This window comes from Columba livia, chromosome 16 (genome assembly GCF_036013475.1).
Source record: "Columba livia isolate bColLiv1 breed racing homer chromosome 16, bColLiv1.pat.W.v2, whole genome shotgun sequence".
Taxonomy (NCBI): Eukaryota; Metazoa; Chordata; class Aves; order Columbiformes; family Columbidae; genus Columba; species Columba livia.
In genome coordinates, this window is record NC_088617.1 from 9,633,515 (window position 1) to 9,777,693 (window position 144,179).

The following is a 144,179-nucleotide window of genomic DNA, read 5'->3' on the forward strand; positions in this document are numbered from 1 at the left end:
CCATTTTACCTCTTATTTTGTCCTTTGGTTGTCTTTGACATCATACACACTTTGTCATTCCTTCCATTGTCCCCTCTACCCTCTGACCTCTTTTTTTGTCTCAGTTTCCTTTCTACGTTCCTAATAGTAGATTTCTATCCAATGTGCACTGAGAGTAGAATGCAGAGTAATTGGTGCTCTTAGACTTCATTAGACTTCATTGATGGGACATGGTTTTTGTAAACAGAAATAGTTGTAAATATGAATTAGTTTTAAAAACACAACGCTCTGTCTCTGGAAATTATTTTCTTCAAATTGACAGTAAATAATTTGGTCCACTCATGCCATCTGTGTAACTGTACTTAATGCTTTTCTAATTTTTCTGAGCCTCTGATTTTTATGTCTTGTTGGGTTTTTCTTTTGAAGACTGTTCACTATCTTCTCCACTAGATGGACCTCATGAGATGTTAAACTTTTTTTTTTTACTAATCTAATTGAATTTTATCTGTCAATGAAACAGTGTTTTTCTCTGAATTGTACAAGGTTTTACAAAGTGCACTGCAAGGCCCACATTTTTTTCTTACACTCGGTGCATATTGGAAAAATAATACAACTTCTATTTTTAGAGAGGTCTCATGATAAAACAGAGGTATGAAATTTTACTGTCCTTCTGTCAGTTTTCACCCCACCCCATTAACTTCCAAAAACTTTGAGCAAGCACAACCAAATTTAACAAATGTAAAAATGTGAAGCATATTAGAAGGGGGTATTCTCAAAGGTGAAGTTCAGCTTAGGGGTATTGAGTTTGTGGATGGGAAACCCCAGGGGTTGTTCAAAGCAGACCCCTAAAGGAGACTGTGGGAATTATGCACTGCAGGCCTGTTTCTTTTTTCAATTGTGCAAGAGCAGCACAAGGAGAAAAGCTCCCTAAGCTGGATGTGCCGTCAGTGGATCCACCTGCGGCTCCAGCAGTAACGGAGCGTGGTCCCTGGTGCAGGGAGTGCCGGCCATGGCCTGCTAACCCGCTCTAACCTCTAACCTGCCGCTGAGCTGAGAGCAGTTGGCTGGTGGGGATCACGTGTGGCTCTGAAACAGTCACAACTTTGTGTCTTCCCAGACCAGAGCAAAGGCTGGGATGCTTGTGCTGGAAGGAGAGCTGAGAGCATGGGAAGAAGCGTAGCTTATTGCTGCATAACTACACGGTGGTTGTGCATTAGTAATGCAGCTCATAGGTATTTTTTGAAATGTAAGAAGCTGCTCTAAGTTACCCTCAAAGTTACCCACAAGCTGGAAATCCTTAGTTACAGTAATCCTTTTGAAGACCCTGTGGTGATAAGTGATATGATCTAGTGCATAATAACTCTAGTTCCCTTCCCAACTGTCCCTGGAAAAAAGAGAGCTTTAGGAAACATTTCCATTTCCTGCAATAATTAGTCATTTAATTAAAGAACAAAAGTAACAGGAATCAAAAATGCTTGCAGCTGTGATTCTGTTAGACATTATATAAAAAAGAATGAAATTATAATACATTAAATTAGTTTTTAGAACATGAACTTAAGTGTTTTACAAACTAATTGTGGTAAGTTCAAAATGTCTTCCCAACATAATACTGAATGACAGTGTGTCATGTCCATTTATGTCAGAGGCCTTGGAATGGTAAAGCCTGTACATGCACAACATCTCCTTTTCCAAGATCGACTGTGGAACAGTTTGGAACAAGGAGAGTAGTAGGTTCTTTCCAGTAGCTTTACTTCAGTCTTTTTCAGCAGATCGTCCCACTCCACAGGCCATCGCTCTTCTGACTTCAGAGCGAAGTTCATCTCTGGTGTGTGTGTCTCTCTGTATGTAAGTGCTGCAGAGACCTCATCTGCAGAGTCCGGCTTTCACATAAACATCAAAGTATCCTGGACTGAACTGTAGGGAAAGACTTGGGTATTCCCTGATGTGTGTTCAGCAGCAATATCAAAAAGTAAAGACTGATTCTTCTCAGAAGAAAATTTCTATGGCCTGTGGAATCTAGGAGAAATAAGAGAGATTTTTTCAAATTACATATAAATACATATAATTTTTAAAAATTTACATTAGATTAACAAAAAACATGTTTTCCTTTGTTTTTTTAAAAAGCATTCTGTTTGAAGATACAGTAACAGTATTGAGGAATATTAGTTTTCATTTTCACCAGCACATTTCCAGACCTATGCCATGGCTGTAGTGCAGGCAGAGTCCTCAGGGACAGTCTAACCAGTTTACAGTTATCTGGGAGTGCAAATGCAAATATAGGTATGGGGTTGGTTTTGTTTGGGGGTTTTTTTGAGGAATTAGGTCACAGTTTGTCATTGGTAGAAATGATCTTTATTGTGCAGTGATCTCGTTATTTTGTATGTGTTAAGCAATATTGAGCGGATGCATCAGAAAATATGAGGCCATACTATTGGTTTAATGTATTTTAAGAGTCTGCCTGGAATAAATATTCTCTTCCTCTGTAGACTTGTTCTTTTGGCTGAGGTGCATAATTAAAGTCCCTATCGTTTGTAATGCTTTAGCACTAATTGTAAATTGTTTTTCCAGGCTGTACAGCCTGCTTACTAGTATCCTGACCAAATTTAAAAATATATCATCATAATCTACTTAAGCTCCCCAGGTAGCTTCAATTAGAGAAGGTATATCTCACTTTCAGGCTTAAACTGCAGCCATCCCTTTTTTCCCCGAAATTTCATTCTATCAGCGCAGTGATGTCTCACTATAAACATTGAGTCTGAATGGTGGAATGTAAAAAGGGCTCTAACAGTTGCATGAACAGTCTATAATTCTATAAATATAGTGCTTAGATCAATATACGTTGCATTTATGGCTCATTTATGTTCTTTTCATTGAACACCCAAAGCTCAGTTAAGCTGGAGTTCATTCCGAGTTCAGAAATAAGCATGGAAACGTGGGCTCAGGCCCAGCTGCAGGATCCTTGCAGGACGTGAGCCTGCACATCACGTGCCGTGGTACAGCGCTAGGGAACTTATTTTAGCAGCGAGCACACCTGAGGACCCTTACAGACACGGCAAGAGTACAAGGCGCTCCCAGCAACTCCTCAAATTGTTTTAAGAGTAATTGTACCTGCTCTCAAGAGACCTAATAGAAATTGTAGGAAATAACTGATAGCTGCTTCAACGTCTTCTTGCAAGTAACGGTGGCTGTGGAATCAGCTTCTCTCGCATTTTTTCCCACTTAGAAAAGGGAAATGGATGTTTTTGTGCGTGTTTGAACATAGCACACGTTGTTGGTGCTGATACGTGGAGCAAGCACTGGCCTGACCAGGTTGCTCAGAGAACAGGAGCCCAACGCAGGTCCTGTCCTGCCCCCCGCGCTGGGCGGCCGTGGAGCGTGCGGGGCAACATCAAGTGATACTGAAACCTACAGGCTGAATCCATCAGAACACCCCCAATTAGAACCAGTGCATTACTTATGAGCATTATGGATGTCATGGTGTGTAGAGTTTTATTTCTTAGGAGGAAAGTTGCAATGTTTAGGGTGATAAGTTGGCACGTTCAAGTACATTTAATTCAAAAACCTTTTCGTAGTGTATTAAGTTGTTTGTCTGCTTTTTAAAATTATTTTTTTTTCCTATGTTGCACCCTAAATTTAAGTTTTTCTCATAGCTTTTGAATCTTCGGTGCAAAGAATGCAACCTGAGTCATGTTTTGAAGGTCAGAGGGCTTCTTAGTACATGCAAATCAAAGCAAAAACAAACAAACAAAAAACAAAAACAAAGGCTTCAAACAAAGAAATAAATACTTCCAATTTATTTTAAAAGTAAAGCTTCCTTTGCATATTCTTCTCCCACATCCACCGTGTAAGAACAGAAACTACAAATTCAGGACTCAAGCAGACTGGTTTTAGCAGGTAAGTGAAATAAATAGCGGGAAAACTGACCTTGTCAAATGTTTGCTTGAGGCATGTACCTCCATTTCGTTACTTTTGTATTCATTGAGCTCTTTCCGAATTGCCGCCTAGGAATTGAAAATAGAAGGTGGTTAACAAATAATCTTATATTTATAAGCAGTGTAAAATACCGGGCTTGAAGAGCAGAACTGGACTTTTCTAAAGTAGAAATAATAGGTGTTGGGAGTAGCAAAGCACACTGCGCTGGTAGAGATGCTGAATATTTAGGTTGTATGGATTGGTGATATGATACTTCTTATCATTCATTGCTGACAGGGTCACTTCTGTCTAGATGAGGAAAACAATGTATTTGTCTGCTCCAAAAGAGAAGTTTTTCCATCAAAATCCTGACCCTGAATTCCTGGCCTGTGCCCCCTGTATATGCAACTGAACTCTGTCACTTTTTAGCTTACAAACCTGCCTTGCTAACAATATAAAAAGAGTTAAGCAAGGAAAAGGCTGATTTTAATACATACCCAAAACATACAAGGAAAATACAAAATCATTGTTCCATTGAGTAATATATAATAGCTCGTTCACCATTTTAGTGAGCTCAGGAGAACAGCTACTGTAGTAGAAATCCACTGTTCCTTTGCTATGTAAGTCCTCTAAAAGCATTTATGACACTTTTTACTGGGGCGACACTGGAATGGGGAATGAAGTGTTTGATCTCCACGTCTCAGAACAAAGCCGTAAGTAATGCTCCTGTATTTGCCAGTTTACTTGGTAATCAGCTCGGCATCCTTAGTCCTTCTGCTCGCTGCAGCCCTGAAACTTCACAACTTATTCAGCAAGTTCCATCTGGAATCATGCCGAGCTATTTTTCTTAGTACTCGAGCACCTAAATGTGAAAGTTAAATTAGGATGTAAATCAGCTATGTGGCAAGTATGTGACGGAACAAAAATGCGTGTTTGTTTATGCGTGTGAAAATGTGGGATCAGGTCACTCCTTGAGCATTCAAAGGAAATGGGAAAGGCAATACTGGCGTGTTTAGAAACATGGTGGAGGATATTTGCGTATTTGGGACAAAACTTCCTATTTCAGGATAAACGTTAACGGTGCATTGGCTGGAAATGCTTTTGAGTTGCAGCCCTAAAGCATTAAAAAAAGATTGTGTCCACCTTTGTTTTGTTCTGTCAGTTGTTGGGCTGGCTAGGAGCCTTTATAGTTCTAAATAGGCACTTTTATAAATAACATTATAACATTATAACATTAGAGTATGTGTTGGTCGCTATGGTTTCAGCATAAAATACATGGGTAACACTTACAGAGATTAAATGTCCCGGAGGTTAAATGTCTTTGCAGAATCTGATGTATCAGTGTAGACAACGCAAGTACAAAGCAGTAATACATCATTTGAATTATGTCAGTACCTTATCTGCTGCTGATAGTCTTGTCCATGGTTTATCTGCCCGCCTGTCGTAGTCCTGTGCTTTTGCCACTTCTACATAATCACTGAACCGAATCAGGATTTTTCTGTCTCTTAGTTCATCAACTGTAGGTCTCTGGTTAAGCTGTATTAAATAGTTTTGTAAAATAAAATCAGTGTTAAACATATCAATACAGTGCACAACATTTTCTGTTTTGCATCTTAGCTTAGTGTGCATTTATGTATATGGAAAAATTAAAAAAAAAAAAGAATTTTTGGAGAGTCCAGGGAAATATTCAGTCCTTCAGGGGATTCTTAGGAGAGTAATAACGGTTTAAATGCAGGTGCGGGCTTCAGCTCAGTAGCTTTGTAATGGACAAAAGAGGAAAATATTTTAACTTGGATATTGATAAAATGCACTTACAATATCTAAGGGAATCAAAATGAATTTATGATGATTTATGTACAATATAGGCTGTAGGGGTTTTCTCCTGCAGTCAGTGGCACATTGTCTGTGTAAGGTGTGCAGGACCAGACCCGTTGGAAGAATTTCAATTTGGCTTTAACAAGTTATTGGCATATTTGGCTTATGATTCCCATAGGGATTCCTGGGAACACAACAATAACAGATCCAGGTCTGCTTCTGCGAATACCTTAAATGCAAAGAGAAGTTCATTGTGGGAGCACACCTGGTGCTCAGCAGGGAATCAGCTCTGCTGATTGCTACAAAGAACTAAGCAGTCCTTTGCTAGCCATGTAGCTGCAAAATATGTGGTTTGCAAGCAAATACCCATTTTCTGATTTAATGTTTATTTATTCTATTAAGTCTCATGTAGCTGAGATGAAGTGAATATTTTTATAATTCAGATCACTAGATAGCACTATCTCAGCCTGCTGAGGAGGGTGTGTGTTAAGGCAGGTTTATGACTGGTTGATGTTACATTAGCTTTGCTAGATTTCTAAAATCTAATGGAAGGTTTTGCAAGATTTTACCTTTCTTGTCAGTCTCTGTTTGATTTCCCTTCTTTCTTCCTGTTCTGTTTGATCATTTCGTTCTGTGGATAATATAAATTTTAAAAAGGTTACTTTCCTCATGAGGAGGATCCGTAGTTTCCAAAGTTCCAGGCAACAAAAACTAGAACATAGAAAAATTAGTAGCTGGTTCTTAGTTGCACGTTTGGTTGGTTCAACACATCTCTCCGGTTCCCTATTAGAACACACAGTTCTCTGTAAGGACAACATCCTGCTGCCACTGGCACCTTTTCCTGGGCTCTACACTCCCGTTCCAAGGAGATTAAATAAAACAACAGCAGCCTCACCACCTCTCCAACTGTATAAACTTTAGAAGAGAAATCAAAATATTCCATAGCTAATCATCATTTTTTATTCTCCACATTGCTGGAGCCATTCATGGCAGTAGATGCTGAAAAGACTTATTGCAGCAGCTCCAGGGAAACTGTGTTCTTTCCTCTATAACTGCATTCTCAGGCTACATCTTTAGATGGTCACGCTGCCACAATAGTTATCTTTGACTTGCATGCTTTTTTCTCTGCTATTCAGGATATACCGCTGACATTAGAACCTCTTTATCCTCATGGGGTTTTCTTTTGTAGCGTTCCACTCTAACCTAAGCCAGCTTGCTTTGTGTGTTGTGCCTATTAACATTCAAGCCGTGATGCCTCCTACACACTGGCTCTAAAAATAGACTGGAGAGCTGTAACACTGTGTGAAATATATCCTTTGCCTTGGGAAACAAGTTCATGGCGTTTCTATTTCTAGCACTATCTGTTACTATATTCAGGCGTGAGCCAATGACCTGAGCAAAGCTGAAGACCTAGAGAAAAATGTTTAACTGTTCCAGGATCCTCTAGACACTACTGTGAAGTGTATTATTCTACTTGCATTAGATATTTCCAGTGTTAAAGTGCACACGTGATTTTTAATATGCCCCAAAAAACCCACTAGCACTGCAGATGAGTTTCCAAAATGATATTTTTAGTAATGAAGTATTCTCCCCCCTTATTTTTATGCCTATTAGATTACAATGAAAGGCAATTACACGTATTTAAAATAACACAGTAGTGCGTAGCCACAACTGGCTATAGTAGAAATGTAAATCACATGAATCTAAAGTGCTAGAATGTGCTGTGTTACAATTCCGTGGCAAGGCACACAAATTTAAAAGATAATAGGACAGCTAAAATTAGTGCTTCGTCAGGGATTAGCAGCTATTTAAGTCTGGAATGTTTAAAAAGAGAACAGGCTTTAAAAAATATATTGTACTCCAAGAGGCAGAGGTACCTGCAATAACTTACTAATGTGCTTCATTTCGTTTTAATTCAACCCTTTTAGAGTAGATACTCCTATCTACACATTTTTCTTAAAAGAAGAGAATTTTCTGTGGCCATGGTGTCTTTTAAGATACGACTGTGATATGCACTGAGAGAATCCCTAAAGAGAAACCATAAATACACATTTCCGATCAGAAAAAGCTTTTCCAAATATACTAAACGTGCATCGTGACTCATTTCTATGAGATATTCGCTCAGGTTTGGTGCTTATTCCCAGCTTCAGGAAATACAAGAAATAGTCATTTTAGAAAAATAAACCAGGATTTGATAGAAATGCTGGCAAGGGCACCATAAAACTCGAGTGTTATTGCAGAGACAGACTGGGGGTTTTCCCATCACATCACTCTGCCTACACTTAGATCCATTCATTAGTGGGGGCTGGTTTTATAAATCTCAGCAGAGAGACGCTGCCAATTACGAGGTGGCATGTGCAGCACTGTAATTCACTGTGCTGCTCTCCGAGTTATTCAGGGAATTCTTAGCTGTGCGTGACACTGAAACAATTCCCGGTGTTAAGAGCGAACCGGGGATTGCACAGTGTGATTGAAGAGATGCTGCTTTCTTGGATGTCCATGTCAGCTTTCTGTTCAATCCAGGAAGAACACATGGGAACACCTGTGTTGTGATTTTAGTTCATGTGCTTTTCAGGCTTTGTGGTAAACCAGCAGTGTTTCTATATTTCAATTGCAGGACTTAGAAAATCAACAAAATTGTAGGAAAGTGTTGGCTTTAAGTTTGCTTTTCAATTATTACTTTTATGTCAGAAACATGTCCCTAAGGGAGATAAGAAGTCACTGTTTTAAATCTTACTGAGATTTGGTTTAAAATAACATAGTAGTTGCACTTGTGTACTTGCAATATGTTTCTCATGGTGCTAGAGTTGTATAAAAGTGAATTATGAGTCCTTAGGACATCTTTGGTGGTAGCATTGTTTCCATTAGCAAGACGTGTCCTGAACATCAAAGATGTTGGGAAACCCAACTGAACAAACACAGCCTGGAGGAGGCTGTAGTGATTTCAGTGACTGGCATTTATACTGTCGCAGCTTTGCATGTCAGACCCAATCCAGGTGTTTTTCAAGTTCCTAACAAGAATGTCGATATCCCTGTTAATAAAAGGCAAGTTTCCTAATTTCCAAATTCACTCAAAACAGAGACTGGTTGTTGCATTTGTCCAGCTTTTCACAACTGACCCAGCTAAGTGATGACCTCAGCTCTTTACAAGACACCTCGCTTTTTATATAATGGAAAAGGTAAATAAAATAGAAGTGGTTCTGATCTCAGCTGAACCTGTATAAAGCCTGAGCAACTGAAGTCAATGAATTTGCTCCATGCTGGGAGCTCTTTAAATGAGATACAAATCTAGACCAGTATGTTTAGCCGGCATTCAGGAAATATCTTTAATTCTGCTTTATCTTCTTTCTGCTTTATCTCTCTCTAAGCTCATTATATGAATGTATTGAAACTTTTTTTATTATTAAAGCTGGTCAGTTTAACCCAGATTAAGGATGTAACCAGCACACTTCAAAAAGTAAACATAAAGGAACAGATTTTTATCAGTAGAGATCAGCTCTTCCTTAGCCAGAAAAAACCACAAAGAAACAGATTTCCCAAGACCTTAGGTACTGACTCTTGAAAATCTGGCCCCACTCATTTCAGAATCTTGGGTTAAAGGTTTTTCTTTTCTCTCGTGGTAGATGACAGGTGAATTTAGGCCAAGTTCATCCATTCACATTTGCAAAGAATATATCCTGCTTCTCATTTAGCCATGCTCATGTTAGATACATCAAATTTTACCACATGTGATGTATGTATTGGAACAGGACTGAAAATACCAATAAATATGAGGTGACTACAGAATTCCTTTGTATTAAAACTGAAATGAAATCCTCCGTAACTTCAATGGCAAGAACATAAGGTTTTTTCTATGACCTACTAAGAAACTTCTGAGACATTAAATTTTTAGGTAACAAAATGTAGGTAACTTCTTCCTAGCAAATTAATTACTAATTCATAAAAATTAAATAGCATAGGGGGTATTGCTTGTATGACATGAACTTATGTGGCTTTGTGCTTTATGCTTGTTTAATGAGAAACAAATTATTGGTCACATCATTCTGGTTTTTGTGTCAACACTAAACAGACCATGAAAATAGCAGAAGCAATATACTTTTCCTTCAGGCAGATGCCTCCCTCTCCCTCCTGTCTGAGGCTCGTAATGGAGACAGTTTCAAAGCTCTCTGTCGCCTTCCCCTGTTCAGCACTTGTTTGATCCCCAGGTCAGAGCCCCAGTCTTCAGGAAAAGAGTTGCAAGTTTCTGCCTTGTGTTTATTTGAGAGATGTTGAGAACATTCCCCCATGACAGCATCTGTAACAGGCCTGGAACTGTCTGTCTAATAACTCAGAGTGCTCTTTCTTTGATTAGTCTTTGGGAAGGTCTCTAATGATAAGAACAAAGGTATTTGCTGGGAGAACCGCCCTCTGCAAGGATGCTTTGTCCATTCCACTTGAGCCTCCGTGGCACTCAGGGGGCTGTTTGCTGGGCCAGTCCACGCCTCGAAAAATGTCAGAGCAGTTGTCACTGCACTGGGTGACACTGAGATTGTGTTCCCCTCTCAGACATGCATAGCAGAGTAAGCAGAATGAAAATTATTCAAAATCCTAAATTTGAACAAGCCTTTCTTTTCTGTTCTCCCTTGCATGCCTTTATCAAAGTGTCAGTTCTGATTCCTGCAGCATTCAAAACCCAGAACATGTGAAACAACTTTTATGTACAGAAAATAACCTCAATGAATTAATTTTTCTATTTAAAAATAATATGTTCTAGAAATGCAATCACTAGTTTCAACAAACACATATAAAATACTTTAGGAAAAAAATACTCACGTTTAAGTATATTTCTTCTTTCTAGCTCTTCAACAGCAGGTCTTTGGCTGAGTCGCCTGCGGAAAAACACCAAAATCACATTTTGTACCATGCTTGTTCTTTGGGAAGTCTGCAGTGTTCTGAGTTCTGGTTGGTGTTTTCCTCAGGGAGGGGACTACACAATCCCTCTCCAGGACTCAGGAAAAAAAGAAAAAATACAAGAATCCTTGCACTGGAATGCTTTTTTATATTCTTTTTCCCAAATGTCAGCAATGCAGGTGGAAGTTTTCCTCTAGTTTGTTCTGCTGTCACTGAAATGCTTCCTCAGAATGTGCATCATTTTCACCGTACTTTCCAGGCAGTCAGTTGGAACCAGCGCTCTCCAACAGTTAAATTCACTCCTGAGGGGGTATTTAAGGTGGTTATCAAATGAATTTCACAGTGATCTTCTGTAGCTGTCACAGCCTCTACCTTTTAATCTCACACAGCAGCGTCTTCCCTTTTTCTAGTAACACCAGTGGTGCATCCTGGCAAAATGCAGACTTGCCAGAAATCAGGCTTTCCTGTGATTTCCCGACTACACGTCTAACAGAACAATCCTCCCCCTGCCTGCTGGATAAAATTCATGTGCTGCTCACAGCCTCATGCTGTCTGAACGGAGCGTCTTGTGCAGTTTCACCTCCCCTTTTCAGTAGTGCTGCTTCAGGATTGAGTCTTCAAATCATATGATCAGTGCCACAGCGATTTTATTCTGCATACTAAATGAGACTTCCCCAAGAGACACTGCTAATATCTGCAGAGGATCTCAGGTAATTGAACCCCTCCCCTAGGCAGACACACACATGCTGCATTTGCTGGCTTTCACATAATAATCCAGCAAGCAGATCGGAAGGAGTTTACGATGCTTTCTGGCCTGCGTTCTGGCAACGTTAAGGATTCTCGTCGTCTCCTCTCCAGCAGATGTTGCCAAGCCAGAGATGAAGTTACAGAGACAAATACTCAGAGCAGGGACCACCCTGCAAACCACTGCTGCAGTAGTTATCCCTCTGCTGTGCACAGGAAATACAGGAATGATTATAAAGTGATGCTCTAACAAGATCTAAATTTTCTCAAATATACAAGAGAGAAAAAATGAAGTAACTGTTTCAGACTCTAAAACAACCAGTAAATGTACTGGATTCTAATTTCTCCTTGTTTTGTAAGCCTTACCAAATTTACCTTCAAAATCAACACCGTATTCATACGTTATCAGAATAACAGCCCAAAATACAAATGTGACTCCTTATCCTTTTTAAATCAATTTCCCTGCGATCACTGGGAAAGCTTGCTCTGGCAACAGGAAGGCATCACAACTACCATACCAGAGTCACACTAACAGAAAACTCAGATGATGAGTTCTTGCAACTAGAAACGCCCATAGCCTTACTCTCATTCTTCCGACCTAACATTTCATATCACCTAAGGTTTTTCTCCTGATCTCTGGATTTCTCTTTGCAGTAATGAATTGGATACTCCAGCAGTGGAAGTTGCAATGATCCCAGCTGAAACAGGAATGATGCTGAAATGCCCTACTAAAGGCTTTAAACATGTATATTTAATTCCTGGTACCCTTGGACTCCTCCTTCCTCACTCATTTTCCTGTGTGTCTCAGAAATGATACAACTTTGGCTAGGTTTTGTTTGAAAGAGATTAGTGTGCATTTTACAACATAAGTCAGGGAAGAATGACTGACTCAGAGAGCTTATCTGCAAATGAAAAGTCCACCCAACCTGCTGCTCACATGCCCCTCTCAAGCCATTCTTAATTACAGCCCTTCCATGCCAGATTTATAGATTCTCCCAGAATCTGTACATTTGATTTCAGAGGCCTGCTTTAAACTGGGGGATTAAAAGCCTAACAGAAATTATTAAAGCGGTATGAGAATGCGTATGTGTATGAATGCTGTGTGTATATATATATAGAGAGAGTGTGTTACAATATATATGATGGCTAATTGTTTAAAACCCTGTTTCCCTTTTGGCTTTAATAAATATATGGTGCCCAGAGACAAGAACGTATTTCTGTGCACACTCTCACCTTTACCTATGACAGAAAGAAAAGGTGCAGACATACACACATATACACAAGAGGGAATTGCATTTTTTTTTCCTGAGTTTTTCAGAGGTACTTCCAAGCTTTTTGCCATAACCACAAAATTAGGAGTGGACTTTTCTTCAAAATAAAATTCTAAGAAGATTTTGGGAAGCTGCAGATAGAGTGAAAACACTCAATACTGCAAGAGTAATAATCAAACAATGAGAGGTGGCAACACCGCTGACATTGCTATCAAGGTGCGAGGATGTTTTGTTTCAGTCTGTTATATTATGTTCATATATATCATATATCAGTTTGCTGCCATGGGTATTTACTGTGTGAGTGCAGCCCATCCTGCCTGAGTTGCTCAGCTGCTTTGGGGGATGGAGGAAGGTGCTTCGCCCCCAGGGGGTCTGAGGGACCCAACTGCACTTTGCTCCCTCAGAAAGTGACTCAATCCCTCCTCTGAGCCGACTTGCCTCAAATCCTGCCCGCAGCCGGGCTTGGAACCACATCAGGACAAACACATCTCTGAGGGCTCCTGGCAGGTCAGCAGCTCAGCGTACCACATGATAATCTGCAATTTACCTCTGACAAAAAAGCGTGTTCCTCCTGAAAGGAGCTTTAAAGTAAGAAACTGTTTCAGACGAGTTTGTGCCTCTGCTTGGCTGAGCTGCTCTCTGGGCACTGTGGAGCTCCAGGCGCCCTCCTGCGCCACAAGTGCTCTGGTTTGCATATTTATTTCTAGGATTTTTTTTTTTTCTCCAGAGCTGTTAAAATAGGAAATGCCACCACTGACAAAAACAGAAAGTGTCTTCTGTGTGTTGAGCTCAGTGTGCTTCCTTCGAGGGCGGCCATCAGGCCCTGTGGAGAGAAAGCACCATGGCCTCGGAAACACCACGCCTGAGGGAAACCTGGCTGAGGAAATGGCGGCCACATCTCCTCACGCCCTGTCAGTGAATGCAGGCCACCAAGCAGGTCCTGAGAAAGGCTCTAGGAGGGAATGCTCAAATCTCCTGTATTTGAAGAAAAGAAACTCCATCTGAATGATTATTATCAGAAGACAGCATCACAGCAGGGGAGCCCATGTGCGATGAAGAGGATGAAGCAGGCACCTGCCATGAAGGAGCCTTTGGGAAGGCTAAAAACTGAACCCTTGGTGGACTGTGGTTGATCTCCACAAGACTTGTGCAAAGAAAATTATGTATGACAGAACTGCAGGCCATTTTGAAGCAAACCAGAGTCCTGGCTCGTTTTCTGTGGGTTCAGCAAAGTACCTGCACCTGTGTGTGGGCGGCTGTGGGGCTGCACCTGTGAGCCAGCCTGCACCCCTCTGACTGCCATGCTGCTCTGGATGTAGGAGCCATTTCAAGGTCTGAGGTGGAAATGAGACTCCAGCACTCCTGCAATGTGGACATGGATAGGTGAGCCCTATGCTTTCTCTTTCTGTTGTTTTTTCATGTGGGGACTTGCCTTAGTGAGGTAACTGCAAGCTCCACAGGAGAACTAATGTAGTGTACTGCTTCTATTGTGTCACAGTGATGGTTTCTTTTCAGTTTATACGAATTTAGATATCTATTTATTGCTTTTGGGAAAAGCATCCAATTAATGCTGTTGTGTTCTTGTTGTATCTGTGTGATAATAAGATCTCGGTTTGTGTATTTTTGTGCTGCATGCTGAGGCAGGAGTGCTCCTGAGCACCTCAGCAGGGCCAGCCATGTTTGGAAGGGTCTAGAAACTGTCTTGAAAACTCTCAAGTAACTCGCAGGCAAATCCTATCTCTGTCCAGGTTCCCCATGGTGTAAATGCATACAATTCCATTGATATTGCAACTGTCTCCTGTTGAGGGTATCTACTCCAGGAATTTGCTTCCTCATTAGCTTAAACCAAGGGATGCTGAGAGCAAAAGTAACTGGAGCTGAACCTGCAGAACCTCAGTTGAGGCAACTGCAGCTGCCTCAGGGAAACGGAGCAGAACTGGACACACCAATGTTGCTTCCCTGTGAATGATGTTTGAATATAGCTCAGATAGAGTTTGCTGTATGTGTGTCATTGATTCTCAAAGTCTGGATAGTGACTGAAATCTGAATATTTTCTCATCATGCTAGAGCAGTGACCATAAGTTGTAGGGGGACAAAGGAGACATGGACACACAATGCTACATGGGCAGTGGTTTCTTAAGTTCGGAAAAATAACAAAGTTTACATGTTATCTTTGTTCTGTGCAAAATGAGCATAAGCCTTCAAGCACCAGGTGTACTTCAGCTGTTTGAGGTTTGCGGAGATCTCTAGGGTATTTGCAGATTACTATTAGAAAGTTTTCCCCCGTAATGCGGGCTCAGAAAGGTAACTGGATAAACTGGTATATTTCCACTTCTCAGAAGCCAAAAACTTTGTTTCCTTCTGTGTCCTCTGCAGTGTTACTCTGAGGGTGAGAGGAGCAGCTCATTGCAGGTTGGCTCAGTCACTTGTGCTTCACCACAAGAACACACTGTAGGTACAGCCATGTGTGCTCTTGGTCTCAAAGTACCTTGGGTGCTGAGAGTCTGCATGTGGCCTCAAGATGTTTGTTTTCTCCATGCAATGTGCACATGGGAGTTCTGTGATGCTCATGGGTGCTCCATGCTGCCTCTGAGAGGGTCAATAAATCCATGCATGTCTGGCTGTTGATGTACATGTGCAGTGTATAATTGTAGCAAAACAGGCTGCCCAGGGAGATAACGTGTCCTGCCCCTGCCAGCCCCATCGGTGGGGGAGTCTCTGTTGGCTGGTCCGTCTCTGCCACGAGGGTCCGGATTGAGGTCCTGCTGACTGGCATGCTTGACACATGCACAAGTGCAGATGCTGAAGTTGGCTTCAAGGGGACAGCCACTAATTGCTGGTCCCCTCTGGAGCAAAGTCACATGTTCATGAGCTGAGCAACTCACACATCTGGCTGTGGCTGCTGATGAATAGATCGATATTTACTTCACACAGTCAGATTGTCTCCTTCACATTTAAGCGAATTGATGTCTTGGGACCATCATTACACCAAGGTTGATGGTATTGGACTGTTACAGGTGACTCTGAATCCTCAGCAGTCTGAGGATTTGCATGTCACTAGGATCCCAGGCTCTGCTATCAGATGGGCAATGCATCAATATGTCCTGCAGGCAGGCGATGCTGCCAAGTTCTCTGTCCTTATGGTTAACCTTAGCAGTGTCTGCTTTGTCTGTTGTGGGAACTGCATCTCAGCAAAACCACAGCAGTCTGGGGGCTTGCAGGTATGGGCACAGAATAGCTGATAAGAGACAAACTGGGAAAAGGTCCAGCCCAGCTATATGCCTATGGGGCTATGCTGACTTCCCAGCCCTCAGACAGTCCATCTTTCCTAGCTCCTCTTACTAGCCTGAAGTCCCAGCTGTCTGGCAAAACCCAGCAAGTGTTCAGCAGAATCCACTGCAAAAAAAGTTCTTGTTCTTGGTTTGTGGTGTTTCTTGTCTGTTCCTAAAATGTGTTGGTTTCTCAAATATGTTTGTGCATAGAGTCTGTTGCACAGGATCTGTATTTATGGTTGTCATAAAACTGAATTTCTTTCAGATTTGTAGCTGAAGCCAAAAGACATACTTTGGAATCCTTTCTCTGCTCTTTCTTAGATCAGTGTGATTCTGATATCCTTCTGCAAAGGGAGGGGTAGCCTGGACACGTGCATGTGCCTGTGGACTCTGGGCTGACAAGTGAGCAATCAATCCAGCCTTCAGTAAGTGAGCTGCAACCAGCAGCGACTGCATTGATTGCCTCTTGTGACAGGTAGTTTTGCAGACAGACTTGGGAAGGGGAGCTCCAGTTCCAGCAAACAGAGGAGAAATGGGAATACCAGTGCTGGCTTCTCATAAAGCAGATTGTGTCTGCCACCCATCAGGAGAGAGAGGCTCTGTCTCTTAAATTGGCATCTCTATTATCAGAACATAATGTTCAATTTGACAAGAAGTTTATTTTCATCCTTCCTATAAGTACTTGTGAAGAGGGTGTGTGCCAGGGCTTCAAGTCACCCACGTGCTGCACTGTGGCAGTGCAGTACCACTTGCAAGGTACAGTTATGGGTAGTAGTAAACCCTTGGTGGGAAGGACTTGCCTCTTACAGTCTGCACAAAATTAGAAGGCAAACGCTGAGACACATGCTTGTTCTTATCCCAAGGTAATTCTGGAGCATGTAAGTGGTAGCTGAGTGACGTGCCAGCATTTCCCATCACGGGAAGTAAGAGTAGTTGCTGCTGTTCTCTCATAGTAAGAGACTAAAGAGCAGTAAAAAAAGGGTGAGTTTGTATGGTAGATTTTGTGAGTTGCATTCAAAAACTTTACAGCTTTTAAATTGCCCCATATTTGTGTCTATATTCCTTCATAAACTATTTTTCACATCCAAATAAGAAAACTGCCTTTGGGTGTCCAGTAGAAGATACTGGATAAATGCAGAGGCTGTGTATGTTGCCTTAATAACATATGTGATTAATTTGCTTGGCCTTCAGCTCTGTCTGGATTTTCAAGGCTGCAAATTAGCAAGAATTCAGTTAATTATGTTGTCACTTGTCACCCAGGCAATTACAGTTCTCTATCATTATAATATCTATGATACAGGCCCTGCAATGAGGAGTTCAGGTTTCAGTTGGAATAAAAACTACATACTTGCCCAGCATGACCCTTGTATCATAACCCACTGTCCCTGAATGACCTACATCCTTGTGACAGGGTTGTTATTCCGTAGTGTTACTTAGTGATAAGCACTCTGTGGGCTGAAAGACACCAACAGAGGCAGTATCTAATTATGTGAGAGGATTCAGATGGAGAAGGCTTTACGGTAATCACTGTTTTCACCACTTGTGAAAGCCCCACTGCATTTGACCTTTGGTTTCATGATTTTCTCCATGTGTGAGGAAGAAAGGCTGGACGCAGCTGGGGAGTAGAGCCTGTCTCTGTTCAAAGGCCAGCTGCAAGGTTCAGTGAAGATGCTGAGCATCCATCTACCACCTTCAGGAGGCTTTTGCTTTCATACCTCTCCCAACATGGAGTTAAGGACTCTTGGAGGATGTTGGGACACATTCTAGGACCAATGTAACATAAGGGTTTAAATTTTCAGTTGAACTATTAGTTAACAGACAAGAACTAACATGCATACATTAGGGTGTATATGTAAGAGCTACTTAGAACAGGAGATTTCTCCCTTCCCTTCCATCTGGCTCCTCACTCTGTGATTTAATAGAGCTGCTAGATTGTGTATCTGTCCTGTTTGTAGCAAAATTACAATATTTAGCCATTAGGGTGACAAAAGTACAACTGATTATTCAGACAAAGACATGGCTCATGTTTGTAGTTTGAGTGTTTTTTTTGGTAGCAATATCAGTGTGGGCAGCACTACCACTTGCTCTTGCTTCTGCTTTGCCTTGCAGCTGGGTAAGGAACTGGTTTGGGGAATACAGTCAAGCTAAAAATAGCTCAGCAATAAAAAACTGCTGAAAGAACATGCTCTTCTAGTAACTGTGAGCGGTGCAAAGTCCCAGTGCAACTCCTCCGCTGAAGGCTGATGAGGCATCAAGGCTGTGCATTAAAATGTATGTTGGAGGGTCTTCCGACTGAAACCACATGCAGGTTATGATCTAGGTCACACTGTGCAGGTCACTGAAATTGGCAAATAATGTTTCCTTGCAAAGCAATAGTGTTGGGGTGTGGGGGGGGGGTGATTGGTTGTTTTTGTTTCTTTTTCTCCAAAGCAGGAGCTTCTCTGGAGCCCTGTGTTCCCACAACAGAGAAAAGAAAAAAGAAAAGCACGATGTACATATGTCAGATTTGGGCAAATTGAGAACATTGTGGGTTTGATGTTTCAGCACAAGCAAACAAAATGAATTATATAAATCCCAGATTTTTTGTTCTATCCTATTACGTATTTATTACTGTTACATTATTTTAAATAAAGACATCTGCCACTACTGAAGTGATACTAAATTCAACTCTGATAGCAACTGCTTGAGCAACACTAGGGAGTTGCAAGTCAATCAGAGAAGCAAATCTTAGCCCTGTGGTGGGTACTGCCAATTTCCTGAGACTTTCCAAAACTCCTAGTGGAACAGTTGCATACTCCTGGGTGCTTACTTAATGCTGTGGACAAAAAGGAAAAAAAGAAGTTGCATTTTAACTTCACTGTATAAACAACACCTAATACAATGCTTGTGCTTGATCTGCTCGAGAGCTTGAGGCTGGTTTACCAGCCACCCTTGAGCCCTGTAGAAATGCTGTGGCTAATGACTCATAATCCTGAGTAGCCAGGAATGCAGTTTCAGCCACGGCAGTCAGAGCTAACAGGGACAGGAGGGCAGAAAGTCACGTCAGCTTAGGCTGTAGCACTATGTTCTGGAGCTCATCAGAGATAACGTTCATGGCTAGAAGTGTCCCAGAATGTCCGGAATTCAGCTAGAGTGCTCACTGTTGCACAGCTAGTGTGTTAAGATCCTGCAATACTGTCCCCTTAACCTATAAATAGTTACCCACACCAACAGATGCCACTGCGATGTGCAACTGTGGGATTTGGGTCACTGGAAGAAACCACAGCTGGATTTGCAGAGAACAGACGAAGAAATGTTGGTATGCGTAGCTTGTCAGCCTGCCCCTGCTGACTGTATGTAAATTCTCCTCCACCCCCTCAATTAATGCAAAATTATTTGAGAATGGCCATTCTCCCCTTGGATACAAGCTGCTGAGAATTCCCCCATGCAATGTGAGCTCTGGAGGATCACAGAATCACAGAATGCCAGGGATTGGAAGGGGCCTCGAAAGACCATCTAGTCCCATCCCCTCACTGGAACAGGAACACCTAGATGATATACTGCTCTGTTCCCTGTAACCTGTATTTGTATATAAAGGAGCCTTTGGCAATCTGCAAAGTCTGTGAAATGACAAATAAACATCTGCAGGCATGTTTGCCATTGCAAAGTGTTGCATAAAGCAACAGCCAGGATTTACCCCAGAGTCGGTGGTATCAAGCTGTGTGAGCCTATTAACCCAGCAGCTTCAAACCCTAACAGGAGAGGGCACACCATTGCACTTTGCAAACTGATTGTAATGTCAGGATTCATGCCAAGGGATAGCTTTCTTAATCATTGAAGTAAAACAAGGAAAACACAGTGCTCTCTTGGCTTTGTGTAATCTCTAAAGAAAAAAAATTAAATTATAGTGATTCCTAAGGTCACAAATGCTCCAGGGATAGGCAGTCCCTGCTGGGACCATATGTAGGATGACACACCTGCTACCAAATTGTGGGAATCTCTCTGGGAACGCTCCCTGGCAATGCAAGTACTTTCTAGTTCTCTCCTGTCACTCGCCCACACAGCATCTCCAAAAGGATGGGGTATCCCTGCCTTCAGAGAGTGTATCACCATCTGTTGTACTATTTTCTCCTTCGTGTGCACTACTGTCAGCCCTGCTTTTTTCAGCACAGAGCTAGACCAACAGCTTGTCCTCGCGCTGGCATTAACCACGGCTGACCAGGGCCACGGAGCCCTTGCCCACAGCATGCTCTGAATCCTGCTTCTTTACTGCATCCCCACTTATTTTATTTTAATCTTTTGCTTTTTTTCAAAATTTCTCTAGAAGTTATCTGTTCATTTTTCAATGCAAAGAGTGTTCCCACTTTCAGCATGTACAATGGAATGAGAAATTCCATTGACAGTTCGAAGAAGTGGCCCAAGTACTCTGTAGGAATATGAGTCCCCTGGCCACAACGGCAGGAACAATGATCTGGTTTGTAGTTATTTTGCCAGCAGGTCTCATAGTGCTTTGCGAAGATGATCTGCATGGTTATCTCTGCTCTATAGAACAGAAAAATGTGGCAAAGGGTCTTGTCTGGAAAACCAGACTGGCTGGTCCTCCAGGGATTTATTCACTTCCCACTGCAAATGGTATTTTAGTGATTCTGGTTTTCTTTGTTTTTAAATTGGGCTGTGTGAGGAGTATGACTTGTCACTTGATGCCACAAAGCGTGACACAGAGTGTTAGACAGGCTAACTTACAGGAAAACGCAGAGAGCATTTGAATTTTAAAATGTCACCCTTGCATTCTGTCTACTCCTCCCCAAAGCTTTTTGGGACTGTCTTTAGTTCTGTTTAGGATCCTGTGTGGCAGTGTAAATCCAAATAGAGGTTGCTGACCAATTTCAGTCAGGATGGAAAATTCTGAGCTTTTGAAATCCAGGTTCCTCAATTGAATAAAATGTAGGAGTTTAATTATGTAACATTTCCTATTGACCTGAACATTGAGTTTTGACATTACTGTTATAGTTTGTTGTGGTACAAGACACAATGTCTTTTACTGTAAAAGTCCAAGGCTGCAACAGAAAACGTATGTGAGGTCACTGTGTTCTTGGGAAAGAATTCAGTTTTACCACATGCGCGCCCCTTAGAGTCGCTTTCTGTCTGCAGAGTGACTGTTGGGCTGAGAGGCTGAGCAAGGCAGTGTGAGGAGGCAGTGACCCCATCAGAGCTAGAACAAGCCTCTTGTCTCTGCAAACGACCTTCATCATACACTGGTTTTCTAGGCTTTTGTAGCATTTCTTTTTTCATTGCAACTGATGCCCAGCAAGTTACAGGCAACGCTGCATTTGAGTCCCCTAGAAAGTCCCCACCGACCCTGAGCTTCCTGCTCTGATCATCCTCGCAGAACTCAGCTCAGGGTTTGCACACACCTGCCCTTCTCTGCTGCCTTGTTCCTTTACACTGCAAACAAGCTGCAAAAAGATTTCTTTAAACTTCATTGCGTTATGTCTACAAATACGACTTTCCTTACCACGTTAGTACTGGTTTGTTTAACCTTTTATTGAGGAGGAAGATATTTTTCCCCTGTTGGGTGGTATTTGAAAGTGCTGTAGCTGCTCCCTCTGATAATTATAATAATAAGGCTGCAGTGCAGCCTGGCCAGAAAATGGCTTTTGCAGACACCCTCAGATTAGCCAATCTCTCTGCAGTAGAACAGCTGCTGTCTGGAGAGACTGTTTTCTGGCTTTTTATTTTTTTTTAACATGATTTCTGAAAAATTAATGAAGTATTCATTCAGAATTTAATTTGCTTAATGAATATGATCATCTCAAGCAAATGACAATGGCTGTTCATCTGTGAGCCTTGTAGTCTTGATTTTGAGGGCTTTGTTCAACAGCGAGGCACTCGTGTGTTTGTTCTGGTGTTTGTGCCTGGTCTGAGTAGTGTTCTGTATAGTTTTAACAAAATAAAACAACTGTCATATTTTTACAACAATGGACTGACAAGATTGAAATAATCTTTACCTAATGGGATTTAACATTCAGATTTTACCAATGTGCTGCTTCTCCAGCAAGTGTGTTTCCTAGTTACCTTGGTACGATCCTCTGCATTAGTGGACTTTCAACAGGAGGTCCTCAGCCTCCGAAGGTGTTATCTGTTCCTTTTTCATTTCACTAGGTAATTACTTGAGTATGGATTGAAAAATCTGTGTCTCCTTTTTTATCTTTTGATGTGTTACATGCGACAGCTAAAGCAAAAGATAGAAAATGAGAGTACCTTCCAGAATCTGGAGAGGTCAAGGTAGTGTGTTGGCCACTTGGATGATTTAATTATCCTAAAAAACAGATACTGAATAAAACTTGCAGTGCTCTGTTTGACCCAAGAAGCTCCCAAGTTACACACAGAAACAGCAAAACCCCCACAAGACCTGATTATACATCTGCAGCTTGCCAGGTGGGCACAGGCAATGGAATGAAAAAGACTTAGCTAGAACTACATTTTAATAATTGATATGACTGTACAATATTTATTACAGTAGTGTTTGATTAAAAACAATGACCTTCTGTTCTGACCTGTTTTCTCTCTTTCCCTCTCCCTATTTGCTAAATATTTATTTCCTTCATTTTTCACCCCCCTTGCCTTCTCTAAGGTTATTTCAAAAGGGCAGAAACTGTGCGAGTCTGACCCAGTTTTTCTGTATGAAAACAGCATTCCTGGGAGGAATTAAGATCTTGAATGAACCAGGCTACAGCTGTTGTGCTCAGAGCCACGAGAGGAGGAAGCTGTAGTAACTCTAACACTATTTGGAGGGCTGGCAACTGCACTATATTAATTGCACTTTCTTTGGATCACATGTGGTGAGCCGGTTCTTGGAAAAGAGTCCAAAAACACGCTCGGATTCTTCACAGAAAGGTGCAGAAGACTCATGCTCATAAATCAGTGATGAAATGCTACCTGTAGGAGCCATCTGCCCTCCAGGTATGGTGTGTGCAAATGTGCCACCTCACTGGAAGAACGCTTTGTCTCTTCCCTTTCCCAGACTAAAAGCCACACCATGAATTTTGTGGGAGAAGTGAATTCTATCTGCTTTGGTATTCTGCAGGAAGTTCACAGCAACAGTTATGGTGTAACTCCTTTATAAATATTCAGTCTGCATATAAATTTCATTAAGTTTAAAAGGAGTGGAGGGTGGAGAACCAACACAACACCAGAACTACCTCCCTCCACACTTTTGTTCTTATGTGCTTTCAAGTGGCAAGTCTGAAACTGAGTTTGTTAAAGCCAAAAAAACAAGCAGCCAAACCCTCTTCTGGCTGAGGTTTTTGCTTATACCATTTAATAGTCTTTCAGATACACACTGTTCATCTGGTCTTCTGTTTCAACTGGAGTGATGTAGGTGCTTGGTTTCAGGTGCTTAAAATATTTTTCCTTGATTTCTTGAACAGGTTTAAAACAAAAAGCCAATCCAAAATAATCTCAGTAACAGAGTGACCATCCCCAAAGTGGTGAGGGCTGCCACAGTGAACGCCTGAATCCCTGCGCAGCCCCTGGTTTATCAGTAGCTCACAATTGCTACAGCATATTGTTCTGGTCAGGTTTTTGTCATAAAGCAGCACAAATGGCTGTGACAACCAGAGCAGCTTACTTTGATCCCTATCGATTAAGCTCTGCAAATTAAATTAAAGTAATTTCTTTCCGTAATTACTTGTGCTGCAGATCCAAACTAGCTTAAGGACCTGAATCATAATCCAGTGTAAGGTGAGGCATTACAGAGCATCACTGCCTTTCTGCAGATTCCCTTTCTGGTTCATGACTGCTCGCCACTGTACAGGGTTGGGACCCAGATCTTCAGGCATGTGTAGGATCTGAGCCTGAACACATGCTGCTATTTGTAGGCAGTTTGGCAAGGCAAAACAAATGCACTATTTTCTCCTTAAAGTGTTTTTTCTTATTTAATTACACTTGCTTTAGCAGTTTTCCTGCAAGTTTATTTACATAATTATGCTTACTTATGACACATTACATCCTTCTGAACTCTGTTTTGTTTGGTTTTTTTTTTTTTAATATTTCTTGTTACACATGTTCCACTTATCCTAGAAGACCTATTCCAGGAATTGACTCAGTGTCCCAGAAAAGATCCTGGTTATTTCTCTTTGTGTCTGCACCTGCGGCTCTGTTCTTCCCTTCCCTGCTGTGCACTGACCTGCTGCCCTTGCCTTCACTGGGCTGTGGAAAACATGTTTGATTATGAATTCCAAGCACTGGAGCCGGGGAAGTAGAACAGAGCAGTGCAAGGAGTCAGTGTCTTCGCAGAAAACGATCTCTCATCAGCTGTGCCCTGGACATGTGAAACCTTTTCTTGTCCCCAGGCAGAAGTAACTGCTCTCTGCAATGACACATCCCCATGTTTGCACAAAGTATTAATACCCAACATTTTCAACAGGAGGTGCATAATGCATCCTTAGTGATGCAAACCTGCAATGAGAGCAGCTTGGAGTCACGTACGTTGTTTGAATGAAAACCTAACGCACATGACTAAATCCTCTCTGTTGCAGCCCTTTATAAATGAATTAGTGTGTTCAAAAATTCTTGCCAAACATGCTGTGGGCTGGTTTGAGACAGCAAATTGCTCTTTCTGGTTCAGCTGCAGATCATGGCTTTTGCCCAGAGCTGACAGGGTGCTTCGTAATTGATTGCGCATGCACTGTGCTTCATTACTGAAGGAAGCTTCTTTAACAAGAAGCTCTTGTTAAAGAGCTTCTGTCCAGAGGGTCCATTATGATCACACACTCATGGTGGTTAGGATTTTTACTTGCTGACCAGGGATTCATATTTGTGAAGTTCATTCTATTTTTGCAAGTGTAGTACCTGAAAGGGAACAAAGACTACCTTTCTCAAGAGCTCTTTGGTCCTGAAGAGAAAAGGACACGGTCGCCAAGGTACGGCATGTACGGATGTACTTGAACATCTTCTAATACATGTATTTGGGCTGCAGTGCAGCTCCCTTAGACCTGAAAAGCCCTGTAAACAGGAGGCAAAACTGACTCATTGCTTGGAGGCCTTAACAAAACAAGCTTTCTCCCTTTCCTCCTCATTTTTATCCTTGAAGACTGTCTCAGGGTGACTCTGGCAGCAGACGCCAAGCCTCCACCCCCTTGACTGTAAGGCCACTGCTGTCTGTCACTGGGTACGTAACAGGGTTTCCAATTGTGTGTCACTGCCTGACACCAAGGAAAGGCATGGGAAATATTAATGCCTAAGGGATCCAGATATCTAAATCCTGGAGGAAGCTCTGAAAATCTCAGCTATCCCTTGTACTTTCCCCATTCTTCAAGTCCTTCTCCCCCTGCCACCCTGCCCTTCACAATATTTTTATTTTCTGTAACCTAAGTGCTGTCACAGAAAAGGGACAAAACATGAAAAAAATCCCAAATCCTCACACAGCACCAGGTTTAAAAAGCACTTGGGCACTGTGCAAGATGTGAATAAAATACTGCAGCCACATGCAAATCTCCAACAGAAACTCCCAAGCCGGCCCCCGCTGCCAGCATCTCAGCTCACTGTCTAGTGCAGAGCAAGGAGAACGGGAGACTCCCTTGGTTTACGCGCATGCCCACAGAATTAAATTGTAGCTCTATTTATAGCTCTTGTCTCATGCGAGGAGCTGAGGCTTTCACAGACGCCCACACTGTGCTCGCTGGGTTTATTTTTAGCGTCAGTGACAAGGTTACCTGGATGATTCCTGCCAAATAAAAATGAAATTAATTAAATTGTACACAGCTAATTAGCAGTGACAGATGATCTTTTCTTTGTGCTTGCCCCTGCCTTTCTGTCTCCAGAATAAATCTGTGTCAAGTCTTCCTAGCTTTCTGAAAACAGGGCAGTTCCCTGATTTCTAGTTCAGCTACCGGGAATTTGAGCACAGTCGCAGCTTCATCAAAAATCCTTAATAATCTCCAGGTGAATTTAAGCTAGTCTCCAAACTGGGCTCAGTTCAGTATGGACTTAATACTCTTCTGCATTAGGGCCACTAGTGGTTTGTACACCACTGCTCCTCTTTTGGTCAAATAAAATATGCCCCAACGTTCTGTGGATTCAGCCCATTTCCCACCGAATCTCCCAGTCTGGAGGGCCGATGCCTTTCCAGTCAGAGCTGCACTGGGAGGAGGTGGCACTGGATGTGTTAGTCTTGAGAAATGAGCACAGCTTTTGTTTTGTCAGTAGGTAAAGTCTTCCTTTGTGATTGCTCTATGTTGAACTGTCACGGTCTATGCTTTTAGGCTGCAAATCTGAAGTGCCGTTTGCTCGGTATTGTTCTGTCTCCAGCAGCTCTGTGAACTTCATGCTCTGTTACATGAGGCTGAGGTGCAAACCAGGGTCTCATCTTGGTGTGTGTTTAGCTACGTCTGCAGTTTCTGGGCAAGTCAACTTGAAAATGCCTTTCCAAGAACCTCAAGGCAGCACTAGAACCACAGATTCCCAGATGTGGTAAAATATTGAACAAAGATACCTCCTTTTCACTTTACATTGCCAAGAAACCTTGCCCAGCATGATTCACTTACTCATGCCAAGGTTTTCAATGTAGCAAAGATCAGGTTTAGGTGCTCAAGTTTTGGTTCCACTATGTCTCCACAAACCCATCATTCTCCTTGTCTGACTCCTTTTATGCCCACACTTCTGTATCTGAATTCCTGCCTCCGTAATCTTTTAAGTGCTGCTTAATGCATCATGTCTACTTATGCAAATATCCAAGGAGGTGAAAGAGAATATAAAGTGAAAATTACAAGTATAATCTTTTCCAGGAATTCATGTTTTCGTTGAAACATTGAGTAATAATGGAGTGTCTTTAACTGTAGTTATACAAAGCATACTTGCAAGTACCAACCACCCAGGCAATTCAAACACTAACTTTCTAAGTAGTCAGATATCAAATTTAATTAAGCAACCCTTTCCTGCATTGCTCTTCAGTCTAGCAACTATTTTACTCCTCCAGGTTTCAGCTTAAATCCCTACTAGAACAAAGTGCATCTGTAAGGCAGAAAGCAGTTATTGCAAATAATTGTACTTACAAATGTCTTTTCTGCCTCTTGACACAAAGAGCTCTCAATTCACTGAATTCCATTGAGGGCTTATTATCTGCACTCCAGACACATAATAATGGGAACCAAGACCTGTTGGGAGCCCTGTTGCCTAATGCACAGTAGAATATTGCAAGTGCACACCATGGCCTGGGGCACCGGGGAGGCATGAATTAGTAAGAGAAAACACTGCGGGAAAGGGAAATCTGGGGAAAATGGAATACTGCCATTTTGGATGGAGGAGGAGGGAGACGTGTGTGTTTCCACGGCAACAAGTGGTAGACTAAATTGGCTGGGAGCATGAAATACGGGAAATACACTTTTCAAAAGCGGCAATGCACGTAAATGAATGCTTGAATCTGTACTCACACTGCTGCCAGTCAATAATAAATCTGAAGTCAGTGGACTTGCACTGCTGCAAAAGTAGAATCTGGCCCAATAGATCCAGCAGGATTTCTCAATCTCTCTTTTGAGACTGAGTGAAAAAGGGAAGAAAAATAGGGATTTTGACTGCATGAACACTCATTAGCATGATAGCAGAGAGCTGACTTTCTGAGCAGGCTCACAGCTACTGTTGAAATGTATTATACCCAGAACCATTTAAACAAATACAGTAGTTTTGAGAAAATGTTGTTCTTTTGTACGTAGACACTGTTATTTGGTAAGCTTTGCACATCAGCACAGCTTTCTCTCCAGAGTATGAAGCTAGGTTGTGTTAGCTGTGGGACTGAGCCAATTTGCTAGACAGCTAGAGACTTTCAAATCCCTACAAATGTGCTGAAAAATATTGATCTAGAAAATAACCACCTGTTTAATTGTCATTCTTATGCAGACAGCCATCATATAACTAATCTGCCCGTACGTTATTCTTGTGTGCTAAAGTACAGGCACATGTAGATTCAGAACTGAGACAACAAGTCCCATTGCTCTTACCAAAGTGCTACTAGCACAGCAGCAGCAACGTGCTCTTATCTGCATGGGCAATGGCAAAATCATACAGATGACAGACATTTCTATCTGATCCCATTTCCCGAGTGGTGCTTCACACCTGAACAGTGTGTTCCTTAGCTATAAGCTTCCAAGTTGTCCCAAAGAGACTGCTGCACAAGCACCAGTGAAAAATGGATTTAAAGACCTCAAAATTTCAATGCAAGATTTTCACTCTGTCCACTGTGGTTACATTTCCATGCTACTGCCAGGTTGTGCTTGGAGTGAGGACTGTGGGGTAGTTTGGGTTTTGTGGAGAAAGACTTAGTCAGAAACTCCAGAGGGATATCTCTATGACTTTGACTCTTTGGCCTTTATCAGTACCTTTTTTTTTTTTGGACGTGGACTTGCTTTTCCTGGTGTAAATATTTTTCTGCATGCATCTACCACCTGAGCTTGTTTCATGGTCATGTTCTATTCTGGTGGATGAGTAAAGAGCTGAGCTCTGCCAGTGCACATATGTGCTGGAAGTTGTGTGGGAGGTCGCTTCCAATCTGTTTTGCCATTCCTGGCTACTCCAGCAATCTCTGCGCCGTCTGTTCCCTGAGATGCTCTGAATCTTCCATGTTCCAGGAGGAAGGAGCTAAATGAAAGTCTGTCTTCCAGCACTTGGAACAAAGATGGCTTTTAGCCATCCTTTAGACATTACAAATGAGACTAATGGCCTGCACCACAGATTGTTCCACAAGACCATAGCAGACGGTACGTTGGCTTCCTTCCCTGCATTTTCCTACAGACAGTACATTTCTGAGCTTCTAGTAATGACCAGTCCTTTTCTTCACAAATAGAGAAGTTTCCTTTTAAAGTCCTTGTACTGACACCCAACTTCAGGTATGCCTCCTTTAAAATTATTCTTTAGACTCATTATTAAGGAAGCTAAATGGTAAATTAAAAGAAAGGGCCTGTAGTTATAACACTTGAAGCTGCAGTTCCATTAGAGCTTTGATGCTAAGAGAATTCAGGCTGTATTTAAAAGAGGTGTGACCTGGGTATTTCAGCAATCACAGAATCACAGAATCGACTGGGTTGGAAAAGATCTCAGAGATCATCGAGTCCAACCCTTGGTCCAACTCTGGTCCGTTTACTAGATCATGGCACTAAGTGCCATGTCCAACCTCAATTTAAAAACCTCCAGGGACGGCGAGTCCACCACCTCCCTGGGCAGCCATTCCAATGCCTGACCACTCTCCCTGTAAAGAATTTCTTTCTAATATCCAGCCTAAATTTCCCCTGGCAGAGTTTAAACCCATGCCCCCTTGTCCTATTGCTAACTGCCTGGGAGAAGAGACCAATCCCCACCTGGCTATAACTTCCCTGCAGGTAGTTATAGAGAGTGATGAGGTCACCTCTAAGCCTCCTCTTCTCCAGACTAAACAACCCCAGCTACCTCAGCCTCTCCCCATAGGTCTTATGTTCAAGTCCCTTCACCAGTCGTGTTGCTCTTCTCTGGACCCGCTCCAGCACTTCAATCTCTTTCCTGAACTGAGGGGCTCAGAACTGAACACAATACTCCAGGTGTGGCCTCACCAATGCAGAGTACAGGGGAAGGATCACTTCCCTTGTCCTCCTGATCACGCTATTTTTGATACAGGACAGGATACCGTTGGCCTTCTTGGCCACCTGGGCACACTGATGGCTCATGTTGAGCTTCCTGTCAATTAGTCCCCCCAGGTCCCTTTCTGTCTGACTGCTCTCCAGCCACTCTGCGCCCAGCCTGTAGCGCTGCAGGGGGTTGTTGTGACCAAAGTGCAGCACCCGGCACTTGGCCTTATTGAACTTCATCCCATTGGAATCAGCCCATTTTTCCAGTCTATCCAGATCCCTCTGCAGTATGCAATATGAGCTGTGGCTGGACATGAGATAATCTTCTCACTCAGTGAATATTCTGTGATGGTGCAACTTGTTTTTAAGGATGGAGAGGGCTGGAAGCCATATATTTTATATTTTAGAGATATAAAATTAGGCTCCTGACCCATGAAGATATTTCATGAGCTATTGACTGGCCAAAATACTGGGATTAACAATATCAGAGTGCAGCATGAAATATTTCCCTGAAATGAATGCACAAGGTTTGCAAGATCAAGATGATCAAGGCCATGGTCAAGGTCCATGACAATTTCCCTAAGAAGATGGGTATTGATGTGGCACATCAGTGACTTGGTCCGCCTGTTACTCTTGGAATTTAATGCAAATTGTAATGTGATATTTTCTACTTATATGGGATATACTTGTTTTTTGTGACAGGGAGTGTCATTTGCTGTTTTGTGCAGTCACTGGTACAACGTATTAATCTCCTTTCGGTGTAAAGCTCTACCATGTTACAAACCATAAGCAGCAATCATTGAGACTGGAGGAAGGTGAATATTTCATCTCCAATACTGTAGATGCATCGTGAAGTGCACCCCAAATCTCATCTGTTTTCATTCAGCAGCTTGTTTCTGAGCTGAGGGCAAGTGTGATGATGGCAGTGACGTTTTCCTCCACAAACTCTGGTCCATTAGGACTTGTGCTCTGATCCACATACATGCTTCTCATTCCCTGTCCCCTGAGGCGAAGTTTAATCAAATGCACACACATGAGTGAGCTAGCCTAAATATCAATAAATGTTTCTTTCAGGAGAGGCTTGAGATATTTAATATTTAATAAGCCTTGAAAATGAACTTCTGTTCGTGTTTCTCAATTTGATTTCAAGCATTTTGGCGACGAGCAGTGCTCGCTGTCCCAGTGTGGGCAGGCACAGCACAGATTATTTAACAATCCACTTTGTCTCATCTAAAATATTCATGTTTGCAGATATCCAAATGAAGCTTTTAAGAAAATACACACAAAAACCAAATGGTGCAGTCTGAGCTTCACAGTTTACTTAAATCTTTGCTTTAGGCTACATGCCACAGTAACGCTGTTTCTCTCCAAGCTCTACCCTGTTGCCCTGGTTACTGATCCAAACCAGACCATCCGCGCCATCCCTGCAGCTGGACTTACACAAACACCTTGCCCATGTGAGGGTAATGCTGCTGATGTTGCTTCTTCCTTAAAGCAGAAATACAGCCACCAATGCATACAGCAGCTTTCCCCTGTGCAAGTAAATATGCAGCTATTACAGTTGCGTTTATCCTCAAATTCAATTAGTGCTGACAAAGCAAAATTATTATTTCTGTTAAAGCACTAGCCTTCTTGGAGGACCTCAAAATCTGGATTATGTCAGCGGAGCTGCAGCTAGATTTGGCAGAATTTTGCCTCCCACATTGACTTTTGTCTTTTTTTTTCTATTGAAATCAAGGGAATCCTGACTAAAAAGGGAGTTAAGATTTCTTTTTTTTCTGCATGCCCAACTGACAGCTGAAAATGTCCTTTATTAGTTTGTGCATGATTCACTGCAGGAAATGGACTTGGGGGTGGGTGACAGCATCTTGTCTGACAGTACTCAGAGGACACTCCATCGTAAAGGGAGGTTCCTCCCTGATTTTAGACAGACTTACTTTGAGAGTTTCATTTCAATTTGCTGCCGGATTTCCTGTCTTTCCTCGTCTGTCCTCCTTGGGAAGATATTCCTGTCTTCCAGCTCCTGCTTGCTTGGTCTGTTTCGTAGTTTTACTGCCAGCAGTTCTTTCTTGCATTTTCTTGGCAAAGTACCTGGGACATGCATTGAAAAGAAAGTTATTAGAAAGACAGCTCCTGGAGATGAAACATGAGCATATGGAGAGTGGGAAAACTACAGGGTGACAGCAACGTATACGTTAGTGTGCAAGGAGCAGTTGTACACATAAGTAGCACTAGAGTTGTGCAGGGCTCATACACAAAACTGCTTACAAATGCAGAGGTGTTGGGGCATGTACAGCTTCATCTCTGTATCACCAGAAATAGCTAATGGTAGCTGAAACAATTGAAGTTGTTGCTTGGTAAGTGTGTGTATATATGCATTAGGCCTTTCCCTCTGAAGACAGCAGGAACAAACATTCCAAGGAATAAAAGCAAAGGCCAGGTTTCATCATGATTTGCAGAATGCTGGCAACTTAATTGGACATTTGGGCAATAAGAAACAAATACTTACTGTGATTGCACGACCTGTTGTGATTATTGTAAAAATGTAATAACGTGTTTTCCATCAAACCAGACATCCTAAAACATTGCCATTACAGAAGAAGTGTTCACGGGAGAATGTGCAGCAACTGTTTTGAGTAGAAGTTTACTGCTCTTTAGTGTGCTGGGTGTTGAGTTCTTGATGCTGCCCCTCTGATGGCATTAGAAACAGCCTTTCACTCTAGAGAGAACTTCGAGCTTAGGTGTTTCTGTATCTCTGGTGTAACTCTTTAGACTTCAGCAGGGTAAACAAATGAAAATTGGACTCCTGAGTTTATAAAAACATTTTGCCCTGGTTTTGTAAAGGTATGCAATTAAATGGCTGTAAACTTAAACTGCTTACAAAGTAGAAAGCCGTCTTTATTTTCAAATGCAGATTCAAAGTCTGAGGTGATATCCTTATTTAATGGGGGCAGATTGCTTATGATGGAGCAAAAAGAAGAGGGAAGTGCTATTGGAACCAGTGAGCTGATGAGTCCTACTGGTAGGGCCGCAACATTCCAGCAATCATGTTACAGGTAGGTTGTCAGCATGTAAATTTACACCAGCTCCCTGTGTGCCTCTAGTGCAGAGCCTCTGGCTCTTCTGGTATCCAGTCCAGGGCTTTAGCAGAGTCTGAAAATTATCATTGCAGATTAGCACCACCCAGATGGGGTTTAGAGTCTTGCCAGGGTGTGCAGGAAATACAGTTAAATCTTTATATTTGCTTCATCTTGGGAGCACAGTGTGTAATATGAGGTTATTTTGGTTTAGTCCCTTTTTACTTTAAAGGTGTTGGGTTGTAGGGCTTTTTTTAGTTATTTTTTTAATTTAATGCTTCACCTTTTTGTAGAAAAGGTCACCTCATTTTTAAAGAAAATGACATTTAATTGGTATTTTTGTTTGGTATTTGAGATAGGATTCAAGTCTATTTTTAAAAGGATGCTCTGGAAGTTAGCAACATGCTAAATCCTAAATAGATTCTCATTCCCAAATATTGCAGTTTTATTTGCTGGGGATCTGTGGGCCTACATTATCATTGTTGCTATTGATCTTGAATTTCTTTATGCAGAGAGGAGTCTGTACCACATCCACACATACATGTTGGAAGTTTGGGGCAGAGAACAGTTATGGTCTCACTGTGTAAGCAGGGACAAGTCTCTTGATAGTTGTAGTGATTGAAAATTAAACTTTTCAGAAACCATAATCAGCTCAAAATCCCGCTTAGTGTCTATAAGTTGTGGCCTTGTTTAGCACCTTCCTCCTAGTACTTTCAAAGTCTGTTGTAAAGTTAAGTTACACTACACAGCCCTCTGAAGCAGTATGTGTTTAACAGATGGGTAAAGAAGTTAAATGATTTGGCTGCTGCTGCACAGAGCTTCTGCTAACTGGATATACGACTCCACCAGAAACATTTGGCTCACAAAGTCAATGGGAGCCTGTCAAGGTTTTTCAAGCCTCCAGCTCACTGAGAGTGGGTGCAGAGTGGGTGTTTGCTGGGCTCGATCCACACAGCATGGGAACCAACAGAGTTCCCTCTGGAAATAATCTGAAGCACGTTTGGGGCTGGCAAACTCCCAGGTACCCCTGAACATGTTCTCATTTTCACCTGGAGATTTTAAACGGACAGTAAGAGGCATTTGGTCACATCAGGGGATTGCTGCAGAGAGACTGCCCATGCACACGAAGCCCAGTGTCTGCAGAATGTGACAGCTATAAAACTACTCGCAGTACCATACTATACCTGTTCTTTGGATTGTGGGAAGACAATAGCTAGAATCATAGCGATTATTTGCTCAGATGAGGTCAGGGCTCATTTTCTGCTATCACCAGTTGAAACCAACGCTCTGCACATGCAAGACTAGACCTTCTCACAAGCAGTCAGGCTTTGAAGCTGATGTGTGTGATATTGGCTTAAGCTAGCTCAGTGTATGCCTTAGAGGCTTGTATTTCAAAGTGAGATGGAAAAATGCAATATTTTGCTTGAAAAAATAAGCTGCTGTTCATGGCCTAGACTACTCCTGCTCTGCTGCACACTTAAGTCATCTACTTTGTGAAATAAAAGACACAATTCATACCTGAAAAATCTCAACTTTAACCCAAATCCTGCTGTTGTATTCGAGGAGTAGAGAGCATATAACCCACTCAGGATAAGCTCTGCTCACTTCATCCAGATGTCTGGATTTCTAAAGGCTTATGCTATAGCCACTCCCATGGTCCATATGTACTGTTCACTGATTAATCTTTAGGATATTTCACCAAATAAAAATGCCAGAGATCTGGATTAAACTGATCTGCTTGTCTAAGGAGCCATTCCCCGTGCCTGACCAACTGGGTTATTTCCTGAAAAATAAAACCTGCACGACAAAGTGAAAAGAGGGAGATGGTGTTACCCCATTCAGGAAGACAAGCCGGGAAACGTTGTGTGATTCATCTGTTTTCATCTTGACTGGCCCACTGATGGCCAGTTCTGTTACTCCACCTCCTGCAGAAACTCATATCTGATGTTTCAGAATTAATAAATAAATTAAACAAAACTAGATTAAAAAGAGGAAATAAACTCCCAAACTAGTTTTCCCTATATCAATTCTAGCACCCCAAGGCACATTCCTTTCTGATGGCTATCTCAGTGGAAAGTGAACCTGCAAACACCCTTATTTCAGTATTTTCTTCTTAAGGGTTATTTTTCCTGGTCCATAAGGAATGTTGAACACCAGTATGCCCCACGACCAAGCTATCTCAGGCAGGATCTTGGCTCTGGCTTGTTTCATGATTAATGACAGCTCAGCTAGGTCCATAATAAATGCTTTGAAAATTCACACCCTCTTCATGCTTGGTCTGCAGGTTCCTGACAAAAGTTCCTGTTTAAATTCAGTTGAATTGCGACATTTTATTTCCTATATGTTTACTGTTCTTTCTATCAAGCAAAAGGCATGCTGATGTAAAAGACCTTGCTTGCACTAGTAGTTATCAGTTGCAGGCTACATGCTAGTTACATTATTTTTTAAACTTGTGTACAAATTTACTGTCTTGCCTTGTGTTTCTAGAGGTTTCAAAGTATGATTTATTGAGTAGGGTGCTAATGGGAAGGTAAGGTACAATTCCTTGCTTTTTCCAGAGTTATCTGTGACCTGTATGGATCTCTCTAAGCACAGGGCTGTTGCACTGATGCACTGTTCTGCATCACAGTGGCAATGGCAAAACTGGTGACGTACTAAGCAGTCCACTAATTGTAAAGCAACTTTGGATTCATGGATAGTTTTACCTACTGATTTGCAAACCAGCCCAGATGTTTTAAACTAGAAAGAGTCTGGAGCTTTTCAGGGAAATATTTTGGTGCCATCCCTGTCACTACTGCATCTCTCACTCCTCTCTGAAATGCACATGGTTGCATTTGGATGAATGCTGGCACAAGCAGTGCCACCCAGTGTCAAGAACAGAAATGCCTTGTGTCTTGGCTTGCAGTCAGTAAACGGGCCCCGCTATCATGTCCCCAAAGCTGCTTTCTCCTCAGGGCTGAGGTTATACCGCCCCACACCAGGACCTCTGAGGTTTCAGTGGCTATGCTCCCCAGCTTGCCATGTACCCATCCGTGGCAGCCTCCTTAGACATCAAACAGCTGAAACTTTGCATGGCCTGGGTTTTTGCTGTACCCCTAAAATGTGCCTGAGTTTGAACACTGGCAGACCAAGCACCAGGCTTGTACAAGAAATTAGGTCTTTTGTAATGTGTATTTGAAACATGCAAGGACAAGGCAGTTTGCAATGATCTTCAGCCATTTAAAACAAAATGATCTTAAAGCTCATGTCTTATGATCACTTGGGTGACTTTTAAGGGTGTATGGAATACAGTTCTCAGTGGGGAAGCTGAAGTTTAGGTATGAGAACACTCAAATGCCAAAGAGTGAGACAGAATAATTATGAGGAGGAAGCCTGCATAGCTACAAAGAAAGGAGTGAAACTTCTTCCTGAAAATAGTTTTTGTTGAAGTTGGGAAGGGTTTTGCATGGAAAAAGGAGTTGTTTTCATATCTGGGACCTCTTTATCAAATGATAAATGATCTTCATTTGCTTTCTTTGCCCTCAGGGTAAATCTGCAGTTAAATACTAATCTGTATATAATCACCGCACTAACTGATTTCATAGCAAACCTTTGAGTTTTCAGTCTGTCAGATAAGGACCTGTCTACATTCTTCCTAGATTCATTGGTCTCTTCCCCTTTTCATTGTACCATCAGTGCACTGGAATAACAGTCCTAAAATGGGATCCTTCCAAAACACGCACAGCATGGCACCTGGTATAGAGAAAGCTTTGCCTACTGACAGCGGGTTGTGTCTGCAAGTGCTGCCGTTCATATATAGTGGTACAAGGGGTACATAAGTAACTGGAAGGGTAAAGCATGCTGATACATCAACTCATCAATGTAATACTAAATGTCACCTCAGTATGCAGTGCCTACCAACACAAACATGATCTCAAGCACTGTGACTCGAATTTAACTTCAGCTTTTCACCAACTTGAAAAAGTTGATGCGACAATAGAGGAATTTATACTGTTCAGTATCTTCTGTTGTGTGCAGCCTTACTTAATGCATTCTGTTAGGCTATGATAGTATACCTGTATAATATAATTGACTTTCCTTACCAGAAATAATGGAGTCATTCAGAACTTCCTCATCCTGATAAAAAACAGAGTCTTCCTTGAGCTCTGAGTTCATGATCATGTTTTCTTTGTTCTCATCCGACTCCTTAACAGAGTTCCGCTTATTTTCTGAGTCACTGCTGTAACTCGGTGAGTTCTCCTTTTCTTTGTTGCGCTCCATGCTAGATGTTCTTGATGGACGGACATCCACTCTTTTTTTTGGAGATCCTTTGCTTTCTCTTCCATGGAAGCTGTGGGTGGAAGGTACACAGCCCAGTTTTTACAAAAGACTGTTTTATTGCCATGGTAGGAACATATCATTATATGAGGATGAGCAGAATGTCCTGTAGCTTCTGAAGGCCAGGGCAGAGAGTTCAACATGCGACAACATGGGATGGCGTTCTCAACACTATGTTGAGAATGGCTAATGCAGATCTGCTTTCCTGTCTCTATCATAAAAATAAGGTATGGAAGGGTAGTGACTAATGTGTTTCTTTCATATATAGCCACATGCTATACTGTACTGATTAAAAAAAACCACACAGCACATCCTTCTAATGTAAAACATACATGGCATGAAATATTACCATTTTGATATTTTATGATCATGACAAAGGTTTAACAAGGCCTGGAAGTGATATCGTATGAATCTATTCCCCATGACAATAGCTGTTACAGAACTGAGAAATGTTACTGTCTTAATTCTGAAGCTCCATGATGGAAAAGGTTATCTCTGTCTTCCTTCCTCTAATACACAGGAGGGCTTATAATGAAAACCAGACAAAGTACCCAATGTACTCCCACACAAGCATTTGTATTAAAAATGCATGCCATATATGTTCCTGTAGAAGCCAAGAGATAGATACCAAAATAATAGCTTTTCTCATATGTAGAGTACTGATATTTAGAGCAGGATTTGGCTTAGCTACTCTAACTTGGCAACTTGTGGGGAGATTTTCTGTTGCAACAGGCCAAGGATTATCAAATTATTCTACCTGTTTGAAAACCTATTTCCATGTCACAGTAGCCTCCGTATAAAGGAAGAACACACTTTGAAGCAACTGCCAAATTAAGCATTTTAACCAGGGATGGATGTTCAAACTAGTAGCATCAAGAGGAAGACAAAGACAAACCCAAGCTGCAAGAGTAGGTAAAATGCTAATAAGAGGCTAGGGACATTTACCAAGAAAAATGTTTTAGTGGAATGATTTTCCTCATGCACCCTTATAGCCAAGAGGCTGCAGGTACCTGTCCTGCCGGTGTTTGGTGGCCAGAGCCCTGTGGAGTTCTTCAATGACTCTGCTGGGAGGTAAAGGCAGGTGGACGGCAGCCAGGTGAGGGGAACCGGTTGGTGTTGTTACCTGTCCTCTGACATGGGGATCTGAACTTTTCTGGCCAGAGGGATGGAAGAGGGCAGCTTGTCCTGAGATTTGGGAGGATCCAACAATGACATAGTTCTTCAGGATGGCAGAAGGAGGAGATTTCATGGCTGGGTCATCTACTTCGCTTCCTGCTGTCAAGACACAAGAGGGTAAGAGGTTGTGCAATGCTTCTTATTTTTCTTTTGCAGACAGTCAGCTCTGAAATTAATTTGTTGTGTTGAACAGAGGAAAATGGTGATGTTTTGTTCTTCCTAGGAGGTAACTGCTTAAACTGAGTAGCTGTCTGAATTCAAAAGGCTCATACTACACAGAACCAGATCTTTGATCTAGAATAATAGATGCCTCCTCCATTTCCCCTCTTTCCCACAGTATCAGATACTTCATTTTTTGCAACCCACCAATGCATTCTTGACTGCCAGTGCTGTCACTTCTAACCACTGACAGCTTGTGCTGTGGTGCCTTTCCAATCCAGCACTTTCTCTGCTGGACTCTGACAGACTGTATTAAAATTTATGCACTGTGGTTCTCAGTCAGGACAAAATGTTCTGGTGTCTACTATCTGCTCCTCTGTGACTGCTGCACAGCTTAGACCTCTGTCTTTCGTATGCCAGTTGAGGAAATGCCAAAACCGTTATAATATGAGGATAATGTTCTCATAACAAAACTTGGCAAATGAAATCCAAATGAAAGATGTAGTATTCAGCACTAAGAAGAAAAAATAAGGGTAAGGCAACCTAATATTTTTTTTTACCCCCCGATTTAGACATTTTTTATGCCATGTAAGCATTTTATTGGAAATTTAATGTTGATATATACATTTCTGTAGCACCTGAGCCCAAAACATAGTGGACATTTCCTTGGTTGTGTAAATTTTGTAGTTTCATGCTTTTAAGATAACTGGACACCTGTCCTGAAAAAGATGCTGGTAAGTTTTTCTGTTCTGCAGTTTTCTTCGCCCTTCCCTTATATCTCTCTCCCAAACCTCTGGCATATTGCGTTGCTTACACAGGTAGCTCAGGTTGTGTGTACAAAGGCAACGAAAGTTCGTCATACACAAGTATTTATTTTCTCTTGTTGCCACCTAGTGTTTTAAACAGGAATTTAAACTGGCACAACTTGTATTCACAGACCATTTTAACTTCTTTTCACTTTTGTGATAAATCCTTCTGTTCATAGCAGAGAAAAATATTTGGTCAGGCCAGGATTATCCTGAAATACCCATGTAAAAAGAGCTTGGTTCCTATTAGCAGGATAAATTACTAGAAAACTGGGGAGGACAACAGTAGGTTTGAATATAAACCTCAGTTAGTAAATATTTCCTCTCAGACCCAACATCCTGCATAATGGTTACCAACATTGTACCTTTTCTTAAGTGCACTGCTGGAAATCTTGTGCAACCCTGCAAGGGAAGTGCTGTGAACAGAGCTGGGCAGCTGGGGGCTGGAGGGCAGGATTGCTGAGGACAGCAGCAAAAGCACAAGTGGGAAGAAAGGCTCCTGTAGCCATAACCAAAATCAAACATCAGAAATTTGAGGGTGACAACACTAAATCTGGGTTCTTTTTCACATTTGCGGGGTGAGGAGGTGAATATCCTTTAATGAGGAGAGTTACACACATTACAATCTTCTCTCTTATTCTAAGAAACATCTAATTTTCTTCCAACACAGAACCCCAACCAGTGGCCAGAGCAGAGTTTTCATTCATCTCTCTATGCATCCAGGAGATGGGTCAAGCTGCTCCAAAAGTTATTCATGCCCTATTTAAATCTGAACTTGTCTGAAAGCACAGGGGCACACCTGCAAGTGTCTATGTGCTCAACGTGCAACGTCTTGGCAATGAGACACCTTCCCACCCTGGAGCTCCTCCTGTGCTGACTGGGATGGTTGCTGCAGCCACAGGACAACCAGCCTCTGCCTAACAAAGATGTTTTTTTCAGCACTCGGGGGGATTTTGAATATGTGCTACTATGGAGATGCACAGAGGACGTTTATGATCAGTCATTGCCCACTGAATCATGGCCTGAGGGGATGAAAAAAAACACCTCTTACATCACTTTATGCCACTGCACAGTGGGAGAGGGTGTCCATGTTTTCTCAGAGCAAAAACCCCAGGTTCAGCTCAACCATAAACCAGGAAGGGAAGAGATTTTGTTTTATCTTTATACCTGCTTGTTCCTGGAACAGGTCAAGGGCCAATTTTGTCCTTACTGCAGCTTGAGCCAATATTGAGGGTTGAGAGTTTCTTTAGATCACACCTTATTTGTCCTGATGACAGCTGTTCGGTGAATAATCTTGCAAAGTGACATCTTGGCACCTTGCCCTGTTCCTCCTCTCGCTGTGATTAATTGGCGCTTGGCTTATTCCTCACTCCTCTGCTGGCGGCATCTCTAACATTGTTAAGGGGGAAAAAACTAAACACAAAAGTGCCTTTCAACCTCTCCATCTTCCTTTTCTTTCATAATTGCTCTTTGTTTCTGTCTCCCCATACATTTGTATTCCCTTTCCCTCATTGACAGTATTTGTTCAGTCTTAACTTACCACTGCCTCCACATTCACACAAAAATAAACAAAAGTATCACTATTGAAAAACAGTTTATAGTTATTGGAGTCACTGAGAAAACAAAGAGTTGTTGTTTGTGGAAAATTTAGATGAGAGTGAAACCAAAACTCAGAATATCTTAGATGTTAGAGGAAATACTTTGGTTAGGCAGCAAAATATCTGGACTCAATATGCTGTGAAGTGGCTGGTGGAGCTGTAACTTCATTATCCTCTGATTCTATGATTTCCAAACAGCCTACATCCCACAATGAGCACAGCCTTAGTATCAGCTGAGCAAAGTCAAAGGGGAGTCCTGGTTGTGCCTGTTCGTGCTGCAAGATCGGAGTGGCAGGATAGAGCCTGTAGCACAGAATGTTGCAGCAATCTGAACAGCAGCTCCCAAGGGGCCTTATGATACCGTTTTGAATCCAGCTCCCACTTTAAGGTCTTACAGCTTTTAAGCATGGACGAAATACGGATATTTTCAACGGGAAAGAAAAAAAATACTTGTAATTTTCCTCAAAAAGTCTGAAAACCCCTATATTTTGTATGACACTCAGTGGTCAGATCACAATGCCCATCTGGTACTTTGTTTCCTGGTGACTTTGAAAATCCTGTTCTTTGTGCCAGGAGATGAGTGTGGACGCAAATCAGGGCTGAGATAACGGTTGTCACTTACAAATCTAAATATCCAACAGGTCTGACATTTGGATGTCAGGACTTAATTCTAATTTGCAATAAGGCCCCTTTAGCTGCTTTTACCATATGTAGGGGCCCTAAAATTGGAGCGAACTAAAATCATATTCACTTTAACACCCTTTCTGCAGTGCCAGAATGTTGGAAAATGTAACAACATTGGCAAAACCTTAGAAAATCAGGCCCAGAGAAATTGCTCTTGAAACATTCAATGAAGCCTGGCGGGGAGGATTGCTTTGTGAGAGCCAGGTGTCTCACTTACGCGTGTTCTGTGTAACGAGACCAGATTTCATAGCTCTGGTGTAGACCTGCCCTAGAGAGCAAACGCTTCAGACAGAAACTTCTACAGAACCTATTGACTTGAACTTGATTTTGGCTGTTGTACTGTTCTCCAGCAAGAGTCTAGGTAATGAAAACATTTAGGTCTTGCCTGTGTTTTATAGCATATCGATATGAGCATCTAATTCAGTAGATGTTTGCAGTTGGTTTTATTTGTTCTACTTGTGTTTAGTGCAATAGACTCACAACAAATAATCCCCTGAGAGATCCAGATAATGGTGTGAAGTACAAAGATCAGCTCGTTGTTATCAGGCAACCAGGCTCAGTTTGTGGAAATCATTAGCATTCTGTTCCCTCAATGTAACTAGCCTGATTCACAGCAGTTTACAGGAGCAGGCTTTAAAAACGATGTAAGGAAAACAATTTTATACTGTGCTGTGTAGACAAACAACACATAAAAGATGGGAAAGTCTTTACCGGCTGGTAGTGACTGACCTGTTAAGCTCTTTGTGATTTTGGAGATTGCCTTAGGAGGTGGAGCTGGGAGCAATGGGGGGCTGGGAAGCTGTGCTGGGTTTCCTTCTGCCTGTTTCTGGGGGGAATCTGTGGATTCAGATGCAAGTAAGGCTTGTGGACCATCTTCAGATGCTGGCAGGCTGGCATCTTCTAATTCTTCCGTGGGTGCTGAAGGTTTCTTGGCTAGTAGGAAGATAAATAAAATTAACGGAACATGAAGTTAATAATCATGATTGGCCAGGGGACGATGCCAGGAACATTCAGAAACGCAGAACACACAGCAGACAGCTAGAAGCACTTTGTTTCCATAATGGAAATAACTATTGTGTGAAATAGCCAACCAGCCAAGACAGGTAAAGAATAAAATGTGTGAGGATATTTAAGAAATGTTACTTTTGATGTTCCTGAGAAAACTGCTGAGCTTCCCTTACTTCCCTAAAGCCTATTTCCCTTTCCAGTTTTTGTTGTTGTTGTTTGGTTGGTTGGTTTTCTAATAATGAAGACAGCATGGCAAAGCAACTTTTGAGAACTGCAATGAATTTTCTTACTGTGTACAGCTGCAGTGGCACAGTTACAGAGCGAATACTCTTCTGTGCTAGGAACACACAGTCAAAGGAAAAAAAGCATCAAACCGGTAACATTACATGAAAGCTGACTTTCCAGTCGTTTGTTCTATATGTTTATTTTCACAATTTAATTTTTATCTTATTTAATACATTACTTCAACTTGCATCCAAAGTCTTCTCTTCCTGTACCTGACTCCAGAACTGTTGAGCCTTTCCTAAAGTTGAAGTGATAGCCAAGAAAAGCCTGCCATAGAAGGATTTACCATTGGATCCCAGCAGCTACTGGGGAACAGAAAATCAGTGAAACACTTAAGAAAAACTTCAGTCACCAAAGCCTTAGTTTGAGATGGTGACGCAGAGCTCATTTCAGGATTATCTCCTGAAAGACAGCAAAAGCACTTAGCTGTTCAAGTTAGTGCAGGCTGAATCGCTGAGCAGTTCATCAAATTACCCTGTCTGTGATGAGGGCATAGGAGAACAGATCCAGAAAGGCATGAAGCTGAAGCAGGACAGAGTTGGAATTTCAGTGATGAAGTCCAAAATTAACATCCTTGAATTCTGCTCAGGTACCAGCTGATTCTGGCAGTGCTTAAACTCGCACATCGCCTCACTGTTCAACTTTCACACTGATCAATGTCCTGATCTCTGCCTTGGGATCCATGGGGACCCAGGGAGAGGCTGGAGCCTGATTCTGATCCAGAACCCCAGCCACAGCCAGGCTCTCTCCAAACTGCATTCCCAGCCACTGCGGACTCAGTAGTAGCCATTGAGGGTTATTTTTCCTACCCTGGCAGGCAAAGTGCTCATCTAAATGGAACATCAGTGTTTAAGTCTCTCCTCAGCATGAGAGAGGTCCAGACTTCTTGGGCTAGATAAATGGCAAATCCCACTACTTTTAGCATCCTGGATTGTCTGAACAAAATACCTTTCCCTTCAAAACATTATAGGGCATCCCCTAAAAATTCAGAGCAGGTGATACCCACAGCTACCACATCACAAATCTTTTCTTGGCTCAGTTTTATGTCTTGTTTGGAATACAAACTCTCTGTATTAATGGACATGCAGCATCCTCCTGTTCAGAGTGCACAGGGAGGCACCAGAGCGCTTAGGCAGTTGGAAACAATAGCATTGGCAAGATAATAGCATTTAATTTGTTGACAAACAGATTAATGATTATGCCTAGAAGAGGAAGAATGAGTATTAGTGGTCCAAAAAAGACAGGAAAGTAGAATAAATATGCATTGTTAACAGGAATTCTTGTGAAATTGGGCTGGATTGGAAAGCTGCCGTATATCAATAGTTGTCTGAATTATAGAGGAAATAATTTTCTCTTAAATATAATTCTAGGGAAATGCTTTGATCCGGGCTGGCATTACTTTGTATTTTTGCACCTACTGCACGGAAGACAAAATGCAGAATAGCGAAAGAGCAAAATTAAGTCACTAATGGGTTACGTTACATAAGGGTCAAGAGCTCCAGTAGATGTTAGTAGCTTGATGAGAAAATTAGTCAGATTTGAGGATATTCCCCTGAGCAGAGCAACTTCAGTAACTTCGCTGAAACCAGTAGACCTCCCTGTGACACGAAGTGCCACGGTGGGATCTTTCCTGTGGAGAAGGTGAATCTGAAACACACTCGGCCTCAGTCAAACAGATCATTTTGTCTCTGAGCTCCATCCTGTTCCACAAGTGGTATCACAGAACAAACTAGTCTTGTGCACTGTTCACTGAAGAATGCTTTCTGCTGGTTGTGGCTTTTTGTTATTAGTGGTTTTGTTTAGTTCTGTTTGGTTAGTTTTTTGTTTTGTATTGGTGGTTGTTTCTGGTAACAACAGCACATGTTTGACTGGATCTGAAGGCAGACCTGAGTCCTGAGTACACAAACCTATCAGCAGATGTCATACTGCAGAGCAAATGTTATGCTGCTGAAAATACTCCAAGTGCTCAGCACAAGACTCTCTGCCAGAGTAGCTAATTATTAATGGAGTGCCACTTGTCAAATTCCATCTCACTACTAGGTGGAAATCCTCCCCTTGGGACTGCTCCCAGGCCCACTGGCTCAGTTAGGTGGGAAAAACTGCCTTCCGTCTGCCCAGGCTGTTCTTTTTCTGTGTATTGACCAAACATAACGTCTACCAGTATTTCTTTTTTATTTCTTTTTTTAACTCTTCTTCCCTTCTCTGGCCTTCACCCTGCATATAATGGGCCAGAAGAGCAATATTATATAAAAACAAAACAGGAAAAGTGAACGAAATTGCATGAGTCATGACAATGAAAAGGACAGGAGGAAAAGTGGGAAAAGATAGGCTGAAGAAATGGAAAATACTTCAGAGAATGACTTCCATGCTGACCTGCTGAAGCAGGTTGAGGGCACAAGCAGAAAGCTCAGCAAATCACCGCAGGCAGGGGTGGCCTTGGTGAGAGTGGCCAGGGGCTGGGAGCCCAGGGAAAGCAGGGCATGAATGTGTGGGATGGAGAACAAAAGGCAACCAGGGCAGATGGAGAAGGTGTAAAGATTGACCAGAGGGCAGGAAGTTCTGTAATCGCCACATGGCACTCCTCACAAACTAGGATAAAGCATTATCTCTGCAGCTTTGCATTTCTTGGTTGTCAGGGAGAGAATGGAAACCCTCCAGCTGCTCAGTTGTGCCTGGCTGCTCTGGTCCCAAGGATCTGCTGTTACGGATGAGCTCTGTTGGAGCACAGTTGCATGAACGGAGCTCGGGTTGGCTTATCTGTGCTCCTGGTATTGAACTGCGCTTGTATTTGCAGCATGTTGTAGACAGGGTGATGATATGGACGGTGTAGGCTGTGTATTGACATTGTTCTCCTGAGCCAGGACAAACAATTTCAGGTTTGGCACAGAAGTTTAACAAATGTTTTAAGAGAAGCTCTTTTCGTCTTCACAGCAGTCACTGCTAATACAAATGGGGCACTATGCCAAGACTGGATTGTCTCGTAATCCAGCTAATCCCATTATGTAAAGCTTTGTGTGGTCCCTCAGTTTGGTAGCAGTCCCAAAAATCACTGTTTTTAAGTACCGGTTGCTAATCTAGTATGGGCTGAGCTGAACAAGGTGCTCTGGCTCTTTAATGCACTGACATATTTGACTCCTCATAAAGCAGCTTAGCGGAAATATTTTTTGAACGTTTTATAGCGGTTTTTTAAAACATTTTGTATACAATACCTGCATCTTCTTTCAGCTCGTCCAAATGCAGCTCCTCACCAAGCGAAGTCACATTCGTTGTGGCTGCTACTGTACTCTCTTGCTGTACCTCTTCTGAGGCGAGTGCCTGGCACACAGGAGCTGGAGGGTCACTCTGCGTTGCTCTTGTGGCATCGTCACCAGTGTAGCCTTTGCCTTCGGTATCTAAAACACCAAATCATTTAATCTTAGCTAAACCATGACCAGTGAAAGCTGAAATTCCTTGCTATGCTCTTGAGAAGAGAGAGTCCCAAGCTGCTAGTGGTCAGGGGTTGTGATTTGTCTTAGAGCAGCACCTGATCTCTAACAGTGTCGAGCATCTGTAATGCAAGACTTGTGGAGAACAGCCCATCTGGATACTAATATCCACTCAGTTTTCTCAACAGGGCACCTTCCTCTGTGGGCATCCAGCAGTCTGGGCAAATGGCCATTGTGCGTGTCCAGGAGGCCAGTGCACTCTGCCAGCACCTGCTGTATGGGAGATGAGCGCAAGCCTTGGAAAGCAGAAGTCTTTGGGAGGAGGCAATTCCTCACATGAGCAGAGATCAAGGTGCAGCATGTGCACAGGTCGGTCTGATGTGTCTGAGTTGTGTCAGGCTCCATGTACAGCACGCCACCCAACTATCCCAGTAGTAATATCTGAACCTTACCGAAGGCAAGGCTGCTAATATTCCCTCCCGAACTGTAGGTTTTGAGTGCAGTTTTAGTTACTCAGCACTGAAAAGCGTGTCCTGTGTGAATGATCTGATCAGAAATTCAAATGCCTCTTCATGCAGACCTAGATACTGCTCCCTTTGCTTAGTCTGAAAGATTTTTGTGCCAGTGATCCCTGCAGCTGTATGCATCTTGATGACTGAAGCTTTTCTAGTATTCTGTTCAGGCAGGAGTCCTTGGAATACAAATTATCCTTTTACTTCATGACTCTTTCAGAATTTACAAGATCAACATCACTGTTGTAAACCAAAGCAATTACTCCCCACTCTAGCCAGCGTTCCTTGCTGATGGACATGTCTGATGTCCACTCCTGGCCTCCTGACTTGTATTTCTTAGCCCTAGACTCTCCCTTCTGGAAGATCCTGACAGGGCTATGTTTTCTTGCAATATCATGACTAGTTTCTTGACCATTGATTTAAAATACCTAACATTCACAGCTACCCCCTTTTAATGCTATTTGGACAATCTGCAGAGTAATTTTGGATAAGAGTACCAGATTTTGGCCCAGAGATGCTGCGGAAGGGATGCAGTATTTTTGTACGCTGAGCTCACTCAGTCTGCCTCATAATCACGTTTGGTGAAAAGTTACTGTTCTTAAAATAGCCCTTGCAGTAGCACAGTTGCTATGATACAGGGAAGGGGAGGGGGAAAAAGTTCATTGCCTACATTCCAGCTCATTGTGAAGGCAGCCTATACATAATCATCGGTGTATTAACAGCTGCCTGCATTATTTGCCAAGCAGCCCTTTTCTCTTGCTTCTGTAAGTACAGCTACGTCTGATCAGGTTTGTGCTCATAATGGGCAGAAATATTGGGGGAAGCTCCAAAAGTGTTTTCAAGGTAACTCTGTTTTGCACGTTCCTCAGATCCTCAGCAAAGGCAAGCTGCTGACAGCCGTGCCACAGTGAAACTGCAGTCAGAGACAGGAGTTCCTGCAGATCTCCCCAATGGAAAAGTGTAATGACTAATGAAGTAATGACAAGCAGAAGACAGCCCTGTCAGGGAGTGTCTGAGACTCACAACAGTGAGGTTCCTTGTCAGAAATGGTCAGCTCACTCTTAGATCAAAGTGAATGTGCTGCCTTGATTGGCAGTGCGTCCCGGTGTCTTATTTTAGAGATAGTCTGGGGACAGGAGAAAGCACAAACCTTAGATTCACTGGTAAGGAAAGCAGTAGAGAGCCTTGGGTATTGCAAAGTGATCAGAAGTAGAGATGCAATTTAGTTGGGAATGAATCCCACTATATGCCAGACCCTGCACCCTGTAACCTCCTACAGGGTGCAAGCTGGTTCCCTGGAGGGAAGCTGTAGTTTGGCTCCAGGGGTTTTTGAGGGGCAGGTTGGCATTTGCCCTGTGTGAGCAGAAGACAGAAGAGGCCCAGGCTGTGCAGCTCGGTCTGCACAGTGTGTCTGGGCAGCTGGGCTTTGGGGTTGTGTGAGGAGAAGGGGTGACATAACCTGTTAGGATGACTCATCACCAAAGCGAGGACGGTGCAATTTCACCCTGGGCTGCTCACAGATTGATGCAGATTCTGCGCTAGCTTTGTGGTTTGCTCTGAGCCAAACTGTCCAGTTTAAAATGCTGCTTGACAGATCTTGTGCTACGAAACTGGAGTGTGGCACAGCTATTGTAAATGCATGAAGCAGATTTGGAGATTTCTCAGACTAGAGCTTCATCCCAGTTTGGGCTATTTATGAAAGTGAATGGGAACTGAGTCTCTGGAAGTGGAGTAAAGCCTGATGAAATAGTGAGATTTTAGGATTTACTGTTGTCTTTTAGCATAGTATGCTGCTTTGACAATCGCAATTTACTGCATAAATGAGGACTTAGCCTTGAAACTGCTGCTACTTCAGCTCAGTCCAAGTAGGGCACTAATCATTTACTGAGAATTATTTGGGTCAGTTCTTTATTCCAGTTAATAAGCTGCTTCTTCTAATAATATAACAAAATAACCCTCGAGACTCACAACACTCTCTAAAGAAAAATAACTTGTAGGTGGCTGCAATGTCCTTCAAATGACTGTTAGCCATTCTTTCCTTTCTGGGCATTAGAGTGGTACTGAAAATTTGTTTGATGTTTATAGGAGCTCTAAGCAGTCTGTTTGCAGCTGCCTTTTGAAAAGCACAACTTGTCATCACTCCTCACTGGACTATACATATATTTAAAGTACTTTAATTTCATTAGAATGATCTTGCAACTTAGCATCATCTGTTTTCCTCCCAAACAGTTCTTTGTGTATACAAGAAGTTTATTGATTCATTATTATTATTACCTTTTAATGTGCTCAGAAGTTTCCTTTTACTGTTCTTTTGCAAAGCTCTAGATATGCACGTCTTCAAATTCATGGATTAGGGGGAACTTCCGCACTGCTAGCAGAAATGGGGTGTGTTTTTCTATCCAATAGTGCTAATATTCTCATAGGACAACTAATTATCTAGAATTATGAGGCACAAAGAGTTCAAGAGACGGGAGTTAAAAATCCGCTTTCTAAAATGTTCCGTTTTAGAATAAGCTGATGGTTTAATAGATTATTTTTGAAACTTAAACATAAAACTAATATTAAAATATCTAATAAAATAATATGAGCACTGTTTTACTGCGATTAAAAAAAAAATCTTGTTTAAAATGCTCTTTTTCTGACTTTTCAGTTGCTCGGTTGCACTCCAGCATAGCATCACTGAGTATTGTCCCACAGGCTATTTATAGGCATGGCATTTGTTTTATACAAAGAAACTCAATTATCAGTTTCAAATAACATAATTGCTGTCTATCAGATCGATCAGTCTCAAAATGCCAATCTTTCTTCATGACTGTATGTTCTGCTATCAAGTTTTCAAACATAAAGATGGATTGCTTTTTTCTTTTTTGTTTTTAATCTCTGTTTAGGTGGAAATGGCACTTGGAATATTGTCCATAGTATTGGGAGCTCACTTGATCTCACACAACAGTCATCCAGACCTCAGTCTCCCTTGAGCATCTGTCAGGGCTTTGGAGATATACAGACCCATAGTTCTCTGTGTACGTTTCTGACACTTTACCGTCTTTCATTCAATTACTTCTGTTGAACCTGGTTTGTACTCAGGAAAGCTTTGAAATGACACTATCAGATGCTTCACTTTTCCATGTGAATGTAAAGCAGGCAGAATGCTAATATGTTTTGTCACAAACTTGGTTTACCGGAAAGACAGCTGAAAACATCAGATTAGTATCATTTTGTGAAATTTGAATTCATGGATTGTACATTTTAGCTGAATGCATCTGTAAGCTTCAGTTTATATTTACACCAGCTTTAACTGGCTTCCTTGGCAGTAGGATTTAGCTGGGTTTAGAGCAATTGCATAAAACTTACGTACCAGCTCAGGTCTGCACCATGTATAAATCAGGCGAAGATGAAGCTGCATTCAGGTTGGCAAAACATCAAAAATTAAACTGCATGGATTGATTGCAGCAGGGAGAAATTTGTAGAAAGATGTGCTTAATTCAGATATTGAATTTTCCTGTTTGGATTTATTTGTTTGTTAGGTTTCTTCTTTCGCAATTTTGTGTTTCCTAATGTCCTGAAAAAGACTTTGATCAAAAAAAGATGAAGAATTTTTACTTACCTTGTTCCATCATCTCCAGAAGACCTTTCTTAATGAGTTCATCCCGACCTTGCCGTGCTGTCATCTTCTTCTCCAGCACTGCATGAAGTAGTAGCATAACACAGCACCAGTTAACAACAAAGTATTCATATAATGGCTTGAGAAGGATGCAGTGTGGAAATTCCCTCTAGTCTCAACTACTGTGTGCTTGGAAAGAACTGTAAGGATTTTGTTTTGGGGAGCATGGACTGGTAAGCCTGTTTCTGCCTTTTCCTTCGTTAAAACAGCTGTAAAACCACCCATGTGTAGAACTGAGGTTTTATGATCTAACCTACTGTCTGATCACACTGGCTGCAGAGTAACTGGGGATATTGGAGCCTTCATGCTGTTTAATACACCACGTTGGAGCTGCCTCAGGAAGCTCCATGGGATATCGAGGCAAGCGGAGGGAATTGCACCATCCTGTCTTAGGAAGAGAAAACCGAGTTGGTCTCCTTACTGATCTCCTGGGACATCCCTGGAGACCAGTGAGAGCAGATTGTGTGTTCACTGGGCTCCTTCACTGCACAGACAGCTGCTTAAGGGAAGGCATTTCAGTGACAGAACTCCCTCCTGTCACTTTTCATAATGTTGCTATGACCTATATGACCTTCACCCCAAATAAAATGGGTGATGATACTTGGGGCCATAAATGTAGACTATTTTGGAGAAGAGACAGCCTGTGAAAAGCAGTCTGTGTTGAAGCTTGTGCTTCACTTTCATATTTTGAACTTTTTTTCTAAATTTAATGTATTGTATTATATAGGAAAGCAGCCTTTATGGGCTCTTTCTAGCCTTAAACATTATAAATCTGTAACATGCTGAAATCTCTGAATTAGGTTAGATCAGTTCACCGTTAACACTTCCTATTTAAGCAAATTTCCTTCAAGATAAGCTTTGCTTTGTGCAGCATCACTCTCTTGTTCTCATCCTACCTGCAGAAGTCTGCTTTAGCTTCTCATTTTTCTTTTTCCGCCACTTCCATGGCTTGAAGATCCTGCCCAGTGTTGCCAGTTTGCTGTTCCTCCTCACTGGTGGAGTTCGAATCCCTGAGACCAAGTAGTCAGAACGCATTGCAGGGGACTGCTCCATCTCATCTGGGAGCAGAAGAGAGGAAAGGCAGGTGTTAGACAAAAAGCTCCAGCATGGACTTAAAGAGGGGAGGCAATTGGGGGCTCACCAGCTAACGAACATTCAGTGTAGTCACCGAGACAGGCAGTGCAAGACTTTGAAAGAAAATCTCTGCATTGCTGGAGCTGGAGGGAAGGCTGAGAGCCACCAGCCAGAGAATCATTCAACCTCCCTGTGCCAGCCCGGTGCTTCCTACCAGCTGCTCTCCTGACTCTGGTCTCACACAGCACCTGTCTGGATGTGAAATATTTCAGTATCTTCACTCCCACCTTCCCGCATGGATTCATCAGGGCTATTAGGACCATAGAAAGAGGGATGTGCTGAATTTGTACAGCCTATGCTTTATCCTATAGCTTTCCTACCTTTGTCCATGGCTGGTACTCAACAAGGCAATGGTGTCACCCTCCCTCCCAAGGGCTGTGTGGAACTTCTGAAACATGGAGAGCTGAGAGCTCCCAATAACTTTAGTAGGTGCAGTAGAAATATAACACATCCGTAAATCAGGCCCATGTGGCCTCCAGTTAATCACATAAATGTAATATTCATTTAGAGAAATTTAGACCTTCGTGAAAAGCTGAGAGGAAGTGTAAGAAAGCTCAGGTCCCTTCTGAATTCCCAGCTTCCATTTCTGTTGTCATGCCACAGGATATTGCTGCCTTTTAAATGAACTCTTTCACATAAGCTAACACAGAACACACTGACTTCTGTGAGCTAACGCAAATCATTTATATAAGAATAGTTTGTATGATATGTGCTACGTAAATAAAATCGTAGAACTATTGTGCAAATGTATTCCTTGAGGAAGTTAAAGGGAAAATTATTTCCCTTTTGTCCAGCCAAGCCACAGGAATTCGGAGATAATGCTTCAACTGGAAAAGCAATTTAGGTATTTTTAATATTTTGTCTTGAAAATATACTGCAAGTTTTGCTTATAGACAAGTCTTGCAGGAAACAATACACACTGACTATTCACAGTTGCGTGCTAGCCAGTACCATGGAAGTAGCACAGTTCTATAAATGGGATTATTGATGGCTTTCCTGAGCTTTGTATTTGAGCACCAATACAGTGACTGTTAAAAGAGAAAGTGCCATCAGTCATCAGACACGTTACAAGAATATAAACTGAATGACAATTTGTATTTTTTTTCAACAGTCAGTTATGATTTAAATGGGCAATGTGGAGCTATGAACATATGCACATTTCCAAGTAATTTCTCTCTGGAACAACAACATTTGTCATAAATTGTTTTATGACTGCAAGATAAAAACTATACAGCATCTTTTAGGCTTTGTTTTTAAGTTAACAGGGTGAAAATGCTTAAATCACAGCATGGAGGTGGGTATTTCCAAGTAAACAGGAAACAATTTTGGAAGATTATTAAACACAGCAGGGGAATGAACACATTCCTCCTCTTCCATTTAATTTTGAAAATACTGGTAATAGAGATGAATCATTCAGTAGAGACAAATGAAAAACTTGGCCATGTGAACTGTCAGGGCAGAGAAGAGTCTGTAACAATTCCCACCCCCCCACACATTGCTCATGTGCAGTGAATTTCTCTTTCTGTATGCTGAAATTAGAGCATCTTCTGTCTCATTCCACAGAGTTTATCTTGGGGTTTAATTTAGAAAATATTTAAAATGTACTAAGAATATATATTTGCCTTTGAAAGAATGGTGTCTATCACCAAGGTGGTATTTATGATCTACAATTTGGAGGTCAATATGAAGCTGAGAGCAGAAAGTAGCAACGAGTCTCGCACAGGAGAAGGGCAGAAGCCTACAGACCACAGCTGGAGTGCCAAGATATCATGCTCCTTTCCTAATTGCATATTCAAAACTGAGAAGTATCGCAGAAAAAAAAAGCTTTGAAGAATAGAGCTGCTCTTGATTACAGAGATGGCAGTGAGAATGGAAAATGGCAGAGTAGATCTGCTATTAATTTGCCATTATGATTACTTTAAAGCTGTAATAGAACCCTCAGAAAATAGCATTTGGCCATTTCTTGTGACATCCCTTGAGTGGGAATGGAAATGTTCACAAAATTAGCTCAACTCAAGAGAGCTGTAGAACAGACTGTAAACCAGCCCTCTGTCCCTGGAAGCTGCAGTGGAGCAGGACAGCCCAGCTCAGCCCTGCTCCTTGCCCATGACACTGCACTGCTGCTCAAACATCTGCCATCCCAGCAATTTTTTGAGCATGTAAATGAAAATTAAATAAGAAGCTGATTTAAAGTAGTACCTTGGCAAGTTAGCGATCCTACTGCATTTTATTTAGGATGTAGGTGTCTTCAAAGTGGTTTAGGCACCATCCACATGCTTTGTTTAAGACTAGCAGAGATCATTTTGCTTTTTTTTTTTTTTTGCCGGGTAGCAGGGGTGTAGACAGAACCAGGAAGGCATTCAAACCCAAACCTGTATGTCTTTGGCAATGTTTATTATCCCAGATATTCCCCTAAGGAAGGGAAAGGGGAAGTGATCAGTGCTTCTGTAGCTTCTACCAACCCTGTCAACTGGGTTTCTTCCATCCCCTTCTATCCTTTTGGTTGTGGAAATGTAAGGATTTTATGCCTTAAACTTTGGTTACAAATGAAATAGAGATAGAAATCAAATATCAAGGAGTAGTAGTTAAATGTTTCAGTGGAGATTTTTGTGGGCTTTTTAACTTTATTATTGTTTCTCATATAGTACAGACAGTTCTTAAGCAAATGGTTTCATCACCTGGCACATTCTCACCATATGCAGCTCCTACACCACGCATTTGGAGAGATGGACACAAATAAAAATAGAGACACAGTAAGACAGATGTCCTGAAGTCATAAATAACAAGGAAATGGTCTTACTGGCAATAAGAATTACAAGAAAGCCCTTGGAGCGCCTCATTTCCAGTCAGTTCATTTTTTCTTGGTTGTGGGTTGGCTGCTTGGGAGATAAGAAGTTGACAGCACAAAAAGCAGTTCCCACGTACAGCAATGAATACTGAAGGAGAAGGCGCGCCGAAATATCAGCCAGCTCCTGCAGCCAACAAGCTGCCAAGACTTGCCAACCCTCCAACCACTCTGTGAAATATTCAGCACATTTTTTTAATCTGCAGTCAATATTTTAATTATGCTAACTGTTCTGTGGAATTACGTAGTTATTTCTCCCAGAGCCTGATAGCTTGAGGCCAGGCCATGCAATTACATAGAGGATGTCTGCAAAATATAAACAGCCAAGAGCCAAATCAAGACTCTTGAAATCAACAGGGAGAAATGAGCAGCAGCTTAACTAACTACGTAATGTGGAAGGATGAGGGATGGTTGTTATACAGGATCAAGTGAGCACAAGCTTCACCCACAGCACCCTAACCCTGCCCAGAGAGGCCAGTCTCTGCTTGGCCATCGTTTCAGAGCCAGACCGATTGGTCCCACAGTTCCACAAGGACATAGTCATCAGCCCTGTGGGGCCAGAGCATTTTTCTCTGGCTGAGGCTTGTTGACTGCTCATATCAAATTACTTTCAAGTCTCTGCTGTTAACCCATTGCGAGCAAAGGCTTCTGTACTGGAGCTCCAGATCCAAACCAAATTCCTCATACATCACTCAGTTGTCACCTCCTCTGCATATGTCAAAGGGGTGGAAATGAATGTGGCTGTGCCCCTGATGATGATGCTGGGCAAGTGCTTCTTACAGTGTTGGCTGGGGTAATTTCTAGAGCTCTTAACAGTGGGTCAAATGTGTGAATGGTTTGATATATGACACATCCCAAATCAGATGGGAGCAGCGGGTCTGACCTGATGGCTATTGCTCTGCAGTACTGCTCTGGAATGCAGAATAAACCAGGCAACACAGAAAAAGGAAACAAACAATAATATTCATTACATTTGACTGAAGGGTCTGACCCCTCAGAAAGTCAGAGCATCTGCAACTTCTGTTTACATCAGCAGCAGCTGCAGTGATCAGAGTTTCTGAAAAATGCCCCATCACTTTCTTCTTTAAAATATTGTGATGACACAAATAGATTACTCTTCCTGCTAGTCCCTTTTCTATGGGAATTATGCAGGGACTGCGCAGTTTTTCTGCACATAGAAGCTCTCCCATTTACAGATGTTAATTCCTGACTATCCCATTCAGCCTCCCACAGAAGTGGGACAGGTTTGCCTGGGGTTCTGTGAAGTTTGTGTCCTGGATGTGTGATGGAACAGTGCCCCGTGCCTGCACGCAGCCTTCATTTGTACAGCAGATGGTTTTGGTGCTCAGACAATCACGTCTGGGTGACCAGTGTCGTGAATTCGAGCATTAAGTTCAGTCAGTTGGGTCTACCTTCTTGTATTTTTCATGATAAGCCAAAGAGTCTGTAGCTTGATGCCTGGGTTGCTGATTACAGCAGCTACAGGCTGCACTCTGCAAGCTGGTGTAGGGCAGCTGGGAACATCAGGGATGCAGAGCCAAGTTACACTGACCTTGCCATGGAGAGAGGCTGTAAGAGACAGGGGATGCCCTCTTGCAACACACAAAATGCAGCAAGAAGTTTATGGGAAGATGAAGGATGCTGAATTTTAATGTGCTGGGAATTTTGGTAACTTAAATTCATGGTAGTGGAAGTTATGCCTTGCTAAATCCTCTGTGTACTCCGTTAGTAGAAGAACCACTGAAAAATCTGCAACCTGCAGGCAGTTTAAAAATAACACAGCAGACAAGAGCTGCAGGCGAATTTGTAAGGCGGGCGTGCTCTGTTTTCTGATGAACTGGCTTGTAATGCAGCTCTGCATGTTCTCCCCTCTATTGTCATTGCATCTGTCTTTGCAACTCAGATATGGAGTTAAAAAAGGAAGAAAGTTCCCTTTAGTCCACTACAAAGGGTAGAGACAGTGAGTGGGATCAAAATGACCTTTATTGCTTTTAGGATAGGGGTGCCTTTACCACTATTGACTTTCAGTGCTGCCCAGGATTAGTATCTACCCCCAAAAAGGATGTTAAGGAGGATGTCACAGGGAGAGCTGAGCTTTTAAAGGGCTCATGTCTACTACTGGTCAGTCCCGAATCATGCAAGCCAGACTTTTGTGAGGTCAGCCGAGAAATCGCACCTCTCTACAAAGGGTGCTCTATACAGAGGATGCTTTCTATCTAGTCGGAGAAACCTGCAGGGGATAGAAAACAGAAAGGTTGTCTCGGTTTTAGAGTAAAGACTCTGCGGAGCTTTGGGAAAGAAAATCGGCAGCACGAACAAACACCCTTTTCCTCACTTCAGCACCCTGAAAGAGAAAGAACTGGTCACGATGACTGAATCTGCAGGGCAGCGGTAAACTGATGTCTGGGAGCCTCTGAACACTTCTGTTGTGTTCCAGAGAAGCAGAACTCAAACTGAAGAGATTTTTTATCACACTGGTTAGATGTGTCCTGTGATGGAACTCTTCCTTGTCCTAAAGATGTTTTCCATCACCTGCATTTCTGCAGACATGGTTTCTCTCTCTTGACTGTCTTTGGAAGAAAACTGCAGTAGAATGTTCCAGTTTAAAGTTTCCATTTCAGTTTTTTGAACATACAGTATTTGGAATTAGAAATTAGAAAAAAGCTTTTGATGTACCTGAAATGTATTTAATTTTTGAAGGGCTTTGTTTGTATTTGGAACTATGGATGTTTAAATATTGTTTTGGGCTGGTTTGGAAAAAAACACAGATAATCCTTTGTAAAACGGAAAACCTAGTTCCTAACTGTTGTTATTTAGAAAAAGAAAGGTACTTATACTACATTATTGAATGTAATCATAAGCTAATTTTGGATGCGCAGCTGCTGACGTGACACAGATTGTTGCTCTGACACATCGTATTTGTTACACCAGAAAACTATTGAAGCAAAGTATGGAAAATTACAAGATTGAAGTGCAAATTCAGACATTTACCTATCCCAATTTTTAGATTTTGTATGGTCAACAGTGTAGGTAAAAATTACTTGAATTCTTATCTCTCTGTTCTCAAAACTGTAATCCTTTATGTTGGTGATTTCCCGCCTTGAATTTCATTTCACTCGTTTTAATCCCATAAGGAAGCAGATGGTTAGTGAGCCAGGTTCATCCACATGATAACTACGTCATTCATCGAGTTACCTTGGGGGGGAAATCTGGCGTAGTAAATTTGTACAGACTTCAGACTCATGGGGATGTACAAAGGCAGGGTGAAAATACTAAGAGAAATGGCAGAATGACAAAAGGGAATAGAGTCCTCTATAAGCACGATGCCCAAAACAGCTCTGGGTTCAGCTTCCACTGGCACAGGTTGTTCTTGGGCTGTATCATGTTTCTTTTAGCCAGGTGGTATGAATCCTGATTAGTTTTTTATACTTCCCTGCATGAAAATGCCACTTACTGTGCTTTCCTTTCTACCCTTCATGTGGTTTCCAGAGTCTGAGCTTCCATTTTCACTCCATACTCAAACATTTGCCTTGTATCCTTGTTCTATAATTTCCACTGCTCCTTAGTATGTTAAATTATGATTTAACGTTTTTATTTAATTGAAGGAGGAAAACATTATTTGTGGGTGGTAGAAGGGGGCTGTGCTTGCCAAGGAAGTTTATTTCCATTCTGCTGTGCTGAGCTTCCCTTCAAATGATTTGGATTTTAAACTAGTCTTAGCTGAAAAGAACGGGGAAACAGATTATACTTATCAAATGAAAGAAAGCAGGAATGTGGCAACTCCAGCTAAATATCTTAGATAAAAATATGCTTTATATGCTTGAGATTTGTCATTTCCTTCCAGAAAATGTTGCTTCGAGAAGTTGACATATCACCTGACAGCATTAGCGCCATATGAGCCAAGGTGCAAAGAAATTAATCAGGAGCCTTTCGTGCTTTTGGATCATTGTGTCAAGTCCCAATAGCACTTTCTGTGATTTACAATCCACAGTGTGACATTAGCAATTCATTAACAAAATAAGTTTTTCAGTGTTTGCATAAAGGAACCCACAACATGCTTTACCTGGATAAGGAAGAACTAAATAACAATAAGAAAACGAGACTAATGAAGGATTGCTGTATAATCACAGTTAATGCAGTTATCTGAGCCTGTACAATATCTTCTTCCAAGAGGAGAAACTTGATGTTTGCCTCTCACCATTGAGAGCTTGCTCAGACAGAGCAGCATCTCCTGAGATTCACACAAAAATCCATTCAAATAAAGTCAAAAGAGCAGTGTCTCTGCAGAGGGCCAGGAGCCAGACTGTACACCAAGCCCAGTCCATCCCGCATCTGCAAAGGGTTTTGTACCACACAGGTCTTACAAATCCCCTGGATGGGGCAGTTTCTCCAAGGCACTCGGAGAGATGCTGTTCTATAGAGCAGAGGGAGGTGCAGGAATGGCTCAAATTAGGCTTTTCAGGCACTCACAGTATTAAAGCTGTTGTCTGTACTGCAGGACCAGTGTTTCATCACCTGCAGTTGTTTAATTAGCTGTAGCCTTGCTGCAAACCTGTTGAAAGGATGTTTTTTATAGCTTCCTCAGGGAGTCTGCAGGCTGGAACACACCCTGTGCTGTCTCCAAGAGGCACCTTCAAATCCATTTCACTGCAGCTCATCCCTGACAGCAGCTACACTTAGAGGGACAGGTAACACCCAGGGAATCCATCAGTGCAAGAGCACCATGCTTGCTAACTGGGAACTGTGCATTGCTTTGTTCTGAGATTCATGCACCAGAATTGACCTGTTTAGAGTTTCTTCTTTTCATGGGAGTCTATGTCTGTCAAATATATGGTCAGCTCTCACTTTATATCCATCCCAAACTTATGTATTAGTGAAATAATCAAATCCTCATGTCCTATGCACTTTTATGCCCTTGTAATTTAATGCATAATTTCCTTCTTCCCTGGCACGCACCACAGCTCTCTGTTGGTGTTCTGTCACTGTTCACTACCACTACTGCAGATAGAAAACATTCTTCTCTGCTTTGTGAAATGCAAGACCTTCTGCCTTTTTTATTTTTTTACCTTTATCACTTCTGCTGCTTTGCACTTTCGCTTTCCTTACAACTATTGGCAACAAATACACATTAGTGAACCGTCTCTGGTTCATATTCCAGGCCTGCTACACAGAACAGGACAGAGATTTGGAAGAAGAAATACTTAACCAACAAAAATCTGACACAAACCAGAACAGCTAGAGAGAAAGGTAGATAGAAAACAGGCACAGTGACTCAATTCAACTTTTGTGTAAAGGTTACACATCCAGTTTGGCTCCTTGTAAAAGCATTATAAAGCTGCCAGTGATTTCTACATTTAGTTGGTATGTAAATTGTGATGAAACTCTTCTTAGGAGGTCACATCACCTGAATGAAAGGCTAAATGCTTTCTAGAGATGGCTTGGTCTGCTGCACCTAAGTTCTGTAAGTACAAGACGTAAGAAAAAACATCCATTTATCCCACTGTCTACTGGTGTTTTCCAAAGAGACAATTATACTAAATACTCAGCAGCCTTCAAAAGACAGCAAGGTACCACAAACCCTCTGTTGTCCTCAACATCCTTGAAAAGACACATGCGTATGTGCATACCCACAGGGTGGGAATAGGACAGGACAAGTCCCCGTGGGCAATGGCACTTCTCACCTGTTAAATCTTGTCATAAAGTTAACATTAACTGCTCCTTCCCATGGCACTGTCTCAAGGCTCACATAAGGACTTTAAAGCACTGATCTAACAAAACTGCAACATGCTTAACAGTAGAGATTTTATTATCTTTAAAAATTAATTAGTCCCTGAGAGGTTCATAATCTGAAAACTGAGATTCTGCTTCCAAATTGATGGGCTCTGGTTAACAATCTAAAGTGCAAATAGAGCAATATGCCTCCTAAAATGAAATTCTTTACTGGTCAAGGGCCAAGAGAAATAGTTGCTTATCAAATTTACTTTAGTGATTATCACTGTTTGTCTGAAACAAGACTACAATCTGTTCCTAATGGGAGTGGTGGAATCTTCAGGACAAGGAATGAACATGGAAATTAATCAAAATACATAAATCTGTCTCCTCTGCAGCTCTTGGAATGACTTCTATTCCAGGTTGTTTACTTCTTGTATTATAGGAGCTAGGAAAAATAAATTACTGAGTTGTAATTCTTGCCCTGTGTAAGCAATAGAAGAATAGAGAGAGAATGTCCCACATGGCAACAGCAAAATGAGAATTTGGCAGGAAAACAGTGGCCTCTGTCCATTAGGTCTCTGTGTCACCCAGCAGCCAAGCAGGGAGAACAATTATGAAAGTAACTGCTGTTCCTTTTGCTAATATAATATTTGGGCTGTGTATACATTAGCAAGTAATGCAGCCCATTAGAAGTGGGTCTGAGAACAGCTGGTGCTGAGGACTCAACATCTTCTGTCGTGCATTTGTTAAGCAGTGTGATCTTGTGACTCTAACTTGACAGAGAACGAGCTCTTTCCTTACAATATGCAAACAAGATTCTTCTATAAAACAAAAATGCCAATCAAACCAAACAACCATCTTTCCAAAAATGAACTAAGAATTCCTGTATTTTCTTTCCAGAGGAAGGGTAAATATCATGATTTCTCTTACTAAATCACAAGATTCAAAAGTCCATAAATACTCATGCAAATTCCTATGAGTTGTTGGTACCAAAAGTCACTAACTTTCATCAAGACTTTGGGTCTTAAGTTTTTGGTAAAGTAACAATTCCCTTGTATTATGTTTTAGTCCATCATACAGCTTATCTGAAATGTCCATACACTACACTTTGCTGTTATATGTCCTGACGTCCAGGATGATACAGATCTTCTGAGAGCCCTTCAGCAAGACATTTTAACATCAATGAAATTGCTATGCATAAATTAATAAAATAGATACAACGACAACTTCAGACTTGGCAGAATGATGCTATGGTTGTGACAGAAAAAGAAAGTTTAATACACAGATGGAAGATCTTCTTTTAACTTGATCTTTTCTAAGGTTTATAGTGCACTGAACTCACTGGAGAAAAGGCTTCGCATTTAACCAACATTGAACCGTGTCTAGGGAGCACAAGATTATCACAGTATCACATTATCACAAGTATATATTATACTTGTATTCTGCTGGTCAGTGCTTATGCAAAATAACAAAATAAACTACTGTTTTCAAAATCAAGAGCATATCAGGAGCCTGTGTCTTTGTACAGACAAGTTCTGTTCATTTTACTAGCAATAGGTTTTAGATTCACATGGTTTTTTTAAGACTAACAATCCCAGGGAGTTCTCTGGTGTCCAGCTCTTGATTTTCATTTGGTTGTACTTTTGGGAAAGAATCATCTAATTAATGTGTTTCTAACATTTACCCTTCATCAGCAAGAATATTTGGACTTTATCCTTGTTTCATTCTTTAAAAAAGTTAAAAAAAAAAAAAAAAAAGGCAAAATGCATAACCAGATCTGTAACAAAAATTTAGTTTTAAAACCACCATAGAAAACGAACTGAATTTCTATTTCAATGCATGAGGTTGTTATTAAATAAGTAAATAATAGTCTTGCTCATTTCAACCATATCCTGGGCCTGTTTTTATAAGTCTCGCAAAGCCCAAATAGGATGGAAGGAAAACCAACATGGAATATTTTTACCCCATCTGACCTAAATTTATGTATTTTTTAGTTCTTCCAAAAGAAAGAAAAGTGGAATAAGTATTCCCTCTTCTCAGTTTCTTTTCAGCTTTCATATTATAACTGTGTTCTCAGCTGCTTGCATGAGTCATGGAGAGCTGGAAACCAGCCCCCCCAATATCATAATAACTGCTTCCTCATGAGGAAGCCTATGTGTGTTTGGGGGTATTACCACTGAAAAGCCACAAAAATCTCCTGAAAGCTTTGTGCCAGAAACCTACATGGGATCTAACAGAGGAAGTGCCAATATCTTAGCTGCAAAACTGATCACTTATGAGCGCAACGAACACTAAGATATTTAAAGGTTTCCATATCACTCTGTCTTGGAATTTATGCCATTCAGTATTTGCAGAGGTTTCAGACTGCTGTTGACTTTGTGGATTGTTTTGCGTAATTATGGTATTGAATTTCACTCATCTAGGCATAATTTGGATGTGATCCTGTGATGTTCCCAGAAACTCTAAAGTCCAGAGGCTTTTCTGAGAACTGGAAGGGTGTTCAGTGTTTGCTAGGCTGATCCATTCTGTTCCAAGCTAACGTATTCATCATTGCCTGCTCCTTCCTCTCTAGTGCAAGGTATATCCAGACTAAATCCCTGTTTGAAACTACCTGTAGTATTATATTTAGAAACAAAAGGGGAGGATCATGGCAGAAAACCATTCTTCATTCTGAAATCCTGTAACATTTTTTTAGAATAAGCCAGGTCCCTCCTACTTTGGCTCATGTCTAGACTGAGCAGAGCATATCAAACCAGGTCAAGGATCTTGTGCAGTAAGACAGGAAAAAGAAAGGAAGGCAAACTTAGTCAAGCATAAGCCAAAGTCATTAGCAGGTCAAATGGATTCATACTGCAAACCTAACAGTAAAAAAACTGTTGTGAAACACATTAACAGAGGGTATTGGTACCAAATGTGCCTGTCAGCTCTATCGCATTTATAGGCATGTATCATTATGCCCTTACTGCCCTGTTTCAGTCATGTTAGATTGAGCTTACTTGCCTTGAATATAGAGCTTCAGTCCTAAACTCCTGAACATAAAATCAGACAAGGAGTTTGTGACACTGGAATTACATCAGAGACCATTCTCTTTCTCTGCCCTTCCTCTTCTCTATACACATTCCGCTTTTACACCCAACTCTGGATTTTGCTATCATTTCACCACTTGCACAGATCTGAGTACGTAAGCTGCAGGCAGCCATCTCTCCCTGCTTGGTACAGTTTGCTGGTCCTCTGGACAATAACAGTCTGGCTTTAATCAAGACTATGCAGGAAAAGCTTTTCTTCTCAGAGAAAGCTTTTAGATGTTACAAGTGCTCAGGATAGGTTTACCACACTGGGTAATGAAGCAGAGCTAAAAATACCATCTGTTCCTTTGACATTGCCCATTCATTACAATAAATGACTGAAATTTCTGTGACTGCAGAACAAAACATGTTTTATGTTTTTGCTTTTAAGTGGAGATGTGTATAAAGCTCCTTGCCACTTGGAATATCCTCTTAGTGTTTTACATAAGAGGATAACAAAGTTTATTTGGAAAACACAGAAAAGCCTACGGCTTGTTTTCCTCTCATTTTTTAAATGAATGAGGAGAGATCTTAGACTGCGAGATCACAGAAGTTTAACTGGCCAAACTTTGTCCATTGTGAGAAAATATAGTGAGGAAATCTGCTGAGCCTGCCCTTCAGAACATCACCCCTTCCTGGCAATTCACTGCACTGGCTAAGCAGAAGTCCTTTCAATCATCTTCAGGCCTCCGATGCAATCTGTGTAAGTCGTTTCAACAGCTGAGATGAAATTATCAAAGCATGAGAAAGAACTGACACAGAGGACCAGATTGTTTGAAGATGTTTATTTTAAGCCATTTCACATAGTCCCATTCACTATTTTTCTTTTCTGAACTCAGAGAAAGAGCAAAAATTTTTTTCTCCAGTAATTAAAACTCGGAAGGCGGATGCTCTTGCCTGCACAATGAAAGATCTTACAACATTTTAAAGTGTATTAAAAAAATTAAAAAGCTCAACTAATTTCTTCCTTTCAAGTGCTGAAATGATCTAATGCTATTAATAGAAGGTTCTTTCTCTGTGGAAAATTTATTCTTCTATTTAAAGCTACTGGGCAAAAGCTTGAAAGAACAAAAAATACGATTCTGACATCTGCCTATTGGTATAGCCTTTGGGTGATGAGTTCAGATAGTGGCTCTGAAAGAAATACATTTATTTGGAAATAAGGCAGAATGATGGACAAGACATCATTTCTCCACACAGTTGCATGTGGTGGCTGCATACACGCTGGAAGCCCACGCAGCTTGTCCCTTAGTGCTGAGGTAAAAGAATCTGAGGGTATTGGATCAACAGCACTGAAAAACACAGATTTTTCTCCATGCACAGAAATAGGTGCAGCTAATGAAGCAGCATAACTTCCCCACACTGCTGATCTGCAAAACCTGACCCTGACCTAAATGGCCCATGATTAGCAGAGCAGGTGTTCGTCTGTCCCCGTGATCTTCCTGCAGAGGGTTGAAATTGATACTCACTGTGGTGACATTTTGCGTGGGCACAGGACTAAGAATTCCTGTCATAATAAATCAGCAAACAGAATACCTCCCTAGGAGTCTAAAGAGGACATTTTATACCGAATAGCTCATATCCTGCTTCTAGGCACTTGATCCATTCGGCTTTACTTCTTTGACATGTGCTGGCACTCAGTGATTTTTTTCACACACCGACCACACAGCCCAGGTGCCGTTCTAGCCATTCACTCTGGAGTTATGAGAGTTACATGTCTTGTGCATTCCTGGTGGGATCACTCGGAGATCATATTTGCATAAACATATGGGTATGTTACCCAAAACACGTGATTCACAATAAAACCACTAAAACTAGAACAGAATGCTTAAAGCTGAAGATAAAATATCTTATGATTTTGTTCTTTCTTTTGTTTTATAACGAAATGGAAATTAGATATTTGTAAAATGTACAGTGGAGCATTGTGCTAGAGATTTCTGAGTAACCCAAACAAGCCAGGGTGCTTAAATATCGCTGCAGCATTTGTACAGGAATGAACTCTAAAATGGGGATCCAAGAGGTGCTACCAGTTAGCAGGGTGCTGGATGGGAGGACCTTTATGTTTCCATGATCTATGAATGGCACTGAATCACGTACAGCAGCTCAGATTCCCTAAAACAACTTTTCTTCCACAAGGTAGATAAACCCTTGGAAGATACAGACATGAACAAGCAGGCCTTGGTTTACAAAGTCTTGGGCTGGTATCCAGCAAATCTAGTTTCAGGATATTTGGCATCAGATCAAAGCTGTCACGGTCCAAATGATGTAAAGTGTAGATCCTGCAGAAATTCATTCTGCCATCTCAAATGTGTTCAAAAAATGTTGATCAGTCAAATTTATTCCTGCAAGGTTTTTGCTGGATCAGGTATCATTTGTCTGTGCCACTTGCAGTTTTGTTGTATCAAGCATTGTCTGTCTTCCCACAGTTGGCATCAATCTGACATAAAAGCACAGAACTGGCATAAACTGTATCACAGCTCTGGCTGATTTGACAGCAATATGATCATTTGCCCATGCCTAATCTGGATGAAACCTGTGCTGCTGTTAAAAACAATCATGCACAGATCTGGTGTTAACATCAGCCTCTCACACGATGGCAGAGCCTGTCTGTGCCAGAAGGTGATGTGAAACTCATGGAACGTCTCTGTCTCCCACCCTAGCCCAGAGGTCTGGGTGGCAAGAAGCAAAACGAGACATCACATGGTGGCTCGAGACTCACTCCAGATCACTCCTGCTCAGTGACCTCAACTTTCAACAGCAGCTGCATGCAACACAAACAGTAGGGAGAGTATTTTGCAGGATTTGAGCCTGTGCTGTGCAGCTGCATCCAGCGAGGCAGCAGGGTGATGCCAAACAATTCCATTTGCAGAGCAAACTAGACCTCTCTTTTCCTCATGTTTGCTTTTCTTTGGTTTTGGCTTTGGGCTTTTTGTTTATGCACTACAAATGCAGGCATGATCCACCCTCCCTAAATTCAGTAGATGTTCTCTAGCGTGTCTCTGTCTATACAGTACACATGTATGCATGCAATATTACACTTTATATTACAAAATTACACATTTAAAAATCTAAAAATCACGGAGTCTGCTGGTAATATAGATTTGATTGTTAAATAGATACTTCTTATGTAGGTCAGAGTGAGTGAGAGTTTGGGAACTTGATTTTTGGGTGGCATAGTCAGCATCAGAGATCTTGTAAATCCAACTAAGATACCTGGCAGGTGTGCCCTAGCAAAACCCACTGCAAAACCCACTAGCTCAGCCATGCTGTGTCTGACAATAATACACTTAATTCATCCTATTAGCATATATGATGGCTTTCAAATAAAATGAGGTGAGGCAAGTTAGAAGTGCCTTAGCACTACTTAGTATTTAGTAGTGCTACTTAATATTTAGTCAACATTAAAAGTGCAAAGCTTTGACAGTATCAACCAAGCCCAAACTGGCAAAACCAGCTGAAAAAAAAAAAAGAAAACCAATGTTCCTGTTTCAAATTGCAAACTTTTCTTATTTGTTGAAAATGTTCCAAGGTCACTGCAGGGTACACTTAGCCTGCCTAAAGGCAGGTTTAACTTATGTTTTGACCATTTCAGAAGAAAAACAACTCTCTTCCTTGATGATGCACTTTGCCACTCAGTACATTTTACCATGGCAATTGTAAAGCCACTTGAAACATCCAAACTCTTTAGTAGAGTGGTTCTCAACATCTTTTTCTACAAACTAACATGGATACTCTATAGTCATTAAAAAGTCATTAAAAACTCCATATGAAATAGCTTGGTATCATGTTTTCCATTTGTTGTGTTAATATAACAGCCGAGTCTTATGTAATACTTTTCTGTACCCAAGTGCTTTAAAAGGAGCAAAGTAGTATGACTCTCTCAGGTATAACAAGTGCTGGAAAGACAATCTTCACCTCTGAATATTGGTCCAGCACTTCGCCTTTCAGCTCTTTAGCTAAATCCTGCAGCCCAGCAAATTCTGACTGCACTCACGGGCTGAGGAAGCTCCAGAGTTGCCCAGTGGGATGATGTATCTTATCTTGCTATGAACATGAAAGAATTCAGCAGCTGTGAGGTCAGTATTATCTGGAGCGAGCGCAAGCTGAAAACCCACAAATGGATAATACGCCTGTGTTTTTTTTAAACAGGCTTGAATGGTGTGTAAAATGCACTGACAGTCACAGAAAAATACTGTCAGTGATTTTAGAATGCAGCTGTGAATGAAGTATGTGCATATTTAGACCTAATTTGATATACGGTTGCCACTGCTATATGTATGAACCATATACTGGCTATATTCTTGGCCAGTTGTATGCACATGTAACCACTCGGTTACACCAGCAAAACCAATGACTGTTACTATATGCCTTTTGCAGACTCATTTAAACGTCTCTTTGACATTGTGGCCTTAGATTCAGTGCAAACAGAAGGACAACTTCACAGTTCTCACAATTTGCAGAATGAGGCCTTGCTATTCAAGCATAATTTCTTGCCATGATTTTTCTCAAAATAGATTAATCTTTGGAGAAAATGCGAGAAGGGGCTAATGAGGGTTGAGGCACAGATGGGATGGCACTAGTAGTTACTTTATACAAATACAGTGAAGTAATAGTTTCTAGCATGACATTTAATAAAATCAAGCCCTACTAGCATGCACAGCTATAGGGGAATTTATGTTGAAGCCAAATAAGGTGCTGCCTTGCTGTCTTCAGTGGAAATACATGACACGTGGTCTATCTCATCTCACCTACCCTCCACCACAAAAATTAATCAGAGGGGTCTCTGATTAATACTTTTGCTGTGAAACTACTTGTTTCAGCTTCCTTCAGTTGATCCAAGTGTGAAATGCTGAACATTTCCTTCAAACAGAAATTTTTAAAATACTTTTTCAAAACTGTCAGCATTCACAGTGCTCCAAGGGTATCTGGATTTGCAGATCATTGCGGTTGGCCTCTCATTTTATACATTGTAATTGGGTTTCACTGTGTTGATCTCTCTGGAGTATAACATTTATTGCCTTCCGGATGATTGTTAAATGCTGTATTGAAAGGGAATTATCACCCACCTTCTATCTTCCTGAGGGGAATAAGAAAAACCAGGAAAAGTTGTTATCTGGGGTAATGGGAAAGCTGAGAGGATCCTGCTGGTTTTCTCTACTTCGAGCAGCAGTTCACAGGTGACTCCTGACGGCAGCGCAGGTGGAACGCACCAGGTACCGTCTACACAGGGCGCTGTGCCCCTGCCGCTCAAATACACCCAGTCCTGTCTTTCTGAAAATGAGGGAGAAGACTTTTGGCTTGCTGACATAGGGAGAGAAAAAGTCCCTGGCCTGTATCACTATTGCTAGGTGTCTGAATTGTAGCGTTGTCTTGAAAACTGCATTCCCCTCTCTCTCATGCTTTTTTATTTTTAATTATTAATATTAGTGGGAGAGGGTCAAGAAAAGGGGAGAAAATTCTTGGATCTCCTTGGCTGTCTGGTTTTTGAAACATTAGGGTGCATGTGGGTCAAATTTTCAAGGCTTATTCTGCCAAAGCAAAAATCAAAAATTTGCATTCTTCAAGTTTCTGATACTCGAATATATTTGGTCATCTTCCCAAGTGCTGCTCGGGTCGTATGGTGCCTGGTGATCGTGCCTGGATGATCTTGCAATAGACTGACATTTACTTTTAGGGAAAAATTTAGTGCTGCAAAAATAACATTAGGGTCTGGTAGTTCAGGTTCTTTGTGAGTGACAGAGCTTATTTCTTCTAAAAGAACATTGGTATTAATAGATTTTGGAAATAGACAATAGACATTAATTAATTTTCTGGCCTACATGGTTATTCAGAAGAGCTTGGTAAAGTGAGTCATAACGGCTTAAAACCCCATGTTTTAATTTAAGTTACATGACTTCTCAGGATGTGCTGGGGAGGGAGGGAACTTTCTGTAGAAAGAATTAAAGAACAGGCAAGGGCTGGGGAAATTCACTTTTGAAATTGATTTTATATTGTAGGCCTATATATTCTCTGAAATATGTTCCTCCACTTATGTGGAGCATGAAAAATTAATTGCATTAACAGGTATTCTTTAACTAGGTCTCTAGAGTTCTGTGAGCCTGAATTACACTGCATTTCCCAGTATATTTTTAATTTTGCATGTTCTAGATAAAAAGCAGTTTCTTTTAAAAATCCCTGCCCTCTTCTCTGTAATGGTGGCAAGAGGGGAGGAAGATATTGAAAAGTTTCTCATCAGCATAAATAAATTAAAATCCCCACTTCATAGAAGCCAGGAGGTGAAGATGCTATTCAATATTTTAAGAGGAAGCCAGAGATGACCAAAATGAAGTTCCCCAGTCAAAATATACTGGCAACTCTCTCCACACTTGTATTTTTAAATGTCAGATAACCCATTAAAACTGAAACACCTTTGAAGGCAATGTGGCTGAAGAAAGGATTGTGATACAACATATTTAGTAATGGGAGATCCCATTTGTAGTTCTTCTGCATTTGCAAGTTAAAATTCAGCTGTTACTAAGACCAGTCTCATATTTCTATCACAACTACCTCTACTTGAGCTCCTCCTCTGTTTGTCATCTCTTTCTATACTTGCCTGATGATGCCTAATTTTGCAAAGGTTTCAAAGGTTTGCAAAAATTTCACAGCAGCAATCCTGTATCATTCAGCAAGGGAGATCTATGCACACTATTTATAAACTCATACAGTTCTACTTGCTGCATAATAGCAAATTCATGTTTAATTAGATATTTTGGGTTTTTTTCCATTATCCAGCTCACACACATAATTGTCTTAACTGTGCCCATGGGGCAGATTCACAGCTGTATATATAAACTGGACTGAGGCATCTGCTTGCACAGCTTCTCTGTAAATCTGGAGCTGGATATATAAGAGCAAGTGTGCTACAGGCAGCCTTGATGGGTAAAGAAAGTGAGCAAAAGCACTCCAACAAAGTTAATTATCTTTCCAGCAAATCCTGGGCTGGCAACTGCTCTGTTGGTGACAGTCCCCAATGACACCTTCCAGCACCCTTGCCCCGGATGGGTCACCCGCTGACCAGGGGAAATGGTTTTAACAGCTACTCCTTCACTCTTTGCTTACATGCTACCTCACAGATACATTATTTACTTGTAATGACATGTGGCAACACAGTTGCTAAATTCTTGGTAAAAATAATTATGGTGTTGCTAGGACTGACATCGGTTCACAGCAGAACCAGCTTTGGTGGTTATATCAGGAAGAAATGTTGCTAAGGGGAAGCTCACTTGTATTTCTGTAAATCCTTATCAGGAAAGATTAATTATTCTTCTAACATACCCAATGTTGCCAGCTCAGCAGTCTACCCTAAGTTTTATGGTATTTGCACTTCAGTGTGGGGTTTTTTTTTCAGGCAATTATCCCTAAGTTGGACATTATTTCCATTTCCTGCCTCACTTTTCATTAAGCCTGTCTGTGTTCATGGGCCAGGATATCCCCAACCTGGCAGTACTCTTGTCTCAACCTGGCAGTACTCTTGTCTCTCTTTCTTTTTTAGTGCAGTCCTGGTGCTGACTTGCTGGTGGCCTTGAGCAACCTATTTCCCCCCTCCGGGCTTCATTTATCCTCTCTGAGTAAAAGGAATACAAGTAATTTAATTTACTGTGAAAGGTATGACTGTGGTTTGCAGTGTCCACTGGATTCTTAAGAAAATGGATGGATGTCTGTTTAATAGAGAGGACATTCCTGGCAGCCGCATGCCTTCCCTGTGACAGGAGCTGTTCAGCGTCGTTTTAGGCAAAGAGAAATCTGATGGCTTTAGAGTCATGCAGCTCTAACGAGGGGAAAATGAGAGAGGCACACAGAGTTTCTAAGGTGATCCTGTTCTCATCTGGGCAAACTTCAATTTTTGAATGCCAAGCTTTCCCCTACAGTATCTCCTTAACTTTCCCATTGCCATTCAGGGTGCTTTAGGACAGCTTTATCCTGAGTGATGGGCATATATTTTAGCTGAGTTTCAAACACAGCATGTTTTTATCAATTTGAAGGCATCTTGTAGGCATCTTGCTTTTGGAGTTTCCTTTTTTCCCTAGTCACCTCATTTTTATGTAGTTCCTTTTCTAGTAATTAAGTACCCATAGGCTGGATGCACTGGGCCTCCTCTTCCCCAACTATCTTTTGGCTGTTACCCACTTAAGACCTTTTGAACTGAGTCCTGAGCACCACTCAGTATGAAATTCAGAATGGTATGTTTTCTTTTGGGTTCCAAGATCAGCTGTTTGATGAAGCAGAAATTTACTGTGTCCAAAATGATTTATCCTTATGTCTTGTCCTGATGAGGTAGTGATCCAGGCTATGTGAGGGGAGTTGAAATCTCAGTCTCAATCTGCTATTGGTATCTGTAATTTACAGCTTTTCCTTAAAATTTCAGCTCCTGAAGTCATGCAAGTCTTTTCATTGAAAACTACAATTTCCAGGAACACATTGAAGCCTATTTTACTCACTCAACAGTTTTTTTTCACTGATATGGTTATGCAAATATTAACAACCTCTGTAAACAAGAACAAACCACAAAGGAGAAACGCCTCCTTAACCTGGTCCCTGAAGAGCCATTTGGAACAAATGGCTGTGTGCATAACACAGTTCTTTCTAATTAGTATCTCTGGCAATAAGCCACTTGGGTATATTTGATATGCTTTTATCTTAAGATTAAATTTACATTTGCTACTAGGTAGCTCTGACATCTTCATTTTTGTTTTAGATCTCTGTCACAACATGACAGAGTGATCACCACTCACAGCAAACCAGCCCCTATCTGTATACAGCTCAGGCTTATCTACAGTGATGGGCTCTATGATCATGCCAAAGGAGGAGTATTCTTTTTCAGCTTGATCCTTAGAATTCAAAAATTATTGTTGTAAAATACACTTCAAGTGAAAGTGTGTTCATAAACATTAGAAATAGAATTTTCTGTGCCATAAAAAATCCAAATCTTTCAAAATTTTTATGTGAGAATAGAACCTTTGTTTTCAGCTCATGGAAAAAATGAGAACATTTTCCCAGGTCACAGTAGGAACTGTTGTCTAAATCAGATCAGTCTTTCATCTAATTCTGTTGAAGTATTTTCACTATTAGATCATTTACCAGTCTCTTTAGTGAAAAGTACTTCTTTATTCTGAAGTGCAAAAAAGGATGGAAAATGTCATACCATTGCAAAGTTACCTCTCATAGACACTGCTTTTGGGTATTAGAAATAGAAAATGCAAACTGCAATAATAAGGTGAAGTGACTGCTGCAAATCAAACAGCAATCTAATTCAGTTCACCACAAGGGCCTTCAGGATTTTCATAACTTATGTGCTTAATCAGATTGCAGTTGATGTCCATTCATCAAGAAAAACATTTCTCTTTTCCCAGGTTAGTAGATTTCTTCCTCCAAACAGCTTTGTACTCCTCTCTCTATTTACCACAAGAGCCTGTTAAGTGTTTAGGTCAAAATCACAGAACAGGAAAATGCTAAAGTGAAATTGGAAATATTCTACATGCTCTCAGTTGGGATTTGTTCACCTCTAACATCACAATGAGAGTCAGGAACACTGTTCCAGTCACACAGGTCTGAAGTTGAATTGGGCAGTTGTCCCTGTGACAAGACCAAGCTGAAGTAAATACCGTGCTGCTGCCCAGATGAGGTCTACTGTGAATCAACTCTTTTTCAGTTCTCCAAAAACTACATAAACCATATTCTGTTAACCCAAGTTTGCTTTATAATAGCAAAATAATGCTGGATTTCCATCAGAAACAGGGGGTGGTGGACTAAATATTTCCATGCATTTGAGATCCATAAATTAATCACATTTAACACCCACCAATAATAAAAATATAGCATTCATAGCATGCTCTTGTTTATATCATTTAATGCATAAATCATAGCCACTACAGATTATTACAAGGATGAGGACTGGTACTACTAGGAATTACATGTTACAGGTTCAGTCTATTGATTGACTAACACTATAAGTCCAATGGCAAAAATCATATTGCTTATTTAAAGGGAGACGAAAATATTTTATCTAGGTTTATTTTAAAAAGATGTTACCTCCGAGAGCCACTAAAAGTCTCCTTAACCCTTTAATGTGTACAATTTAACCTATTTTTTAACAGGTGTGCTTAAGCTGGGTTATTTGAGTACTACATGTCACAAAATTGTCACAGAAACCATTCAGTGGGCAAAAATTAAGGGCAGGGAGCTGAGTGCAGGATGATGAACTACATGTGGGAATGGAAACAAATAACTAAAGGCAAAATAACTACCTAACTGGCTTTGCCTTCAAAGCACCTGTCCTAAAACTCTGTCCCAGGCTTAGACTTAAGAGAAGAAAAATTACGCCTGGGAATGATGAATCGTAGGATTAGAAATAGGAAAGAGAGAAAGATCCAGAGCCAAAATTTCAATAGAGACAAAATGGAGCTGAAGAGATTTAAAGGGAAAGAAAAAAGTTAAACTGGAGGCATGTTGTCATCTAGAGCCTCAAATGGAATCCAAGATTTCGGACCACTTTTACTGTTGAAAAGTGTTTGACTGGTGCTGGTAAAGGTTTCATCTTCATTCCTGTCTGTTGGTTCAGCTCGGTTACTCTGTTATTCTCTGCACAGATGTATGGGCTGAAATCCTGCTGATCAAACAGCGATGTTGATCTGTGGGGCAGAGGATCTGGGGCTGCTTTATATTTCAGTGTCTTTACTAGAACTCAAACATGCATGCTCTTGGCTATGTAATCTTAATGCATTGTTCTCCAGTCATTCACTGAGAAATGGTATGATGGCTTTGCTGCGGAAGTTGTGAATGGGTCAGGAGACTGTGGGAAAAGGTGGATGGAGAGGCCCTGGAGAGCTGGGTTCTCTCTGCTGCCCCTGACAGACCGTTCACGGGGGAAAAGAATAAGGCACTTAAACAGGGTGCTCATCTTGAAATGATGGTTGACATGCAAATCTTCAGGGAGGTAAGAATCCACAACAGAATTTAGTAAACATTATTCTCTAAGCATTTAAGTTGCTGCTTTGTCTAATGGTTCTGGAAAATCATAGTATACACATCTCCAGTTGACGCAGTCTAAATTAGTATTTTGGAATCTCTCCCTGATGCTCTGCACACTCCTCAACTACATAAGGTGGACACACCGGCCCCACACTACTTGGGGCTTTTGTGAAGCAGGTACTAGAGTGATAGGCACTGCAAAAAAGCTTCTGAATATATTAATACTTCTGCCTTCATAAATTACTGGAGAAAAATGTGTGTGATTATGCACTTAAAGGCTGCATCATAATGCGTATGCACAAGGAACCAAAGGAAGGTTGCATAGGCAACCATAATTCTGGCATTTCCTATGTTTTTAGTGCTTGCCTTTAAAATCTTTAAAATGTGCTCTTAACATAGTGGCTTTCCGGTTATAACATGTAATTATCTGAAACTACGTGTGTGATGTTTCCTCAGTATGTGGAGAACATTTTGTTTTGTGCTTTAAAAGGATCCTGAAGAATAATTGTTATTTAACTAAAACATCTTTGGCTTTCTTTCCTCTTTGCTTTTGTGTAGAAGCCACAGAACAGCTTTTTACATATCAGATGAATAATGTGTAGGAAGAGTGAGAGAGGAAGGGAATTGATGACTTCTTTTTTTTTTAAGTGTGTGAATTTAATTTCACCAAGCAGTTTATTTTAATCATAATGCACATCCAAATTAATATATAAAAAGATCTCATCTTGAATGCTTCACTATATGTTGTTTTATACATTATTGAAAAAGTTCATATTTTACAAAATAATGCGTGTCTTTTGAACGGAGTTTTTCAATTGTAGGTTGAAAAAGAATACACATTAATGTTTTAAGCACTAGGTAGCATAAAAACATTCTGCATCTTCAAACTATACAGCAAAATGCAATCACAGGCATGCTGGACATCTGTTAGACTACCTGACCAGATTTAAAGATTTCATAGAAATAGACTTTCTTATGCTGTTGGATTTTTTTAGAGAACCTCTTTTTGTCCTCAGTGCCAAGAGGAAAGATACCAGCTATCCAATACATGTCTGAACTAAAAAACACCGTGACACTTGCAGTGGGGAAAATTCCCCCTTTGCTCCCCCCCGCAGCCTCTCTGCAACAGAATTGTAGACATGAATGCATCTCCGTATTGAAATATATATATATATCAATATTGAAATGAAGCACGTGTAACAGTTATGCAATTAATCTGCCAGCACCATGACTGATTCCTAGTTTTGGAGGAATACATTTGTGGTTATGAAATGTATGGTTTTCAGAGCACGAAGTATGAAAGAACAATCCTGCTTTTTCAGCTAAAAGATAGCCAATGGATTATTTTTTTTTCTATATTCCTAAGGATCAGAGGGATAACACATTCTTGCATACTGGATCACAAGCAAAACACCATAGAAGTCCTAATTCCTTCATGTTAAAAGCTAGCTGCATACTCTCCAGATAGAATCTCAGAAATATTAAAAAAATACCCAAAGCTTTAGGGCACATAATGTCCACTCACCTCTGTTAAAACTCCAAGTCAATATGATAGATGAGTTTAACACGATAAGGCATCAGTAGCAGGAAGTAGATATTTATCCAGTTTTCTGTTCATTTCTTCTATTCCTTGCTACTTACCTCTGAGTGCTGCTGTTGCTCGGAGGACACAGAATGCAGCAGCCCAATCCAAGGAAGAAAACAGTTATTTCCTTTCACCCTCTCTTACTGTTCTGCATTGAAACTGCTTCACTTTTTCATTCTTGAGTTGCACAGGAATACAAGGATGGACCCTGTGAGCTCTACCCAGTTCTGTTTGTATTATGTAAAACAGATGAATGCATTTCCTATTTTAACCATGAAAATCATGTCTTCACTGACAGGCTCCTGGATCATTAATACTATACTGTATGCAACTGTGAAAGCCCACGTAATGCTCAGAATGGGGCTCAGTTTTCTAAATGAAGAACCAGATGAAAATCTGCAAATCAACTTCTCTTTGTTGCAAAAGTTTCTCTTTTTGTCTCCTGTAGAAGAAGCTGGAAGTCACTGTTTAACCAATATGGATTTTTCATTGGAAATGCTGGAGCAGACCTCTAGACTTGGTTTAACACCAGAAACAAACACAGTGGAGATGTTTTGGTCATTAAAGTGCCTCTAACCCCGCTGTAACTTCAGTCAGCTACCACATCAAACCTGTGATTCCTTCCTCCCAGGGCAATTTTATGTTATAGCACTGTCAGCAGACTGTTTCAGCACTGTTTGAAAAGATTCCAGCTTAAATTACAGTAGTAAAATCCCATTCTGGGCTTTTCCCTCACTATACTTTTTAGAATATTTAAATTTCATATTATTCCCCACCCAGTCTTAACTGTACTTCCCAGAAAGCAGGAAAACAGTCTTTCCTCCCTTCAATCCCAAATGCCTTCATTAGGGAGACTTAACATTGAAGTGTTTTGGAAAGGCAGATGCTCTAGATTTATAAGAAATGAGAGAAGACTCTCAGCGAACAGCTGCATTGCTCTCAGCTTCAAGCGAGCTGTATCTCAGAATGGTTTTGTACATTACTTTGTCACTGGGAACATATTATTACCATCTAAATTTAAAAGCACTGGCTTCCTTGCATGAAGGCAAAAGCAGACTTAAAACCACGATGACTATTCCGTGCCAGTATTCTATGCCGATGATGCAGAAAATAAGATCAAAGTTTAAAGCAGTTCTTGTTTGAGAAGATCTTTGCTAGCAAGGTGTCTGTGCAGAACTGGCCAAAAGCAGACCTACAGGGACTCTTGTCAACTCTCGGATATAATCATAATTCACAGTTCTTTGTTGAAATCTCATTCTGCAGCTGCTTCAGCTCTTTGTTGACTGATTAGAAATATCTTGCTCCTACTAACAAGCAGTATTCTTTTACATCTGTTAGTAGATAGAAATGTTGGACACTAAACCCATGTCCGAAAGTTCTGATTTTTCAGTTCTGAAGGAATATATTCTTAAATAAACAAAGCACTGTCTGTTTCTGTAGATACTAAGTCATGCAATTCTCGAAATAGTGTTCTAGCGAACGGTTGTACTTCAGAGCACTGAGCATACCTCTTGCTCTCAAAATGGCTGGTGAACTTCCAAAACCCAGGCAGAAAATCTAAATGAATTTTCAAAAAAGTCTTAGGGAGTTACACTAAAACACAGTCCTTTACTTTTTGCCCTGCAAAATATATATTAATAGGTTTTTCTCTTTTTGAGTCTTCTTATGCATCTTCTACAACCAGCCACATTTATTTTCCAGAACAGTTTAGTCAATGACTGAGTGATGCATTGCGACTCAGGTAAATTGTGTGTTCTGAAAGAAGTGCACTAATCATATGGATAATATAAAATTGATTTATTTTAATTCAGTGAACATTTGTAAAACAGAGGCATAGACTTTCAGTGGACAGCCTGTTACTTATTCCCTGAGGGATACTTCAAGGAACAAGTTGAATGCAGTACTGTTTCAATAACTATTAACCTCATTGGGAGCCTTTTAATTAACGTCAATGGCATAACTTAGGTCAAAAATTTTGTATACTTATATATACTACATATAGAGATATATAGATATACATTCTAGTTAAGGACTTTACATTTTCTGTGTATAATTTTTGCATTTCAGAAGTATGTGGTACTCTCTAGAGGGGAAGCCAGCCCAGAAATTTGAAAACTTTTCTTTTAATATATCTGGGTTTCCTGATTGTTTTTATGTAATTACATCACTAATGTGACAAAAGATTAAAAGTCTTAGAGAAGGAAATGCAATAAGAAGTTAAGGAAAACGCAGTCCCAGGTCTTTTTAGTATTTAGTAGAAGTTTGCTAGTGAGCATTATCCTGGCCCATCAATCAATATATGGCCATTAATCTAATTGTTATTCAGTTAAGTTCTATCTATTCTAATCTCTCAGAGTTAGGCTTCAGAGTCTTAAGATCTTTCTGTGTTGTATCATAAGAGAAAGAAAGATGTTGAGTCATCTCCTAAGTCTCTTCACCTTATTGCTGGCAAAACTAGCCTTTCCGTGAATGATTCCTGAATGGAGGAATGCTAAAATTGGGCAGGTAAATAAGGTAAAGTAAGGAAAAGTATAAAATAAAGTCAAACAAGGAAAAGGACAAACATCTTCATACCTGAAAGTGTGCTTCCTTGCTTGTGTTGAAGTCCTTAGTTAATTAAAGAAAAAAAATAATAATAAAGACAATTACTATGTCACCATTCTGCAGGCAGAATTAATCCCTTCTACTTACTGAAGTGCTGGAAGAAGCTATGACAACCAAAGGCCTAGCTTTCAAACGTAAATCAAAAATATTAAGCAAAATCTCTATTAAAATTTAAAGACTCTGACCGAGCGAAGTTCCCAGATGTGCTTAAGACTACGTACATAGTCTTAACAAGGTTAATAGGATTCATCTGTCAAGAAGATGCCTTATGCACAAACTACTTTGAGTTTTAAAGCCATGTTTACTAAGCACCTAAATACTTGAAATTTAGGCGCACCGGTCTGAAAATCTGGCAAAAGCATCGTAAGTGCTTTGCTGAAAAATGAAACAGATCTTTTCTGGTTTGGAAGTTCATATGAATCATTAACACTGGTTGTTAACCAAGAGTGGTGTGGGAGGGCTCCTGACCTGACTGCAGAGACCAAGGCAAGTCGAAACTTTTGATACAGGGCTGAGCTAATGAATGAATAAACATATTGACAAAACTGATGTTTTCTACTCTTGCTGATGGGCAAAATTTCCCAAAATCTTGGAATGTCTTAGCTTCAGATTCAGATTTTCCATTGCCGTAAATAAAATACAAGTTTTGCTCCTTAACAGGATCAAGACTTTAATCTTGCCTTTTTTGCATGAGACTCAGAACTCTCACATTTACACCTCTGGCAACTTACACTGCAGGAATAAATAATCTCTACAGCAAATCCATGCCTTTTAAAATATCTCTTTAAGAATCTGAATTCTCTTCATATATTTTGCTGTTCTCCATGTACTGGAGAACTAAGAGGGATTTTTTTAAGCTTTTCTTAGCAAACGTTCTTCAAGTATGTGAATTTTGTAAAGAATCCTAATTTTTTATGTAAAACTGTGTGCATGTGGTAATAGTTTTGGACATAATGTTCTACATTTCAGCTGTCAATGTATTTCCGTGTTAGAAGACATTTATTTATGAGATCACAGATCTTCTTTGGATTAAGGCCTAAAGATAAGATATTCTTTGCTGCTACTAAATGGTGACCCCTTTCATTGAGGCTGGGCAACATCCTATCTTCCAATATTTTATTGTGAAGTTTGTTTAAAAATAGATTAAATTGTCAAAGTTACCGGGTAATGACTTGAGCAGTTGGCGTAGCACAAACTTGGCATACAAAACCCTATATGGATACTTTTCTGATTTGGAATTAATGTTATAGTTAATAGAAAAAGAGAGAGCAGATATTCCAGTATATTCCAAGGATCTTTAAAATGTCCTAAAAAGTATCCCATGATCCCTGTGTCTCTTGATCAGCTTTAAATAGGATATTTTCATTTTTTAAATATGGCAATAAGTTCCTTTTGTTTTCTCAATAAGGCCTTTTGTCATTTTTTATTTTTATCATCTGTCATAAAAATTGTGTTGTATGTGTAAGCAATTTAATGGTTCACTGAATGGTGTTTATGCAACTGCATTGTATAAAATCCTGTCCATGCTCAGAAACTCCTGTAAGGGGGAAACAGCAAAATGGTGAAAGGCTGAGAATTTAAATATGGTTTCTCTTTACATTTACATCTTTTATATATGATTTTCTATAGCTACTCTCTCTGTTACCCTGTGAGTGTAAGAGGGAAGAGAAGATTTGGTGCCTTGTGTTGAGAGGTCAGGAATAGGTAGCTGCTTATTCCCAGCACAGCCAAGACCCTATAGCCTCATAGTGTAACCAATGGTACCACATCTGTTTTACATAGGTCTGAAATTATTATTTTAACCATTGCTAGCTCCATTTCATGGTTAGTTTTTCAAACAGAAGCCACTCAGTATAATGTTGAGCTATTATTAAAATAATTAAGCCTGGTCTTAACAGCATAGGTGAATAATGATGCAGTATTCCAACTGCACTAATGTCAGAACTCAAGAGCTTTCTATCAATATTCATTATAATCCTGTAAATGAAGACAGTGGATGAAATATTATCAATAGGTAAAGCCTTCATTGATACAACTTATAAGGTACTGTGACAATTTATACAGCTATTCTGAGTGTGAGGATTGGGTGCAATTAATGCAAAGGGTAGATTCTGCCAGTCTTACTCACATCACTAAATCATACATATTTCTGTTGACCACTGTTGGGATTATCTACACAGCAAAGCATTACTCTATCAATGAAAGTTGGATAGCATGACTCTAAACTGATTACACACAAGTACTACTCCAAAAGAAGTAAAAGACCTAACGTTGCATTTTTTTTTTTTACTGACACTGTTTTCCACAGGAATAAGTGCTCATCTTCAGGTATTTGGCAGAATAAAGAAATATAATTGTGCTGTACATGTTTCTGCAATCACAAGGGTTTGTTTTTTTTTTTTAATTATCATGATCTCTCAAGAGAATAATCAATGAGAAGGCAATTTGCACACTGTGTAAAAGTATGTGTTTTGTTTGCAGTTAGTTCTGAAAACAGGGAATTCTGTACTCTCTATACAAGATAAATCATTAACAACTGAATATAAGCCTACTGTGAGTTGCACAGGCCATAGCCTTGAAACCATATTTTCATTACTCTGAGAACTAAAGCTAGCTAACATTTTTATGCATATACATAGATCTAAATTAGCATCTCATGAATTGTTAATTTTTTCTTTAATAATACTTTCAGGGACTACTACTTTGGGCCTCTCTTCATAAGGCTGCCCCAAAAATTGCTATAAAAATGTGAGACTGGCTCTATATTATTCAGCTAATAAGAGTAAGATATACCAACATGACATATAGCCTCATAAACATACAGCCATGTCCAGCACTGGTAGTACTGCTGATCTAGCAGTGTGGACCAGAGGAGCCCACTTCAATATTCAGCACCAAGGTCAGCTCAGGACCACACAACCCGTGGACACCCACCCTGATTCATTAAAAAGTCACAACTCTCATGAAAAATATAGAGCAATCTGGAATTAATAAAATATTTGTTGGAAATAGGTGATCCCAATAGAGAAGATTTTACAAAAACAAACAAACAAACTCACATGATCTAAACCTTAAATTTAATGCATTAACTATATTCTTTATAGAACATTCTGTGTGGAATATAATGCCAATGGTTAGATGTAACAATTTGTAACAGTATTTACTATTAGTAATGCACAATGCAGCTACCTATACGTGTGGTGGAAGAAAAGCCAGATGAATTGTTCACTGCACTTGCATCTATTTTTCTTTGAATTGCCCATGTACCAGATATGGGCTAAATCATGCCTTTAGGCACAGTCTTGAACAATGATCATAAATTGCACTATCTCAGAAGACACATAGTAGCACAACTCCCTCTTTGCTTCAAGATAGGCCAGACACAAATTAACTTTTTCAGAAACAGTCTGCAGCATTTCTGCAATGTCTCAGATGTGCTCATTAACCAGGGCATTGCATTGTTACGACAAGAGCCTATTTCTCTTTCCACTTCTCCTTGTCTACTCCTCAGCTTCATCTTCAGAGAAGAAAGAAGGTAGCAGATTGCATGTATGCTCCCCTCATATGCAGACTGAGACAGACATAAATTTTCACTCCCTTAACAGATGTATGTAGTCTTTCACAAACCTAGAGATTCCTTTTGTTTAGGTTTAACTGACTTACATTTCCTTTGAGTGTGGACTTGAAACACAGAGATGCATTGAGTAGATTGAGATGGATCTGCTCCTAACCTTAAACTGATCTGGATGGATGTGAAATGCTAACTCAAAAAGCCTCTGTGTATTTTATATGTGTAAAAAGGCAAATGAAGTCTTACTGGTTTTGTTATGTATCAAGCCAAAGAGTGCTGTAATTTTTAGAGAATGAATTGTCATAGGTTCTGCACAAGACCTTTGCAATCCACCAGTGAGAACAAAGCTACACTGACAGTATAAAACCTCTATGTTGCCTCTAGGAAGCAGTAGCGACCTGGTTCAGGAACAGCACGGCAACCAACCCCAGGTCGCTGGGTCCATCAGCTCACAGACACCAATGTGGTGGATGGCAAATGACGTTTATTGGCAGGTAACACAGCATTATATACCTTGAGTTTACAACGTCACTTCCGTCTGTTTACATCACACACTTCTACCTGTCTAGGGAGGGGCTACTACCTTTCTGTACAGCGTGAGATCTTCCGGCCGCCAGACCCTAACTACCTACACCTCTAAAACTTCAAAGTGGTTGTGTAGATTGTGTTGTGTGGTAGACAATTCTGGTACATAACTCAAAATGAACAAAGCTGCAGTAAAGTTAGAAAATGTTGCCAATGCAGTAGGCCAGAATATGTAGTATTACTAGAGAGATCATGGCAATAATGCATATGGAAAATCCCAAAACAAAGAGAAAAATCAATCACTGTACATTTACTTAAGTAACCAGACTGATACAGTACTGCACACAAAGATATTTCAGCCTAAAAGTTGTCCTTTAAGTGAATCTAAGGACTTTTTTAATGTGGCAATGCTTACAAAATCCAATCCAAATTATCTAACTATGTGTGCTTCGAGTAGCTTAATTAAACCACACTACATTTGCATGAATACTCACCCTTAGAATTAAAGTAAACTTAATTCAATTTAGGTTCGTTTACTTCGGAGAAGAATAAAGCTAAATTAAATTGAGCTCACTTTAATTCTCAACATGAGTGTCCACATAGATTTTAATAGTTAATTAATTCACTGTACTTTCATAAGTTAAACTGCATGGATTTTCATAGTCTGTGTTTATGTAAACAAGCTCTAAACACAGTCTTGTTATTTCAAGGCTGTTCTATTTTCTATTACACTCCATATGGGCTAATTTAACAGTCACTAGGAGAAGCCAAGTATTAGTAGATTGTTCTTAACTGAGACTGTATTTTCCATCACTGTACATAAAAGACAATTTTTACATATTCTCTGAATTATAGTTCTTAATGTAGCCCTTCAGTCCTTGAAGTCTACTGATGATGAACAAAAGAAGCTAGATACAATTCTTGAGACAAAAATGTATTTCTTTAAATTCCAAGTTTTAAAATTATATGCTTAAGGATGTTCCTTTGCAAAATAACTTATAGCATAAGAATTGGATTTTCTAGATAACAGATGTGCTAAAACTACGATTTGAAACAATTTTTGGACTGTGTCCTAGCACAAATCAATCTTGTGGAGTCTGAAAATGCAAAGATGGATCTTGAAATGGTAATTAATTTCATATCATGATTTTTGATCAAGAAGAAACTCTTACCTATAGCTTTTATGGTTGTAACTCAACAATTACAAACAAGGTTTTTTTCAAGTTTCACTGCTCCAGACTTTGTTGGGTCCCTTCATTAGTTTCAATTTTTAAAATGTTCTCCAGATCAGGGGGCAAGAAACTCTATCTTTGGCTGCAGCTCTGTTCAAATCACAGCTTGTTAAGTATGGTTTGTGTTAACTGTGATTTCAGTTGGCAGGGCACTAGATTAGCTGTTGACATCAAGCCAACATTTAATTTTGTTTTCTTGAGTCATCTGTTGCCAGTTCCCATGACAACTGATCTTCTAGTCTTCAGATTTACTAGAGAGTACCATTAAAACGGCCAGGAGGTACATATAGGGATTCTTTGAAGTAGATGGAAGTTCAACTGTTTTCTTCAATGGAAACTAAAAGATCTTTTCAGCTTTTACTTCAGCAACATGTGACTTCTGTTCATAAAAACACAGATGTTCTTGTATAAAAAAATCGAGAGAAGGGTAGTTTTTAACATGAAATCTGTTTTAACGTCTTTCTGCTACATCTACAGAATGAAGGTCTTTGTGTCTAAAATCACATGATGCAGAGGACAGGCAAAAATATTTTTCTGTTCTCACTTGCACGGCAGTAATGAAAGATGAAACTTAAGATACAGATTCTTTTGATCTTCACTAGAGTCCCTATGTTTCAGTTTCTTTTTTCCCAAACATGTGACTTAGGTAAAGGAAGTATCTCAGGAAGACATAATTAGTGCATTAAGTCAATGCAGAGGTTGTAACAGATCAGTGGAAAAGACCAATCGGAATGCTATGGGAGCCTCTTGAAGCAAAAATACCTTTGGCTAAAAATATTAGTCAGTGTTTATAAAATATGTACAACCCATATAGCCACAGGTTATAAAAGCATTAGAAAAAAAAAAATGAATAGCATAGTAGATCACTAGCAGTCATTCCAGGAGAATGTTAATATGCAATGGTTATTTTTAAGACCATCTCCCATTGAATCTCAAAGGACTCTGTGCAAGAATGGTTTGCAAAGTTGGAATTCCACATTCCTCTTATACACTGTGTTTGAAACCCTGCAAAGCACTGAGCACCCCAAATCTCTTTGAAATAAATAGAAGCACACACATAATAGAAAAATCTGCACAACTGGTACTGTTAGAGACCTAAAAAAAAAAATCTTCATTAGGTAAACATTTGCCTCTAGCATATGGGAAGGAAATAAGCAGCTACACAACTTTGTCATTTGACGTGGGTATTGCCCACTGTCCAGGAGTTTGTCCTCACAAGCATTACTTGTGGGAAGATGTCCTGTTATTCCAGACTTCCCCATGAAGTGCAGCAGGCATTGCAACGCTTACAAACTCAGGTGTGGACACAATACTGAAAACTGCATTCCAAGAGTTAATGGCCCTCTGCAAAGGCAATAGACTAGCGGTTGTTATGCACCCCATTCAGATTATGTCTCATTATACATATTTGGATGACTTTTCCAGTCTAGTTCTTCAAAAGCAAATCAAGATTGCTTGCCTAAATGTGAGGGTACATAGGTCTATCATCTCAATTAAAACAGAGAATAAGGCAATTACTCTGACGAAACACTACCTTGCTTCTCTTCTTCTCCTCTGCCCAGTGTAAGTACTTAAAACATTTTGAAGATAATGGAGGTGTATGTGGGAGAAAGTGAAAGATAAGGAAAGAGAACACTCCAGTTCCTCAGCCTGAGTTAACTCTCCCGATTCCTCTGCAGACACCCACTTTACACAGCTGAAAATCCAGCCTGTTGGGAACCACGGGTGGCCAAGTATGTTTGGTACCAGTTGTACCACATGTAACTAAAAGTGGTTTCCCCTTCTGATAACTTTCTGCCACCCTTTGCACCAAACTGTTTGTTACAACTGGTGAAAACTGGTGTGAAGTAAGGAGGAAGCTCTGTGGCCGGGAGGTCTGATTGCCATCTTCAGTGCTGCAAAGGAGATGAAACCACGGCAGACATTAACTCTGGCAGGGTTTGCTGTAACAGTTCAGGTTGTGCATTCAGGCTCTGTGTGATTGGTTTAGAATGCAGTTGCCTCGTGAGTGTCATTGATGCAGATGCTGGCATACATTTAGAATGCTGTGTTTCATGTTTTTCTTTCATCTTTAAATATATTTGAGTAGGTTTTTCTCCCTTCTAAAACAGCTAACATAACCGGTAGAACTAAAAATGATCTAATAGCTTCAATGCCTTAAAGCTACTGCTATGCATGAAATTCAAACCGTGACTATAAAAGGGAGAGCTTTTTCTCTAATTCTTATTTTTAGCTATTTCTGTATTTTTTAGAAGGATATAACTTGTTGATGTTTCAAGTTAACATAAAATGTTGACAAATAAAATGCAATCTGAAAGTTATTAGGGGTCATCTGTGGAACAGGAGGTAAAAGTCTGGGCTTTTTTGAATGGTTCAGAAGGCAAGAAATTTAAGAAGATTAGTAGTTAGTAATTAAGGTTATAGAGTGACCCAGATTTGTATTTACAGTCCTTATTGTTTTAGTCAAAATTCAATCGTATCCATTAAACTTGAGGAAATAATTCCTGGTGAGTAATATATTATATTTGCACCTTCTTACTTTCTATCTGCATATTCCCTCTGATTATATTACAGCTTTCCCAACACTAACATCAACTTGCACTTGCCTGATTATTTCTGCAGTGTTCAAAATGTGTATTGTATGAGTTCAGCAGCCAAATACAAGCAGTATTGCTCAGTTCTAGTCCAATACCTTATGTCAGTTCACTCTATGACTGAGTGCAATTCTTAATTAAGTTTATTTGCATGCATGTAAAACATATGCTTGGTTATTCAAACCTTGCTTTGTACAGATGTTGCCTAATTTTGTTAAATGGGAGAGACCACTATAACTTTTAGGAGAAATTAGCCAGATTAGAATAGATTGAACCATTTGAGTGTGTTCCCAGACAAACACAGCAAATCGGTACCTTGCTTGTGAGAATTTAAATATTCTATCTATTTATGAAGGCTCTGGAATAAGAATCTGTGATTTTTCATAAACATGGATTGTAGCTGGAGTTTACCACATGCTCCATTCCAGCACAGTTGAGTCAGTGTGTTCTGAGACATCCACATATTGAAGACACTCCTGGAGGGTGTATATTGACACACTACTGGAGACTGATTTTTAGATTGAACCGTAACCATTATGCGTTTGGATGAGACCACTGAGGATGCACACTATGGTACGGGGCTGTCTGCTGAAGCACGCTTTAATTGTGTCACCAGGTCATCCTGTGAAGAGGTAGACTATGTTGTATCCTCTAAACCTGTTCTAACAATTCATGCATTTAATCAAATACTGACATATTTATTATTAATAAAAGGAACAGAAGGATACTAAGAACTTCTTCAGAGAGGCTTAATTGATAGTGCATTGGGTAATGAATGACTAATTAATAAAATGAAAGCAGAATATAATGAATTTGTACTTTGTTTGTACACAAAAGGCGTCATTAGAACCCTTTAACCGTCATTAGCTCTGTCTCTTCTGCAGTGACTCATTCTGCTCCCTGAAAAAAGTCTGGCTGCATTATAAAACTGCCAAACCATACAACTGACACAGCTAAAACTTTCTAGATTGTCCTTCTATGTAAGCCGGTTCTCTGAATTTAGCGAATTCTTTCCCATTTATTTTTTTCCTATATCATGGTGAAATAGGCTATGCAGGCACCTCAATGCTACTCTCAGCACAATGTTCTAAAAGTGAAGATGTACAAAGAACAATCTGTTTGGATTGGATCCCCTTACTGTACCAAACTGTTCTGCCACAGGTAGATTCTTAAGAAAGGCCCCACAGACATATAAAGGGATTTTTCAAAGCTCAGTTACAAAACCATGTTTCTAAAATTTCCAGTAAATAAGACAGTCATTTACCAAGGAACTAGACAAACACATAAGAATCTGTGATTTAACAAAAAATTATTCATGCAATCTGGTTAAGTAGTCAGTCGATTACAATCATTTGATTGAAATATGTATCAGTGGTAATTGTGTGCTTAAATGCTTTGAATGCTTAGTATAAGATATTGTGCAAAATGAAATAGGCATGGCAACAACATAGAAAAGAGAGTTCTTTTACATACAATGAAGAAAATTTGTAATATCAGATTCCAAAATATACAAATCATTTGTATGCACAAAAATCCCATGAGTGCATATGCAAACCATTTGATTTTGCCTGTTAGTTGTTGTAATTGCCATTAACATGTGCAATTACTTGCTTTGCATCACAATTCTAGGTGAATGGTTAAATCAGCTACAAAATTATGAATAGCTGAAAAATTCTGTTACAATCCCCAAGCCACGTCATTAAATCTCTTATTGTATAGCAAACAAAGTGCATATCATGAACTAAAAAATTGCAAACTATGTCATTTGCTGAAGTGACTACAGTATTTGCAGAAGAACTGAGGCTCCGTTGTTTACACAAGAATTCCACATGCAACAGCAGTGAAATTGTCTTTCCAGTCCTTCTGACCAGGTCACACCATCAGGATGGGTTATTCAGGCCCCTTCAGACCCTGACTGTTCTGTTGAGGCTGTTATATACTCTTTACACTATGATTCAAGTATTTTAGCACTTTCTACATAAAACCATCAGCAATAACTTAGTTACTTGACAGACATAATCGACTGGCTCTTCTCTTTTTTGGGGGGTTGGGTTCTCTTCTCTTTGGTTGGGGTTGGGTTTTCTGGAGTCCTTTTCATGAGGAGAGGACAAGAATATTCTGACAATAGAATCAAGTGTTACAGTTATAAATGGACTTTTTGGTGGAAAAAATGGAACATGAGGATGGTTCTGTAATATTTCTGAAGGAACATCAGACTAGGTTTGCCCAAGCAGTTCTACAAGACTGTTCCACAGTTAAATCATCTTGAATCTAAAGCTTTGTTCTCACCTCTTATGATGGTCACATGGCTTCATTCTTGCCTCTGCATTTTAAATGGTTTTAGAGAATCTGTTCTTACAATTTTACCCATTGGCCAAAATTCAGTCCTAAATATAACTGAAGTTTGAGCAACCTCTTTTATATGGATTTTAGAGCCAAAGTTGGTAGTCTTAGGTGGCTTCTCCTAAGCTTACTCAGAGCCAGTAGGAGGATGCGGGAAATCCAGACTACGCTTTGGGTTGTGCTTTCCACCTAATTAATATATGAAGAGCAAAACACACCAAAATATAAAGGTAAACAGGTTACAGCTCCCATCCCTTCTTTACCTCTCCTTTTCCCAACCTGCTCCCCTTCACACCCCCAAAATGCTGCAATAATTATTTTTTCAGCAACAATGGTAAAAACTAAAAAAATAATAAAACCTGATGGCTACCCTCCCTTATCCTAGAGCTTGGCCATAGCTGCAGTGCAGAAAAACCTAGCTACACACTTTGAAAATTCAGATTCAAGCAGCAACACCAACAAAACCCCAAACTCCGTCCTCTCCCATCAGGACCTGGACCACACGTAGATTGTAATTACCAGAACTCTTGCTGAGGAGAGACCATAGAGAATGCAATTATGCCATTAGGACAATCAGAATACCTTGTTTATTAGAGAAAACCGTATACTTGTTCTGTGCTATTATTTTCACTTATATAAAATAGCTGCCTTAGGAGATACTATAATTAAACCGTGATTATGAATATCAAATGAATTTTCAGTGGATGTGTTTAATGTGATAGCACAAGACCTGAGAGAGAATCACAGTTTAGTGTCCGTGCATTTAAATAGTGCAAATAGTTTTGCAGTAATGCACTGGCTTAGATGTGCAAAAGTGAGTTCCTGTTATCCCCAGTCAAACAAACGGACAGGCAGTGGTATCAAATGCAGACATGAAATGCCTGTTAAAATATTACAGAACAGTTAGAACTGTTAAATTTCAGACAAAGTCCAAAAAGAAGAATATAACTACTATTGAAACCACTGTTACTGCAGTTGGATGTTGGAGCCACTTTGAATTTGCTGATTTGCAGATAAATGGATAAGGTGCAACAAATACACAGTGACACCTGTGATCCCAGAGCTGATGACAATTTATGAAAATGATACTGTGTACATCTATGGAAAACAATTGCTGAAAATAACCCATCTGTCATGAGAAATAATCCTAAATAACAAGGTTGTCACCTCAAGCAGGCTTAGATGGCAATGGAATAGATGAAGCCTGCTTCACATCTTGGAAGGCAGAGTGTGTTACAGATAGAACAACAAAGAAGTAAAGCAACTGCTTAAAACCACTCCAGACAGACTATTTCAGAGCAGTTGCTTTGAAGTCAGACCTTCTGAAAGCTCTCCAAGCGACAAGATGAGAGTGGGAGCACTGGGTCAGTCAGGCTTATTGCAATGGTAAAATGCCTACAAAGGAAACTCAGTGCTGTTTCTAGAGCACATAAAATATTTGAGTTACCAATAATTTTGTTTTGTTCACAGATGTGTGTTGTGTGGGAAATGAGGGGAAAAAATATTCTGAGAAGGTATAATTAAAAAATTTCAGAATAATAGTCATTATTTTAAAGTTTGGGACGTGATCTGTGTGTTTAATGAAGTGGTACAACTTTGGCATCTTAGTGGCCCGTTGGGGATGGGTTTATTGATTTGTGGGATCAAAGGACTGTAAGATCTGACTTGGAAGCTGTAAGTCGGGGAATACAGTGCTGCCGTTAACAACACATACAGGACAATTTTTGCAGATTTCAGCACACAGTATTCATTATTCTCAGGGGAATCTTCTAGTACCAGTTTTTGACCTCTTCTACACAACTTCCTTTAGTTGTAAGACCTGAGCGTGCTTGAACCTTTTGAATCTTGGCCCTCAAGCACCTGTCCTTGCTCTGAGCTTGTTGGAGTCAGACAGGAGCTGGGAGACCCACAGCTCTGACTCTGCAGGAGCCACGAGCTCATGGAGCCATTACCCAACATTTTCATGACCCAATACCAACACCTGTAGAGCTGATGCAGGCTCCTTGGAAAAGTCTTTGAGAGTAGTATAATAGAAGAACAGGATTTATGTGGCAAAACGGCTTCCAAAAAGTTGCCAACCACAGCAATGTGCAGATAAAAAGCAGCCACTTACTATAGTTATATAGACCTTGCCTAGTAGCTGTTCATTCAACAACTTATATATGCAATTACACATCTATTCACCATCGCTGCAGGTGCAAGCTGAGCAACAGCATGTGTATAAATGTGTGTGGGTGTGCAAACGCTTCATTATGGTGATTTGTTAGCACAGTGAGTGAAGCTTTGTGTCCAAAGAATGTGTAAATTAGGTGCTTAGCTTGAAAAACAGTTCACTTCGCCTCCTCAGCGCATCCCTCCCACAGGCACTGGAAAATAAAGGAGTTAAGAGTTCCATTCCCCATCGAAGTAGCAGCTTCCATCTAAAACCTACTCCTGCTTTCTTGTGCTGTCCTCAGTTTTCTAACAATGAAGAGAAGTGAATCTTGAGGAATTAGTCATGTTCAATGACATCTTAATCATGTGCATGATACGTTCTTATGCAGCATTAGAATACAAGGTGTCCCATCTTGTGTTGTCATTTCTGGGACAAAAAACTGGGACTGCTAGCTGGCTTTAAATCATTTCTCGCATTAACGAGATTCTGACCAGAGGCTCTCTTTCATGTTCAGGATATGCATTGCATTATTTTCTATTATATCACAGTATGTTGCAAAGGAACAGTTAAGTTACCAAGACTAATCCTTTAAATCTTTCTTTCTTTACAATGTCAGACAAAATAAGACTATGCCATATTTTTCTAATCTCTCTTGTATTATGAGAGTATTATGATCTATAACAACAACAAAATCCCTAAACTGCATGTGTTCCCGTTGGCTCTGATATGCTTAGACTCATCTCTTTCTGTCAGAAAAGATATTTCTAAGTCTTTATGATTTCATTTTAACAGACACTATCAGGTTAAAAATCAGACCATTAACATAAAGCAGAAGAAAGAAGTTTCCTGATGTTCAAAAATTGGTCTAATTGATGTAATACCTGATGTTCTCCTCTTTCTTTGAGAAACTACTTAAAATGAAAGTCAATTTGGAAGATCTAGGGTACCTACTTTGGCTTTTTTTCTACTTGGATACATACATTTAGATTAATTTGTTCGAAAGTAGTTTTTGTTCCCGGACAACTTTGCTTCAGCTACCAAGATCTAAAAAAGATTTCTGCAGTGCTGGGATGGGAAATTGCAGGGGAATTTCTTGAGGGAAGGTGAGAAGGGAATTTGAGTTAAAAACTAATTAATCAAACCCACCAGAAGTAGACTTCCATTTCTTTTAATAGGATGTGGAGGGTGGTTGGGAAAGGGAGGGGGGTAGGGAAGAAAATAAAATGTATATATAAAGGTGTATCCTCCTTCTGAGAGATCTGTCCTTTTGGATAGAGTGAAAACATCATCCCACACCTATTCAGAAATTTAGGGTGTATTTCTCTGCTGATATTTTCGTGATCTCTAAGCTGTGAAGATCACATTCAGTAACTTAACGCTTTTAAAATCACTTCATTAAAGCAGCCAAACAAACCATGATGTCAAAATGAATAAGCTCTTGGCAGCGCATCTTTTGTTTGCATTGGGGGGTGTTATTGGGGTTCTTTTGTGGTTGCTTTTTTTTTTAATAAGCTACTGCAAAATATGTCTAAAATGCTCAACAGACAAAGAAATAGAGGAATATATAAATATTAAATTCCAGGATGGGAAGTGGAATGAATTTTCTGCAGGTGCAGGACCCAAGAGAGGTGATTATATGAAACATCTCCCAAATTCCCAAATAAGACAGATGAATAATGCCCCAGGTCATAGTAGTAGAACCAGAGACCTTCGATGTGTTGGAATAAAGCCCAACACAACCTAGAAGTAGTCTTGTAAGAGCAAAAGTGAGAAAAATATAAATGGAACAGCAAGTTGCTGAAAATGCTTTATTCCATTTTTTGCACCCAGGTTCTCCTTTCAGAAACAAAGGTTATTTAATCACTTTTCATGTCACCTGTAATAATTTTGGAGCTTAGTGGTAACTTTCAACAAAGGATATAGGTCGTGAAATAAGACACTAGTGACCCTTATTACTTTTGGGAAAAGCCTCAGTGTGAGGTCAGTTTTGCTTCCCCACCACACAGGAGAGACGCTACGAGTGCCCTAAGGGAATGGGTTTCAGTCCAACTGACACTTCATTAGGCAATTGAGGATCCAGTCTGAAGTCATAAGTCATAAATGAGATTTTAGACAGTTTAAGATCCAACTGAGGACTGAAAATGCTGAAACGATAGGAAAGCAGGCTTTGTTGGCTTCTCTGTTGATACAGTAGTAAAACCCATTCTATTTTCAGAAGAATAATTTGGGAGAAAGGCATCTGGAGCAGGGGGCTCCTGCATTTGCTAAGGCAGAACAAAAGTGCCAGCTAACAGAACAGGCTCAGACTAGATGGCAAAAACGTGAAAAAGCTGTAGAGAAAACAGACTTAAAATAAAACAAAACCCAAACTTGCAGCAAGCTCTGGCCTTTCACAAGAGAACAAGAGAATAGAGGAAAGCACCAACTCGGTGAGATAGGAGGAATGCCAGTTTTCCCAATCAGCCTCTGTTGTCTTCAAAGTTACGTTGTTGGGCTGAAGAAGAGAGATCCAGGATACAATTCTATTGCAAGTTAACGCCCCTTTTTAAAATGTTTTCATCTGTGAACTATATTCCGGATTTTTGGAGGATGCTTCTTTGTATTTTCACTTGTTAAAATGATCTCTCTTACTTGACTCCTTTCAGTTTATTCTTCTGTTTGAATTACAGCAGAAAGAGTACACTACAATATTAAGTCTATTTGCTATCTATCTTGACAGCTGTTGTTCACATACCCTATGGTTGCCCTAAGAAAATGCGCATCTGATCATATCATCTGTTAACCACTATTGTACGGGTTCAAGTAAACTGGCCTCAGGCAATGGCTGATATTTGCTCCTATTGCATATCTAGCAGAGTCAAGGGTTTAGTGAGGATGGTTTTTTTTTGTGTCACACCATTCAATTCTGAATTAATATCAGGAGTTTGCAGTAAAATAGTATGTCGTTCAGGACCTCTGTTCTGTTCCTAAATGTGCAGGATTCCCAGACGACAGTAAGATCACTTACGTTGCTCACTTGCAAGAAGTATTACAGTTGCGAGGTTCTCTGGAGTTAAGTATCTCATATGTTAAATCTGAAGTGATATATGCAGTTTATCTTAGTTCTGATTTTTCTATTAATTTTCTTGAGTTAAACAAGAAACTGGGTGTTTAAAACTCATGGTGAACCTGTGGAGAATTTGTATGAGTGAAAGACTAGGCTCTGTTTGCTTTGTTCTAGAGCTTTCTCTGCGTAGTTAGTGTTCTGATAGGATACTTACTCTCTGCTTCTAGGCATTGTAATATAGAGCAAAGTGAAATGAGCAACTGTTATGGAATAAACGTTTTAGTTGAAGTTAAGCAGAACTGGTCTATCTAAAAATAGGATGTTTTTCTCCTGGAAACCTCTGTAATCCCAGGAAGCTGCTACCCGACCTGCATAGCTGCTATAATTAAAAAAAAAAAAATCAATTTTTTTCTTCTATCATAAATGCAGAGCTTACAAAATTATAGATGTCCCATCTGCAAAGCATAAACTTCAGAGAAACCCAATTAAGTCAGGGTTATATACACTGTCATGCATTTTGAGCAGACCAGAAGGGGCTGGGGATTTAGGTAGCTGGAGAGGAGGCAAGCAAACAGACCTGAATTTGTCAAACAACCTCAACAGCTGATTTCCAGGGCCTGCCACTGAAAGCCTACACAACTTTTCTCCCCTTTTCTACAGTAGTTCATGCTCTGAGCCATCATTAGAGGTGACTGGCACACTGTGTTTTTCGCTTGTACCGTCATTTTCTCATCAAGATTTAAGGTTCTCAATCAACTTGTCTCACCCTGCCATGCTCACTCAAAATGCAGGGAACAAGTCATTGCGCTGCTTACAGCAATTCAGTGAGCCCTCAAGTGGATGTTCAGCAGTGCCCATCATAAATCTGACCATCGTGTGTGATGGTGGAGAACAACTCTTTTAACTATTTCCTTTCTCTGTTTCCTCACCACAGTTCTCAAATCCAGCTGAAACAATCTTGTGACACTAAGTATTGTGTGGGAAACTTTCCAGGCTCCAGCTGTAAACTTGCTGTCATCCTCTCCAACTCTGCCCATCACACATAAAATTGAAAGCACTTGAACTCTGGAGGCTGAGTATTCTGGCTTAGACTGGGACTTCTTGCAAAGCAATCTCGTCACATCTCTTACACCTGGAAATAGGGAAAAGTGTATAATTCTTCTGTAGAACATTAGCTAAGCTTTCCGTTGGGAATGTTTACTCTACCTAAATATTCCACACAAATTCATATCATTCATGATGAAAGAATTAAAAAGTATTTGCAGGAGCCAAGAAACCTTTGGACACCATTTACTAATGTCTTGTCTGAGCTCCCCCAAGAACACAGGGCTGGTTCTAGATGCTGAGCAAACTTGCCCAAAGCATCAATTCCTGTGTATGTTGTTTAAAGTCAGACACAGAAGATTGACCCTCAGTATTTTATTTGGCATTCACGTGTGCTCATTCAGCCACCCTTTGCTTCCAGCCTGTCTCAAGCTTCAAGCCCAGGCAAGCACACTCTCCCTAAGCAGCATCTTCTACTGCCTGTCAAGAGCACAGTCCTAGGCTGGATGGAGCACAGTTCTGACCCAGCAGAGCATTTCTTGTGTTCTTGTAATGATTACAAACAAACAAACAAAAACCCTTGATGCAGGCTGTTTCGCTAAGAGGTAAGATGCAGACTTCTGTGAGCAACAGAATGCAATGTGACAGATGTTCAGAATCCATCAATATGGGCAAGGCCTGGGGAAGACAGACAGCATGGCCCGAGGGATGGAGCGGCCCTCAGGAAAGGCTGAAGGTTTTACCGCATTGATGTAATGCAGTGATCCATGTCCAGTTGCTGGTTATGCAGCAACAGAACAGTTTGAGGATGTTAAAAAAAAAAAAAATCAGAATAAGGAAGTTAACACATGAACTATCTCTACGCAAAAATCATTAAGTGCTTTATGCATAAGGGCATGTCTTTCTTGAGTTATAACCACAGGTCTGCATGCATGAAGCAGATGTGATTACAGGATGTGACTGTACTACAGAGAGCAAGATAATCACAGAATCATAGAATGGCATGGCTTGGCTTGGCTTGGCTTGGAGGGGACCTTAAAGATCATTTAGTTCCAACCCCCTTGCCATGGGAAGATACCCTTTGATTAAGATCATCTTACTGAAATATTTATGCAGACTCGAGCACAAAGCTATTGACCTGCATCAAGTAGTTATATGATGTGCCCTCTAGGGTACAGATAAATTGTGTATACATTAGACCGTAAATCAACTTAGATTTCGAACAAAAGTAGGGGATTTAATGGGCACAAAGAATCCATTGTACTAGCATCCAAACTCTAGCCACATTAAGAAGCAAAATGAAGGTATCATATTTAGCTTTACTTACTCTTTGGTATTTATAAATCTGACCTGCTTAGAGAACACAGGGTAATTAATTCTACGTATTAAATTTTAAAAATACAAAGCCACAAAATTGGTTTTAAAAATGCCATAGTGTTATAAATAAATAAATGGTTTAGCCCATTCATTACAACGCAAATTAGGCAGTCTTGAAACAGAGTTCCAAAACTGAAGACTGTGGAACATCAATACTGTTACTTTACTACTCACTAAAGTAAATAGTTAAGTTTCCAGATAAACATAACTCCTAGCATTATATGACTCATTACATTTTCGAAGTGTGCTGCAAACACTAATTGACCTAATAATCTTAAACCATCTTCATTCATAGCTAAAGTGTGAAGTTTTTTTATTATTTGACAGACATACGAGTTTATCTTATTTGCACAGAGAAGCAACTAATTGCCTGCACAAATAATTATGTGTGCAAATTAAGTCTGAGTACTGGTACCTAGCATACGTGATCAAACTTGGAGTTTCCTTTTGTTTTAAAGCAAAGCCTGTAACATTAAAGAGAGAAAGATAAGACAGAGTTTCAGTACTCCGCAGACTACCTGGTAGACTGACCCATTTCCATTCTGTTCAAGTGCCCATTCTGCCTAACTTAGGAGCAGCATGCTTGTTTACTGATCTCTTTAAATTCCGACCTTACTGAAACTGGTGTACATACACCTGCCCAAAGCTGGGCGGCAACGTGTGGACAAATACATATTTTCTGATTTAGCTTTTCTCTGTCAAGTTCCCAGCTACCTCTATTTCATATTGAAAAAGGTCATTAGAAGGTAAATTAATTGCAATCAGGAAGGAGAAGTACTAAAAGGTGCAATGTCACCCATGCTGCTTTCAATGCTGGAGTATAGTCGCTGCAACCAACCTAAGCACGAAGAAAGAACTTTTGTGCACGTAACTGGGTTCTTTCTGGTGCATGAGAGAGGATTCCCAGGAACTAGGAGAGATATCATATTCAAGATATTCTAGAACTAATAAATTAATTCTGATTCAACAAGGGATAATAGCAACTGTTAGATCAGATAACTAATGAAAAAGCTTTCCACTGACATGTGATAGACCACCTGCTCGAACTCTGACATTCAACTTTAGACCCAGCCCTTCATGCATCCCAAGGGGTTCACTAGTAGTGCTGAGAATAAGAGAACCAACAAGCATCTGGAATATCAGAAGAGTAGCACATGGGGTCTCTCTGATGTGGAGCAGAGCGCACACTTGCACTGTCTGACATTCCCTAAAGCTTCTGTGTTTCTAAGTGAGATTTTGTCCAGTGTTTCTGCTCAGAAGAAAATTATTGTAAAGCTTGGAGGAAAACAAGACCCTCAGTTATTCCTCAAGGATACAGAAGTAACTATAGATGCAAAAAAAATGTTCATAAAACAACACTGGGTATTTCTGATGTGATGACCTCACTCTCTTAAATCTAGTCTTAGTTATGATATTGTACAATCAGTATTTCCAGTTCTTGGGCAAAGAGGTTTAAACAGTTTAAGTATCTTTTCAGCAACTACCTGCCAACTTGGGATTTAGGAGAAAAGAGAACTATAAACCACTTCTTTATTTTTTTCCTCCATTAAAGGTCTCTATTTCATTTACAGAACTCTAATACTTGGTTAAATATAAGTCTCTGCGCACTGGGAACAGTAAAACCTTGGAAAAACCTAAAAACAACCCTCAGCATAAACAGCAGACTTATTAACTGATCTCATTTAACTCTTGCAAAAGTAGCATTAAAACATGATTTCACCAAGCTCTCTCTTGAATCCCAGAAAAGAAACTGGAGGAGAAGGAAGCAGTGCTGGACCACAGGCAATGCCCACTAAAAAACTCAGTAGTGCCAACCCCGAAAAAGCATTCCTTAATTTCATGGTGCCGGAGAGAAAAAGCAGTAGCATAGAGAGCAAAACGTGATGGCACCAATGTACACTTACACAAGTTAAAATGGATTATCCCAAAAGTAAGGGGGGTGCGACATTTTCACACGTTGTCATGGTTGTCTATATCTCTTCAAATAATAGAGAGTTTTGACATGGTGCGCTCTTCTGCAGTCTGTGGAGCCCTGTCTTTTATGACTACAAATCAAATAAGATTGTCAATCTTTTCTATGCCCTGTGACTGCTGGAAGGATTTAATGAAAGCAATATTTTGGTTTCCTGCAACTGTCTCTGAAATAGATGATGATGTTGAAATCTGTTCTGAATTTCATATCCCTGCCCCCTTTAGGCTCTTGTTTCTCTCTTGATCCTTACCTGGAAGGATGGAGGAAGGGAAAGAGAAAGGGGAAAGGAAAAAAACCTATGATCTCTGGAACAAATGAAATCTCTCTTTGCATTTTTTTAAGTGATCGCTGTCTTTTGCCATCTAAACAAACTTCCATCACATTTTAATTATTCAAATTAGAATTTAACTAGTATTTTAGCATTTTTAAATTTTCTTAACTGCCTCAGAAAATTCCCCTTGATGTTATGGCAGGATGTGATATTTTCTACAGTAATTTTCAGCTCAGAAATCACCCCAGATCTACAATCAATTAAGTTGTGTCTTTACGCACAAAATCTGACACAATTAGACATTCTGGCCTTCTCCCAAACTCAGCGAAAACAATGGGACATTGAACAGCCATCTTAATGGACGCAGGGAAGGATTCTACTGGTTTTAAAATTCTTTCTTATGAGGATTTCCGAATGACAGTTGTGTGAATTGTGATTCTTCTCCTGTGAATCTGGTATTAAGTCTTGGCACAATAAGAAAAATGATATTCACTCTTTCTTAACGACAGCACAGTCTAGAGACTGTCTATAGTTAAGCAAGACAAGTATTTTGATTTGTGTTTCTCAAACTCAGGACGTATTCCTCCTCAATGCTTGCTCACTCAGAGTGGGTGTGCTAAATAAAGACTGAAATATGAAGTCCAGCGTTTGCCATACTATACAAATTCTCACCAAATATTTCTCAGGGGCCACAAAATTGTTGCCTTTAATCAGAGGCTTAAATGCACTAATTTGTCTTATAGGACAAAATAACTGATTCAATTAAACCAAAGAAACATTAATTCCTTCTTATCTTCCTTATACTATTTCCAGTATTCTCTACCAATAAGAACCATATGCACCATTTAAATGCTGGAGGAAATTATCTGGTTGTCAGCAGAGCCTGTATAGACAACTGAAGGCCGTACTTTCTTCTCAGACCACGACTGTGACATCTTAAGTGATCACTTTGAGAAGCTGCATGTGAAAGATCTAAATCAGTGAATTTCTATCTCTGTTTCAGAATAAATAGCTAATAAATGCCTCTAGTCTAGTTTACTGAATACCTTACTTATTTACTGCAATAATTTTAATACAAACATAGTGGCATGTGTTAATTTTTGAAGGTTTTTACATGTCATAAAATTCACTGTAGTTTGTAAAGATTACATCTGTTCTAATAAACCAGAGTTATAAAATAGCTTTTCATCTCTGCAGTGAATTCTTTGTGAAGAAAAGCTAGATAAGAATCTTTATCATGAAGCCCTGATTGTCCAAGGCTTGGAGTCATTGGAGCTTCTGCTGGCATCAGTCAGGGTTCTCAAAAATCAACATCTAAGGCTATTTGATCCATCCAGATACGTGTGTTTCCATGCTCTTGCTGGAAGAAGAGGGAGTCCTCTTAAAAACAAACAAATCCCACAAAAACAACAAAACAAAAAAACCCCAAACAAACAAACAAAAAACCCCAAACACCACTAACACCAGACTCCAGCTTTGTTCTCACATGGCAAACTTTCTTTGAGATTTGACCTCAAAAACATTGCAAATGAAAGCACTAGGAAGGTGAACTAGCACTTGCCATCCACAGTCTGTTCATCCCGAGTTCCTTGAATCTCATGTTTACATTGCTCAGTATCATCTAAAAAGACAATACACAGTCCAGTGATAGAAGATTCTGAACTTGTGCAAGACAGCCAGCAAGTCCTGTAGCCCTGCTGTGTACAATCAATGCCACCATTACACTGGTGTTTCAAGAGAAAAAGGAAAATGAAGCATTGCATCAGAGGATTTTCTTACCTAAATACATGAAAAGCTACATGCTGCCACCTCTACTTTCTCAGCTATGTCACTGAAATGTCTTGTATAAAGCTCAGCTAAAAATAAAATACTGTAATTGTATAGGTCAAGAGGAGGAATATAAATTATGTCTTTAAACAAACCCACACGAACATCAGAAAAATCTTTAGAATATAGTCTGGCTTCATCTCTTACCACATTTTCTACCTCAATGTGCTTCCGAATAGCAGACATAACCAAATGAATTGGTGCAGAATAATCCTTGACCACATCATGCATTCAAGAAAATATTGCAAAACAAGAGTGCACCTCCAGTAGGAATATAGTGTCATACAAATGCCATGTAAAAATAGGAATGTTTGTGTAGTGATCCTTCAATTATATCCATATTTTGTTATTGGTTTATTTGTCTGAATAACTTAAATACATTACTAAAATATTAATGAAAATTAATTTAGTTTTTAAGTTAACAAAGAATCCTATATGTTCAAACTTACTTCTCTAGATGGTTTGTCTGTGAGCAGGGCTGGGATGTAAACACAAACTTTGTGTGTATCATTTAGCACTCCTAAGTCTTTCATTTGGCTTAGAGTCCATAGATGGTTATGTCGGTATTATGATAAAATTATTTACCAGAATAGTAAAGTAAGATAAATTACAATTATGTTATCTAGCATATGTAATTCTTACAATAGTATAAATTGTACTTGAGTTTTTTGAGTAGCCAATTGTATGAAATTGCTCATAGTAAGTGATTACCTAAAACACTGTAGGATAAAATATTAAGTCCTTTGTGTTCACTTTATTACTATTTTGAAGCATACAGATGTTCAATACTGTTTGATAAACAAACTCAAAACCTGAAGAGCTTGCCAAACATGCTAACTTTGCTACTAACTATACCTACCTGGACAAAAAAAACATATGTATTTATCACCTTTTGTTTCTCTCCACATATTCTATGGATAAACAATACTACAAAAGACATCTTTTCTTGCATATTAGTATAGCTTCTGACATGCAATGGGGCACTGGCTTATCTGATGAAGTCTGTATTAGGGGAAAAAAATGCTACTTAGTATGGATAGTTCATTGTCCTTAGAAAAAGCATAATAATGTTTTTATCTTTGTCTTTATGTCGGACATGTTGTCTGCTTTCTTTGTTGTATATTTCACAAAGGTCAAAATAATTAATTAGCAGGAAATAATATAGAGGAATTAAAACTGAGATTGCATATGCCTTCCTTTCATTAGTCACTTCTGCTTCCAGAAATCAAATGGCAGATACATACATTCCTCTTTCAGTCAAGATTGCCCCTTTGGGAGTGAGTCGAGCAGTTCATCTTAGAAGAGTCCTTTGTTCCCTTCACTTAGGGTATCGGAGCAGTTGGGCATCAGAGATAAATCATCTACTGTTTGCCTTAATTTAATTTGTATTTCACTCCAGAGCAAGGTGCTCGGAATTGCTTGATAAGAAAAATAAATAGAAGACCTTAATATAGTTACAAATTTTAATATCCTCGCTGGCTCAGAAGGAAGTGATAGAGCAGGTGTATGAAAAAGCCTGGAATATTTTATTTACTTAGTAATCTGAAAAAGGCCAGAACTAAAGTTCAATCCAAAATTGCATCCATATGCTGCCTCTTCCTGGGTGACAGTGCCTGGCCCAAACCCATTTCTAGGTTTAGAATTCAGTGTAGTGGGCAGTGATGATCAACACCCCATTAATTTTCTTACGCTGTTTTCATTAGTCCATTTCTCATAAAGAAGCCTCCTAGTTCTTGTATGACCATCTAGTCAGATAGACTGAGAGTGAACTGGCTCTTAACCTTTGCTTCCAGCTTGTCATTGTGTCTTTCTGTGCAATCACATCACATCAAAGTGTTTCTCTTTTTTTTGCTAAAGGGGTCATCGTTGCTTATGCTTAGATTATGACAATCTGAAATTACTGAGTCACCACCAACAGACATTTAGAATTGTTCCTCAAAGTGAAGTTAAGCTGAACACATCATTAGCTATTGTTACAAAAAAAAAAAAAAATCTAATCACAATATTCTATTTATATGCTTGCGCTTCAGCTGTGCCCCCCGCTCCCCCTCTAGCACCATCCTCTGTGCCTACACTTCATAAAGAGATTACGCTTCTCCCTGTGAAGTGAAAATTACCTTCTTGTGGGGAGAAAGCGTTTAATTATGACTGCTTCCCCTTGTCTCCATGGTGATTCCATGCAAACAGCCTGCTTTATTAGACCTGATTTCCCCCGCCCCACCAGAGCAATCCGTGAGCTCGGTGGGACCCCGGCCGCGGCGTCACCCGCTGCCCCGCGGAGCGCGGCCCGGCCCGGGGAGCCCAGTGCGCCCCTCCCGCCCAGCGCCGGCCGCGCCCCCGCCGCTGCCTGGACTGACGGACGCCGCGATGGCAAAGCCGCCAGGAGAGCTCGGCTGTAATCCTGTTTGGAGCTAAGCCTCTGCATCATTTCAGCACTTACTGCAGAAAATATGCTCCCAATTCCCTGCCCGGCCGGGGTGGACAGGCGTGCTGCAAATTGGCGGATGAGCTCGGCGCGCCCCTGCCCGCCCCTCCGAGCTCTGCCGGGGAGAGCGGGGCCGTTACCTGGGTGCTCCCCGGCGCCGGGGCCCGCGGGGTCAGTGAGGATGCTGGGGTCACTCTGCGACCTGCCTCGCGGGAGAAAGCAGCCGGTCCCTTCTTCCGATGCAGCCATGAGGTGGAGGGCGGGAAGCTCAGAGGCGGGGGGAGGAGGAGGCGCTCATGGAGCCGGAGGCGGCCAGGGGACAATGGGGACGGGGGTGCGGCGGCGGCGGGACGTCAGCCGGGCAGGACCAGCCGCGGCAGCATCTTCCCCGGCGCCGTGGGCAGGCTGCGGCGGGGCGCTCCGCCGGCACCGGGCACTCAGGGAGCAGCTTCGGGGGCCTCAGGGGAGCGGGCCATGCTGCCTGGAGTGCTGGGGAAGAGCCGGGGCGCCGGCCCTGCCCCCCGCCGCCAAACCCTATCGGGACACCCCCCTCCCGGGACGTTCCCCCGAGCGTCGCTCCCGGAGTCGCCTCAAGCCGCCGCGCTGCTGAGCGCATCCGTTGGAAAACATTGGGATTCTCCCATGGTGCCCCGCGAGCGGCCGCGTGACGTCACGGCGGGGGGGCAGGCGCCGCACCTGCACCGCACAAAGGCGGGGGCGCCGCAGGTGCGCGCAGCCTCGGGATCTCCCCCCAACCGGGAGCACGTGACCTGAGGACGTGGGGAGGGGTCGCCCCGCCTCCGAGATGCGCAGCGGGGACCCTGCCCGGCTCGGCCACGGGGGCGCTTCGCCTACGGGGGGGAGCGGTGCGATGCCCTGGCACGGGGCAGCCGCTGTCGCCGTGGTGCTCGGTGTCCGGTGCTGGTCTCCATCCGGGGCTGGAGCGGGGTGTCCCGGGGGGGTTTGTTTCCCCTCGCGTCAGAAGACGCCGGTTCCTCCCCGGCGGGATGCCGTGGGGTCGCGGCTGTCCGCTCCGCGCCCCTCCAGTTCTCCAGCCCAGCCGGGGTGTGAGGGACGCGCCCGGTGTCGCCCCTTAGGCTGGGGCTATTGTCGTGACTAAGGAGGTGTCCCATGGTGACCCCGAGGGGATAGGGTAGTTCAATTCAGACTAAATAGTTTGAGAATCTGTTTAAAGGGAATAACAGTTTTTATGGATTTTTTCCTTATCTTTTCCTTATGTCCCCGCCTTGCAGTGTGTGCCTGCAGCAGGGCTGCCCGTGTGTACCCCGAGCTCCGGGTGGGATCTGCTTGGAGTTGTGACCTGTAAAAACCAGAGATGATTTTTAACCGCTCACCTAGTAAAGTCCTACAGACCGCTCAATCAGTGCTTGTTAAGACCATGGGGGTTCTCTCCTCCTTCATTACAGTAGGGTAGTGTCGATGAGCGTGAGTGAAATGCTGCTTTTTATCATTGCATGGAACCAGCATTGAGGAATACACTTATAGATAAGTAGATTTCTTAGGCTGACTCCAGAGCAATGGTTATAGGCGAGACTGACTGAGTTCCTATTCGAATTGTAGAGATGAAACTTTGTGTCAGAAAATTTCCCATTAATGCAGTCATTGGTTCATGTACATACTTGTTTTCACCAAAACGTACAGCAAATATTTTGCATATCTTAAGCAAGTGTGTCTTAGCTGTTTCTGAAAGCAGGAGCAGACAAAGTAGTTCCATGGGGTTGTGTCATTGTAGTAATTTGGAGGGTTTTAACCCAAATATATCATATCTGTCACACAGAATAGTGTATTTGCCTTTTTTATTTAAGCAGGAGTTTCAAAATTAACCACCTGCACACATCTCATTTGGGAGTCACCTTTGGGCTTTGTATTCCCTCAGGTTTGGTCAACTTCCTGACCTAAAAAAAAAAGGTGGCTGTGGGCCTGCATTTAATGCAGGGCTTGATAACAAAATTCTTAAAGCAGGATCTACATTCCTTCTGGGAACAGGAGAAAAAAATGTGAAGCAAAGTCTTTTCTTCCTGTTGGAGGATCAATGCCAAAAGGAATGGAGCATTTTCACAGAACTAAGTAGAATTTGATGGAGGCATGCACTATTTGTATTTTAAGTATGCTGATTTGCAAATCCCTCTGAAATTGGAATAAAACGAAGCCTGGTTCTAGCTGTGGGTACTGAGCACCTGAAAAATTGTCCTGAAGTTCCTTTTCACTACTTGATATAATTCTATAAATGTCACAAACAAAAATACTTGCAGAATCAGAATGGCTATTAGTCGAAACATGATTCTCCTTTTATTTGGTTTATTTTCTCGCTATACCAGTCTTGTGGTAAATGAGTTTGCAACATTTTCCCAGAAAGTACAATGATCTGATGTTTATTTCTCTCTCAGAGGATTTCTAGCCTTTGATATTTACGATGAAAAGTTATTATGAGATTTTTCTACTGTAGTGGCAGACATTTCTGCAACTGCCATCAATTCAATTGCAGGAAAATACTTCTTAAAAAGAAATATCCACACAAGGAACACAAAAGAGAAAATAACATTTATTTAGCTTGATGACTATCTCAGCCAAGTGCATGTCAATTTGATATACCTGCCTTTGATAAAATTTTTTAAATGCAATTTTATGAACGGTAGGCATGATTTGATTAATTTGCTTTCTGTTTGATGGACAGCTGAACCCCTGTTTCATGGTCTAGTTATATAAAGAGAAATCCTGACTTGTGTTAGAAAGGAATGATTCTCTGAGGAGAAAGGAGTTGAGTCATGTCAGTGCTGTTTTTCTCGAATCAGCAGAATATCAACCAACCTTATTTCCATTAATCTGAAGCCTACATGTGATCTCTGAGCATAACTCCAGTCTTTATTTCTGTGCCGTTATTAAGGAAATTGGGTTCATTTGGATTGACAATATCAGCTTTCATGTTCAAATTGTTTTGACGGCCAAGGGACAAACAGCCTTGCTCAGAGCAGTTTTCTTAGATGCAGCAACAGAAAGCATTTGTTTTGTTGCTTGTGAGTCTTAAACTAGTTTTTCAGATTTTATGCCAGCTTGTTGGAGTTCAGTATGCTTACAGTAACAATAAAAATGAGCATTCCTGTGCTCAAAAGGCTCTTGTCTCTGTTTGCCGTTTCTATTTTTTCTCTTAGATGCTTTCCTGGTAAAGAGGACATAGTGTCTATTTTGAGCCTTTATTTGTCAAGAAGAGAAATGCATGTCACCAAGAAGAGATATAAGTATCATCCAGCAGTCACAACTTTGCAAGCACAAAGACTTGAAAGATGTCTTTTCCAGCACATGATGATGTAGTTGCTACTGTGCAAGGGGAGTAAAAAATGAATAAGCATCAAGCTTCATGTACACATTCACATTTAACATCTCTGATGTTCAAGAGCTGTCCAGGAATCACCCATCTGATTTCTACATTTGCTTTCTCTCACAGCTCTAGTGCTCGCTCTGTCATTTTATAAGTGAAGGAACAGGAAAGGAAGAGGCAGGGAATATGTAAAGGAAGGCAGCTCAGCCGCCTGCCTTCTTGAAAACAGCTCTGCTCACCTGCGTCCTTCTAGGTAGCAGTGCGATGACAACAAGAAGTTGAACATCTACTCTTCTGTCTATTATTTCAAATTATGCAGCTTGTAATAGTAACAGCAACATATCAGTTTATGGAGAGGGAACTCATATCCATGACATGCCAAGGCCAACAGCATTACAGGGATGTGATTACTGTGCATAATAGATGTGTGTAAGAAGCAAGGAAAAGGCAGCTGTGTGTAGAAGACAATGGAGGAGTCCTGCAGTGCTGTCAAACCAGCAAGGCTAGAGGTGATGTGCCATGTGAGAATTGTTTGTGCCAATTTGAACTCTGGAGGGGTGAATCTGATTTTCCTCTTCATTTTTCTGCTCCCCTTAGACTTCAATATGTCTGAGGAAAAGGGGCATATGTACAATTTCCATAGCAGCTCCCAATCTTCCTCCTTTCTGTATTACTTTTTCGGGAATTAATATTCTTGTGTATAGATGTTTCTCCTTTTTATAGGTGCAGTGTTCTTATGAAGGCATGAAAGTGCATTGTTTTTCTCATTTTCATCCTCACAGTTTTCCATGATCTCAGATATCCAAAACTATGAAAAACTGCTCATGTGGGAGGTCTGAAGGTCATGTCCAGGGTAACTGAAACCCTGCAAGCTCTACTAATTAATGCAGGGAAAGCCAGCGAAGCTTTTCTTGTTACATTTATGACAGAAGCAGCAGAGGTTCCAGACTTCGAGATAATAGAAATAACTTAAAGAAATTGGTGTTTGTTGTAAACAAAAATGCAATGCATAAAAAATGCAATGTAAGATCTTAGAAAAAGTTTACCATTGGTGTTAGGAAATTCTACTTTGAATCATTAAAATATCCCTTGACATATTTATGAGTGAGAAAACACCCAGTCATGCCTGATCTGCATTTTAATCGGTGTAATCCAGTCTGAATCTCCAGGACTCGGGGTCTCCTCACAGGTGCGGTCCTGGCTCACCTGGGAGGGGAATTTTCCGCTGACTTCACCCTCAGCATCCCCTTTCCCACAGGCTCCTTTCCCACACACGGGTCATTTCCTGATAAAATGCTTTCCCACGGAGGAAGGTCTTCTCAGAGCCGTGCTGCCTCACGCCCTGCCCAGAGTTTGGCATCAAGAGGAAGCTCCTTCAGAGGTACCGGCCCCATGGACGGGATCTCTTCCCTGCCTGCCCTTGGAAGCTTTCAGCAGGATTTAACACAGCCCACCCAAGGGCTGGTGCTTTCTGTGGGGTTCACCACCCCGTTGGGTGGAGGCTGAGGAAAGGATCCCAGTCCTGGCCCATGTTCAACCCTGACACGTTTAACCAGGGTTTATCTCAGCTTGGCAGGTACTTGAGCCTGGAGTTTAACTTCGGCTTGGGAACCTCATTTTATATTAAAAAAATATATGTAATCAGGCCCATGTAACACTGTATAAATATTGCTAGTTAATACTTTGATCATATCAACTGTATAAAGACTTTTTTTTTTCCCCTCCTGATTTAACAAGGGGAGGAGGGAAGGCTGCTTTCCCCATGATTTCTGAGTAGCTGGAAACAGTGGTTATATTTAATGTTTAGCCTTTTGCTTGGCAGCAATCCACAGATGAATATTTAATTTCTGTCTTAACTGAATTTTGTAACAATCTATGGCTTTTCTTCACACTAAAAATAGCCACGACATGCTAGTGAAGGGGTTGAAACAGCCTTAACCTGCCCCATAGGCTGCAGTCCAGGCTTGGCAGTACTAGTGAACGTGTCAGGAAGGCGCTGTGGACAGTTCGCTGGTCACCTTCCTCGCTTTGTGTGCCCAGCAAAGAAGAAATATGGGAGGAATGATTTCATCCAATTGAGACTTCATTAGGAAAACCACTATTCTCCATTTCATGCTTCTAGGGTTGTGATCCTGAAACTGTTATGGGCGTTAATGGGCACTGTAGCAGATTTGCTGCTCTCTGCCTGTTTGATTTAACGCTTTTCCTCATTTCTGCCTGGTTGCAATACGTTATATTGTTTTCTTTCTATTATTTATGTTTAAAATCACTTGAATGTATGGAAGAAGAGAAAAAACAATGGAAGCTATTTGCATTAGTATACTAAGTAGGGAAAGATCAGAAACGGCTAAACCTTAGCATCTGCTACTAATTGATTTTTGGATTATAAAAAATTGACTGCTTGCCACTTGCTTATGGAAATTTGATTTAAGTAATTCTGATCAGTTTGTCCCAAGAACAGGAGGGCACGTGCTCGGGAAGGAACGGTGGTTTGGAAGGCTGAAGGTGGAAGGCTGCCTTGTAAGCTGCAATGAGATCCCCTGTAGTGCTAGAGAAAGCATGAAACTGCATATATAGGTGCTAGAATTGAACACTTACATCACTCAGGTTTGTCCATAGTTGCAATCTAGTCCTTCTTTTCACATACTGTGTTTTTTCTCTATTATGGAACAGAGAGACTCTTTATGATGCATGGAACAATGAAGCTTAGTAAATCATATTTGCACACATGGATTTCAACTACTAGTAATCACCATAACACCTCTACATTTAGTACATTATGTGCATTTGTGTTGATATCAGCATGTTTCATAAGTTCAAAATATGCACTATTACTAGAATACATGTGCAGGTTGCTATATCTCCTATGCTTTCCATATATCCCACTCACATCATTGATCTCGGGTTCCACCTCTCAGAGGATGATGCGGGAGCACAGTGCAAGTGAGACATATTGTAATTATGGTAGTGATGTTAACTTTCTCCTCATAAGTGCTCAATTCCTTAGAAAACAAGTAGAGTTTTTAAATAACTATTTTAAGCAATTAAATTCCATTAGGAAATAAAATATGAAAACCAAAAACCTTTGTTTTGCCTGTGCTTTGTTGTTGGAAGTGTTTGTACTTTGGAAGCAGCACAGCTCATTTTTTCAGGGATAGGTTTTGGTAACTTGTACCTTTATCAGAGACATCCTTTTTATTATTTATTGTATTCAGACAGCACATTCTGATTCAGGTCTCATCTTGCTGTTACCAAATCTGGAATAATTTCGATGTATAACTTTTTCAAATTAATTCAAATAGTGCAGATCATTCAGTTGTCAGCAGAAGCAGAAAGGGAAAATGGGTGTTCTGTGCTAATTGGATGAGAGCTGAGGAATCTTTGACATACAGTTGCAGGACAAAATTCTCATTCCACTCATGTTAGTGTAAGTTTCAACATTTACTTCAACAGCATTTTGATGTCATCTATTTAATTTCTTGTGTAACGTAGGACTTCGGCTGGTATTTCACACAGTGACCACAATATACAAGAAATTTGGCAGCTGGAGAGTTAAAATTCCTTGGAGGCCAGCGATACATGAAACTAGTGACAGAGCTTCCTTCAGCACATCAGTTTGCAGTTCTTGGAGACCTGCAATCTAGTGAACACCATAACAATCAGGATTTATGAGCATCTCACAGAAGACACAACATCATATAATTGCAATCTAACTTGGGCTTGTCTTCATGGGAGGAAATGTAAGAAGTCTAGAGTTTATCAGCAGCTGAAGATGAGAATGAAAGGTCACATTGATCAGCGAGGTCCCAGTTAGCAGAACAATGTCTGTTTTGAGGTTGCAGGTATATATTACATGGCTCCCCAGCGCTCATAGCCACTGGTTCCAATTCTCATAGTTAGGCACTACACAGTGAGAGAAGAGTTAGCAGAGCTGCAGCGTGCAGAACTCATTGAAGAGAACTAAGCTCACTGTTTGAGCTTCTGCAGGCTGGAATGCAGTAGTCACTCTGTGGCACGTGTTCTGAATTTCTGAGTGCTTCTGTGTGTCACCTCGTTTTACATGTGTCTGGGATAGAGTAAACCTTGGGATGGTTCCATCCATTCAATTTCCTGCTCACCGGTTCCTGAAGCAAGACTTGAGAAGGGAACCGAAACAGCTACAAATAAATTCCAGGAATGTTTAGTTAAATTTTAAGGAAAACTAGGACTGAATACCATTGCTACATAGTGAAGTTACTGCTTTCTAAGAGACAAAGTAAGGGTTTATGTAGTGTTTTGCATCCTCATTTAGGCAAAATATGGGTGTGCAGCAGGATCATTTCTGTGGAAGTTGTGCTTCTGCTCTTAATACATCGGCAGATGTATTAAGTCTTGTGCAGAAATCACTCTTCAGCAAGAACTGAGCTTGTTTGTTTGTTTGTTTACTTCTTAAGTATTATTATTTGACAGTTGTATGTGTTGCCATGACAGCAAGCAATATTAAGCCAATCTGCTCATCTACTGTATAGCAGTTTAGTATGCTGTTTCTTAATGGCACAGATGCCATCTTCCTGCAAATTTTGGAAGGGCAGGCTTCCTAGAAATTTAAACAGAAGTTATTTGATGGATGGGGTAGTGGGGTTTTTTGCTGATTTCAGTTCTAATAGTAAACTTCTAACCTGAAAAGTTAGCACAAGACAGAATCTGCTATTGCATGACTTCAAAGCTGGAGACTATGACATTATCATAAGCAACGTCAGAGCAACTTAATCGTGGACATTTTTGTACTGGAGATCTGTTGTAAAATACACTTCATCAGCCTGGCTTCCAGGTAGAGGTACAGGGTGTTTCAAGAAGATGGACGCAATTTCAAAGCGTAGTGTGTCCAAAGCATAGATTGTGTCCATCTTTTTGAAACACCCTGTAGACTGTAACCAGGTAAACAGCTTCAGACTAGGCAGCTTTGATCTCACATATTTCGGAAACAATTCCCTTAACATCTTTATCCAACGAGTAAAATGCAGCTCTACCCTGTCATTCCCAGTGAGGTCAAAATCCAGATAGTTTTTACAAAGCCCCTTTCTAGGCCATTTTTTGGAATACAAGTGGATTTTACAAACATTATCTCTGAACATAGATTTTTTTTTCTAAATATGCAAATAATTATACACATGGTTTCTTAGAAATCTTGCTAGTCATTTGTAGACATGTGTATTGGAGGTACGTGTATGTCCTTAGAGCTATAAGATTGTATGAACCATAGTATTAGGATAATTATACCCTTACTTAGTGAACTAATAAACAGGGGGTTTTTGGTGGTGGTGTTTGTTTGTTTGTTTTCCCCCAGAAGGAATAAAGTGGAAATAAGTCTAATTAGATCAGTCATGGAAGATGCCAGTAAGATTGCTTCTTCAAAAATTATCCAGAAGTCATGAATTAGTTTAACATTTTGTCTTCTTTCTCCCTCGGCTTTATGGCTGTTACAAAAGTTCTCTTTACTAACCCATTATGAACTGAAGCTGTTAAAATTAATCTTTTTCTCTGTTTGTAAAGATGTTATTTATATGCATCTGAATGATACGGTATGCACTTCTTAAATTTTCATATGGGCTTCCTACTGGATTTTCTGAATAAGAGACTAGCAGACAAGGTAAGAATGTCACAGCTTGTGTGTTCTGCCCAATGCAAATGTCACAGAAACATTGTTTACAGAGGTATTTCCAGTTCTGCAAAATGCAGTTACTAGGACCAGGTTTGAATCCATTTTACATTACTCTTGGGTTTTAACCTGTATTTTCCTATCCAGTGCAATGAGGAGCTCTGCTTAAGACTCCAGGGAACTCTATTTAATTATAATTGGCAGTCTGCAATCCTTTGTGCTGTCAAGGAAATCATGGAGCTAATGGATGATACTGCAAGTGCTTGATAATGGTTTTATGCTCAGTGGTTTGTGCTTTATTTGGCCAAATAAATATCTGATGGAGCTGAGAGAATACACTGATGAAACATTATTTTATAGAGGAAATTATTGGTGTGCCTACCAGGGAGCCATAGGAATTATGTGATTATTTTAAAGAGTAGTTTTGACTTCTAGCCTTTATTTATGTCTCTGAAATAACAAATATCAGAGCATAGTTTATCTTTAGTAAGGCATTTTAAAACAGCAGCATTGACAAGCCAATGTTACAGAAACATGTCAGTTACTATGGGCAGAGAGAACAGTCTCTTGTCAGACTGACTACAGGGGCAGCTGAAGATTTTGATTCGTTTGTGTGGTTTTAAACCTGGAATTGTAGCCTGCAGAGGGTTTTTGACTGACAGCCACTAGAGAGCACTATGTGATTGTAGCTTTTCTGAAGTAGGGTGTGGTAGTCAAATAGAGAACTACAATTTGAAGTAAAATACTAAAGGCTTTTTTCGTGGTATTTCGAAAGAATCCTCTTGCATTTTGCACAAAATATTAAAATTTTAGCACCTCGGGTATTTTGTTTTGCACAATTATTACTCTTGGTGAGGACTTCTTACCTCAACATTTCATTCTTGTTCAGTAGAGTTTCACAGAGATCTGTAACATAGCCAGGAAATATCTGCTATAGTAATTAATGCTTGAGCTGTTTTTCCATAAGGCTGAATGATGATGCTTTGGTATATGTTGTATAGGTAACCTTTGGGGAATCTAGTTTCATCTTAGCTTAGTTCTTAGAAAAACTTTAACCTCAAATCATTATGATTCAGCAAGCCATGAATGGGATGGTTCTATGTAATATACGTAAGCAGACTCTTAGAAGTGGTAATTTAGGGAATATGCTGCATGAATGAATCTGCTTCTTCCTGTGTCTAGTATTTGATGTTTCCTTATCTGATCAATCCTGTATTTTTGTGGATCTCATATGGCTCCCTTCCCATATTTCCCCAGAAAAGAAAAGGGCATTATTCTTTTCTTTTGGAGTACCTGTGCCTCAGAGTGCCTTTTTTGCTCACTTTTCGTACTGCCTTCTGAAATCAGCAGTCAGAGGCCTTGGTATGTTTATGCATTGTCCTTTTAAAGCTCTTCTGTGCTTTTCAGGAAGACTTTTCATTGAAGTCATCGGTATCTTTCAGCTTATTTTATAAGCAGAAGGTGGAAAGGCTGTAGCTTAAAACTTGGCAGTGATTGTAGAAGAAAGTATATTCTCAAAAGATTAGGAGCAGCCCAGAAGCCCAAAGTTTTCATTGTCATGTCTGCAGTTCTATTTACAGCAGCTGTGTTCAGCAAAGGAATTGTTGCCAAATGGTGTTTCTTTAATTAATAAATAAATTCATTAATGCATTTGTGCTGAGAGGCAGAGCCACTTCTTGTCCTGAAGTGAAATTTTCCTGCTTCACCCAGCATTATCGAGTCAGAGCAGTTGTAGGGGAGTGAATTGGATTCTGAAGAGATGAAATGTCAGGGTCAGCTGTGTAAATGGAACATGTGGTGATATGTAAGACCATACCCATGAGAATGCTATTCATCATATAAGAACATAAATAGACCAGACTGAAGAAAAAACTACCTTGAGTTGCAGATCCCCAACTTAGTTTGCCAGCCTGTGGTTTGGTTTGAAGTACTTGGTGACTGTCATGAATCCTGATTTGGGATCTTGCCAGCTACACCAGTTTGCCGCAGAAGAGTGTAATGCACCTCACTCAGAAAAGAGAAGCAACAATAAGTTTTATTGAGATAAAATAGTAATTTGGCAGTGTTCAATGAATTTGATGGAAAACTGAGTTAGCCTCGAGTTAGAATGATTTACACAGAGAGTGGAGATGCAAAGGGTAAGGAAAACCCTTCTGGTAAGTCACAAAGTTCAGAGTGGAGCTCCTTACTTTCTGAACTTATGGAGCCTAGGTGAGGCTAGGGCCGGTCTTAGTCCCCAGCTTGGTCAACAGTTTCTGTCTAAGGCTAGAGATACAAGGAATAAGGGTAAGGAATACAGAGGTTATAATAATCTCTAGTGATCAGAGTCTATACTTAGGTGATTGGTACGTTTGCATTGATTCGCATGCAAATTAACCAAAGTTTGTATTTAACTCTTATTTCTTTTTCTTCCGGCTTAGCTTCAGCAGGAAAAAGTCAGTACATATACACTTTACATCATTGCTTTTTGATTGAACCATTTTTATACTCAGAAAGAGCTGAAAATACTGAAATAGTTATCTGTTTCAGAATTTATAATTAATGAATCTTTATGACTCATAAAATACATAGATCAGATTAATAAAGCTTTTTATGTTTTAAGGTGTGCAGGCAAATATGTGAAAATTCATTAAAGTAGAAAGGTTTAAAACAAACAAACAAAAAAACCCTACAACTGAATCTGGCCTTTACTTCCAAATGATATCTAATGGTTTTTGTAGGTGATCGTTAATCAGTCCCTGGGCCTGAAAATTGCTGAGGATTCTGGAGGGTTTTTTTGCTGAACCTGAATCATCTCCCAGTCTTTAAAATGTTTATGGTGTGAGGGTAGGGGAATAAATTATGGTCAACTGAAATACTTTTTATTGCATTTAGATTACTTTCTATGAATTTTCCCACCTGCTTTCTAGGACTTCGCACAGGTACTTTCTAGGATTTTTTTCTGATGGCTTTCTGGGAATTTTGCATGATGCTTTCTGAGATTGTCTCTAATGTGTTTTAGAAATGCCACCAAGTGCCTTTGAGGGATTCCCCTGGGGAAGTTTCCAGGAATTAGGAAAGTTTCTGGGACTAGGAAAGTATCACCATGCCAAACTTGTGGACTAGAAAAATGACTCCTATGGAACTCGTTAGTTTATGTATGAACTTCACATAGCATAATACATGCAAAGGCAAGTTATAAAATGTTTACTCTTCTCCTTCTGCCAAACATTTGGAGCCAAAACCTTAATTAGACTTGAAAAACATGTTTATATGTTTACCTTTAGGGCACTGGAGTTTTAAACTGGTGTAAGATGTATGACTTTTCTCAACACTGAGTTACCTTTTGTGGTCAAAGTTCATGCTCAGACTAAGTTCAGTCTTCCCAGCATGTTCTGTTGCAGAAGTGATTATATTGTTTTTGAGAAGGAGAATGATGCTCAAGACATAAGGGACATAGGAACAGTATGGTGGTGTTTGATGAATGGAATATGTCAGAGCTACCTGAAAATTTCTAATAGTACTAGTTGTTTCTTTTTTAGCGCACACACACACAAAAGGGAGAGAAAATGAGTTTGTCTGTGTAATTCATAAGCACGTGTATACTTTTGCACAGGTGTCTTACTAAGCAAGGTGTAACCTACTGATAAATGTGTTTTATACCAGGAGGTCCTGGTTCTTTATGATAGCAGTAAGAAAGGAACTCAGCTACTATAAGTATCACTTAATATTGTATTTATTACAGCTAACATTATAAGGAAAGAGTAGTACAGATATTCTTATGTTCCTTTAGATGATGGGAACCCTGAGTGTTGTAGCACGTGCATGCTGTGCAGAAGCCTTACATAAAAGCAGCCTCTCATTTCGGTCATTCAAGCTGTTAGAGAATTTTCTTACAAGAAAACAACACTATTCATCATTTCTACTGTCAAACTGAAAGGATGTTTGCATGAGAAGTTCTTGCTATGCTTTTAGGTAAAGGCAAGGCCACGCAGTGGTGTAATCACCAGTGCCAAGCAGAAGCTGCCTGCAGGCCCTGCTGTTCCGCAAGCTGCTGGGTTTATCCTGCGGCCAGTGAGTTTTGCTGTCTTTGAAGGAAAAACGTGATACACATGGGACACCATCCTGAACAGAATAATGGCATCACTTGTCTTTGGAACTCTGGTAGCCAAACAACTCAGCTTATGCTACCTTAACACCAGCTGACCGTGTTCAACATACCTGGTATTTCCCAAAGCCACTGTTTAACTCAATCTCAGGAAGAAATTTCCAGACATTGAGGTATGTCATGCTGTATAACTGCAAGTAAAGTAACTAGCATTGATCACTACAGAGAGTTAAAATGGAACAGCAAGATAGAATGCCATAAAAAGTACTCAGCAAAGGAAGCATTAAGTAATTTAGTAGGTCTGTAGCATGAATATACAGCATTCAGTAACAGCAGGTTATGGTTTCTCCATTTCCTTCCTTCCTTTTCACATCTTTTTTTGTTTCATGTAAGTTTGAGATGAACCAAAGCACCCATTGCTCAAACTAAGCAGGTGTGGAACCATTCTTTTTTGGTGACTCTTGGAACAGAACTGTATTTTTCAAAGTGACAGCAGAGAGAGCAGTCTACGTGAGCCAGTTGTTAAAGCTGTTGCAAGTTCCATTTAAGACTCATGCATCTTTCATTCATAGTGTTGTGTCGAACTGACTTACCATACTTGCTGCTAAGCATGAGTCATTCTTCTTGTTTAATTCTGGTAATAAAGTTACATATTAGAAGTTCCATGAAAGGAGAAATACTCAGTGAGACACTGTGGGGATGAGGGAGTCAACTGCCTTTATAGCATTCCCTTTCAAAACTAAAAATGCCTCTTTCATGATCACGATGTGATATTAGTAGCCAACCTGCAGCATTTGAGAAGAGCTTCAACTGCAAAACTGGCATGACAAGGTAGAGAAAGCCACCCTTCTGTGCTTTCTGTAGTAATGCTACATTGAAGGGGTGTTATGTCAAGGAAATGACTACAATCAGAAAAAAATGAAGGATTTAAAATTAAGAACTAAGTGATACTGACTTTATAACGCTTGGAAATGATGTTACTCAAACTGGCTGGCTTTCATAAAAACCGTAGTTCACTTAGTCAAATTACCAATGTATTTCTTTTCACAACTTCTTTCAAGTCAGCTTTAATTACAACTTAAAATGTGTTATTTCCTTTTTATAAGAACCTTACTTAGAAATCCTTTTTGGCAGGAAGAAAATAATAGAGACAGGAAGCAATCAGACCAAAGGCCTACAAAAATTTTCTGTCCATAACAAATGTTAAGTAAGGCAGATGCTACATTAATTACACATCTGTACTGCTGCTCTGTTCCATAAGTATTTTCAGCATTTCAGTTTGTAGGTTTATATGCATAATATAACTTTTTAAATTATGTATTAATTAGAAATGTCAATAAAGGATAACCAGCTATCTTCTAAAAATAATTATTTCTGATTGCATTAAGATTTATATCACAAAAATTCTCAGTCATATGTGTATGAACTATATTGACTAGGAAGTTTTACAGGCTCTTGGCAACATTTCAGTGCGCATGAATTAAGAGATAATGTTAATGAAGCTGTAACAATGCCCCTAGATAACCCCATAGCAAAATAGTCCCAGTGGGAAGATGAGGACCCTTGAAATGTCCTGAACTGAGTTTATAAAATTTCTTAAAAGCGAATTGAAAATAACCAAAGTTAGTTACATTATTTTCTGAGAAAGCAGTTAAAAAATAGTCAGGCAATACTGATGAACTGTATAAAATGCTTCTAAAAGTGCAATATTTGGCTCAACATAGTGAAGAACCATTCAGCTAGCCTCAGGGCACATGCACTGTTTGGTCCTGGCTTTGTTACTGACCGTGGGCATGTCTCTGATGAGGGAGACATAAACAAGTTACTCCAGGGCAAACAGCTGTGTGAACTCGACATACATCAGCTTCCTGGCAGTATTGCCAGACAGACATTATTACTCCAGGACAAGAAGATAACCCACCTCATATTTACCTCTTGAAGTAAGACAAGAATTTATCCCCATTTGAAATAATTACTTCTTAGGACAAGGATGCCCATGTATCTTGCTCTCATGGAATAACTGGAGCTCTTCAAGTTTATACCCTTGACTGCCCTGCAGAAACAACTTTGTGTTTTCCTATCCTCTGCATCTTTGTTTGTGTAAGGAAATAATGGTTTTAATAGTTCTGTTAGGGCAGTATAAGATCTCCAGCTAAAAGTGGAATAGGTGTAATAATTCCTTTGTCTATAAATAAACAATATGACAATGGATGGGGAATCAGAACAGCATACTTGCTTGGTTTGTTACAGCTAAAGCTGTGGGAATAAAATTTGTTATTTTTCCTGGTACACCAGTTGAATGGAAAGATTAGAAATTAAAGGTATCTTGTTTCTGGTTTGTTCGAATTAAAGGCCCTTACATTTTTTCCTGTAAATTGCTATGGTAATTAACTTCTGAAGGCAATTTAAAAGAATAGTTTCAATAGCACTTAAAAAAATTCTTTTTCACTTACATAATTTCCTCAGATGAATGCAGATTATTTAATCATTTAGTGATCCTAACTTTATTTCATTCTATTCTATTCTATTCTATTCTATTCTATTCTATTCTATTCTATTCTATTCTATTCTATTCTATTCTATTCCTTTTGTGAGTGTGCTCCCTGCATGAGAAAAAAAGTGTTCTGGATGAAAAATTTCACCCCCAAGATGGTTGCACTTCAGGTTTTATCATGAAGTAAAGCCATTTTAACAACCAGCAACCACTGAAGTGATCCTGGTTCTGCTCTTGCCCTTTTTCCTGTAGAAGTGAAGGTGTGTGTTTCTATGCTTGGTTCATGGAATTTAACTGAAAGCAGGGGGTTGTGCAGGGTTATTTTTCTGGTTTAGCTCCCTACATTATCTTGCTGCAGTATAAGAGTCATACCCACACAAGAGAAATAGCTGGAGTGCAGCTGGTGGGAAGGTGGTCAGTTCTCTTGGCTGAAACCAGGTGCTCAGGTGGCATAGCAGTGTCATGGAACTGCGCCTTTCGTTTCTCCATTCGAGAGAAAAAAATGCATTATTTAAAATCTGTGATTCCTCCTATGAAACATATTTGTTGTCTAAATACTTTTGCACATTCTAACTCAAGGATAGACACTATTTATGATTAAGAGTGCATATGAAAACTATGACATAAGCATTTGGGGTTCGAATTCTGTATGCAAGCTGAATATTGACAGTTTTGTATATGATTTGGTGCCTAGTTCTCCTGCTAAAATGCCAGGCTGGCTTGCAAAATACTATATGCAAAACATCATAGTGCAAGCAACTGGTATAGGCACATACATCCAACTAGCTAGCTCTTTCTGTGTCATTATTAATATTTCATGTGCTCAGAGAGCCTTTTTTACTTTGTTGCTGCCATTTGGTTGAATTGCTGGAGAAAACTGTAATGGAAGATACTAGAAGTCACCCCCGTTTCTATCAAAGGGAAAGAACAGCTGGAATCCTTTGCCCTTGAGTGTCACCAGCCCTTAACCTGACACACATCTACAGCCTTCAGGTCTGACTGTTAATACACAGTAGGACCAGACGCACATCTGATCCATGGAAATGAGCAGGTCTTTTGAGTACAAATTCTATGCCTGGCACTTTCAAATTTTGCTGCAACATTAAAATAGCCTTCTACACTGAGTACATATTTTGCATATATGTAGATGTTAGATAAAATGTAGAGTAAAATAACTTGTTAACTTTTGGATACCACTGAAATTTTATGGGCTGTATAGTCCCACCAGAAGTCGGATACCTTTTCCTCCCTGGGGGAAACAATGCATTTAATCTTCTAGCTAGTCATTTTTTATCCTTTCAGAGTCTGCTTAGCAAGCGAGGAAAACATGTTTTCAGTGAGACAGAGCTGTTAACCCATTCAGATTCACGTTACACCTGACCACTGATTGCTTGGCAAAAGGGGCATGCATGGCATGTCTTAGCCTGTTGAGCCTTTTCAGCCCTCCCTGCATTTTCCAGGGGAAGGAGGGTCATGTTCCTGAGGAGAGCAGTGGAAGAGCCTGGTCAGTATTGTGCACTGATCCTCACTGCTTATGTTTTCACAAAAGAGAGAAGCCACAAAACAGAAAATCTGGAAATGGAAACTTCTACAAAGTAGATTTAGTAATATGCTTCAAGAGCATTATGGACGAACGGTGGCTTTGTTGTCTGTGCTCGTTCCAGTGCAGCAGTAGGGAAAAAATTTCAGCTGTGCAGGCAAAAGTGAATTTTGCAATCCAGAGCCTGAGGGCATAACTAATTACACCTGGAGGGTGGGGCTTGCTTGGGTAACCTGAGTAAATTGTGCTGCAGAAAGAAAATGAAAACCAAACCAAACCACTTCTTTCTTCCTCCCTCCCATCCCCAGTCACTGCCACCAGCATGAACTGACCCCTTCCTCAGTGGCAAAAGGTGCCACCCAGGTTCTGCAGGAATCTAGTATGAGTGAAGTGGGACACAGTCCCTTCCAAGGCCTGTTTTGCTGTCAGCAGTCAGTTGTTTTAGGCAGGAGATACTGTTCCTATACTGACAGCTGTTCTGGCAAAAGGATCACATATATGTTGTAAATGGTGAGAAGCTGGCAAACCTATGGCAGAAAAACAAGTTGACAGGGAGAGGTTTTGCTTGAGCCTGCCATGGCAAGGCTGCTTCTGACTGTGAAGGCAGGGAGGAAGAGAACAAGCAGTTTCCTAATAATATAGTCTTTTTCCTAATAATGCAGTCTTACAGCAGTGATTTCACACCAAGCTGGAAACTGTTTTCACAATATAAAGGTTTTGGGGTGAATTTGTAAAAACAGAGTATGAATGCCATAATTTCATCTAAATGTTTTGCGAAATGCTAAAAATTTCAAAATCTTAAATTTAAGGCAGGTTTGAGATTATTTGTCAGTGTGATTTTAAATGAGGGTCCTACAGCTTTTTAACTCCATTGTGAGTGTGACCAGCTGTATTCCTGTAATCAGCTCTCTGGTTTGGTTCAAGTGGCACCTGGATCCAGCAATTAAGACTTCATACCATGCCCCTGGGCATATGATACATGTATAAAGAAAAAACAGGAGGAGGCAATGAAAAGAGTGTCCTGCAAAGTGAACTTGAAAATGAAAATGCAGTCTGGAAAGTGCTAGCAAAAAAACATAAGACAAGTGTGTTAACTGCAGAAGTGCAATGGCTCTGCTTGCAGAAGAGCCTGCAGAGGGGTCAAGTTGTCCCCAGGATGGCCTGGTGCGTGTCCTGAAGTATTCCTTCTCACAGCTAAGCTTCAGGGTGAGTTTATGTGAGGGCCAACTAAGCTGCACACAAAGCCTGGAGAAGAACCTGAGGTATGGTAACTTTTTTTAATACATTTTGACTTCATCATGGTTGATGTTTTTGCTCTCGTCTTTTGATTATGTGCATGATTAAGCATCTAAATGCTTGCTCTCTTTGTGGGTTTTTTGGTTTCATTTTGTTTATTTTATGTTTGTTTGGGTTTGGTTTCTGTTTGGACCAAATGAAAATTATTAATTACATGCTTGTAAATAACTTAAGATTTAAAACCAAAATGGAGAGGCTTTCTTTCTGTTTCTATGTATCAAGCTCCTTTAGGAAACATTATTCTCATATTATAAATTCTCAGTGCTTTCACGTAATCTAGAAGACTTAATGTGGTAAAATTGACTACCCAGAAACAAACCTACCTAAGCAGAAGCCAAATTTGGCAGAATTAGTCTTTTCTAGTTATTGTTAAAATGAGTATCTTTGTAGAAGTGTGCAACTATGGTAATTTCTGCTAAATTTAAAAGGAAAACGGCATGAACTGTGTAGTCTGATTGTTTGTTTCAATCCAGTCTTATTATATTTGTTTCCGTCTACATTTTCAAGCCTTCATTGCTACGACCGAAAGAGTAAAGGCAGCAGAAATCATGCCTAGATCAGATTGTCGTTCTAGGGCAGCTAATAATTAAATCTACTGGGTCTTCCTAAAGTGACCAGTTGCAACTAAACCCTGTTGTCAGTTTAGAATTCTTTAAACCAAAATCTTTTCTATTCTTGATTCTTCAGGTATTAATCTTCAGGAAAGTAGAGGTCATTCTGTCTAGCTGGACTTTCTTATGAGTAAGATGAAAGGCTATGCAAATCTGTAGGATTATCTTTCTGTTTTTCAAGGGGTGTTTTTAATTTACCTACTAAATATTAAAGGAATGATGTTTTTTAATCTTAATGACATCTCAAGATGTTTTATATCTATAAATATATGGAAGTGACTGATTTGCAACTATTATTTGCTTTTCTGAGAGACTAAAAAAAGTGTCATTTGTGTGGTTCATGCACAGCAAGACAGCTTGCTTTCTGTAAGCACGCCACAAAGTCAACCTGCTCTTAGGAAAGGGCACAGTACCTGGGATCAACATGATGATACAGTAGTACTAGAAAACAGGTTAGATACTAGAGTTTTAGGACTAAAGTCCTAGGAATTGGAGGATAAACCTTTTGAGTTCTGGAAATAGTTGTGCTTTTCTTGTACCTAAAGACATGGGATAAGCCCATCACTGCAGCAGACTGCAGAATTCACGCTCCAAACGTATTTGCATGTATTGTCTTGAAAAATGCAAGCTTTTCTCCTGGAAAGATTGTGTCATTGAATAACAACTGACTGTTGGCCTTTATTGTTATATTTTTCAGATTGGAAGTCCTAATCCATTTGTTACTCTTACATAGTCTTCCTACTTAGTGATATTTAAAAATATGGTCTGTTAGTGTTTAAAATTGAGCTATTTATCATTTTTTTTAAACTGTATAGTGTCTTAAACTGTTGTGAGAAGGACTGCAACATGAAATACAGAATTTTAATGTTGACTTGATGGCAGTGAAAACTGAACTTCAACTACACTGAACAAGTTGCCCGTATTCTCCTTAGCTGCTTGATGACTAGGGAAGGCTGGTGAAAACCAGTGATAGTTCCTTCAGAGGCATTTTACTTGTTGGCTTTGTTGTGAAGATGACCCAATAATGCCATGTAATTTATGTCAGAAAAGCTCCCTAAGGCCTTGGTTCATTTTGGTGAAGAGACAGTTCTTAGTAAATGGCTAGCAGAAGCAAAATAGAAAAAAAATACATGTTCTATCTCAATATTTCAAAATAGTATGTGTGGAGGTAGATTTCTGAGACCATCTTTAAGCAACTAAGTAAGTGGCCTGGTTTTAAAATATTCTCAACACTTTGACATCATCTTTTAAAACTGATTTCCAGGAATATTTTCTGATTTTTACATAGAATATTTGAATAAATTAGGTTGGAAGGGACCTCTGGAGGTCACCCCTGCTCAACACTGTTCAGAAGTTAGATTCAACTCGAGATTTAGTTTAGGAGCCTCAGGGGCTTGTCTTGTAACATAATTTTGTCAGAACTGGTTTTATTTTGACATATATTGACACATACGTGAGCTTCCTGAGTCCTTGTTTTGTGGGCAGCTGCATACATCAGTTGCTGAGATCAAAAAGGGATTTAAAAGATTACCATCATACTCTGGGAATTGGATATTGCTTAGAGACCTGTTGGTTTAAGGAATGTTACAAGCTGTTCACAATAGACTGACCTCTAAAATTGTTTATTTCTTCAGAATATAAAGCAAGCACTATTAATTGCTTGGCAAATGACAGTAGACTTGGTGTCCGCATGTTCGTTTATTTTTTCAATTTTGTGCTGATTGTTTTTCAGAACTTGGCTTTTCTGCTTTTTGCATGTTCAATGCTGGTAGTATATTCTTAGCACTTTAAGCTAATGATGTCTATAGAATTTCACATTTTTTGTTTCTTTCTGCTTTACAGTCAAGAGATTTGGATTAGAAAGTTTGTCAACCTGGCTGCAAATGACAGGATTTAACTCAGAAATGTTCCAAGAAATCCTGAAACACAAACATAATTTCTTGTTTCCTTTGTGGACAACTTCAGTGTTTGGGAGGTGGGAAGGAGGGGGGCACTTTTCTGCTATACTGTCAGAGACCTGAATTGCAGCCTGTGCTGTTCAGAGGCATCGGAAGTAATTTATTAGGTTTGAAAGAACCACACTAATTTTTTAAGTGTTTGAAAATGTCTCAAATATAATTGAGATATAAACCAGCAAGATATTATTGTTCTAGTCAACTTAGGCCTGGCATTTCAGCTTTTCACTAACTCTTTAGATTACTATCTGAGAAAGGCTTCTCTTTGTCATTTTTTAATTTGACTTTTACCATAAAACAAAACTGGCATTTTAGATTGTGTTTGGTAAATTGCTATTGGCAAGGTTATGAGCTTGGTTACCACCCTTATCTTAGGTAGAAATGTTTTTAGAAGAAACTTGCTCTTCCTCCCCTTGGTGTCTGTAACTATAGTGTTTGATTCCGTCCTCTGATAAGCGTGGAATTTTTCCTTGTCTGTATTTTTTCTTTGAGTCATGTCTTCTGGCTTGTTCCATAAGATTTCCGTACTCAACTGGTGGTCCAGTTGTTCACAGTTCTCATCTGTTTCTATCGGTTCTTCTCCAAACAAAATTCTCACTGTGAAAAGTTTGCTATTTGAAGTGGGATGGCAGCATTCCTTTGTAATGTCTGTTCTCTCTGTGCCAGCATGGCTTGCCTCTGCCTGGAGCTCTTGCATGTCTCCAAGGATATTACTAATGCACTTTGGAAGAGAAGGGAAATTCTGTTTGTAAAAGGTTTTCAGTCTTTTAAACTGATTTTGTTCCAAGATGAGTCCACCCTTTCCAAATTTAAATGCTTTTCTTGAAAGAAAATATTTTTTGTTTTCATTCTTATAGGAAAAAACTACAAATAAAAATCCACATCAAGATTAATAATTGAGTTTGTAATTCTTTTAGAATGAAAAATGATTTTTTGCATAGTATTGGAATTAGTAGTAGAATTATTTTTTCCCCGTGTGGAAAAAGAGATGAGAAAAGTCAGTAACATTTTGCCTAGTACTTTGAATTTAGCAAAATTACAACAAGTACAGAATAACTAATCCACATGGGTTATTGAACCTTGGTCTGGTTACCTAACCCTTTTTTTCATTTATTATCCCGTTATATACTTGCAATGTTATTCTGCTCCCTTCCAACCCAGTCTAAGCATCTTTATTGCATCTTTTTTCAAAGCATATGATTTTCCATGTGTGTTCCAATACAAGTAACATTCCTAGCCTTTTTCTATTTGGTTGAGAAACACACTTTTTTTTTCTGGCTATGAAAGCCTTATAGATTAGATCTTAACCCTGAAGGAAAATATTCCAGATAGTTCCTCCTGGCTATGCCTCTCACTGCTTCATCTCTTTTATCTTAGAAATAAATGCCTTGGAGGATAAAAAAATGCATCAAAATAATTCTGCAGTTGTGAAGGTACAGTAATCCATATTGGGTAATCTGTTTCCGAATGTGTTGTATGAACTTTCAAATATTAAACTAGCTTAACTCATAATAATATTAAATAATATTATTTATTACTTATATTATGAGTAATTATTAAATAGTAAACTTAATTTCATATTAATTCAATTTTGGAATATTAAACTCACTTTATTTTGGGGCTATTGGTGCATGCTCTTATTTAAGTGCACGTATATATCAGTGCGCTGACAAGTATTTATTTTTCAAAGCATCAGTACTTCATTTTTCCAAAAGAACGTTCCCTCTTCACCTTTAAGTAGAGATCGAGATCTCTTTGTTTACAGTAACTTGCTATTGATTGGTCTTAATTACTTTTTGAAATTATCCTCATGAATCACCAAGATCTAGCAAAGAATAGCCCAGCAGAGTCTGCACAGAGCAGAAATGTTCAGGCTGTTTGTGGGTGTTTTATCCATTGCACTGATCGGACAAGGGAAGGGGAGAGGGAATGTGACACACATGGGTTCTTGGGTTTTCTTCCCTCCAGTAACTACATAGGGATTCCCATGATTTGGTGTGATGCTGGAGTCAAGCACCCTGCCATTATCTCCTCTGCATGAATTAGGCTTTGTGATGTTATGTGCATAGACGTCACTTTTTAAGGATGAGATTAACTACCATCTGTTTGGAAAAAAGCTTAAGAATTTATTTATCATGTTAGTATAGTTTCCAAGCGACATACAGCCAGGGTATGTGCGGGTTGTTAACTGAGGTGTTTATCTGACCTCGGAAGACCAAGAATTATCCTCCATCCAGCACTCTCAACTGAACCCAGAGCTTTCACTAGGAGATAAAGGTCTGAACACTAGATATCTGCTGATATATAGATGGCTGAAGATTATCTTGGCAAATTTCATCCCAAGAGAGTGTAGAAAATGTGGTAAACAACTGATACTATTTGTTTTGCCAACTTAGTGGTAGCGTGGAAAATAATCCAAATTATTTGGTTATAAAAAAATAAGGCATTATGAAGACAGTAACAGAATTCTTTTTTCTGCTCTTGAGTGTATGTTCTATAGTCCAGAAAGCAGTTAAAATTTCATAACAGTGTGAAATTTTATCATGCAGGTGTCATCAAATGCAATTATTAACCTCAGCAAAGTAGTTTAAACATGTTGTTACTGGTGTGACTAGTTAGTGCTGGGAATGCTGGGGAAGTGAGTCTGATTAGGGAGCCTGTAGGCAACTGAGGATAAAAGACCAGTGTCAGCAGCATCTTAACTAGCAGAGAAAAGTCTTTGTACCCAACATGCTGCTTCTTGTGCTTTAATAACTAGCCATCATCTGATGCTTTTCCTCTTGACAACCAACTGTGTATAAAGGTAATAAAAACTAACTCAACAGATAAAAAAACTCAAAGAGAACAGACCCTCGCTTTATCAGAATGTGTCTTATCTTAAAATCAGTGGTAACACAAATCTGTATGAAGAGAGTATGTGTGAATGATGGGGCATGATTGTGAGCTTTTTATACAGTAGACAGACAAAAGGCACTATTTGAATATTTGAAGATTTAAATTTATACTGGATATCAGGGACTCACCTTAAGAATTTCTCAATCATTTCAACATCTAGATATGATGGACTGAACTCTATTCTTTAAAGACTTGTTTATTTTTATTTTCAAATATTATTAATTAGGCTTGTGAGTAGGGAAAATAAAAACAAACATCCTAAAAAAAAAAAATCTCAAAATTAAGCAGCTGCTGAGTAAAGGATGATAAACTGAAAAATTATTGCTTCTAAATTGGCAAGGGAATTTACATGTTATGCCAGGTGTTTGTATTTGCTCTCATAACACGAGTTAAGGCTGGGAGAGTAGAAGAGGAGAGAACTCTTAGGACTGGAATATGGAGAGCAAGGCAGCTGGGAGTTTCTCATGAGTTCTGTTCCAGGTGGAAGGTGTTGTCTCTAAAATGTAAGTGAAGCCTCGCTGAGGGAGGTAGCAAACATCTGGCAGAACATAGTGCTCTTAATGTGCAAAATTAGAAAACAAGTTCAAGGTGGCCACTGGCAAAGTCTTTTAAGTCTCTGCAGTATGATTGTTTTCTTTTGTGAGAAGGTGACATCATCTGTTTTGTGACACTAGGAGAAAATATCTTTTCTGCATGTAAGTAACATTTGGATTTAGTTTTGTAACATATAACTGTATCAGTGCTGTTTGTTTGGAAAATGCCTGAGCCAAATGAGTTCTCGCTGGAAATGCAGCTTAGTGAGAGCTGATGTGAAACTGCAAAATTGTTTCTGTGAAAGAGTTGGAAACAAAGATACTTGTGAGACAGCAAAATTGTGATTCTGAGTAGGTAGCTTGGAAATTTTTTAATAGGTGAGGCTTTATTTGAAAAATACTGGTTTGGTGAAGAAAAAAATGTACGTATTTCAACACGCTTCTCCTAACGATCAATCATTGTCTGTTAGAAATTTCGTGGTTATCTTGCAGGGTGCTAAAAATTTTCAGTATTTGTGGCTTATTGGCCAGAATATTGTAAATATTCCATAATGCTGTTTTCAAAGCTGAAATATAAGCGCAAAAAGCCCCATCTTAAGTGAAGGCTCATCAGACCTGCTGGTTCCCTGCCGTGCTTTTCAAGGGCTGATAAACTGATAGGCCTGGCACCTTTGCGTTGAAGTGGGAAGGCTGGGATTTTATGATCCTTGATAGTGCTTGCCCTGACTCTAAGAGGACTTTGTAGAATGTCCTTGCCTTTTCTGGAGCAGCTGAGGCTATTCTCAGAATTAGGACCGGCACACATAGTTGTTTCGAGTTAGGGCAATTGGCTGCCTAGTTTTATTTTTAAAAAATAATAATAATTTTGGAAACTATTTCTCATGGGGGATTTTTTTTTTGCTTGAAAATGTGAGGGGGGTGGGAAGGGGTAGGGGATCCTATTCTGTCTCAGAGATTATGCTGCTAATTCAAACTTCCTACATAATGGAGGCACCAACCAACCAATCCTGCCTTCTAGTGCTTCTTACTCTCAAGACAAAATGAGCAAGACACAGCATTGATATTCTGTAATAATGTAAAGACAAGTGCAAAAATATTGCTAAATATATCCTAGTAGAACTTGCTTTGGTTTATGTTATGGTAGTAACCTAGTATACTATTTGTTGTGATTACTAATGCTTCACAAGAACAGTGTGTGCTCTTACCTCTTTTATTAATAATGTTGTTTTCCAGCTGCTGCCTTTGACTTGTTTAAAATATCTCCTCAATCATCTGCAGTACTGCTCCTTTTTATAAAGTAACAAAACACTATGAGCTGTTCTTTTGATTAAATTTAGTCCTGTTATATGCATAGCTGACAGGATAATATCTCATCCTATGATACTTAAATAAACATCTTTGCCTCCCATCATTTTCTCATAAATCCTATTCTTATTTTGTATATCCACAGAAGTCCTTTTGAACTTTGCATTTGTTGTTTTAAAATGTAAGTGCATGTTTTACTGGGGACAGTGATATCGTGGTAAATAATGTTGGCTTAATTGATTTCATGCAGCAGTCACGAGATCTAAACATGCAAACAGGACAAGTTTTCTGGGTTCAAGTCCCATAGAACTGAAATACAGGAGGGCAAACTTTAGATCATGATATTGAGCAACTGGTTTTGGTTTATGTTGTTGTATACAACTGAATTATAGGTTGTTGATTCAATGACCTCTGGAAAAAATCACAGCACAAAAATCTTTTGGCTTGTGAATTGCTATGCAAATGTGATAATGTAGGTGTAATGCGTTGCGGGTTTTTCCTAGTTTTTTAAATGAGCACTAGCCTGTGTTCCACTTTGGGCTAGGTTGCTGGCTTTATATTTGGTTCGTTCACTCTTTACAATAATATGTAGTTCAGTATTTATTAAGGTTTTCTGTGCTATGACATCTTCCCACAGTCCAAATTTCATTTGTGGTAGTTGTGAAGGATGAAATAGAATTGTACAATAAACTAATTGTGATTTGATACAGAAATGCTGCTAGGAAAAAAATGCAAACATCTGCTGACCCCTTCAGTCTCTCTTCTAAGATTATCTAAGACAGGAGGAAATCAAAACCCCAAATTGTTCTCATTCCAGTTACAGTACAAGTTGACAAAATATTTAGACAACTTGTTCCTAAGCAAATACTGATGCTGGACAATGAGATGAAGGTTTTGATGGATCTGATAATGAATACAAATTAAGACCACAAATGGCTGAAAGTGGCCAAACAATGGTCCTGCCAAATGAGTTGCAGCACAGTTGGTGACAGCAGGTTGAAATTGCCTGGCCTCTTTTTCCCCAACACACCTTTCAACAATTAAGGCTGGCTGAGGCCACTCGTCTATTCCCTGTAAATCAAATTTTCCCTGTCTATTTCTAGCTGTTATCACTCATGGTAAAGGAACTCTTCTTGATTCTACATTAATGCTGTTTTGCCTTTTGGAGATTTTACAGTTGTTTTAAAAACCGTAAATGAAGAATGGAAAATGCACTAATTGTAGTTATCTGATTATACCTAGTATGAAAGCAAGCTACTAGGTGTAGCAGCTGAAGGCCTAATTTGTACAGTTTACCTGAACACGTTTGAGCATATTTAAGGGTTTTGGTTTTGCATGGTTATTGGTGGCAGAGCTCCTCCCGAGTTGTCTCAATCCAGCGTCCCACAGCAGCTTTGCTGCAGCAGACTTGTGCAACCACGTCTGGAACACCAACAGGCACACTGGCCTGTGGTTGCAAAGGGAAGCATCCCTCTGCTTTTCTTTATTGTATTTTTTCAATGAAGACCCTTAGAAGTCTGTTTATTACCCACCAATTAGCTTCTCAATTATGTGTTGGTTTGCGGCCCTTTAAGAAGTGTTGGGAACTAGAAAATTTCAAACTTTTTACTCCCTCAGAGTATTTTTTCCCTTTTGAAATATTCTTCCTTTTGTTTTGGTAAAATACCAGTGTTCAAAAAGAATGCTTTTTCCTATGTAATGGCACTTTCTTTACTACATGTTTAGCTAAAATATGACAGAAAAATCTCTCTGCTCTTTAGTCAGAAGAAACATGGAGGCGGTGGAGTTATAAAATCTGTCAGTTACATATGTGTCTGTTGTCATAGCAGTATATTTACAACATTGCAAGTTCTAGGAGCTCTTTGTTGTAAGCATGGAACAGGATTTTGTGATGTCTTTCACTTCTATTAAATGCCTAATATAATGGGGTTTTAATAATAGAATTTTCTACCTTTTCAGCAACCTTTCTGAAGTGCTCACAAGCCTGTTCATTATTAGTATCATTAGCAAAATAGTCTTTGCTTGCCACAAATTCCTTATAGTCAGTCCAGCCAGAACACTTAAATTTCTTCCACAACTTCTACCTCTTCTTCTTTAGACACTTGAGCAAAACTCACTCCATTAGTTTTGTGCTCAGCTTCACATGCGTTCCTGGAAGCCACTAACTTTTCTTTGGTTCAAGGATATTAATGGTTATTGCAGTTTTCAGAATGGAGCGCAAGTTTCCAACCTGCAATACAGCTGTATTCTTGTTAGTCTTTTTAAATATGGTTACTAAAATAAATGTTATGCACGTTTCTTATCAACTAAATTAGTTCTGCTGCTTCTTCAAACATAATGAGTTACAACTCTGATAACTAAATGGTTTTAATTTTTTCTTCTTGCCCAATATTTCTTTTAGTTTTCTGCTCCAGCTGTGTGACCTTCCAACCTATGCAGCCACTCAGCTCTTCTGTTTTTTAATTCACAACACCAATGTTGCTAATGTTTAGTAAACTTGGTGTTAATGGGTACAAAACAGCTCACGGCTTTTGCTGTGATAATCTTGTTTGTTCTGTTGTCTGCTATAGAGTGCAACTTAGACTACATGTGAGTTAGATACTGTTTGTATGCCCAAATTACCCGTTTTCTTTTATTTGTAACCTAATCTTAAAAATAGTTGGTCATAGAAGATCTTGAGAATTCAAAGGACTGATGCTGTATAACATGTAATTCATATAGTTAAATTACAGATCTATAATGATACAATTGAAAATGGAATTTGGTTCAGGTTTCTTATAGTTCAACTAAATCTGATTTATTTCTGTATTTTATGAATCTTGCTGAAATGCGCTGCACAGAGCTGCACTGGTAAGTACAGACACCTTACAAAGCTTTTCCCTCCATTTGACAGGACTTGAAATAAATCAGAAAGTCGTAACTTTGTGGTTGTGACTCATAATGATTCTAAATGAGATGATATTTTCTCTTTCTGTAGGCTATGAGCTAGACTCCTTCAAAGACCTCGCTGTCCTGTTAAACATCTGTCAATGCAATAGTTAATTCCAACGGAAGTCCTGAGGTGGTAGAAATGTTTTCTGTAGAATGACTTTCACAGCTTCACTTTAAGTGGAAGTGCTACTGTTCAGTTACTCCGTACTTCGTTCCCTTTCTTCTGCACTTTGTTTTTATTTCTCATTGTATCAGCAGCTTCATTCTGTTGTATATTGCTGCAGGATGCTTTCACAGTGATTGCTGGCAGTTTTAATTGCACAGTCCTGTGATTTACAGAGATACTTTCTTATTTCTTCTCCCCACCCCGTCTTTAAAAGCTTGTTCCTAAGTACATTTAAGTCAGAAGAAATGTTGCTGGCAATTTCAAAGTGGACAAGAGGTGACCTATGCTTTTTCTTTTTTTAAAAGAGTGGCTAAAGTGCTTTTTTTTCTGCATTTCAGATTTATTTATGCTTGGGCATAAAGAAGAAAGTGTCTTAAAGCCATATGTTTTTTTTTTTCTTTCTGAAATCTTGAGGTTGAATGTCACTGACATTGACTGGAAAAGTCATTTTACTTTCTTTCTGCCAGCAAATCATCTTCAGGTTTTCATTGTGCCCTTTTGTGCTCCTTTCCTTTCTGTTCCTATAATGACTGACAGTTCATACTCAGGAAATGGAGAAAAAAGTGTAACATCATCTATGCACTTGGAAGTACAATAGATACATTTACAAGGTAAATTCATATTCTCCTTCTACTCTGAGATAGAACTATCTGATCAAGCTAAAGGGAGTTGTGTCTTTCAGTCCTAGAAAGAAGACAACCGTAAGTTTTAAGATCTGGGATCAACTACTTTAGCATTTAACTTCAGTCCAGTCAGATATAGAATAGTGTATTTATGAAGCATAGTAACTGAAGTTCATTCAAGAATGCTTGTTGCTTGTGACGTTCACCTTCATGGTTTGTGGCTCCGTGATCAAAACTGTGTCTTCTTCTGGATTCTGGTTGTCCGATACAGCATGAGAACTGTTTGTGGCATTTTGGAAGCATCTTACATTATGGCTGCTTCTCAAATCTTTGAATATTTAGTCTAATCTTGGTTTGCATGCAAAGTTAATTGGGATTGTATTTTCGGTATCAAAGTGCAAGAAGGGCTCTATTAAACTCTGAGGAAAATGAACAAGCTGTGTCTGAAGGCAAGCATTGCTTCATTTCTAGGTCTCCACTAGATGTTCCTTTTTCTGTGTCTGTTTGTTAGTGGGACACTCAGACTAGTTCAGTTGAGCTCAGCTGTTCTTTGTCACTTTAATTACCGTAATCAAATGGCTGAACTCCCTGTGTGTTTTAGAAGAGGAAAAGTTTTAATATCCTGTTTAACCTTTCACTGGTTTTAATTTTTCCATGAATGGAAGCTAAGTGAAGGCATCTGGCATGTTTAGTCTCAGTAAATAATGGAACTTCTCTCTGACATATTGATTATACTGAAATCACGACTATTATAAAACTAAAACAGACTTCAGACCTGATCTTGGGAACTCAGGTGTGAACAAGTAACGTTTCACTTCTTTGGAAATAAACTGAAATTTGTAAGTGAAGTTTTATTTCTTGAGCCAAAAGAAGAAAAAAAAGGGGGGGGGGGGGGGGGTATAAGCAATCCCTGCAGCATTTATCTTTTTTATTTTTTCTTCTACAAATACCAGTTAGCATCAGAGTGGGTCACACCACGCTTCCCTTGGCATTTAAATCCAGTAAGATGTGTGTAACAAAGAGATTATAGTCGTTCCTTTAAGGTCCTGAAATCAAAAGTTAATGGCTTTCTTTGTGACTTCAGCAAATGGCACAGAATGTGCATGACCTTGGCCAGGGCAGCTCACACTCAGCAATCTGACTGCTGCACATTTGTTGTGGTCTGACCCCAACCAGCAACTAAGCACCACACAGCTGCTCACTCACTCACCTCCAGTGGGGTGGGGAGAGACTCCAAAGGGTAAAAGTGAGAAAACTCAAGGGTTGCGATAAAGGCAGTTGAATAAGTAAAGCAAAAGCCACATATACGACCAAAGCAAAACAAGGAATTAATGCTCTACTTCCAATCAACAGGCAGGTGTTCAGCCATCTCCAGGAAAGCTCCATCATGTGAGCTCAGTTTTTGCTGTCGCTGATGTAGGTGTTTTCTGTGTCAACCTTACAAGCAGTAATCTATTCTGAAAGCACGTAAGATCAAGAAGATTTGGTTGCATAAATCTGCTCTAGAGTTTGCAGTCTTTGTGTCTTAGTCCCCAGTTTGCAGAATAGATGCTGTGATAAATCTCTCCCAAGCTGATCAGAAGCCAAGTATTTTGACAGTTATGAGAGATGCTCAGAGAATACAGTCATGAAGATCACAGAGGTCTCTCTATGAGAAAAGAGAGATCCTGGGAAGCTAAGGGGGATTGCATCTACTCCTTAGCACCATTCAGTATAGGATGTACTTGCCATATATCTATTAAAAAAATAATAATTAAAACAAAAATAAAAATTGTTCTTTACCTGGCTGAAGGAGTTGCTTTCCAGCAATCCTTTTTTCTGCTGTTTCCTCTTCAGCATTGGAAGATTTCTGAAGAGTCACCTTAATTTGTTAAATTTTCCAAACTTGATAGCAACAACAGTATCCTTCTGGGACTTTATATGTTCTTGCCACTTCTCACTTTTATAAGAGGTAGGTGTTTGAGATAGTTTTGATTTTCATTTTTGTAACTGATATTTTGAGTTTATTAGAATACATTTTATTAGAAAAATATGTTGCGTTTACATTTTATTAGGAAAATATGTTGCGTTTATAACCTAAGAGTGTATGTACATGAGCTATTAATGGATCAATCAATGCATGCTAAACTAAGTGTAAATTTATGTCATATACGTACTAGCCACTAGACATCTATTGCACTATATGATAGAATGATTACACGTGAGCATCTCTACCTTCTTTGTAACTTCAAAATTAGGGTGATGTAAAGTTAACAATTACGCTAAAATTAACGGAAAGGTTCTAACCAATGAAAGGTTTTAATGAAGGGGAAGGAATGCAGTGATAAATCCAGAGTAGTCCTACTAGGCTCACTCCACTGATCCTTTATTTGCGCGTTTGTAATGAGGCTGAGTTAGTTGGTATGATGTTTAACCCTGATTGATCTTTGTCATGTCACTTAAATTCTCTTGAGAAAATCTAATTCAAACAATCTTTGTCACTAACATTTCCTGAAGTAGAGTAGGAAAAGAACTACATCAAGCCAGACATGTTTTTTAGTTCAAAGGCTACAGTCCTGTAGCCTGTACTCTTATTCATTCCTCCTTCTGAGAGCTGGTGTTGCATATACAAGCGTATGCAGGTTATGGCCCCCAAGGGAGCAAGGATATGGGGACCAAAGTATGAGAGAGTTGATGTTAAGTTTGCAACGCTGTCAGAACCTTAATCTCTTCTTCAGTTTAAATCTTATTGCTGAAAGTTTTCCAGAATGCTGCCAGCTGAGACCCAAATCTTGATTTACTAGGTACATTTTCCTATATTTGTAGGTACATTACAATATAGAAGATTCATATTCATATTTACAGTCTTGCAGCACTGACCAAAGGCAATTATCTCTTCTATCTGTAACAAATAGAAAAAGGAAATATCTGCTGTATACAGTATGAAATTGGAAAGAGGTCCAGTGTTAGTAACTGCAGCACTCTTAAGTCTTTTACATATTTGTCCCAACAGAATTCCAGGGAATTCTGAAATTTAGGTTAAACAGAATTTTGCTCAAGAAATATGTTTTTTGGTGGGACATAGCTGTCAAAGAGAAGTGAGCTCTGGATGTTCAGTTGGAATATGTATTACGTATCCAGAAGATATGGTCATTCTTCACCGGTGTTGGCTTATAAAATGCTTGTGTTTACTGCTAAGGAAGATATTGGAGCAGGCAGTTCTGGGAACACTAGATAAGAACTTGGAAAAGAGTATTGGAGATTTTGACATGCATCTGGATCAGTCTTTAAATTGCAAGTGGTTGAGAGCTGGACCTGGGAGAGGAGGTATCGATGTTCTTATTCTTCCATATGTGTCCATATCTGGTGGTCCAACCTGAACCAATATGGCCGTCCTTATGTTCCTAAAAGGAAAACCTCTCCTTAAAAGAAAACATTCTTCTTTAAAAAAAAAACACAACAACAACAACAAACCACACACACACACACACACACACCCCCAAACAAAACCTTGAAAATTTACAATTTACAGAAGAAAAATAAGTTGGCCCTTACATAACAGATAAATGTGAGTCACTCTTATGGGCAAACTTTTCAAGGAAAAAGTTTCAAAAATACTTTGTATAATACCTTAAATTATTGTATTCTTTGAATAAGTTGAATGTATTAAATATTTGAAGGACACGCATATTAATTTTCGAGGCAGACATTTGGGTGAACTATCAAAGATACGCATATGGGAACATGCTCCATATGCCTGATTTCATAAATCTGAGGAAAACAGCTGATTCATTGTCCTACAGATTGCATTATGAATTCATAAGTTTGGCTTTATTGACACAGGCAATATTTTGGACTCTAGAAGATATGGTCTCAAAGTGATATATATATATATGGCCAAAAGGTAGTAAGTAATGTTTCTTATCTTCAAGCTGCCAATTCAATGTTTAGTTTAATAAATAAAGTGTGTCCATGTCATCAAAATTTCTACTTCAATAAATCAAGAAACAAGTTCAGTCATATGTAATCACTTAATAAAAAACTGCTATAATATGGTGGAGTCCTACAATAGTTGTCACAGTTTTGTCATTTCCCAGAATTACTAATATCTTGAACAGCTTGAAAATATTTTGGAAGATTATGTATAGGACCAATGTACTTAAACTTGAGGCAATGCTAGGAGTCCTTATCATCATTTGATGCCATCAGAACACTTTTTTATATTAGTTGCTATTTATAAATGTGAAATGCCAACTTTGTTAAGTCATATGCTGCAAATGAGAAGGTGAGGAAGCTCCCTCACACCAGCTGTATTCTCCCATCTCTTTCATGAGGAGATTTTATTCTTTTCTTTTTTTCCCTATGCACTGACAAATGAAGCTACTAACCAGGTTCAGAAAGGAAGTCTGTCTATGTTGAATCTTATTCCCTGAATCCCCCATTGTTTCCCATCAATGAAATGTAAGAATTGGTAAGAACGCCCATCTTCTTGACTGGTAAAATGTGATTCAGTTTCCTTTAGGGAGAAAAAGATGAATGACAGAAGTGAAGCAGAGGAGGTAGGAGGAGAAATAAGGTTAAAAACAATAATGCGAGGGGCAATATGTTACTACTATTAGTTTGGGCATAATGCTGAGAGTTAGTTATAAAATGTGAGTTGGCTATTGCCCTCCCTCTAGGACTGAGGACAGAGATCAAAGGAAGACCCCCTACAGCTCCGCAGAAAAGCCCAGAGGGGCTGCGGGGTATTACCAAGGTGAATCCTCCAGGGACTAATGAAATTGGAATTGCTTTAGCCACAGTTTAAAGGTTAATGTTCTTGTGATTAATTATATGACAGCATATAAATTACACTGTGATCAGTTCTCAGTGTTGGGCTTTTTATTGTCTAAATTGGCCAACCAGCACTTTTTTATTTTAATTTGCTTACTGACATGATGAAATGCAGAACTGTCTGGATCTCTGTTGTCGATGCCTAGACCAGGCTGCAGTGTATGTTTAAAATAACAATAATTAGGGGAAAAATATATAATGAAAAGCAGGAAAATCATGTTTTCTACAAATTTGCAAGGGTAAGGTTTAGTTTACTGGGCTATGCCACAGGGTAAACTGTATATTAAAGGGAGAACAGCCAGCTAGCTTGCTTTGTAAAACACAGAATTTACTTGTCAAAGTTGCATTCTAAGGAGATCTGGAAGGCTGCCTTATCAGTCAGTGATCTGAATTTCTCCAGCAGATCTCCAATTCTGGGTAGCAGACCTCCTGCCTGTAGAATTAATTTCCCTTGTTCTGTTGTCACTTCTCCAATTTGCAGTCTGGATCACAACAGGGTGAACATGAGTAGCAAATTGCTCTGAAAACAGTGGAATTGCAACAGCTGAATTTCTTGTCGAGTTTTACTCAGTTAATTTCCACACTAACTGTATTAATGGCATTACCCAGCTCTCTGGCCTCTCATTATCAGATGCTTTTCACTGTAGTGACCAAAACCCCTCCTGTTTTCTTTGCTTACCCACAAAATATCCCCAGTCTCTCCACAGCTGCCTCCTGAGTTCTCCAACAGCAGATGCGCAACAAGCACTTACTGCCCTGGTTCACTCCACGCTGCCTGTGTTCTGACTGACCTACAGACACTAAGTGTTGCCCTTCACACAAAGACAGCACTAATTTCTGCCACCTATGACTAAAAACTGCTTTCTACAAACCTTTGGAAACAATTAAATTTTAAAAAATATCTACCACTTCATTAATTTTAGTTTAAGTTGGCCAGAAAAATAGGTTTGTGGGTGATATGTCTGGACAGCATGGTTACATACACTCTTTTTTCTTTTCTTTTTTTATTCTTAGATTGAAAATATAAAGATGTAACAATACCTTATCAAACACAATTTCACAATGTGATGTTTCATCATTTGCCTTCCTAGTACTCCATCTTCTAGCTCTGATGTTCTCTGCTATGATGTTTATCCCCCTCCCAAGTCACGTAATGGAATATCCTTGATGTATCTGGGCTGTCAGGAGGCTTATGCGAACTGTGAGGCAACTGGGAGCTGACATGGCTTTGTGACATACATTTCACTGTTACTTTACATCCTGTTTATTGTTTCCATCTCTGAAGTAGAAAAAGGAGTCCCAGGAATAAACTGCTACAAATACTAAATTTTAGCTAAGTAAATCTCTTCAAGCACGGGACATTTAGTCCTAAGTGTGGTATGTATCCTGTAGGAGGATATTCTGGAATAGTTCATCTACAAAACTAATTTTATATGTATTTTTGTTTTGCTTGAGTCTTTTGGTTATCACAAATGATACAAAAGGTTTCCAATAGTATCTATGTGCTACACCATACTGTTAAATTACCAGGTTACTTTCATGTCCTAGAATGAAGAAACATTTGTATTAGCAGTGATTTTTGGCACAGTAACCACCCAAATCTTACTAATATCCTGTGTCACATACCCGCAATAACCCTTTGAGTTCTGATTACCTAACCACAGCTACTTACTTCATGCAGAGAAAACACTGTTACTTTAGAAACCAAAATATAATAAAAATAAACCTGTTAAACTGATAAGTTTGCTCTAGATCAGTCTCAGCAAGCCCTTGACCTGACAAATGTAAACATTTTAAATGGACCAGTGACAGCGTTTGACTTTTAGACCAAGTCAGAATTTATGTAAAAAACTGTAACATGTTAGTGTGTTAATAACAAAATAATTCCTCTAAATTTGCTATCAGAAAGTGAACTTGAGTAATTTTTAATTATTAAGAAACCTAACACACTGCTGTTGCCCTTTTACCCTAAAAACTCACAGGAAAGGGTAAAGAACAGAAATAAATTCTCTGCAGGTTTTCTATATGTAATTTCAATCAAACTGTTCCATCATAAGTGCGAAAGAAAAGTGTGAGGGTGAATCCACAAGACGTTTTGCATCCTTGGTGTATGCAAAGCACTATCATCCTAGTTATAAGGAATGGAATATACTATTCTCTCCATGCCCAGATTATAAAATAACTTGCATATGGCCAGGACCTTCTGTGTTTGTCCATTCTGGCAATATCTGTTGTGTTGAAAGAATGTTCTTATCTGTATATGGGACAACAAGAACACCCTCCTTCTCTAAAAAGACATAATCCAACGCTTTTAAATAGTTAGCATCAGTTATGGAAAGGCAAGGTCTGGAGGACAGTGGTTCCTGTCCCTTGGAATAGTAAGTGGGCTGCATTCGCTCCCTGTTTTGTGACGGGGATGTTCCCAGCCTGCGTTCCACCCACTGAATCGGTTCTAAGGAGTCTTAGGCAGCCGGACTGCCAAGCAAGTTGTTAACTGAATGTCACGGTAGTTATGTCTATTAAGTGTATTCTGTCCTAGTTTTAACTTATTTAGTCCTTGAAAGTTGTTTTTCTTTTGTAAATTTTAAGCTGTCAGAGTCTACTGGGCTGTTCCACCAGAGAGAGGCAGGATGAAGGCTCAGACGGAAGGTGCTCTATCATTTCTTAGTTTAAAAATAGCTGAATACACTGTTCTGGAAGAATTTCAGTGATTATTTACCTATAAAGAAGTATGCTTGGTCATTCGAAGTTCACATACAGTGAAGGGCTCTATGTTTTAATTGGCTCTTCTTAGTTGTCTGACATGTAAAAGCAACAATGCTATGACTGCATTTCAAGGATCTCTTGTATATATATTTTTGTTTAAATCTAATCCCTCTTTAGAAATCATAACAGCTTAAAAACATTTAGGCTGGAAGGGATTTGTGGAAGTTCTACAGGCGTTGATCTTCCTGCTCAAAGCAGGGCCATTTTGTATGTTAAATCGGGTTACTCATTACCTTGTCCAGGCACATTTTGAAAATTTCTGAGGATGAAGAGTCCAGTCTCTCAAAGCAATTTGTTCCAGTGCACAATCATTTTCATTCTGAACTCTTTTTTTCCATATACCAAATCAAAATTTCCCTTACTGCAACATGTGAGCGTTGTGTCTTGTCTTTTTACCATGTACCTCCCAAAAAGAGTTTAGCTCCAGGTTCTCTGTATCCCACCCTGTTAAGGCAGCGAAGGCTGCAGGTTGTTCCTTAGCCACAGAATGTTTGCCAGGCTGAATGAAGCCACTTCCATCAGCCTCTGTGTGCTCCCATCCCCTGAACGTGCTAGTGGCCTCTGCTTAGACCATCTGTTTATTCATCTCTATTTTGTAACCAGTGTTCCAAAACTGGCTTCAATATTCCAGATCCAGGTGCAGCCTCACATGTCCCAAGTAGAAGGAAATAGTCATTTCCCTTGACTTGCTGACTCCGGGTTTACTTGTATGGTTTCCTTTGCTACTGCAGGGGCTCACTCCTGACTCCTGTTCAGCTTGTCTTGCACCAGGATCCAAAAATCCTTGTCTGCAGAGCTGCTACTTAGCCAGTCAGTTCTTAGTCTGTTCTTAACTTGTTCTTGGAGTTGAGGCCTTGTTTCAAAATCCCCTCTCAGTTCTTTCTCAACACTATTGTCTCTTACTTAAATCAGGTTTGTAGTAGCGCTAGTCAACTCTTTGAAAAAGGCTGCTTGAAAAAGACAGTGCTCAGATGTTAATTAGAGACAAATAGTCAGGAAGCATATATTGTCTTGGGTGGCAAGGCAGCTAAATGAGTTTACATTGTATCCACATTTAGTCTGGTTTGCTCCTTGCTCAGCTAGTGGATTTGGGTTTACAGTCTGTCTCAGTACTTGCACATTTTCTTGGCATAGCTTTTCTAGTTTCAAGCCTCTGATTATTGAAAGTCATCCTGAAAGAGTTATGTATTTTCTCAAACACGACAGAGAGGCTGTTTCTGATTTGATGTGGGGGTTTTGATGGTTTTTAAGTGCAAAGGGCACATGGATTAGTATGAGTCTAGTTTTCTTATTTTGATGTGCTATGCTATGACTATAAAAGCACCAGTAATAATAGTAAAACAAAACTAAATGTTATTAATATATTAATAGCTTTAACAAATGAAAACATAATCTTTTTTACTAACAGATGGAGTCCAGACTCTGTGCATTAAGTATTTTTAAAGTAGTTTGACATTTGAACAGCAAATGGATTAAGTGGATCGCTTCAAAAAATACACAAAAGAAATGTGGGTTTCAAGAGCAACAACCTTTTCTGTGACAAACAGCTTTTCAGTCTGATACACAACTAATGTATCTTCAATCCATTCTTAGTGAATTAATTAACAAAAGTACCTGCCTATTAGGATCTATCTGTCCTATGTAGATCTCAAAGCATTTTATCATGTTGTCATATCAGCTTCCCTGGTTTTGCTGGAATAACTGTGGTCCAGTGATGTGAAGCAGCTTTCCCACAGTGGTCCAGAAGGCCAGTGGTAGAACAGTTTATTGCCACCGAGTTGGACAATGTAGAGTTCGAGCTTCTGCAGTGCAATTGAATAATCATTCTGAAATGTGTAGTACCTTAGTATTGTAATGTAGTTGAGTAAATATAGACCAGCAGAATATTTTGAGGAGCTGAAAAGTGGATGAAATCCTCTATGTTTTTCATTCTTTAAAAATAAATATATAATAATTCTTTAAAAATATGCAAAACAAAACCTCTCACATTTTTCCATTTACTCCCAAAATGCACATCCAGTTCTCTGTCTGGGAAGAAGTTCAGTTTTCAGCAAAAATCCTTTGCTGGTTTTGAACTGAGTTTATTTATATTTGTTTTATACATGTTTATCCTTGGGGTGAGCCCATCAGTGATGAGAATTCCAGACTCTTTGGAACAAAATGCAAAGGAAGCGTTTCATAAGAGGAGAAAGCAAAGCTAGGAAGAGAAGGCACTACTGCATCTGACTTTAAGTACCCCAGTACACAGGCGTTAAAAGCCCTCATGATCTTTAACACATTTATCAGCTTTAGTATTAAGCCTTCCAGTTTGAGATCAGAAAGATGTGCATATCTGAAGTGAGTCTGAGTTATTTGGGAGACTTTACCAATATGAGCTTACTGCCTACAAGGGAAAATGAGTTTGTGTATTTGTTAGTGAGCGTGAAGTTCTTTCACTAGAATAATTTTGGCAAATTTCATATGCAATTTGTGCAATTGTCACTGGTAAATCCTTTAGAATCAAATATAACAATGAGAGTGAGTGAAGAGACTTTATTTTTATATGTAAATTACTGTATACTTCTGGGTGTCAAGAATGTCTTATTGCATGGTTCCTATACCACCGAGCACATAAGCCATTCAGTTACTACATTTAGCAAAGTAGGGTTCTGTTTCAAAAAAAGGGGATGGCATTAAATTTTGGCTTAGCTCTTAAGGAGAGTAAACATTTGAAATCATGCAAATTAATTTGTAATAACTCTATGTGTCTCTTGTATAATATGTTTGCATTTTGAAGACTTCTAAAAAGTCTGTAGCCATTCCTTTGTTTAAATTGTGAGCAGCAGCTCTGCTTTTGCCGCTTGTAGACATGTGCAGTATTAACAATTTAGTTGTTTTCAGTCTTCATTGTGGAGAAACTCTGTGTCCTATGACCACTGCAGACAGAATGATATATACTTAGAATGTTGTTTCTTCAGTCCCACTTCTGTAATTAGGACTTTTAAAAATGCATTTAGCAATGGGGTTAGCCACACCGTAATAAGGAAGAAATCACCTAATTTATTAATTACTAGGAAGAATTAGTTGTTGGAGATTGAAGATTCCAGCTGAGTTTATGGATTTTTCTTCCCCACTTTTTTCAGTCCCTAGAGCCATTTGGTAAGACTCAAATATTTGTGGCAAATAATGAGGAAGGACAGGATAGGTATGCAAGTCTGTTAGGTTCCCTGATAGACAAGTATCTAAGAATGAGTTATAAAGGCACATCTAGAGAATGAAAGATCATATTCAGAAAAGCACTGTGGGGAAAAAGACTGAAAACTGCTTGATTAGATGTTTTAAGTACCTTTTGGTCTTAAAGACTACGAATAAAAGGAAATTCAATAGCAAACATTCTTGTCTGTAACATTCAGCTTTGCCTCACGACTTCAGAAGTCTTTAGTGTGTAAATACGCGTTTCCAGGAATACAGAAAAATAGGGATCAGTGGTGACCTTGCTGTGAAGAAGTCAGCAATTACAGTCTGTAAAGCAGACAAAGTAGAAAGCAAGTCCGCGCCAAAGAAGATCTATCATTACCGTTATTGTTGGCTTTCAGTTGTTGCAGGCTTAATTGAGAATGCTCAAAGTACTTCTTGGTCCAGTATGTTGCCAAATGAATCCAAACCTCGGTAATCAAGGTAATATCTAGGGCAGCGATTTATTATGGGTTTTTCCTTTTTTTTTTTTTCCTTTTCTTTTTACAATCTGAAGAATATTTAATATTAAAGTTTTCTTAGAGAGGTTAAAAACTTTAAGTATCAAGCAAGGTGTTCTGCTCCTTTTTAAAGCTTGGAATTGAAAATGAAGCATTGAGGGAGAGCGGAGAATTCAGAAAAGGGGCTTGAAGCTCTGAAGTATTATATAAGTGTATATACATTACATTGTTGTCAGATTTTATAACTCTTTCTTTCCCATTCATTTTTAATTGGCTTAATTTCAGGAGGCTTGGAAAGCTCCCTTTTTTCTGTTCATTCTGCCTAACTGTGGTAACGAAAAACTAATTGGGAACCAACTGATATAATTGGAAATCTCCTCCTGTGTTTATTAGAACGCAACACAAATGGACATGCCCTTACTCTTACACCAGCAGAATGCATCTCAAGAGGCCTAAGTTTAGTTTCCAGTTTAGGTTTCAGCCAGTTTTGTGTTGGTTTGGGGGTTCTTTTAATAATCTTTGCTGTGAAAGAATTGTGAGAGGTTTGGTCAGCTCTCGTCTCGCAGACCAAGGAGCACCTGTTGTTTGTGCTGTTTGATGTCTTTGTTGGTGACATGGACAGTGGGATCAAACGCACCCTCAGCAAGTTTGCCAGTGACACCAAACAACTGTGGAAAAGTATAAAGTAAATGTCCCTTTGTGAGAAAAGTCTGGTTTCTGCTCCCGCTCCAGTTTATTTCACCCTTCAGTATACGTAGGGTCCCAAATGGTGTAATCATTCTATTTTCTTGAAGCTTAGAATCAGGGATATTTTTAAGGGCTTTTTTTAATGTCTCATTTCCCGTGCGGTAATTCTGCTGGAGGAAATGGAGCTTAAATGTTGCTTTGGTTCTGAGAATTTTTTCTTCCTTTGGAAATTTTGTAACACATGCACTTTTATTCCCATTGTTACACAATGAAAAGGGAATGATTACTGATTTCCTGTTTTGCTACCAACAGTTTTTTGTTCAGAAGCATATA

General features: G+C 39.8%; 1 protein-coding gene across 6 annotated transcripts; it reads right to left on the bottom strand.

The window, feature by feature from the left end:
* Positions 1 to 1,390: 1,390 nt before the first annotated feature.
* On the bottom strand, positions 1,391 to 103,193 carry PHACTR3 (phosphatase and actin regulator 3). Of its 6 annotated transcripts, none has more exons than XM_065032420.1 (13): positions 102,637 to 103,178; positions 51,059 to 51,220; positions 50,106 to 50,183; positions 45,774 to 45,956; positions 42,001 to 42,204; positions 37,859 to 38,123; positions 36,614 to 36,861; positions 31,392 to 31,545; positions 10,519 to 10,574; positions 6,276 to 6,337; positions 5,287 to 5,427; positions 3,904 to 3,980; positions 1,391 to 1,995 (listed from the first exon to the last, which is right to left on the bottom strand). In XM_065032420.1, the coding sequence occupies exons 1-13, from the start codon at positions 102,743 to 102,745 to the stop codon at positions 1,980 to 1,982; spliced, it is 1,755 nt and encodes a 584-aa protein (XP_064888492.1). In that variant the 5' UTR covers positions 102,746 to 103,178; the 3' UTR covers positions 1,391 to 1,979. The 6 variants fall into 6 exon arrangements, with proteins under 6 accessions (XP_064888492.1, XP_064888493.1, XP_013226633.2 ...); XM_065032421.1 differs by having other exon boundaries at positions 37,859 to 38,120; positions 102,637 to 103,174; XM_013371179.3 differs by lacking the exon at positions 102,637 to 103,178 and adding an exon at positions 75,567 to 75,816.
* Positions 103,194 to 144,179: the final 40,986 nt, after the last annotated feature.

Excerpts from the sequence above, each read along its gene's own strand:
- PHACTR3 (XM_065032420.1), bottom strand. The coding sequence starts at position 102,745 with ATGGCTGCATCGGAAGAAGGGACCGGCTGCTTTCTCCCGCGAGGCAGG. Across the intron at positions 42,205-45,773 it reads CGAGCTGAAAGAAGATGCAG|CCAAGAAACCTTCAGCACCC; the intron begins GTATTGTATACA and ends TCTTCCTACTAG. Across the intron at positions 31,546-36,613 it reads GAATGACTCCATTATTTCTG|GTACTTTGCCAAGAAAATGC; the intron begins GTAAGGAAAGTC and ends TGCATGTCCCAG.